The sequence below is a fragment of the Lissotriton vulgaris genome, chromosome 2_1 (assembly GCF_964263255.1).
Source record: "Lissotriton vulgaris chromosome 2_1, aLisVul1.2, whole genome shotgun sequence".
NCBI classification, from domain to species: Eukaryota; Metazoa; Chordata; class Amphibia; order Caudata; family Salamandridae; genus Lissotriton; species Lissotriton vulgaris.
Genome location: NC_141687.1, coordinates 409,573,897 through 409,718,075, shown reverse-complemented (window position 1 = coordinate 409,718,075; position 144,179 = coordinate 409,573,897). Strand labels below are relative to the sequence as shown.

At 45.8% G+C, this 144,179-nt stretch overlaps 1 pseudogene; it reads right to left on the bottom strand.

Moving 5' to 3' along the window:
• Positions 1–68,661: 68,661 nt before the first annotated feature.
• Positions 68,662–69,807, bottom strand: LOC147730481 (uncharacterized; annotated as a pseudogene).
• Positions 69,808–144,179: the final 74,372 nt, after the last annotated feature.

The window sequence follows — 144,179 nt, the reverse complement described above, 5'->3', positions numbered from 1 at the left end:
AGCTTGGGTGTGCAGAGTGCAGGGCCCACAGCAAATGGGGTGATTCTCTTAGGTGCTGGCATGGGGGTGACTGCATTTTAGATACCTGGAATAGTGCCCAATAAGTCAGTTAAGTGCTGTTGTTTAACATTATTCCTGCTGTGCCCATAAATTGGTTGGCAAGCTAGCTGGATATCTCCTCCCTCAAAGCATGCTTTCACTGCCTGCCTGTAAGTTCTCACCCCCTTTTTCCTCAGGGACGGTTTTAGAGAGTCTTCGTTCCTTGTTTAGACTCCCGCATATGCACAGTAAGTGTAGCACATCCTGTTTTGATTCCCCACATAATCAACACTGGGTTGTTTGTCTGTGGTTGTTTCCATTGGGGCAAATGCAGCAATGATGGCAGGATGCCCAGCCGCATGTGCAGGTATCTTTCCTTTATTTCTCTTGTGAAGCCTGCACGTAAGTATGGTTGTGGGGAACATCTGGAGTAACCTTGAATGACAAACCACCCGTGTGCCCTTTTTTTTAATGCAGCTTTGACCTCCATAATTTTTACTGTTTTATTTACCAGTTCTTTAAAGTTTTTGAGGGACCCTGCGATCTCCCACAGATCTCATAGGGCTAAACAATCTGTTGAGTCGTGTCGGAAGTTCATGACCACGTTACCTTTTTTTGTTTTAAGCTCGTTCCAAAGGTGCGTCTTCAAAGTCCCTGCATCCGCTCCCTTTATTTTGTGCCAACATTTGATGAAGGCTCCCTTGCGTGCTAATTGTTGATTCTGAAGGCGGAATTCTAGTCTTATTTGTGCCGGAGAGATGTATTTGGATAGACTGAATATTATTCTCTTTGCCCATGCCACCGTACTGTCCGAAGTGCCTGCATCTCTTCCTCGTAGGCACTCACTCCCGTAGGTGATGGTGGGGAGGAGCTTCACTTGAATTACCTGTAACAAAGGAGTGAGACATGGGCCAGTTATTTTGTGTTTGATGTTTTTCAATGCAACTGCCACTGCAGTCGCGCTTCTTGCCATAGCTGATTTTTTTTTGCAGAGCGTGCATTTACTATCCAATTATATGCCCATGTACGTTTATTCTTCAACAGTATCAAGTGGGAGTCTCCCCAATTGCGAGTTGGTGTCTGTGTGCTTTTTTTTTCAGGTTTAGCCCCATCACTTTTGATTTGTCTAGATTTAGACGTAATCCGTTCTTGGCAGAGAAGTTGTTTGTGGTGTCTATTAAATGCTGCAAGCCCAAAGGGGTGCGGCTAATTAGTACGAGGTCGTCGGCACAGAGTAAATTCGAGAGGCTGAGACCTCCAGACATAGGGCGTGGGAGTTGCAGTTATCTAGTTCGCATGAGAGATCTGACATGAAAAGATTAAACAGGGTCGGGCCAGAACACAGCCTTGTTTCAGCCGCTTAGTCATTGGTATTTTCCTAGACAGGCGATCACCAGCTCCCTGCTTTATTTTTACCCGTGTATTGGTGTGGAGTAGATTCAACTGAGTCAAGAGACTCGGAGGGATTTTCCTTTTGGATAGTTCGTCTCATAGTTTCTTCCAGTCAATGTTATCAAAGGCAGATGAATTGTCTATGAAACTAACAAAAAGTGGTTAATTGATGTTTTCAGCGGCATCTTTCAGAAGCGATACGGCGAGTATGTTTGTTGTTGTTCCAGTAAATTTCTGAAATCCTGTTTGATTGATGGGAATTATTGCCATTTCAGATGACCAGTCTGTGAGTTCTTCCAGTAAGTGGCCCATATAGTATATGGTGTCATTATCTATTAACGCAACGTGCCTGTAGTTTTTAGCTTCGTTCTTGCTGCGTTTCTTGTGAGTAGGCAAAATGAATGATCCCTTCCAGGAATCTGGTATTACCTCCTCGTCCTGTCTGCCCATCCCATTCCTGACAAGTGAGCAGCTAGTCTGCTCTACAGAAACCCCTACCTAACTGAGCTGTTTGCACTTCCCCCTATGATGACGTTACCATCACCTGACTTTAAAGGGGGAAGTGCATCCAATGATCATCCTGTTCTTTTTTTTCTGAGATCTACGACCGCGTTCCTGGCTGTGCTGTTCGAGGGCTGCCGGTGTTCCGGGTAAGTTCCCTGCTGTTTGTATTTTTGGTGCGGCGGCGTGCTTAAGCGGCCGCCTTGATTCTCGCGCTGCCGGTTTCCCCACGAAGCCTCTTGTATTTGGGGCTGTCATCTTGCACGCGGCTCGCGTTAGCGGCCGTCTCTGTTTTGGGCACTGTTTACACACGCGGCTCGCGTTAGCGGCCGTTTTTGATCATTTCACTCACCGGGCTTTGGTTGGCCTGCTCCAGCGGCCGTTCCTGGGTTTCCTCCGGTCCTTTTTCGCCCTGCTTAAGCGGGCATGGGCTTTTGTGGAGTTAGTGTTATGACGCTCCGGTGGTTTGTGCATTAGGGGGCGTGTTGGCTACTGATTGGGCTTTTTATGCCGGCCCATTGCTTTTCCTGCCACAGGTGTTCGGGTCCTTGTCTTGTATATATGGGGTCCTTCTTGAATGTTTTTGTTGTCCTTGTTTTTGCCTGTTGTTGTGGTTTTTGGACTTCTGCTTCTATGATGGATGCTAAGGCTTCATCTTCTGTGGCCCTTCTGGATGCTCTGCGCCTCCTTGTCAGTGAGGCTGTGGCTAGGGATGCGGCGGGCCTCCTCCCAAGAGACCTTGTGTTTCTGTGGATCCACAGGCTGACCCTGAGGATGACTTGGGTCCTGGGGATGATGAGGGTGTGCGTGGTCGTTTTGTTCAGGGTGCTGAGCTCACTGAACTGTTCGCACATGTTAGGTCCAATTTGGGGTCCTCCTGCCGCTGATGTTTTGGAGGATGACTTCTTCACGCAATATGTCCAGCCTGCTCCGGACTCTTTGCCTTTGCACGGTGCTATACGCAAGGTGTTGTCTCACGAATGGCGGGAAGTGGACAAGTCTGATTTTCCTAGTTTGCTGTCTCGGCGTTACCCTCTGGAGGGTTTTGCTGCTGAGTTCCCTCAGGCTGTGCAGGTTGATAATCTGATGGCTGGCCTCTCTTCTCAGGGTTTGGTCGTTTCTGAGGACGCCCTTTCTGCGGACGCTGTGGATAAGCGTGTTGAAGGAGCTGTGAACCGTTCATATGCTGCTTCCAATTTTTCCATCCGTGCGACTGCCTATTCGAACTATATGGTTCAGTCGCTCCTTAAGGATTTCCAGTCCCTGTCGGTTCTGCTGCAGGACGGCGAGGATGCCACGCCTCTTTTGTATTTGATGGTGCAACAGGTTCGATACCTGTCAGATATTTCCTTTGACAATTTGGGGGCGGCGGCGGCTGCTTCTGGAGCTTCCATCGCTGCCCGTTGTCATATTTGGATGCGTTCCTGTAAGGCGGACTCTTCACAGAAGTCGGTCCTCCTTAAGTTGCCCTTTGCAGGTTCCAAGGTGTTCGGTCCTCAGCTGGAGGGTATGGTCAAGCAGTCTGCTGAGAACCGCAAGCTGGTGGCTCCGGTCCGCCCTCCTTCTCGGGGTCGTGGATTTGGTTACCGTCGCGCTTTCGGGCCTCCTGCTCGTGGCGCTTCTCAGCCCTTTCGTGGCAGGGGTCGTGGCCGGGGGGCCCCGGGAAGTGCCAAGCCTGTGCAGCTGCTGGTGTTGGCACCCCCGCTTCATCCTCTTCTCAATGACTGTCTGCCCTTGCCAGTTGGTGGTCGCCTCCAGTCCTTCCGCGCCCAGTGGTAGTCGGTTCCGGATGCCTGGGCGGTTCAGGCTATTTCGGAAGGTTGCCGGATAGAGTTTTCCTCTCCTCCTCCTCCGGGTTTTGTGCAGACTCCCCTGCTGCGTCTTCGTCTGCACAGGGATGCTTTGTTGACAGGTGTGTGGCTCCTGTTGGAAAAGAGGGCTGTTGTGGAGGTCCACCCTCTGGATAGGGGCAGGGGTTTCTATTCTATCCTCCCTCTTGTCTCGAAGAAGGACACTTCGGATCTTTGTCCTGTTCTGGATCTGAAGTGGGTCAATCGCTTCGTTGTCCGCCGTCCGTTCAAGATGGTGACACTCCAGTCCATCCTGCCTTTGGTCCTGCCGGGGGGGCTTCCTGGCGTCCCTGGATCTCATGGATGCATATCTGCACGTTCCTGTACATCCGGAAGACCAGCGTTTTCTCCGGTTTGCTGTGGGGGCCCTTCACTATCAATTCCGGGTGCTCCCTTTCGGCCTTTCCTCGGCGCCCAGAGTGTTCACCAAGCTCTTGGCCCCTCTGGTGGGTATCCTTCATTCCAGGGGTCTTCTGGTTTTTCCATATCTGGATGACTGGTTGATTGTCTCTCTTTCTTTTTCACAGGCTCTGTCGGATGTGGACCAGGTGTGTCTTCTGCTCGGTTCCTTTGGGTTCCTTATCAACCACAGGAAGTCCTCCCTGGTGCCCTCCCAGTCACTGAAGTTCCTGGGGGCTCTCTTCCGCATGGACTTGGACATGGTTTTTCTCTCGCAGGAGCGCCAGTTGACTTTGTTTCGTCACCTTTCCTGGCTTCTGTCCCAATCCTGGGTGTCTGCCCATCTCTGGTTGTGGAGTCAGGAGGAGATGGCTTCCACTCTGCATCTCCTTCCTTGGTCCAGACTCCATCTGTACCCCCTATTGCATCATGTCCTGTCGCACTGGGATCCTGCCTCCTTGGACTACGAGACTCTGATCCCTGTCACTCCGGGGATTCGGGAGGATCTCCAGTGGTGGTTGTCCCCTCTCTCTCTTTCCCGGGTGTTCGATCTCCTTCCTCCTCAGTCTGTGATCGTGTTTTCCACGGATGCCAGTGCTTTGGGGTGGGGTGCCGTTCTGGGTTCCTCCAAGGCTCAGGGTCGGTGGTCCAGTTTCGAGTCCCTTCAGTCATCGAACTGGAAGGAGTTGAGGGCGGTTTGGTTGGCTCTTCTTTGGTTCGCTCCTCTCCTTCGGGGTCGGGCGGTCTCTGTGCAGACGGACAATCAGGTGGTTCGTTCCTATGTGAATCACCAGGGGGGCATGTGTCGTGCTCTGTTTCTCCTGTCCCGGGAGATCGGCCTTTGGGCCGAGTCGAATCTCTTGTCTCTGACGGCGGTCTATCTTCCGGGGAAGGAGAATGGGCTTGCGGATTCTTTGAGCAGGGTAATCCCCTCCTCGGTGTCCCTTTGTCTGTCCTCGGATCTGTTTGACCTGATTGTCCTACGGTTCCGCCTTCCTTGGCTGGATCTGTTTGCCTCGGAGGAGTCCGCCCTTCTTCCTCGGTTTTGCAGCATAGTTCCCTCTCCGTTGGCGTGGGCTACCGATGCTTTCTCGATTCCGTGGTCGAGGGGTCTGCTGTTTGCCTTCCCTCCGTTTGCCTTAATTCCGAGGGTCCTCCGGAAGATTCGTTGGGATCGGGCGGAGGTTCTTCTGGTGGTTCCGGAATGGTCTCAGCAGTCTTGGTTCACCCTTCTGCTGGCCTTTTCTGTTTGCCCTCATTGGAGGTTTCCCCTGTCTCCCTCCCCGCTGCGGGCTCCTCTTCTGGGGATTGCCTCCCTGCGTCGCCTCCGGCTGGGGGTTTGGCACTTGAGAGGTTGAGTTTACTGGGTCTGGGTTGCTCGGTTGAGGTTGCCCGTTGTCTCCAGCTTTCTCGGCGTCTTTCCACCTTGAAGTCGTATGACCGTCACTGGAAGAATTTCTCCCCCTGGTGTCTTGTGAGGGGTCTCTCTTCTGCCTCCTGTGAGGCCGTGAAGGTTTTGGCCTTCTTGCAGGATGGTTTCGTCTTGGGGCTTGCGGTTTCTTCCCTACGGGCCCAGTGGGCTGCCATTCTTGCTGTCAAGGTTCTTCTGTTTCCTCTGTCTCCCCGTTGGTGGCTCGCCTTCTGCGGAGTTTCTTGCTTCAGCGTCCTGTCTCTCGTTCTCCTGTTCCTCCTTGGGATCTTCCCTTGGTTCTCCGGGATTTGACGGGTCCTCCTTTCGAGCCTATGGACTCCGTGGCCCTGAAATTTCTTTCTGCTAAGGTTATTTTCCTGGTGGCCATTACTTCCGGGTGGAGGGTTGGTGAGATTGGGGCGCTGATGGCTCCCCCCCCCTTCTTGCGCTTTTGCGATGATAAGGTCATTCTCCGCCCAAGTCAGTTCTTTCTTCCTAAGGTGGTGTCTTCCTTTCACTGTCAGGAGGATATTGTTCTCCTGGTGTTTTTTCTGGCTCCTGCCTCTCCCGAGGAGGTGCTCCTCCATTCATTAGATGTGCTGAGGGCTCTCCGCATCTACTTGGAGCGTACGGCTGATTTCCGTAAAGTTGATTCCCTTTTTGTCACCTATGGCCTCTTGGGGCTGGGGCTTCGTCCTTCTTTGTCCACCTTGTCTCGTTGGGTCAAGGGCGCTGTGGTTTCTGCTTACGATTCTGCCCACTGTCCTCTGCCTTCTTCCGTTCAGGGTAGGTCGACTAGGAGCGTGTTGTCCTCCTGAGCCATGTTCAAGGGGGCCTCGTTGAAAGACATTTGCAATGCTGCCACGTGGGCTTCTCCCCATACTTTTGTTGCACATTACCGTCTTCAGTTGGGGATGGCGGCCTCTGCTGCTTTTGGGGCTTATGTCCTGTCTTCTGTACATGTTTTGTAGTCTGTACTGTTTTCTATTGATTAAAATGGACCTGTTTTTTCTCATACTTTCAGGTCTGTTCTTTTCTCACAATCACCATGTGCTTGGGTATGGGCTCACTTGTCAGGAATGGGACGGGGAGACAGGACGAGGAGGTAATGCCCGGTTACTCACCGGTAATACACATTACTCCGAGTCCTGGTCTCCCCTCCCCATTCCTGTGCCCTTCCCTCCCTCCCTGGTTTGGGTTTTTTTCTTTGGGTGATTGTCTGCTTTTTCTTTCTTGTTTTCTTTGGTATTTTCAGGATGATCATTGGATGCACTTCCCCCTTTATAGTCACGTGATGGTGACGTCATCAAAGGGGGAAGTGCAAACAGCTCAGCTAGGTAGGGGTTTCTGTAGAGCAGACTAGCTGCTCACTTGTCAGGAATGGGACGGGGAGACCAGGACTCGGAGTAATGTGTATTACCGGTGAGTAACCGGGCATTCTTTCCACTTCCATAATCTGTTTGAAGAGTGGTAATAATGCTGTTATCCAATTATCCGGGTCTTGCTTGCATAATAGTGGTGGATCCCATTAGGTTCCAGTGTCCCCTCTGCCCTAGCTTTCACCATCCTGTTCATCATCTCTTTGTTCAAGAAGGCATAGTTTACCTCCTCTGCTGGTTTGTCCAGGTTAAGCAAGTAACTCCCAGTTCCTTGTACTTTGTGCGTAATGTCGTCTTCTTTAGTTTTAAAATAATGCCGGAGATAGTTAGCCCAGGCTTCTTCAGTCAGGTGTGAATTAATTCCAGGTGCATTTGGGTTCTGTATGCTGTCTACTGTGCACCAAAACCTCACACTGTTATTTTCTTTTGTGTCATGTAAAAGCTTGGCCCACAGCTTATCTTCTATTTGCCTTTTTTGCTGGCCAGTTGAGTTTCTTCTTGCTGATTTTTAGTATCCTTTGTTTTGTTTTAATCCAGCATCTGGGCCCATTTGGCAGAGCCTTCACACTACTCTATTTATTTTTCTCTTGAGGTGCCTCATTCAGACTTTTGTTTTGTTGAAAGTTGGTTGCTTTGCGGGTTATGCGGCGCAGGGATTGTTCTCTGTTGGGAGTTTGCTTCTGTTGCTGCGTGGGATTCTTCTTTTTTGTGTGGATTGCCCCGAGACTTTAGTTGAAGTTTTCCCAGCAGGCTAAAATGCTTGTGTTCATTGATTTCTTTTCCTCCCAGACGTTTTTTGCCCCAACCTGGAAGCTTTCCAGATTGCATTTAACCCCTTCCATGTTCATGACGGAATGGTTTCGTCATGAGCACAAGTTCTAGTGTGCTCATGACAGAAGCATTCCGTCATGAGCACATGCTCAGGAAATCCCTCTGCTGCAGACAACAGATGGATTATCCTTTTTTTGCCTGGGGAGGTGGGGAAGAGCTTCCCTAACCTCCCCAGGCATATTTGTGTATTTCATTGTAATGGGGCGCTATCGTCATTACAACGAAATCTAGTTTCTCAGGTTCGGTGCTTGTGGGGCTATCTCAGCCCCCCGACCACTGAAAAAGATGGGAGAGGTATCGATGGAAAGGGGAGAATCTCCCCTTTCCACAGGTACCCTTACCTAGTGGAAACCTGCTTGGGGATTGCCCCAGAAGGGCGATCCCCAAGCAAGTATCCACCCACTAGCACCAGAGAGGCACCCCTTGGGCAAGGGCCTTTGTTCCCCCATTTTCTTTTGGGCACAGCAGTTTTTCTGCCCCCCCATGGGGGCAGATGGGAGCAGTAGCCCCCCATCTGCCCCCACTAGACATCAGGGATTTTTTTTCAATGAGGTTGGGGCTGCCCAAAAAGGGCTTGGCAATGCCCCCACCCTCCTCCCCCCTCAAAAATGTCAGTCTTTCTGCCCCCCGGGGGCAGAAAGCCCACTAAAAAACAGGGATTTGTTTTCTATTGACAGTGGGGTGGGGGCTGCACAAAAAGGGCATGCCAATGCCCCCACCCCTCCCCCCAGAGAAATGTCAGTATTTCTGCCCTCCAGGGGTCAGAAGGGGAGCACTAGACCCTAATCTGGGGGCAGAAAGCCCCCTAGACACCAGGGATTTTGTTTATTGACATTGAGGTGGGGGCTGTCCAAAATGGGCATGGCAATGCCCCCACCTCCCCAGGAAATGTCAGTCGTTTTGCCCCCCCCCCCCCGGGGGGCATATGGGGGCATTATCCACCAATAGGCCCACTAAAAGCCAGGGGATTTTTTTATTGATGTTGGGGTGGGGCTGCCCAAAAAAGGGCATGCCAATGCCCCCCCCAGCAAGAGAAATGTCAGTCTTTCTGCCTCCCCAAGGAGAAGATGGGGCAGTAGCCCCCAATCTGTCCTCCTGTGGGGGCAAACAGCACACTAAAATCGTTTTTTTATTGATGTTGGGGTGGGGGCTACTCAAAAAGGACATGTCAATGTCCCTACCCCCTCCAACAGAGAAATCTCACTCTTATTACCCCCTCAGGTGTCAGCCAGGGGTAGTAGCCCCCAATCTGCAGAAAGCCCACTAGACACCAAGGATTGTTTATATTGATGTTGGGATGGGGGCAGCCCAAAATTGGCATGGCAATGCCCCCACCTCCCCCAGGAAATGTCAGTCTTTCTGCCTCCCTAGGGGGCAGATGGGGGTAGTAGCCCCCAATCTGCCCTCGGGGGTTCAGAAAGCCCACCAGAAACCAGGGATTTTTTTTATAGATGGGGTTGGGCTTCCCAAAAAGTGCATGACAATGCCCCCACGCCCTCCAGAATAATGTCAGTCTTTCTGCCCCCCAGAGGGAAGACGGCGGTAGTAGCCCCCAATCTTCCCCCCGGGGACAGAAAGTCAACTAGAAACCAGGTTTAAAAAAAAAATAATGTAGGGGTGGGGGCTGCCCAGAATGGGCATGATAATGCCCCCACCCTTAAAACAATTACCAGAGTCTTTCTGCTCCTCCCCTGAGGCATATTGGGGCAATAGCCACTTATCTGCCCCCCCCGGGGGCAGAAATCCTACTAGGCCCCAGGATTTTATTTTTATTCAGGAGTGAGGTCAGCCCAGAATGCCCACATCGCCCCCACAGTCTTTCTGCCTCCTGGGATGGCTGATGGAGGCAATTACCCCTGATCTGCCCCCGGGGGCAGAAAGCCCTATAGACGCCATCGATTACACTGGTTTTTTTTATGTGTGAGGTGGGGGATGCCCAAAATGAGCATACCAATGCCCCCACCACCTAAAAAATAGCCACAGTCTTTCTGCCCCCCTTGGGGGCATATCGGGGCAACCCTCTTGTCCCCCGATTTCCCCCCAGGGCGACAAAAAGCCCAGTAGGCACAGACTTGTTTTTAGCAATGTGCCTACCTGTGGATTTTGTGCCCTAGCGCAGCTGGCACATAGGGAAACCCAGAAAACCTGTACATTTTTTTAAAAATAGACACCAAAGTAAATCCAGGATGGGGTTACTTGTGTGCCTCTCACCAGGTTCTGTTACCCAGAATCCCTTGCATACCTCAAACTTGGTTAAAAAAAACACTTTTTCCTCACAATTCTGAGATGGAAAGTTCTAGGATCTGCGTAGATCACAAAATTCCACCCACCCCGTATTATCCAAAGTCTTCAGTACACTTGTGTGGGTAGGCCTTGTGCCCACGACAGGAAACGGCCCAAAACGCAACGTGGACACACCGCATTGTGAAAACTGAGTATTTTTTGCAAAGTGCCTAGCTGTCGATTCTGAACTCTAGCTCTGCCGGCACCTAGGGAAACCTAGCAAAACTATACATTTTTGAAAACTAGACACCCAGGGGAATCCAGGATGGGGTGACTTGTCTGGCTCTCACCAGGTTCTGTTACCCAGAATCCCTTTCAAACCTCAAAAATTGTAAAAAAAAACACTTTTTCCTCACATTTCTGTGGTGGAAAGTTCTGGAATCTGTGTGGATCCACATAATTCCCTCCAACCCGCATTTCCCAAAGTCTACCGATAAAAATGGCACCTCACATGTGTGGGTAGGTCTAGTGCCCGCAACGGGAAACAGCCCAAAACGCAATGTGGACACACCACATTTTCATAGTGAAAACGGACCCTTTTTTTGCAAAGTGCCTAGCTGTCGATTTTGAACCCTAGCTCTGCCAGCACCAAGGGAAACCTAGCAAACTTATATATTTTTAAAATCTAGAATGCCAAGGGAATTCAGGATGGTGTGACTTCTCTGGCCCTCACCAGGTTCTGTTACCCAGAATCCCTTGCAAACCTCAAAATTGTTCCCAAAAAACAAATTTTCTTCAAATTTCTGTAGTGGAAAGTTCTGGAAATTCTGTGGATCCACAAAATTCCACAAAACCTGCATTCCCCAAAGTCTTCCGAGAAAAATGGTACCTCACTTGTGTGGGTGAGTCAAGTACTCATGACAGGCAAGGGCAGGGCTGGACTGAGAACCAAAATGGGCCCTGGCAAAGTGCTCGGCCGGCCCCCTGGGGGTTGCGACCAAGCTCTTTTCGGGCTGGTTTTCGGCCAATTTTGTTACAGGGCCGCTATTGAAGCTATGCTGCAAAAACGTCCCTGTGACAAAAACGGCCCCCTGGGCCCAAACCCGGCCCCCACCCTTGCGGCGCACCGGGGGTACTTGGGCCTCCCACATGAGTGCGCATCATTTTTATCGGGACACATGTGGAAAGGCCGGGTGATAGGACATTTGTGTCAGCCCAGTGATGCTGCAACTTTCCCAAACAAAAATGTGTGGAAAAAGTTATTTTTTTCAGCTAAATGTAAGGTTTGCAGGTGATTCTGGGTAAGAAAACTGTAGGGGATCCACACAAACCATATCTCCCTGGAATCCTCTGAGTGTCTAGTTTTCAGAAATATGTGGGTTTGGTAGGTTTCCCTAACTGGCCGCCGAGCACGCGGCCAAAATCCCCGGTGGCCCCCCCATGCAAAACCAGGTCTTTTAGTGATAGGCAATGTTGATGTTGCCTCAATACATTTTGGCCCTTGCCTGCCACGGGTACTTGGGCCTCCCACATGAGTGAGGCACCATTTTTATCGGGAGGCCTGGTGGAATGCTGGGTGGTAGAAATTTGTGTCAGCCCTGTGAAGCCACAACTTTCCCCCACAAAAAGATGTGGGAAAAGTGATTTTTTCAGGTAAATTTGAGGTTTGCTGGGGATTCTGGTTAAGAAAACTTTGGGGGATCCGCGCAAGCCATACCTCCCTAGAAACCCCCAGGTGTCTAGTCTTCAGAAATGTGTGGGTTTGGTAGGTTTCCCTAGCTGGCCGCCGAGCACGGGGCCAAAAACCCAGGTGACCCATCTTGCAAAGGCAAGTCGTTTTGTGATAGGCAATGTTGATGTTGCCTCAATACATTTTGGTCCCTTGCATGTCGCTGGGACTTGGGCCTCCCACATGAGTGAGGCATCATTTTTATCCGGAGACCTGTGGGAATGATGGGAGGAAGGAAATTTGTGTCAGCCCAGTGATGCCACAACTTTCCCACACAAAAATTTGTTAAAAAAGTAATTTTTTTCAGCTAACTTTGAGATTTGCAGGGGATTCTGGGTAAGAAAAAGTTGGGGGATACACGCAAGTCATAGCTCCCTGGAATCCCCCGGGTGTCTAGTTTTCATAAATGTGTGGGTTTGGTATGTTTTCAAAGCTTGCCGCTGACCACGGGGCTAGAAACCCAGGTGACCCACCTTGTAAAACCAGGTCGTTCTGTGATAGGCAATTTTAATCTCACCTCAATTTGTTTTGGGCCCTTCCCTGTTACGGGTACTTGGGCCTCCGACACGAGTGAGGCACCATTTTTATCGGGAGACCAGGGGGAACGCTGAGTGGTAGGAAATTTTAGTCAGCCGGGTGATGCGACAACTTTCCCACACAAAAATGAGTGGTAAAAGGGATTTTTTTTGCAGCTAGATTTGAGGTTTGCAGGGGATTCTGGGTAAGAAAACGTTGGGGGATTCATGCAAGCCATATCTCCCTGGAATTCCCTGGGTGTCTAGTTTTCAGAAATGTGTGGTTTTGGTAGGTTTCCCTAGGTGGCCGCTGAGCACGGGCCAAACACACAGGTGACACCTCTTGCAAAACCAGGTCATTTTGTGATAGCCAATTTCAATGTTGCCTCAATCAGTTTTGGGCCCTTGCCTGTCGCGGGTACTTGGGCCTCCCACTTGAGTGAGGCACTATTTTTATGGGGATACCTGGCAGAATGCTGGGTGGTAGGAAGTTTGTGTCAGCCCGGTGATGCCACAACTTTCCCACCCAAAATGTGTGTAAAAAGTGATTTTTTCAGCTGAATTTGGGGTTTGCAGGAAATTCTGGGTAAGAAGACTTTGGGGGATCCATGCACACCATACCTCCCTGGAATCCCCCGGGTGTCTAGTCTTCAGAAATGTGTGGGTTTGGTAGGTTTCCCTAGCTGGCTGCCGAGCATGCGGCCCAAAACCCAGGGGACCCCCTTGCAAAACCAGGTTGTTTTGTGATAGGCAATTTTGATGTCGCCTCAATACGTTTTGGGCCCTTGCCTGTCTTGGGTACTTGGACCTCCCACATGGGCGAGGCACCATTTTTATTGGGAGACCTGCAGGTACGCTGGGTGGTAGGAAATTTGTGTTAGCCCAGTAATGCCACAATTTTCCCACACAAAAATGTGTTGAAAAAGTTATTTTTTCAGCTAAATTTGAGGTTTGCAGTTGATTCTGGGTAAGAAAAAGTTGGGAGATCCAGGCAAGCCATACCTCCCTGGAATCCCCGGGTGTCTAGTTTTCAGAAATGTGTGGGTTTGGTAGGTTTACCAAGCTGGCCGCCGAACACGGGGCCAAACACCCAGGTGACCCCCCCCCCTTGCAAAACCAGGTTTTTTGTGATAGGCAATTTTGATGTCGCCCCAATACGTTTTGGGCCCTTGCCTGTCGCGGATACTTGGGCCTCCCATGCAAGTGAGGCACAATTTATATCAGGAGACCTGGGGGAACGCTGGATGGTAGCAAATTTGTGTCAGAGCAGTGATGCCACAACTTTCCCACACAACAATGTGTGGAAAGAGGGATTTTTTCAGAAAAATGTGAGGTTTGCAGGGGATTCTGGGTAAGAAAACAGTGGGGATCCACGCAAACCATACCTTCCTGGAATTCCTGTGGTGTCTAGTTTTCATAAATGTGTGGGTCTGGTAGGCTTCCCTAGGTGGCCGCTGAGCACATGGCCAAAAACCCAGGTGCCCCACTTGCAAAACCAGGTCTTTTTGTGACAGGCAATTTTGATGTCACCTCAATACGTTTTGTTTTGGGCCTTTGCCTGTCTCGGCTACTTGGGCCTCCCACACAAGTGAGGCATAATTTTTATCGGGAGACATGGGGGAACGCTGGGTGATGGGAAATTTGAGTCAGCCCGGTGATGTCACAACTTTCCCACACAAAAATGTGTGTAAAAAGAGATTTTTTCAGCTAAATCTGGGGTTTACAGGGGATTCTGGGTAAGGAAACATTGGGGATCCACCTAAGCCATGCCTCCCTGGAATCCCCTGAGTATATAGTTTTCAGAAATGTGTGGGTTTGGTAGGTTTCCATAGCTGGCCGCCGAGCACAGGGCCAAAAACCCAGGTAACCCCCCTTGCAAAACCAGGTCGTTTTGTGATAGGCAAATTTAATGTTATTTTAGGCCCTTGCCTGTCGCGGGTACTTGGGCCTCCCACTCGAGTGAGGAACCATTTTTAATGGGAGACCTGGGGCAATGCTGGGTGGTAGGAAGTTTGTGTCAGCCCGGTGATGCCACAACTTTCCCACACAAAAATGTGTGGAATAAGTGATTTTTTTAGCTAAATTTCAGGTTTGTAGGGGATTCTGGGTAGGAAAACGTAGGGGGATCCACGCAGGCCATTCCTCCCTAGAATTCCCTGGGTGTCTAGTTTTCAAAAATGTGTAGGTTTTCTAGATTTCCCTAGGTGCCGGCAGAGCTAGGGTTCAACATCTACAGCTAGGCACTTTGCAAAAAAAGGGTCAGTTTTCACTGTGAAAATGTGGTGTGTCCATGTTGCCTTTTGGGCCGTTTCGTTTTGCGGGCACTAGGCCTACCCACACAAGTGAGGTACAATTTTTCTCAGTAGACTTTGGGGAACATAGGGTGAGTGGAATTTTGTGGATTCACACAGATTTCAGAACTGTCAACCACAGAAATGTGAGGAAAAGGTGTTTTTTGGACAAAATTTGAGGTTTGCAAAGGAATCTGTATAACAGAACCCGGTGAGAGCCACACAAGTCACCCCATCCCGGGTTTCCCTGGGTATCTACTTTAAAAAAATTTAGAGGGTTGCTAGGTTTCCCTAGGTGCCGGCAGAGCTAGGGTTCAAAATCTACAGCTAGGCACTTTGCAAAAAAAGGGTCAGTTTTCACTGTAAAAATAAAGTGTGTACACGTTGCGTTTGGGATCGTTTCCTGTTGCAGGCACTAGCCCTACTCACACAAGTGAGGTATCATTTTTATCGGGAGACGTAGGGTAACACAGGATTGTAGAGCAACTGTTATTACCTATTGATTTTCGATGCATTTCTGCCTTCCAAATGAAAGACAATGTGTAAAAAATAAGTCATTTTGAAAAATGACCTATACGTCTCCTGCTAGTATGGGTACTCACAATTTTGGAAATGGGCAAATATCTACTATTTCTAAACTCTATATTTTATTCCAATTTCAGAAATACATAGGTGTCTTTCATATCGATTTTTCCAGATTAATTGCTATATATCCGGAACATAATGAAAAACCATTGCAAGACGCTGCTCAGTTATTGGCTCTGGGTTCGTCGGGTGCTTGGTGAACCTACTAGTCCTATATATCCGCACAACCAGAAAGGTCTGGCAAATGTAATGGTATATTGCTTTCAAAGAGCTTTTACAATTAGAAGTAGTTACAGGTGAAAATGCTAGCACAAATGGCTGTTTATTTCAACTAATTTTCAATTTTCCCTATATTCAATGGTAGGTTTCTATAAAGAAACCTTGAAGGATCTACACAAATAACCCCTTGATGAATTCAGAATTTTGTCTACTTTTCAAAATGTATAGCTTTTTAGGATACATTATTGCTTTCATACCCATTTCTACCATTCACTGGAAAGAGGTTGAAAGCACAAAAATAGCAAAAATAGGTTATGTTCCAGAAAAATGCCGAATCTGTGTACATTTTTTTTTGTTTTCTGGCAAAAGTCTGCTTGTCCCTGAAGGCTGGAAAGATGGTGATTTCAGCACCACAGCCCCTTTTGTGATACCATTTGCAGGGGAAAAAACAGATGCTTTCATCTGAAGCCCTTTTTTCTCAACAAAACAAATGTTCCTGTAATTTGGCTAATTTCGGGGTCCCCTCCAGGGGAATCCACAAACCCTGGATACCTTTGGAATCCTCATTATGTTGGAAAAAAGGGACACAAATTTGGAGTTATAGGGGTCTAGGCACGAACTACCCCAAATAGCCAAAAAAAGGCTTCGCACAGGGAGGGAAAAGGCCTAGCAGCAAAGTGGTTAATTCTTCTGCAGTTGACTGTGTACATCGTGCTAGGGACCTCCACTGGTTGGGTTAATGATATACTATGGATATGTAATGGGAACTCTTGTGGTAGGTGACTGCTGTAATCTGATGTTCCTATTCGAAAGTCTGGGATTTTGTTGAACAATGGTATTATTGCAAAAGTTTGTTTGTTGATGAATACTGAAAAGTTGCCGGCCAGCGGGCAGTCCCCTCGGAATGTCCATTTAGTCCTGCCAGGCCAAGATGTTATACGTCTTTTAGCAATTCTTTTGCTAGCCTGGTTTGTTTGCCCCATTTGCATTCTTCTTGGTAAGAGATGCCGCATGCCAGAAGTTGTTCTTCCACTAAATAATCCCTATCATAGGGCCTGAGAGGTGCATGTTAAAGTCACCTGATACAGTGAGATTCAGAGTTGACTCTTCTGTATGTATCCTCGTTAGCTCAGAACCCAGGAGTGTCACCCCAGCTTTTGTATCGCGTGGGTGGAGATGTTTAGTAGTAATAATTGTTGGTTGGTGTTGTCTTCTCCTAAGTCAATTTTTATTGCTTTTATGCCATTAGTTGCAGTTGAATTGATGTCTAGTACTTTATTTTGTTTATGCTCTTGATTGAGGTGTAGATTGTGAGACCTCCTTTTAAATGCCCGCATTCGGTGCTTCTGCCTGCCGGAAGATGGTATGATTTGTAGCCTTGTAGTTGATGTGGTTCATCTGACCAGGTTTCTTGTAGTAAGATGAGGTCAAATTGTTGTAAGTACAACAGAAGCTGTGTGTCCATGGATTTATTTTCTAGCCCATTTGTGTTCCAAGAGCAGAGTCGTAACTGGGAGGTGGCTGTTTTGGGTTGTTTCATACCTTGTCAAGTGTTCTTGGTCCATGTGTTGATTACTTGATTGTTCCTGCTATTCCAGGTCCAGTTGTTTGGTCTATTGCTTCACCTTTTTGTTGGGGGGTCCAGGTTTTGGTCTCTGTCAGCGAAACAGAGGTGCTTCAATGCCCCTTTGAGCACAGATTGAGAATTCTCTGTGTTGTTCATGTTCCTGGACCATCAGCCTTCCTGCTCTTGACGATTTTGGAGCAGTGGCTCTGGATAGTCAGCTTTTCGGTAGAGTTTTAATTGGATCCCCCAGGCATTTAGTTGGCTTTCCTCCTTCATGATTTTCTTACTTATTTCCTGTGTGGCCCAAGTTGTCTTTGTTGTCTCTTGGTCTGACAAATGTTTGAGCTCTTTGAACTCTGTGGATTCCAGATCTCGTGAGCCTACCTCTGCTAGGTTACTAATGGATGTTAGTAATCACAGGATATTCCCTCTGTTCAAGATGTCACCCAGGCCTTTGGATCTATACTCGGGGATGAACAAGATAGTCTTAAATTCCACCTGTCTGTGACTGCTTCGGTTGATTTCTGTGACTGACACTTCTTTGGAACTGCAGAAGTTGATTATGCTCCAACCCCCGGTGTATTTGGACTGCCAAAGCTGACCCCGTTTTGGTTCTCATCTCTTCAGACCTGCAGTGTGGTTGGTCTGGCAATTGATCCTAATTTCCCTTTCTGTGCAATCATCCTTCATTTGGGTCGGTTGGCTAGAAGGGGTCTGCAAGGTTATCGATGCCCGGCTTGTCCTCTGTGATGTTTTATCGCCTTTTGGAGTTTCTGTACCTGCGTGAAAGTAAGATTATGTTGGTGTTCTTATCCCTCCCTTTCCTCCTCTGTTTCCGGTGGTATTTTGTGTTTTGCCATTTATTGCCTGCTTCTTCTTCTCCTGTAAACTGCCCTTTGGGGCTGTGGCAGCTGCTGTCTGCTCATTTGATTGCCTGTGGCTCCAGGGTGTCGGTAGGCACTGAAAGTTTGCGCCCAGGACCTGTGCTTTCCCTGGGGATGGTTCATACCCCGGTTGCCTGATGTTGTACGGCACCAGTGGATCCTGAATCTACATACCCATAGCCTGTGCTCTCCCCAGGGGTAGTTTGATCCAGAGTCCCTTTGCATGTGTGGGGTTTTATCAGAGATTCTTGCTCTGAACACAGCTGCGTATAGCCCAGTGATTGCTAGAGGTTGAGCTTTCTGTTTTTATCTCGGCTGGTGTGATGTTCCATTCTTGGGATATTTGTCATCTTTTTTAGGTCGGAAAGCAGCTCCCCATCAGGGATGGTAGAGTTGAGAGTCTGTCGACGATTGTGAAGCAAGTGCAACTGGTTTGAATTATTTGAGTTTCGGCTTGGGCAAACTGCTCAGTCAGCCCCCCCCCCTGGGGAGAGGGGGAGTGCAGCCGAGCAGTTTGCGAGGGCCGGTTTCAGCACATTTTGTTACAGGAGGCCCATATTGCTGACCACAGTAACAAAAACAGCCCCCCAGGGGCCCAAAACTGCCCCCACCCTAGCGGCCTACCGAGGAAATGCATGGTGCACGCTATGGCCGGTCCAGCCCTGCTTGCTCTTCCTTTTCCTTATCCTGATCTCAGAATTGACTGTTCGCCTTTCTTTCCCTGACCTCATGATACACCTGGGTTGTTGGCAGTTTTGGTGCAGATGGCCACCGGTGGGGCAATGGGGTGGGTCGCCAGAGAAAGGAAAAAGGAGGAGTTAAGTTCAGGTGGCGGTTGATACAGGCTGGGTTGGAGATGATGCCGCTGACTATGTCTGTGTCTGACTAAGAAGCAAGTTTGAGTATTGTCTGCGGTTGTGCAACTAAGCTAACCGCCCTAATCAGCAATACGGTGGGAGGCAAAAAGGGCCAGGAGGTTTGTTGGCAGGTTGATAGTTTGGCGGCTTGCCCACTTGACATAAGGTTCTAGTTCTAGGACTCCACCCACCTTGGGTGGAGAAACATTTCAGGTTTCAGGTTAAGGTGCACAAGCGGCGCGAGCCGGCTGTTAAGGGGAATAGAGAAGGGGGCAGAGTTCGCCATTTGCTGTCACTCACTGTCCCTGTCATTCTGTTCTGTCCGCTGCTGCTGCCGCAGGCCCCTTTCTCTGTACTCCTGGCACTCCCGGCTCTCCTTTCTCCCTGCTCCAGGACCCAAGCTCCATGAGCGCCGACAATAGCGGGGACACCTTGCGGCATATCAGCAAGGCGGTGCTATGAAATTATCACAGCTTTTGTGCCTGTTTTCGGGCGAAAAAAGCAGCGATAATTTCATTGCCTTATCAGCAAAGACACACTATCGCATGTTTTGCTGATTTAGTGCCCCTTACAACAACGCCCAGCTTTGCATCGCTAATGAGATGCAAAGTGGGCGTTTCCGTGCCAAAATAACTGGGGAAATGTCGCTAACCGACATTTCTCCAATTATCAAACTGCACGCAAACAAGCAGAGCAATAAGAAAAGTAGCACTAATCACAGTTATCGCTACCTTATGCCTGCTTGTAATCTGATTTAGCCATGTAATCCAATGGGAGGTGGATTGCATGGCTAAGACCACCCTGTGCTGATCAGCAAGGTATCGCTGGTTGCAGTGCGATTATCCCTGGATTTCCAGCGACAATCACACTGTTTTCCAGCTAACGCACGGATTCCTATCGCTTGGGAGATAAGCGTTGCTGATAGCACGCTATCTCTATGATAGAATCCAGCGTTAGCCTGCGATAATTATCCTTGCGCTAAAAGCGCTGTGCGATAATTATCGCAGGCCCTTGCTGATATGCCCCCTTGTTTCTATGCATGTGCTCTTTCAATGCGCCAGGCTTGCACCAAACTAACCTAGCAGCAGCCCTGAAACTGGTAGGTGCAGCTCTGGGACTGGGTTGAATACAAGCGCCTAATGGTTCACTACATTCCACAAATGAATGGGTGAAAGCAGACAGCTTTTCCTTGTACTCCTTTTCTGTTGATACCTTTTAGCATGCACTCTTGATTTGCTAAATAGCTTTGAAGTTAGCACAGATTATGTAACTCATTTGGTTGACCTCAATGGATGCCTATTCCGTGTGAGCCAGGGTTCTGTAAGCAGCCTCCTCTTTCTAAAATATGTGCACGGTGTTCATCGTTTCTTCACGCATTGTCTATAATATTTGTGGTAAAACGTGGTCAGGCCATCTATATGTCCTGTTCGTTCACTGTGAATCAACAACACCTCTGCCACATTCATGTGGGGGAAGATGAGAAGAACAGTGGGGAAGATACGAAAGGGAGGATGTCAGATATTTTGCTGAGAGACGCACTGGAGCCTGGAGCCTGGAGCCTGGAGCCTGACGAGAGGACACTGAGGAGCATCGAGGGCACATTCAGGTACATGCATCAAAGTATTTTGCGATCGCAAACGGTGCGAATCACAAAAATCGGCGGTTTGCGATCGCAAAATCTGCTTTTGGAATGCATGAATGGTGAAGGCCCTCGTAATTTGAGAATTCGCAAATATTTGCGAATTCTCAAATTGCGATTACATTTAAGGAATCGCATTTTGCAATTCCTTAAATGCAATGCATGAAACTTAAAAAAATTGTGATTTCGCAATTAGGGGGAGCAAATTGTCGTGCCTGTAGCCGAGATCGTGGTTGGCAAAAACCACATCCAGTTGGTTGGCAATGTGTAACGCTCATGCGCGAAGAACCGAGCATGCACAGGAGCTCCTGTTCCGGCATTTAGCCACTCCCTTCCCTTCTCAGAACGCTTCGCGTTCCATTCCGTTTCCGGGGTCCTTTGTTATCGAATCCGGGTCACGGTGGTTGGGTTTAGCGGGTCCCGTCGGGTCTGCGGCTGGCGTCGGGTCGTATCCGAGCAGGTACCACGTTTAGTTTATTTATCGGTAGACCTATTTGCTTTTCCATGTTAAGTTTGGCAGGTTAAGAGGTTTTGTTTCTGCAAGCCGCATTGGTTGCTCTGGTACGAGCTTTGTTCGCTATCCCTGAATGTTTAAGGGATCAGCAGTTTTTGGGATTGAGTATAGATCCCTTCTACGGACCACTTTGGTTCGTGTTTTTGTGATTATAGAGTCATTGACGGACAGAGATCCTTTCTTATGTATTCGTTGGGACTAGTGGAGTATTGATACTAGTCCCGGCAGTGATTTATTGTTTTGTTACTGGAAATAGAGGAGTATTGATTCTAGTTCCAGCTTTTAGGTTTTCTCCTAACACATACACAGGTAGGCACAGAAACATATCTGTTACCTTGTTGAGATTCATACAAATAGCTAGAATAATCATTCTGGAACCATTACAGGGTACACGGAGAACTGTCATTCCTGCATCCCACACCAGTCCGTTCTATCTACGTATATACCACCCTCTCTACTCTAAACAGTATGCATATTTCTCAACTCTCTTTCCTTCTATATTACATGCCTCCAAGAGCTGCACTAACCTGTATTCCTTGTTCTCTTATATAGGAAACAGCTTCGTTGGTTCCCCCAGGATCATCAGCCACTCCTCCTGTGTTTGAAGAAACCTGTGTTTTCCCCCCACTTACCTTGTTTTGTTTCCCTGTTTTCCCCTGACGGGCATCACTATTTGTATCCAGTCATTCTACTCTGGCACATGGTGAACCGATTGGGGGAGATAGTGGAACTAGCTGCATTTCCCTGGTGCTTCTGAGGCAACAATCGCGCCAAGCATTACAGAACGCGAAGCCTTTATCTATTTGCCGCCCAAGCACCATGGAAGTGACTTTAGGTGACCTTGATAACATGATGGGCAATCTCCAGAGAGAGACCCAAGCTCTGGCTGATCGTATGGACAGAATGGATGTGGAGGGAGGTGAAGGAGCATCAAGCTCCCAGACTCCTGTTAATCAAGTTGTTACTCCACCTCCCCCTATACCCTTGGTGCCTCCAGAAAGGTTCCACGGAGACCCTACGAAAGGTGCGCCATTCATTAGTCAGTGTCAATTACACTTTATGTGTAAGGCAGCTTGTTTCCCTTCAGACCAAGCAAAGGTTGCGTTTGTCCTTTCTTATTTAGGAGGTTCTGCTGCGAATTGGGCTATACCTTTAATTGAAAGAGATGATCCCCTGCTTCTTGATTATAACGCTTTCAAGAGAGAATTGCAGAAATTGTTTGATAAACATACATTCACGCATGCAGCAGATACCGAGTTGTTAACACTTAAACAGGGCTCTAAAGATCTACCCACGTATATATCCACATTCAACAGACTAGTGGCGGAAGCAGGATGGCCTCTTGAGAAGCGTAGCGCCTTATTGTACAAAGGGTTGCGGGAGGAATTAAAAGACGCTCTACCTCACGTAGTAGACCCCCCTGATACATGCACGGAACTAATAGACCTAGTTGTAAAACTTGACCATAGATTAGGAGAAAGAAGAAAGGATAGGACAAGATTCGATTTTAATAGAATAACGCACAAGGAAGGAAAGACAGACACTGATGTAAGCACCGATAATACGGAACCTATGCAGATACGGAGCATTAAGGGACCCCTTAGTGAGGCTGAAAAGCAACGCAGGAGGGACCTCAAACTATGCTTATATTGTGGTAAAGCAGGGCATTTCCTGAGAGAATGCCCCATCAAGCCTAAACCAAAAAGAAAGTCGGAAAACTAGAGGACCCGAAGCCAAGAGAGACTAAGGCATCGGGTCATTCAGGATCTATAGTCTCCACCTTATCACATACGCAGAGTCACTTTTTTGTGCCTTCTTTATTGCAATGGAATACTCACCAATTGGAAGCTTCCATAATGATTGATTCCGGCGCATCTGGTAATTTTATGGATGGTCAATGGGCAAGAGAAAATAACATTTCCACCCTTCCTAAAAAAACTATAGAAGAAGTATACACCATTGACGGGAGTTCATTGAAATCTGGCCCCATAACGCATACCACAGAGGCAATAGAAGTAGTCATAACAGAAACCCATTGGGAGACCCTTACCTTTGACATAATTCAGTCACCTCAATTCACAGTGGTGTTGGGCCTTCCCTGGCTAAGACAACACAATCCAACCATAGATTGGCAAACAGAACAGATAGTATTCAAATCCACATCATGCCATACACATAAGCCACTTTCAATGGTGTCTGGCATATGCACAGCGATATCAGATACGGCAGCTCTTAGACCCTCGTTAAACCCTGTAAACTGTGAGAAAACATTGATCAAGACAGAGGACAACGTGGAAGAACCTGATAAAACACTACCTGAAGTATATCACACCTATGCACCGATTTTTGATGCCAAGGAAGCAACCAGTCTACCCCCTCATAGGGTATAGGACTGTCGGATAGACCTACAAGCAGGGGCTCCTATTCCAACTAGCAGAGTATATGCCTTAACAGAAAAAGAAAACATCTACTTAAGACAGTACCTGGACAAGATGCTGGATCTCGGATTCATTAGAGTCTCTAGGTCCCCCGCTTCGTCCGCTCTCTTTTTTATCCCTAAACGGGAGGGCGGTCTGAGCTGCTGTATCGATTATCGCTCTTTCAATGCAGTAACAATCAAGAACAGATACCCGTTGCCACTCATCTCCTCTCTTTTAGATCAAGTGAAAACAGCTAAGTATTTTACTAAGCTGGATCTCAGAGAGGCATACCACCTGGTCAGAGTAAGAGAAGGAGATGAGTGGAAAATGGCATTCTGCACCAAGTTCGGACTCTTCGAATATTTGGTGATGCCCTTTGGGCTATGCAATGCGCCCTCTGCGTTCCAGTATTTCATAAACGATGTGTTGAAGGATCTGCTGGATAAGTGTGTCATTGCATATATAGACGATCTACTCATCTATTCTGCCACTTTGGAGGAACATATAAATCACGTCCAATCTGTGTTACAAAGACAGAGAGACAATTTCCTGTTCTGTAAAATTGATAAATGCTTTTTTCACAGGTCCCAAGTGGCCTTTCTGGGATATATATTATCAGCCCATGGTCTGGAAATGGATCCTCACAAGGTACAGGCAGTTGTACAATGGCCATCACCCACATCTGCTAAAGACGTACAACGTTTTCTTGGCTTCGCCAATTTTTATAGGCGATTTATAGAGCATTTTTCAGAGACTGTAACACCCATCAGTAAACTCTTGAGGAAAGACACGCCTTTTGACTGGTCACCTGAAGCAGAGCATTCTTTCCAAGCTTTGAAAACAGCTTTTACTATTGCCCCTATTCTTAGGCATCCAGACCAACAGAGTCCCTTCGTAGTTGAGGTCGATGCTTCACAAGTGGCAGTAGGGGGAGTATTATCTCAAGCCCATCCAGAGACAGGAGAATTACATCCCATGGCCTATTATTCACACAAACTCACTGCAGCAGAAATCAATTACGCCATTGGAGAGAGAGAATTGCTTGCAATAAAGAAGGTATTGGAGGAGTGGAGGCAATATTTATTGGGGACCAAATACACAGTCACCATTTTAACAGACCACCGTAACTTGCAGTATCTGAAGACAACTAAGGCATTGTCCATGAGACAGCTTAGATGGACTCAGTTCTTTAGCGGTTATGATTTTGAAATTCACTTTAGGGCAGGAAGGAAAAATGGCAAAGCTGATGCTTTATCCCGCTTAGGTTATGAAAGTCCCGCGATAGATGAGCATCCTCCGCTCATCATAGATACCAACAAGATAGTTGGGGTGATCACCAAAGAAGAACAATTCCTTAAGGAAGTAGCCAACGCACAACAGAGCCCAGAAGCAATTGAATTTCTTAAATCCCAGACCACCCATATGAAACAGGGTTTACAGTGTGTAGAGGGAGGCTTATACATTCCTGAAATCCACCTAAGACAGAGAGTTCTGGACGGGTGTCATGCACATGGTATTGCTGGTCAACCAGGGTATAAGAAAACTATTGAACTAGTGAGACGCTACTGCTGGTGGCCGACCTTGAATCTGGATGTACAACATTATGTCAAGACCTGCGCTGTCTGTGCCCAAGGCAAAGCCTCTCACATGAAACCCATAGGTCATTTATGTCCTATTCCCTCTCCACCAGGTCCATGGCACACAGTGTTGATGGATTTCATTGTGGAACTGCCACGTACCAAGAAAGGGAATACCACGTTATTGGTAGTAGTTGATCTCTTTACCAAATATGCACATTTCATTCCCCTATCTAGCCTTCCTACATCAGTTACTCTTGCACAGGTCTTTCTGCAAAACATTATCAGACTCCATGGCATACCATTCATTCTCATCACAGACAGGGGTGCACAATTCGTTTCCCAGTTTTGGAGGCATTTGTGCACTTTATTACAGATTGACGTTCGTCTGTCCTCCAGCCATCATCCTCAGACGGATGGACAGACAGAACGCGTCAATCAAAGCCTAGAACAGTTTGTGAGATGCCAGTTTCTGCAGACAAGTAAAAAGTGGGATGAGATCATTTGGCTAGCAGAGCTTTCATACAACAACAGTCATCATTTCTCTACGTTGTTTACTCATTTCTATGAATCTTATGGTTTCCATCCCAGGGTATTACCCATTCCTCTGTCTGTTGCATATAACACGCCAGCAGTCACTACACTGGTCCAACACTTGCAAACAGTACATACATCCATACAGGATAATTTAGACAAAGCTAAGGTGGCATACAACAGGGGCGGATGCTCATAGAACACCAGAACCTGCATATCAGCCAGGGAATAAAGTTTGGCTGTCTACCAAACATATATCCTTACGTGGTTCATGTAAATTTAAACCTAAGTTTATAGGACCCTTTCCTGTTGTTCACGTGATAAATCCTGTAGCTATAAGACTTGATCTGCCTCAGACCATGAAGATACACCCAGTCTTCCATGTATCTCTCCTTAAACCCGTTGAGCCAGGTACTCGTCTTCCACCCACACCCAGACCGGTAACGGTAGATTCAGAAGAAGAGTATAAAGTAGAGAAGATCATTGATTCTAGAAGATGTAGAGGCAGACTGCAATTTTTGATACATTGGAAGGGTTACAGCATTGCAGAACGCAGTTGGGAACCTGCCGGTCAGGTACATGCACCCCGTTTGTTACGCCTTTTTCACCGACGTTATCCCAATAAAGCCAAACCTGTCGGAGGGGGAGTAGGAGGGGTGTACTGTCGTGCCTGTAGCTGAGATCGTGGTTGGCAAAAACCACATCCAGTTGGTTGGCAATGTGTAAAGCGCATGCGCGAAGAACCGAGCATGTGCAGGAGCTCCTGTTCCGGCATTTAGCCACTCCCTTCCATTCTCAGAACGCTTTGCGTTCCATTCCGGTTCTGGGGTCCTGTGTTATCGAATCCGGGTCACGGTGGTGGCGTTTAGCGGGTCCCGTCGGGTCTGCGGCTGGCGTCGGTTCGTATCCGAGCAGTTACCACGCTTAGTTTATTTATCGGTAGACCTATTTGCTTTTCCTTATTGAATTTGGCAGGTTAAGAGGTTTTGTTTCTGCAAGCCGCATTGGTTTCTCTGGTACGAGCTTTGTTCGCTATCCCTGAATGTTTAAGGGATCAGCAGTTGTTGGGATTGAGTATAGATCCCTTCTTACGGACCACTTCGGTTCATGTTTTTGTGATTAAAGAGTCATTGACGGACAGAGATCCTTTCTTATGTATTCGTTGGGACTAGTGGAGTATTGATACTAGTCCCGGCAGTGATTTATTGTTTTGTTACTGGAAATAGAGGAGTATTGATCCTAGTTCCAGCTTTTAGGTTTTCTCCTAACACATACACAGGTAGGCACAGCAACATATCTGTTACCTTGTTGAGATTCATACAAGTAGCTAGAATAATCATTCTGGAACCATTACAGGGTACACGGAGAACTGTCATTCCTGCATCCCAGACCAGTCCGTTCTATCTACGTATATACCACCCTCTCTACTCTAAACAGTACGCATATTTCTCAAATCTCTTACCTTCTATATTACATGTCTCCAAGAGCTGCACTAACCTGTATTCCTTGTTCTCACATATAGGAAACAGCTTTTTTCAGAAGTTCGTTGGTTCCCCCAGGATCATCAGCCACTCCTTCTGTGTATGAAGAAACCTGTGTTTTCCCCCCACTTACCTTGTTTTGTTTCCCTGTTTTCCCCTGACGGGCATCACTATTTGTATCCAGCCATTCTACTCTGGCACATGGTGAACCGGTTGGGGGAGATAGTGGAACTAGCTGCATTTCCCTGGTGCTTCTGAGGCAACAATCGCGCCAAGCATTACACAAATTACCGTGAGGTTGAACCTCATGGTAATTTGCGAAAACTTTTGTGCATTTTTCAAAGTTTCATGTTGTGCACACACATGCCCTTAGGGCATGTGTGTGCACAACATATGTGCACAGATTGATTTCAGGGGTGCAACAGGGTGTCCTTTGGACACCCCTGCACCCTTGAAATCGGTTTCTCAATTTGCGATTCGCGAATTGCTAATCGCAAATTGAGAATGTCTTCACATTCATTCCTATTGGCCTCTAGGCCCATAGGAATGAATGGGGAGGTATTCCTTAATTGCGACTCGCAATTTGCGAGTCGCAATTAAGGAATATTAAGAAATTGCAATTTATTTAGCGATTTCTTGATGCATTGCATTTTGCAATTCCTTAATTGCGATTCCTTATTTTTCGCAATTAAGGCATCGCAAAAAGCAATATTGATGCATGTACCTGTGTGTAGTTAATTAGTGAATCGAAGTGGGCAGATAAGAGGCACCGCAAGGAATAATATGTTAAGGGCATGCAGTGGCATCTTAAAATGTAATTTCTGGCTAATATTTAACAATTGGGTGCTTGTCTGCATTCTTTTGAGAGTTCAAACTCATTAAACTGAGTTTGGTCCTTATCTGCCTTGGTTGATTCCATTCTGAGTCATCTAGTGCTACCCTTTTTGTTGGTGTAGATCTTTCAGTCTCGTCTTCCTTATTTAAATGTTGCTGATTCTTAAATTAGTTTCCTCGGTCAGTCCTTATTATACAAAGAATCCTAGGGCTCAAGGGGATTTGAGACAGCTTTTTGCACCACTGAGGTAGGGGCCTTCGGTGCTTGGGTGACTTGGGTGTCTTTCTCCCAGTTCTTGAGGCTGCAATCGAAGAGCCTCCAGCCACAGGAGGAAATTATTCTTGTGCATATAAGCTCAAAATTGACAGCCTAGCTGGCAAGATTTAAAGGTTGCTGGGTTATTACCTGATTTTTCCTCCTTGCATCGCCAGAGTCGAAAGCTTGTATAGGTGTAGGCCATCTTCATTTATATGTTATTCCTCAGCAAGATCCAGGAACTCCTTCCAGGCCACTGTCTCATTTTCTTTAACTGGGGACCTAAAAGCCATTTTGTAACTGGCCTTGGTGTGTTACACACGCAGCCGGTTATTTTCGCTACTTCAACAAGTTGTTCGCTCTTCAGTCCCTCTCTTCTGCTTTTGTTGCAAGATGGAGTCTCCGGTTCTTGTCCTAGTCTTTGACCTTCCTGGATCCTTTTCAGTCATGGCGTGGTCAAACAGGAATTCTACCATCTCTTCAGTCAGGGTTTTTTTATGCATAGCATTTTTTTCTCCTTAACAGTGATTTATTTTTTGTGGACACACTCTCAGGTGGTGCAGTTAGCTGGAATTGTGGGTACTGGAAGGGATCAAGGTTATCTAGGGGTCAGAACTTTCCAAAACAAAAAACGGTTGTGGTGCTCCACATGCGGCAAATCTAAGGTTGTTGTCAATCTCAGAACATTTGGAAGCTAATGCAAATCAAGGAGCGTTGCTACTGAAGATGATGCTGGAGGTTGTACGGAACAGGAGAATGAAAGTAAATAGGGGAAAGTAAACTGATAATAATCTCTTAATGCACCTGTAATAGTGGCTGCGGTGAAGGCTGTGTGACGCTGATGGTGGAACCACCGAACTGTAAAGAAGGCGACGAGGAGGGCAGATCCGTTCCAGATACTAAATTTATCTAATTGACGATATGCTACAAATCTGGCATGGATCTGGTCCTCCAGGACCGACATTGGAGAACCCTGTCCTACATGATATTGTTTCATTGTCATATGCAAGATCAATGTCTTGCACTTACCTACACTGAGAGCAGGATAGTCGAAGCGCCACCTGGCTGTGTGATGTATTGGGGTTCAACAGCTGGAGACAGCTTGGTTTATGGAAGTAGGGCTAGATGGGGCAGCTGGGGTAAATGCGAAAGTAATGAGGCACTGCCTTGCATGGCCTGTCAATGTAGCAAAATGGTTCCCCTGAATGAAAGGGCCACCGAAGGGGTCTGTCTATTAAAGCTTTGCACTTTCTGAAGCTCATAACCGTCGCACTTGCCCCCACCACCCCTATTTGCATCCACTACACCATCATACTGTGTTCCTATCATGCCAACCCCATAATAACCACAGACACATATTCTCTCTTGTTGTGGTCATTTGTTGGCCGCAGTTTTATTTTGGGATACAAACAGTAAAATTAGACATCATTTTGGTGTTTGTTTGTTTCAGTCTCTTCGACCCTTGCAGATCGTTCCTTTGCTTGCCTTTGGTTGGATTTGTGCTCCCCTTGAAAGGGGGAGAGGGGTAGGGTCAGTCCCCGGAGTTATTCCCTAACTCGCTACCTTCCGGTTCCGATTGTGCCCTGCCATCCGGCAGGGGCTGGGCTGCGAGCGCCGTCTCCGTTTTGCTACCCCCCTTTTCCGGTAAGCCACCTCACCCAGCCGTAGACATGGCGCTGCCTTTGGGGGAACAGCCTTATATCCCCCCCCTTGGCCCCATGCCCTTCCGAATGCCCCTTCCCTATTGGGGTGTTCATACAGCGCTCCCCCCTCCTATTGGCCCGCTGGCCCACCTACTGCCTGGAGGGGGTGGAGGGTCTACCTGCTGTTCTCGCCCTGTGCTGGTAGCGCACCAAAATTTGGCACGCTACCTGCACTGACCTTGTGGGGGTGATTGGGCATGGTGACCGTTATGGCGCCGGCTCTAGAGCCCCCCCTTCGTGGGGGCAGCCTCTGCTCCAAAGTTGACAAAATAAATTGTGAAGTTGTGCTTTGCCCGAATTTGTATACCCAACACTAAACTTTATTATTCATAGTTTTGTATATCATTATAAAATATTGATTGTATTTTATTGAATAATAATAATTTTTTTGTAAAAATTGATCAACGTTATACAATTGTTGTTGTTGTCATCTTTAATGCCACTGTATTTCTATTTTGGAAATAAAAAAAAAGAGAAAGTATTTTTTGTATTTTAATACAGTTTCGATGGCAGTATGAGCAAAAAATGTCATGTGTCCCTCCCCTATTTGAAATTTATGATGTTGCTACTTAATCCTCCAGCAGCTTAAATGAATCTGCGATCATCAGTGATGTAATTAACTGAGTCATTAAGTACATTTATTGGAAAAATTACAGTGCTGTTTTCAAGGTGAACATGCGATTTTACTATCATGTGGCAATGGAGGGGACAAAGAAATATTCTCATTTTACACAAATGGCAATAAACATCTACAGTGAAATTTTTTTGCTCCCGCCAGGTTGTTTGTACTATGGTCAGAGTTAGATTTGTGGTGAACTTGCTGGCCAGCAATTAGGGGTTTTTCATATTTGAAAGGATATCTTGTTTAGATTACTGTGTGAGTTAAAAACCACGGTGTGTGCAGAAAACAGCAAAAGCGAAGGGGGACTCATTACTAGAGGCACAACCACACGCAGCCGTGGCCGTGCAGGTAAGAGCGGTGGGGCCGGGTTGGAGGGGGATTTGACAGATGACCACGAGGGAAAATTGAATAAATAATTAACTTTCCCTTGTCGTCGTCTGTCGAAATCCCCCCGAACCCAGCCCCACCGCTTTTACCTGCACGGGCCGCAGCCGACCACACGTATTCACCTGGTGCCAAGAAGGTATATCTGAAATTGACTTGTTAGTGCAGCTTTCCAGGGTGAGATAACCTCTCACTCAAGTGGCATAATGCAAATTGATAACTCCCTCAAATGTGATGAGGGGTCTTGAGTCTCCAATATCACAGCTATTCATTAGTCTTGGGACGAATGTGCACCCCTCTTTGAAGGGATTCAATCAATTAGGGCTCTTATAGAGCGTGGCTTATCACCTGATGGGGTCTCAAGGCGTTGGGAGTGGGGGTCTGCAGTTCAGTCAAAGAGCCAGATCTTGAGGTCCTTCCTGAATTGAGGCAGCGAAAGTGATTGCCTGAGATGTAGAGGTAGAGAGTTCTAGGTCTTTGCGGTGAGGTAGGAGAATGATCTTCTTGCTGCTGAGGTCTTGTGAATCTTTGGGATAGGGGCCAGGGCCAGTTGGGTAGAGCAGAGATGTCTGGTGGGTGTGTAGGAGAGGCTGAGGTTGAGGTATGCAGGTCCAGTGTTTTGGAGGGCTTTGTAGTCAAGTGTGAGGAAATTGAAAGTGATTCTTTTGTTGATCGGGAGCTGAGCCAGTGAAGGACTCTCAGGTTACCGGAGATGTGGCTGGGGCAGGGTATGTCCAGGATAGGTCTGGTGGAGGCGTTCTGGATCCTCTGCAATTTGTTTTGTAGTTTTGGGTGGTGCCAGCTTAGAGTACGTTGACATAGTCGAGCTTGCTGCTGACAAGCGCCTAGGAGACTGTTCTCCTGGACTTGGAAGGGACCCATTTGAAAATCTTCTAAAGCAAGTAGAGTGTTTGAAGCAGGAGAATGAGAAGGTGCTGGTGATTTGTCGGTTCATTGAGAACGAGGACCCGAGAATGATGCTGAGGTTGCGTGCGTTGGATTGAGGGGCCCTAAATGGCTGCCCGCCCTCCCTCCTGTGCCCCAGGTTCCTGCGTTACGTGCCTTTCTCGTACTAAACTACACGGGCAACTAACAGGGGAAACAATTTTCTATATCCTGACATATCATTCAATTCAAATGGCTTCGCTTCAGATACTTAAAACCAATTGCTGCACATAAATTAATAAATAATAATTTAAATAATAAAAATAAATAAGTTCAGTCCTAGGACTCACGACCTTAGAAACATTTGCCAGTCTTGTGCCAGGTCACATAAAGCCATCATGTGGCTTTAACACACATCCCGTCATTTATCAAAGTCATGTAATTGATCAAGCTCTTCATTTGGACCATAAGCACCACCTGTTGCCCTGTTTCAACGAAAAAGTCGTGCTTCCTGCGTCATGAGTACATTTAATATGAAAGTCCTAACATTGTTATTGGTCCACAGCCGATTTTCCGTGTCATCGGCGTTATAGCTGAAACCCAGCAATGACAGCTTGCAGCAATCTAATCTTTCCTCAGAATTCGGAAAAAAAACAGATGTGTGCAGGTTGGTTTATTGTAATTCTGTTATGAGCTGTCAGCGAGGAAGTCTTGGAAGTTACCATGCACCTGTGGTGAAGGTGTGATCACCCACATGGTTTTTCTGGCTTTTTAGCTCGAATAAGTCAAACCCTTAATAAAATGTAAACAGTAAAAAAACATACCCATTACTGAAACTATCAGGCACTTCAAAGTGTATGTTCTTGTTTGACTAATAACGCTGAAATCTCAAGAAACGATTCTATTTAAGGTACACCAAAAGTGCAAAAATAAAAGCTCCCCAATAAATGAAAAACAAACTCATCAAAAGCCCACCTAAAATAATTTAGGGTCTCTACTCGGACTTTGAAGCCATCTAAGCGGACGTTTGGTTTCTTAGGCAGACATCACATTTATTTTACATACAATGGAATCTATTAAAAAGAAAGTGGCATAGCCCCTGCCACTTTAAAAGATTTGTTAAACACAGACGTGTAGCCAGGGGAAAAAATCTGAGCACTCCCTTTCTGGTGAATGGTCTGGGTCCCATCCAGCAAACCTCTGTATAGAACTTTGCTTAATTTGTAAAATATTAAGTGTCATGTCTCTTATCAGGAGGCCACTGCAACTTGCACCAAACATTGCCCCTGCCATGCTACCAACGATAGTAACAACACAGGTACTAACCATCACACTCCTACAAGTCTGACATATCAGATTATTTCAGGCCCCCAAAGCTATAAGAAAGGTTTGGACGGCAAGTAATAGTGTGTTTTAATGTTTATTGAATTATTAGCCAGACAGCACCTCATTGTGACAGCTGTCACAATCGCTGGTGCTGATAATTAAGTGTCGGTGCCGAGCACCGGAAACCATCTGCTCAAATTAAGTGCTGATCAGGACTTTAACACCTTGGCTGCTAAGGGTTTTCCCGCTGGGCGCTGATTACTCTCATTTCCCATTGTTCATGACAAGGTCAGCTCGTCATAAGCGCAGGGCAGGTAACACCCATGACGAGCTGGCCTTGTCATCAGCGCTGAAGGGGTTAAGGGGGATGAAAAAAACTGGCTGGTTTCTCAAAGGGTATGGTCAATGTAATTATGGGTGTGACTTAAACACACGTAAACTAAAAATCTGTGCTTAGCATAGAGTGCCGTCAACTGGTAATTTGCTTTTTCTGTCTTTGCATCCAGATATATGATACAACAAGTAACATTATACCTACAAAAAGTCAGGACTATTGGCTTTGTCAATGGTTGTTAGTTGCATTAGATAAATAGGCAGCAACTATGGCTTGTATATAATATTGAAAAAGCTTCCACTTAAAGCGCTGGTGACACACGACAATGTTGATGCTCCTGAGTTTCAAAAAGAGAAGGGATCTCCAGAGAGAAAAAAACTCTCTAAAGGATTTTCCTTCTCCTATAACGCTAAAAAAAACAGACGGTCTGTGCCAGGGCACAAAACAGAGCCCTATAGAGACCCGTTTCCAGGCCCCCTTTTAAAAACTGCTGGTGCTCGGACCCGGTGAGACCTGGTGCACTTAAAGCCCTGACACTGATAGAACCTGAATGTAATGGACGTTCAATGTTCTCTGCAGGGCAGTAGTGATGAGTGTCCATTACTCTTTTTTTCAGACCATCTCCCTTTCTTTTTTGTCCACCATAGCAGGCATGAGGCAGGCAGTGGTGCTAGAACAAGTTTCAAACTGGGGATGCTGACCTCAATGTTACATCAACGAAGTGATAGGAATTATGAAATATTAAAGTGTCACACAAATAGCAAGTGTAGCAAATGTATTCAACAAGCCAGTGGTTCATTTTAGAGCACACTCTCACAAATAAGTTGCTAAAGCAGGGAGTGGTGCACACTATCATTTAAAGACAGCAAGCACACTTTCCATTAAAATGCCCCCTAAATTTCCACAGACGTAGAGTTTTACAGACGATACTGTGTGGAAATCAAATTTCAGGGAATATTTATAATTTCCAAGTAAAGTTGATTGAATTTTTTTAATCCTATTAAAATGGTTCTTTCCATCACACTGCAGAATTACAAAACAATGCTTCATTGGTCCTTTCCTAACTATTAATATTTTTTGAAATACTTGTGTAGTTAATTTTCTACCTATTTAGTGCCTCATTTACAAGGCCAAAGCTTCGTCAGCGCGTCACTTTTTTTGATGCACCGGCGGGGCAGTGTGCATGCCCATATTTACAAGGTCACGTAAAGTCACCCTGCGTGTGTGTGCGTTGTGGTGAGTGGGGAAGGACTGGCCTCGCCTTTCACACCTCTCTCGCAAATGACGGGTATGTGTAGTAGGGCGTGTGGAAGGGCAGGCCCTACTCCTTTGAGTCCTCTCTCTCAGATAACAGGTATTGGTAGTAGGATGTGTACATGGACGGACCTCTCCTTCGTGACCTTTTTTTCAGGTGATGGATGTGCATAGAAGGGTATATGGGGAGCAACTGGCCTCTCCTTTGATACCTCTCTCTCTCTCAGATGACGAGTGTGCTCAGTAGTGAGTGGGAGGGACTGGCCTCTCCTTGGAGACCTCGATCTCAAAAGGCAGGTGTGTGTATTAGGGTGTATGATGGACTAGCCTCTCCTTTGAGATCTCTATCTTAGATGACGAGTGTGCACAGTAGGGTTTATGGGCAGAGGTGTAACAAACTCCACTGCAACCCCTCGGTCTTCAGTGAGTGAAGGGGGCCCCTCAGCACTTGGGTGAGAGCTGTGAGAGAGAGGCTTGCTATCCAGCAAGCCCCTCTGTCTCTAGAGCAGCAGCTGCAGTGTGAGCCTTCCCTGAGCCCCTCACTCTGACTAAGGACTGAAGAGAAACAATGTAACAACTTTCATTGTTTCTCTTCAGTCAGAGCCAGGAGCCAGGCCCGGAAAGAGGATGGGGGTGGGGGCCCCAGAATAACAGCAGGCCTGGGATGTGCATTTAGAGGGATCTCTGTAAGTAGTCCTGTTAACCCAGTGATCAGGGACATTTTATGGAATTTGGGGGCACTGGGGCAAACAGATTTTGGGGGCTTAATTTCTGATCCTGTTTCACCTCTATTATGCCATCCTTGGCCAGGACACTGAAAATGCACAGAATCACTAATTCATATTCTAAATGTGTTTACTTCTAAAATTCAGGGACATTGCTGTGTGTTTTCAATATTGTAACACAGCAGCAGCTCACTAATATTACTGCAAATAATCTCTTGAGACCCTCTCCCATTTCTCATACATGGGATCTGGTTTTGATCTAAAAGAAAAATATTTATGGATGTTTGATGGAGCCTAAACACAACATTTGTCTGCAAAATCCCCATAATAGACTCTCACACATCACCCACAGTAAAATAAATTAAAGGTAAACTGTCTTTAAAAAAATGTGTATAAAAATTAGTCAAAGTCATCAGGGCAAGACTCTTCAGAACAGTACTGGCTCTGTAAGGGAGCCACTTCCTGGCATGGAGAGCACTGCACATGTAAGTATTTTCTGCTTCCTGCAGACTGCACATGACAAACATTGCCCAGTTGCCCTGCCTCCCTGCACACCCTGAGCCCATCCATCCCCTTGTGCCAGCACAGCATAAGAGCCCTGCTCTGGTGCAAGCACAGCTTGCCAGGCCTCGGACCCAGCCCACACCGAATCCAGGAGGCCCACCTGCAGGACTCAGCCCTGAGCCATCGTGGGGCCATCGCTGCTGCCGCCCCAGGCCCGGCGTGGCCCCCCTGCTTCTCCACCTGAGGACCCCCTCTGCTGTCCTGCAGCACCCCCAGGTAACCCCTGCTGCTTTGCAAGTGTGGATTTTACACTTTGCACCAGCTTGAAGAACCGGGTTTTTAGAACCCAGCGGCGCCAGGGACACGCCCAAAGTCTTCGGGTTCTCCTGTCTTGGCAAACAGAGACACGGAATACTTCTAGGTGGTGTCAGAGATCAAATTTATTAGCTGCAGCTAGTAACAGTAATCCCAGCAATACAACACGGTGTACAACTCAAGAAACTGTTCAATTTTGTAGAGCAAGTCATCAGTATTTATACACAATATTCACATTACAAATGGACACCCACTGCAGCAAATTCTGACCAATAGAAGCACATTTCAATACATTATCTCATTCCAAAAGGCTCACTTTACATTGTACACTAACAAGGGGAGCTCAGAGGGAAGAACGGGTACCACAGGGAAAGCCCTCCACTCAATGCAACTCAATGCAATTCAAACACAGGAAATCCCTGTACCCGGGACTTTAGTTAGCAATCATCTAACAGGCATGAGAACATCCTATACTAGAATCCTCTATTGTAAAATTCAAGATTTACCCCCTCTCAATTCTATGGTTGGGTGTATATTCTCTAATGCCCTACTGTCCATGCCAAACCACTGTTTGTGACTACTAATAGGAAGTTCCAGTGTGTATTCAACTCAACATAACCTATGATGTCTGCCCTGCTGGGACAATACATCCATCCACACAAAGACAGTCAAAACAAAAAAATGTGTGGCGGAGAGGAAGGCACCTCATGGGCGAACACCCTCGGGGAAATTGGCAGATGTTACCAATGCTTTGCCCCTTTCTCATCATTGGTTGCCATTCCTTTTACAGAAGACAATGGTGTTACAACACAAAAAAGTGTGAAACAAATAATGTGAAACAAAAGGTGCTGAACAAGGAGCTCAGAGCATAGCTCCCTAGCGTGACAAACAATACAGAGTGAAAGTAAAATTAGCAGTCACACCAACCATACCACTTTATTACTGAATAAGGTATGCACTGCTGAGTTAAAAAGGCTGGTAGCTTACTGTCGCATACCACTACCTGTAACCAACATGTTTCACTGCCCAATAAATTTTATGGCAGATTCATCAGGGTTAACACTCTGTCACTGCACCAGCGTTGGACATCTTTAAATCAGGAAACTGTCGAGTTTAAAAAACACATTTAAAACCAATTAGAACAAATTCTGAACCAGACATCTCCCCACATATTTTTCATAACTACGATGGAAATTTAAGGGGAACATTACCCTCAACCAGCCATGTCCACTCGTACCAGCCGGACAGGCAATTCTCCACCCTACTGTAGATTGTGGTATCAATCTGCAAGTAATTCAGATGTAGTTAGTGAGGGAATGCCGAACCCAGAAAGTACCACTATCATAATGTATACTAATGTTTTTTTAAAAAGACTCCAAATCATCGTTATACATTTAACTCTCATTGATTTCATCCAATTTAAACCCCCGAGAAAGATGCAAATTCATTTCAACAAGGGTTTTTACACACACATCAAGTTCTGTTAAAAGATATGGATTTTGTACTGCTAGGCAGAAGAAACAGTTATGCCAAGAAAATTCACAGAACGATTTCCGACACACCCTTTCTCTACCGGTGTTTGTTTTACAATGCATCGGGATGTTAAGCAAAAATTCTTGAGTGTGCTTTTAACAAACAAATCACTCGCCAAGGATGTAAAACCATAAGTCCTTCCCACTCAATGGAAATATTTTCTCAGCTCGTGGGGAGCCTAGCGCATCCATGATGTCCCCCACTCCTTACCGTACAGATATCGTAACGGGACCTTAAATCACCCCAGGAACGCCTTTAAGCAGCCATTCGCGTCTTTTAAAGTCTGTACGTAGTGTTCTGACTCACGGACCCAGCCGGTCATGTGATCGGGAGAGTGGTGACATGGTCATGTGATAGGAAGGGCGCGTTACCATGGCGACGAGCCGATTAAGCTCTCATCCCGTATGAACTAGTGCGGGCGCCATATTAGAGTGGACGTATATTAAGTATCAACCTACTCTCTCGTAGTTATAACTGTGGAGCCCCATGATTTATTGGTAAAACATCAAAGTCCAAGCATGAAAATTTGTTAAAACATCACGCCCCGGGCACACAACAATTATTCCCGTTTACTGTAAGTTGGTGTCACAACATCCTAAAAGACACAACCAGTGTAATAATGCCAAATGCTATGTTATAGTGGTCACATAGTCATATAATAGGACGGGCGCGTTACCATGGCGACGAGCCGATTCAGCTCTACTCCCATATGAACTAATGCGGGCGCCATATTAGAGTGGACGTGTGTTAAATATCAACCTACTCTCTAGTAGATATAACTGTGGAGCCCCATGATTTATTGGTAAAACATCAAAGTCCAGGCACGAAAATTTGTTAAAACATCACGCCCCGGGCACGCAACAATTATTCCCGTTTACTGTAAGTTGGTGTCACAACATCCTAAAAGGCACAACCAGTGTAATAATGCCAAATGCTATGTTATAGTGGTCACATAGTCATGTAATAGGACGGGCGCGTTACCATGGCGACGAGCTGATTCAGCTCTACTCCCATATGAACTAATGCGGGCGCCATATTAGAGTGGACGTGTGTTAAATATCAACCTACTCTCTCGTAGTTATAACTGTGGAGCCCCATGATTTATTGGTAAAACATCAAAGTCCATGCACGAAAATTTGTTAAAACATCACGCCCCGGGCACGCAACAATTATTTCCGTTTACTGTAAGATGGTGCCCCAACACCCTAAAAGGCACAACCAGTGTAAAAATGCCAAATACTTTGTTATACATCAGATGTTGGACCCATCTAGACCGACCTTTATTGCTCATATCTACAGTTTCAATATTTTCATATTAGCGCCACACAGCGTGATTCCCTCAATTTCTACCTACAATTAGTTGTTGATCGAGTCGACAACAAGTGTTGACAACCCCCATCAGGTAGTGGGCTATTGTCTCAACGGTGTCGTGCAAGATATGTAGAAATTATACATACGAGCCTAAGAAAACTCGATATCAATTTAGATGTAAGGTGGCACATAGGGTACATAATTATTGGACCATGCAGCAGTTTAATCTAGATGGACAGTTAGGGTACCAGTCAGAGAAAGACTTATTAACAGAGCAGGGCGGACCTACCTAACTTTGTTCCATTCAATAATTTCAATCAAGCCCCGCCTGTCACTACCCTCTCTAAAAATCCATCTCGCTTCCTTTGTGATCAGGACCGACTCGATGTTATTCGAATTGCCCTTCACTGTCTCCAGAACTGTCCATGTAAAGCTATGTTTTTCTTGGTGGCAGTGTTGAACCAGTTTGGTAGTCAGTTTCCCTGCCCTGATTGTACTTAGATGTTCCTGTATGCGGACCTTTATTTTTCTCGTCGTAAGTCCAATATATTGTAGGCCGCAGCTACATAGTAACCTATAAACCACATTAGTGGTGTTGTAGTTACTGAATTGGTTCAGAAACCATTCCTTTCCTGTAGACAACATGACGCTACTGCATTTCTTGGTCAAAGGGCACACCGAGCACATTCCACACGGATAATGTCCATTGGGTACAGTTGTAGATTCATTTCTTACAGGCACCCGGTCCCGGGTGTGGACAAGACTGTCCTTAAGATTGCCTGACCGTTTAAAGGGAAATCTAGGTGGGGGCATAGAAAAATCTGTACTACTTAGTAAATTCCAATGCTTTCTGATTGACTGCCTGATCTTGGTGGCCATGGGCTCATAAGTCATCACTACTGGTAAGCAATCCTTTTTTTCTTTATTGGTATGTTCAAGGAGGGCACTGCGAGGGGTATTTAGTGCCCTCTTCCTCGCGTTCTTAACAACCTTACGAGGATAGTTTCGCTGTTCCAGTTTCTTAGTCACATTGTAGTGTAGTTCCTATTTTCCCTATAGGCCCTGCGCATTGGAATAACATAAACAGCAGTGTAGACGTAGAAGTGCGGTCTTCTCGGTCTCTACTGACTATGTTAGACTTAATTGGGTTTTTACCAGCTAGCTCAGAGGTCACTGGAAACTTTCTTGACTGAATAGGAAGTGATCAGCTTCCCAAGCTCAGACAAGAAGGGATTCAGTTTTCCAACAACCGCATAAACATGACAACTTTGCTCCTCAGAATAAGAGTCAATCTCTAGAATCGTATGAAACAATAGACAGCTATTTCACTCAGTCAGTTGTGCAAAATTACTTTCACCTGGATGCAGAGAATAGAGAGACAGGCGTTTTCAATAAAGGTATTATTTATTGAACAGTCTTTCTTCTCATGCAAGAGAAATGAATTGCCACAATTGCAAGACTTGTTATTATAAAAAGTGCGTACAGTAAAAGGAGTATTGCGAAATAATACTGTAAAAGAATTGATATGGTTTCTTAGGCATATGATAGTTAAAATGAATAAAATATATACATTCATATATACATTTGACTAACGTACTCAACTGGTGCTTCTAACTTCGCCTACCCCAGTGTACCTGACCTAAGCCTAATACTTGGGAGGGAGTAAGTAAGTAGCAATTTAAGTTAAGTTGGTTTTGCCAAGGGTTTGCTTCAAGAATTCTCTCTAAGGGTTTAGTCAGCACCGTACCTCTGGAATAGAATGTTGGGGGTCTGGTATCTCCTCTCAGGACTCGATATTCCAGTCGCCCGCAAGAGTAGGCTGGAAACACCGGAGCTGGATTTTCTCGGCAGGAGAAAAGACAGTGTCTCTCTCAGCGCTTCAAGGAGGAGGAGGGGCAGCGTCCGTGGGCTTCTCGCATCTGCTGGGCTCTGCAAGGGACAGCTGTTCTGCTCCTGTATTCACCACCACCATTGCATTTGCTTAAGGCAACGTTGGTATTATTTATACCTGAAAGGTGCCTTGTTTGACGTAAGTTTTTGGACATAAGACGTCAATAAAGATGTCACTAAGAACTGGTCGTTCTTACAGTGCTCGTTAGAGTTCTATTACTAATCAAAACAAAGCAAGCGGGGCTTTCCCAGGTTGCTGGTGGTTTTATCTGTTGAAAGAACTCGGAGTGTTATCTAGGAATCTAAGGAAGTGGCTTCTGCTGTGTCATATACTTTAATGAGCTGCAGAGAGGAGTTACTGAAATATAGCTCTGATCGTTTATGCCATTATAGGGATATCTATTGATTATAGCCTTATAGGGGCACAAGGTCACAATATTGATCGGGGTCCTAGATAGAACACGACACCCACTCCACGAATTTATGTCCATCAAATTACTAAAAACGAAAGCAATAAGATGCGCGTGCATTCCTACCCACCCCAAAATGCATATTGCATTTGAAATGGAGTATATGAAATACATGAAAATATAGGAACTGTACGTTTTTAAGGATAGAAATCATTCAAAAATTATTGCATATGTAATCAGTTGAACGATTTTGCGAAAAAATAACACATGATATGTCTCTTAATACAGAAAAGAAGGGCGACACTATTTCATCACATATAAATACAATTGCTGTGAATTGTGCTAGAGGCCTTGTAATATATTGTCTCTAGATCTACTAAAAATAGAAGTTCTGTTCTTTATGAATAGTTCTACTTTAAGTAAAAGTTTTTGTGCCAGAAAAAGGTAAATATTTAGAATAATGTTCAATCTCCCCAAAACAAATTCTCATGGTGAACGGGGGAATAGAGTTCCAAACGCTTTTCAGTCGTTTTTGTTGATCAAAACTGAAGGCCAAATTCAGAGTTCATGGGAACGCTGTGCACCAGAATGTTTTTTCCAAAAATCATTGTTGTTGTTCAGGGGAGAACATCATATCAGGCAGGCTCTTAAAGAATAGGTCTACATATTCAGGTGACAGTTCGACCAGGTTCGATAGTGCAGTAACCTGGCAGGTGTGAGAATGATTGCTATCATCGATGTTTGGATCAGCAATGCTCACAGAAGGCCATACCTGGGTGATGTTGCTTTCATATACCGTTTCACTGCCGCCACCTAGTCGTAGCGCAGGAGTCTCAACGAATGCCGTCATCAGGATTGGTAGCTGCTGGGGACAACACGATGCATGAGCCGTTACAGGACTTAGCAAAGTATCGATATCCATTGGTACTGCTGATGGTAGTGCAAGACAGGTGTCTAACATGCATTCTTCTCCGCATAGCATACATCGAAGCACAGGTAAGATGCAGGTCTGCCATATAAGTCTGAATGAAAGAAACCAGGTCATGTTCAGATCTCTCAGCCGGGCCAATCCAAGGACTCTAGTTATGCTGTCCCGGTAGCGTACTGCTAGGATAGTTTCTTCCATCCTTGCTGGAGTCATGTCTGTGTTTTGGCTTGCCATATCGGAGCAGGAGGGTCAAAAATAAAATGCCTGCTACAAGTCCCAAAATTAGGGGTATGCCGCCAAAGACTGAATGGACAAAATTGGGAATAATTCCCAGAATTGCTTTGAATGGTGTTAACAGTCCCGAAAAAATCGTCTTAAATAAGTTTGAGATACCTACGGCATCCGACATATTTAGAATTTGGCTAAGCATTTCTGTGAAATGCACGGGGCAATTTGTTGATAAAAGGTCATGTATCTCCGATGCTGTCCTTGCAACTTGGAGATCATACGTCTCTTTTGATGACGTGATGGGCACTGTTGTCTGTAAAAGCACAGACTTCATTCTGCTTAAAGTATCAATTCGTATAGAAGAGACATTCAAAGGAGGCCAAATCGGCATCTCGGAATCTTCAGGGCCGTTTGGAAACAATGCTTGCATACAGCAAGTGACCATGGAAGTTACGCTTACGAGATATGCTTTCCCTGGCACCAAGCCACAACAGCTGTGATCCGTTATTAGAATGTAACTCCCGTTAGAAAGTTGCTTAAAGAAAGGCTCTATCTGCGTTGCAGGTGTGACGTGCTGGTGGCATGAAAGGTTGTTTGAAGTCCCTTCACATGCCCCATGTAAATTAATACCCTGGCACAAAAGTATACCGCTTAGTGAATGTTTGCAATTCTTACCACTAAGAAATACATTTTTGTTGTTGTCACTGTAGCATGTGTGTGTATATGGTAATTTCCATGATGACTTAATGTACCCTTTACCCAATCGTTCATACTGGCCCGTCGGTATATACTCAAGGCACTTTTTAAATTGAAAAGTTGTTATCGGAATTGTGATAATTCAGTGTATTATCCATTCAATGACAGGTCTTTCTGACATTGTCAATGGTAATCTCTCAAGTTTTTCGATGCTCAGGGTTGTATAGTCTGCTCCTTTCTGTGCCAAGCTGATTTGTTTATCAGTAAGGTTAAAGACGGAAAACAATGACGTTGTGTTGATTAAACGCCATGGCACATAGCCTGAACGAAGATTTTGCAGCGTCCAGCCCAGCTGTACAATAGAACGTAATTGCGACTGGCCGTGTTGTAACATTAGCAAGTCTTTATCTATTATATCTATGGCAGATGATACAATGCTGTCCAGTGAATATATTCTGGAGGACAGAGTCATTAACCCATTGTCCACAACAGAAAGTGATTTTTCCAAATTAATACGATCAATTTCTCGTATTTTTTCTGCTGTTTCAATTTGCATTACTTTCCATGCCTCGTTGTATGCCGCATATACACTTGCCGCTATGAAACGTTTCTGACGCTGTTTGAGTGGTCCCAGAATGAAATCGCGCAAATCAGCACCATTTTTAAGTAAAGATAAATGTTTCTTAATTTCTGCCAGTGAGGATGATTCTAGCCATTTAAGGCACAACTTCCCTACACTGTATGTTGTTACTATCCCTGGATGTTGTCTCTGGGAGTATCTAGGGTCTGGTCTGGTCATTGTTAACCCCTGTGTTTTATTCAGGAATCTATCTTGACAGTTATTCGTGTCAGTAGGCCAGATTAACCACTTTTTCCAATCAGGAAGTGTTCTGTTTAGATGTAAAATTTTTGATACATCTATTTCAATATCTGTGGTTACATTATCAGGTATTGGCTTCGGAATAGACGGTTTGTTAAGGTCTTTAATCTTAGCTAGGCCAAGACAGGTTGTTTGGTGAATTGTGTCATTTAAAAACATTATTTGTTCTGGGATCATGCAGGCTCGAAATAATGCTTCTAGGCCTTGTACCTGCCAATCTTTTGTACCCCAGATGGTTTTTGTTTCAATGTTGTTTTTCCAGAAATCAAAACCAAATGTCATCATTTTTTTATAAAATGCTTCTGAATATATCAATTTAGTATTTGTCAGCATTGTTTTCGTCCCTGTTTTATCCAACAGTTTATAATAAAATGTTTCTGCATCACTTGTGTTAAACCCTGAGAAGTATTGGAATTTCTCTAAGAATGTTTTTGAACTGCATTTAGGTGGAGTAGCACAATGTTCCCATTGGTTATATTTAAAAACATTTCTAGGTTGAGCAGATGTATGTAAGTAATGGTCCCCGTAATGTGAGAAACAGTACATTTGTTCATAATTGGATGAACCTTGTAAATAATCATGTTCTGTAAATTTTGCTGACAGCACTAAATCTGACATCATATTATGTATACTTTCAAAATCCCAATCATCAGAGAATGTACTTGGTTTTACAAAGTCACTTAATGAAACCTTGAACTGGTGAGGATATTTCAAGATTTCGACTGGGCCATATACTTCAAAGTCAGTCTTGTCCCACACTACCCCGCGGGGTATTGGAATGGCTGTGACATTTACTGTTGATAGTTCTCTTTTCTTCACGTGGGATGATCTGTGTGGTTTTAGAACTAAGTTGATGTTCTGACTTGCTGTGTCCATTGAACTGTATTTTCCCTCAATGAATTTTCCCAAACAAAGTACCATGATGAGCCAAAGCAGGAGGAAAAATACACCTAGCCCAAACCAAAACTCTAACCATGGAGAAATAAGATAAATTTCCTTTAGTTGATGAAAGAGTTCTGTTGCTTTTTCTTTAAAAGTCTTTGTTTCTGGCGTCACTTCAGGGTCGCTTTGATCTTCAGAAAAGTTATCGAAATTCATGAAGTAACCAGAGGCAGTTCTGTCAATTGTTGGAATTGTTTTCTCAATTTGTCTTTCATTAGCACATTCTGATGCCACATCATTGTAGACTGGAGTTTCATGACGAACTGTTTCAATCTGTGTTTCAAGAGGCACGAGTTCCATGGCATTATTGCATAGTCCTTCTCTGTGCACTGCAGGTTTATCAAATGTGATTAGTCTTTCAGTTTGAACCTCTTGGATTGTTGCAAATTTGGGTATTCTGTTATTTCTTGGGAGTCCACTTGGCCTACTGTTGATTATAGGCCACATACTTGTGGTTTTACCAGGTCGATTGATACAACTCGGTTCTCCTTTTTACCAGCAAGGGGCGGTAGTACTACTGATCTTGTTCCGTTGATTGCTAAGACAGGTACTGCTTTTCTGTAAGAAGGCCCAAATTCCTTCTTCACCGCTATTTTCTCTCTGACCAGATCCCCAATCTTTGGAATCCAGACAGGCCTTGCTGGGACAGGTGGTGTGTCTTCAGTGGTAGTTGGCTGTTGCTTTATTTTTATGTTGCTTAAGGATTTTCTTGTTTCATTCAAGTCCTGTAAAACAGCCAAACGATCTTTGATGTCAAAGTCTTTATTTTTATCTTTTACCACTGAAGCCTGACTATCAAGATCCTGAACATGCATTCTAGTTCCGAACAATAGTTCGTACGGGCTGAAACCTTTTAGAGAATTTCTTGGCAGGTTGTTAAGACTATGTTGGACACTTATTAAATGTTTGACCCACCCATCACCCGAACCTAATACCCTCGCTGTTATAGATTGCTTTATGTCTCGGTTTTTTCTTTCCACTACACTGTTCCATCAGGGTGAAATGGACAAGAGAATCACAACCCAATGCCCATACTGGCCATGGCCTCCTTATAAGCTCGAGAGCTGAAAGCAGGACCCTGGTCAGAATGAAACATGGCAATTGCGTATGTGCCGATAAAGACTCGCAGATCTTTTATAACAGTTTTGGCGTCAACCGAGCGCTGGGGCCACATTTTTAAAGTGAATGTAGTCTTAAACAATTAATAGGACGCTGGATTGCATATAGACAGCATTACGCTACCTACCAACCAGGCCATGGCATTACTCCGCTTGATTCGCTGCTGCGATCTCTGTCGCAGTCGGGACAGTTCTTTACATATTTATAGTGGTGCAGGCTCATCTCCGGCCACCAGTATACTGATTGTAATTCAGTCAGAGATTTCTTCATCTGTTTGTGCCTTGGACCTTCACCCATGTGTGCGTCTGCTATTAATAACTTTCTCCGGTTCGTGTTTGGAATTACCCTATCCCCCACTCCAGGGATTCGAGCAAAAGGAACGGAGTTTGCATCAATTACGTATGCATAATTGAGTGGATAGTTCACGGGTAGTGCTGCACAGTCGCCTTTTAAGGACGTTTTTACTGCCAGCATGGTTTCCCCGTCTATGTATTTTTCTGAACGCTTTTTTGTGGCTACGGAAGCCGGTTTAGTTGCTTCCGCTATGGCTGTATTAGCCAATGAATTCCCTGCAACGTGAACGCCATCACGTTGATGACTCAGAGTGTGTATCACGTGAGTCTTTCCCAGTAATTTCTGTAAAAGAACTACTTGCTTCCAAAGCATTTTATGCTTGATTGTGGCACCTGTGTCATCTTTGTAATCATTTTGATTCCAGCTCTGCAAATCATTATTGTAGGAGTTGACGCAAAAATGCGAATCGCACACGATTAGTGTCGGGAATTCACGTTCGGCATTTTCAAGCGCCATCTTTAAAGATCTGATTTCAACTCGCTGAGCCGAACATTTTCTCAGTGATTCAGTTTTTGTTATTTTCGGTCTGAATTTACCGCAGAGCCAGCGACCTTTAACAATCGCACATGCTGCACCGTAGGATTTATTTTCTACGTTGTAATGCTGTACAAATCTGTCTGTGTAGATTATACAGGAGTACTGTTGTAGAGGAAGAATTTCGATTGGCAGAGGATATTCTTTTTCATAATTTAAATCATTCAGTTTTTTCATGTGCGGGGCGAAATAGTATTTCACGTCTTCCGCAGCAAGAGAATTTTCCCACTGTATCCATTTCGGATGCAGTGACACTGTAGACAGGTTTACTGGGCTGAATAGTGCCTCGAAGGCAGATTCTGCTGTGAGAACAGTGATCCTTTTGCCTTGTGCTTGTTCTCGTTCTTTTGCTATAGCAGTCTGCACTGCTTTCACAGTATTTTCTGTGAGACTGAATGTTTTTTCTGCTTGTGTGAACAAATGAGATTTATAAGCTATTGGTACCGTTTCTCCCTCATTAGAGGTCAGGTACGTGAATCCGCATCTTCCTGGGATGACTCGGATTACAAGGTTGCGTGTGTTGTCACGTGTTTCTAATTTAGTTTTTGCTAACATGTCTGTTTGCAGTGATCTCAAAATTTCTGTGTGTTTTTGAGTCCAGTTGATTGGTTTAAAATCAGGTTTAATTAATTCGTAGAGAGGTTTAACCCTCTCCGCATAATTTAGAATGTAAGTTCTTCCGAAATTCAGGAAGCCTAGAATCGATTGTAAGTTTTTCAGCGTTTTTGGTGCTTGGAGTACAGCGCACTTCTCTAAGAAGTTGTCCGCCAGGCTTTTTCCTTCACTTGATAATTCGTATCCTAAAAATAATACTGTCAGATGGGCAATTCTTGACTTTTTAAAGTTGAAATTGTAACCCTCTGCTGCGAAACCAAGTATTATGGTGTTCACCCTTTTCAAGTGAGTATCCAAGTCGTCGTCCGTGAGATAGATATCATCCACATAAGATAATGCCTCATCATCATATATTTGTAGTAACTCTGTTACTTTTTTTTATTTTTATTTTTTTATTTTTTTATTTTGTCCTCATAAATGCCACCAGTAGATGTTAGCTCTAAATAGACGTCCTTCAGGCCACTAACACAAACCTTCCTTAGCCGCCCTTGTGTTTGTGGATAGCCATTGAAGATCGCACAGAGGTAAGGTTAATTCCAGTCCAACTCCCTATCCCGATGTTACTTGCTACTAAGGGGGGACGAGACCACTTAACCTCTGGCATAATCATTGGACTTATTATTGTTATTGTTCACACCATACTTTTAAGGCAGACCACAACTCAACAGACTTAACCCCTCCGCATAGTAAATCCAATCTACTCACCGCCATGATGTTCTTAAGGCTGTCTACAAATTTTGGAGGAAGTTCTGATTTCCATTCTTTGCAGATCTCTCTTCTGACGATAACAATTACATAGAAGATAAACTGTGATATACAGCTATTAATGTTATAGTCGGGTAGAAAACCAAAAAAAACAAGTCTAGGAGTACACGTGATAGGAAAAAACAGTACCTCTTCCAAAAAACCACATACCTGTCTCCAGAAACCATCTAATACAGGGCATTCAACAAACATATGGATATCATCTGCTGCTGGAGACTTACACCTTGGACAGAAATACTGTTCTGTTGATATTTTGGAAAGTTTCGCCGGTGTCCAATAAGACCTGTACATTGTGAATAAATGATTTCTTCTCAGGTTCGATGGTTTAATAACTTTCTGAGATATTGTGAAAGAGTCTGACCAGACTTTTATTATGTCATCTGAGATCTGTATTGCCGGGGTATCCCATAATTTAGTTATTTCAGCCTCCAAATTTTCCTTATCTTTACTTCCCGTTATCATTTTATACCAATCAGCAGTCTCACCCTTCCATCCATTCCGCCTAGTTATTAAGTCGAGCGGGAGGCTCTCCTCTTCCGTATTCCAATTCTGGCTTCCCCACCATGCCGACAATTGATAAAATTTAAACCTTGTGATGGTGCCCTCTGTTAAGCGTGATAATGTTTCCCAACTTAATAAGCTTGAAACATCGCAGAGGTCCCCCCATTTTTTAAGGCCAGCTTTCTTCAAAGGGAGAGCTAATTGATCCAATAAACATTCTGGAGTACCAGGGGAATCCCAGATTGTGGCTTGAGAATAATAGTAAGGGATACCTGTAATTTTCCGTATCCATCGCCAATTATCTAGGGCAGTCCGTAAAAGTTTTAGTCAAATTTTTTTTTTAAACTTTTGATCGCCAAACTTAAACAAGAAAAAATCTGCCCTGTATGGGAGGTCTGATAACATAGCTTGAAACAGTCTGCCGTGTGAAGTAGAATCCAACTTATTGGCTAAAAGTCTAAAGTTCTTAAATTGGAAAGCGTAGCAATAAGAAAATAATCCTGGGCTGTTCTTGAATCCCTGTGGGAGCCTACAGAAATTTTTCTGTGACCCCATTATTGAGAAAGCGGTCAAGTACCTGCTTTCTGGTGCAATATTTTGACAAAAGAACCCATTAGATATGTCTAATGTTGTTTTATATTTTTTTGCGAACTATGTTATTCATTAGTGCAGCACTATGCAAATTTTGTACTGCAAATGTTTTGCAACATGAGTTAAGGTGTCTGTAGTCCAAGACTAGACGATATGAATCGTCCGGTTTGGAGACAGGAAACAAAGGATTGTTCATTTGAGAGGTGCATTTTCAATCACCCCCTGGTATTCAAGTTGATCTAAAATCTCCCTGACCTGTTTTTTAGCTTCTTGCTTAACTGGGTACTGCCTTTGTGCAGTCGGTTGACTTTTTAACTGGATTTTGTGAGGAGGAGAGTCCTCATCCCATCCTACATGATTTTTATATAGTGCTGGTGCCTGGGCTACTGCCCATTTCCTTGCATATATATATATTTAGTGTGAATCGGAATGTGATTCGAGAAGGCAGGCATAATCATTTCTTCGCCACGGGGGCACTCCCTGACAAACTCCAGGGGCCAATCCTTCTCAGCTAACAGGATGTCATAGCCTTCTGAGAGGTTATCCCAAAATAGACCCCTTATTTTCCTAGTCTTATCTCCCTCTATACGCAGTGTTATTTCGTATACCTTATGAGGTTCGCTAACTCTGGTGTCGGCAGTTTCTACTTGAATGTATTCATTCGTGTCCACTGTCTCCAGATGACTCATCAGGATCTTGCGAGCTATGGTGATTTCTGCTGCACTGTCTAGCATTGTCTGTGCCCACTCCCCGTTGTTCAACTGAGTACTCAGTATTCTTGGCATGTTCGATTACTCTAATACTGGCTACCTTCTTTCTTGGAAATTGCAATTCTTTACTTTAAGCAGGTTCCTTGTCTTTGGACTTGGTGTGCTCTCCTGGGTCTGACCGTCCTCTTCTTTCCGATTTCTGCGAAAAAGATCGAGAGGGACGTGTATCAATACTTTGATATCTATCAGGCTTTTTCAAGTTATCCCTATTTCTAAGGTTATATCTTTTCTCAGAGGGCTCCCTCTGGGGAGACTGGTGTTCTCGAGTCGGAGTTCTTTCCCTCCGTCGAGGAGACCTTCCTCTGGACTGGAAAACTTTTTCCTTGGGAGTGGATTGTTTATTTCCATCCCAGCTCTTTTTAGGAGTGTTTAAATTATTTTTAATAAACAATTTTTCAGGATTTTCGAGTAGTTGGGGTTTTACTGGTTTCCCACCCAAGCTGTCTCTACCTAATTCTTCATAACATTTTTCTATAATTCTGGCAAGCTCAATTGGTTGATCTGTTATATCTGTTTCCTTCAATTTCTGGCGGATCGCCACAGATGCTGCTTCTCCTTTAATATTGGCTAGTAATATAACCGAGACCTGCTTGAAGTCTTTTAGTAATTTCATACCAAGAGTTAAAGCAGGTTCTGGACCGTATTCATTCTGAATCTGTTTTAGCACATCTGGTATTACCGCCATGGACGGAACACCATGTGTTTTTGTGTAAATGGAAGCAAAGACTGTACCCCAAGTGTCACAGTCCTCCACATGTGGTGTGACCCCCATTGGAAGGCAGATGGTCAGAATTCTGTGTTTCTCAATAGGGGTAGTATTTGGAAATACTGCCTCTATTTGAGTAATTTTCTGCGCTAACCAGAAAGGAATTTGTTCCCGTTTTATGGTTGTTTTACCAAGACATGATTGTATGTTCTGTGGTGTAATTTTATTTGTGTTCCCCTGATGAGGGGTCAGCTGTGGAACATTAACAGTTGTTTGGACTGTTGCAGTCCACATTACATATTGGACTAATTGTCTATGTATTTTAATTAATGTTTTTAGCTGTGCTAAAAGTTCTTCTTTTGACATTTTTGCAATGTCCGGATGTGGTGTGTAGCTGGCTAGAACCGGCCACATTGCTCCTGGTCTACCTAGTGGACCGAACCTGGTAATACGATCATTGTGTTTTAGGGCGCCTTTAAACAAGAGCAGGTGCTCTTGGTATTTTAATGGGATTTCAATCTCCTCGAAAGGAGCGTACTTATCCGGTGGATCCTCTATTTTGTAATAGTGGAACTCGAGTGTTGTAGCGTTTGCCGCTGGAAATTTTATCCAAGAATAGAATACCTCTGTCTGCTGATATTCGTGTGCCTCTATCACGAAGACGACTGTGCCACCTTGTGTGGTCAGTCCATTTTCTATAAGTTTTAACGTTATAGTTTTTCTTATGTTGACCGGGATGATTATCGCACCCGGTTCATTAATCCCTGTAACATCGGGACCCTGCTGAGTTGCCTTTACTGCGGCATCAGCGGTTCCGTTGTCTTCTACTGACATTGTATAAATGAAATTTTTGCAGAGCAGGTCTACAAGGAGACAAAGATTAGGTGCACAATATTTTGGAACACTGTATCCTTCAACGTTGAATAAACCAGAAACTTTACATAGGAATCTCTTCCTACTAAGTTCGGCGGATTTTAACCTTTCACCCACTCCAGACGTCTATTTGAGTGTTTACGGGAGAAAGGGTCTGTGTGAAAAAGCACGACTGAGTTACTCTAACAGCTTGCGTTAGTTTTATCGCCTTACCAAACGTTGGGCACCATGTAGTGTAGTTCCTATTTTCCCTATAGGCCCTGCGCATTGGAATAACATAAACAGCAGTGTAGACGTAGAAGTGCGGTCTTCTCGGTCTCTACTGACTATGTTAGACTTAATTGGGTTTGTATCAGCTAGCTCAGAGGTCACTGGAAACTTTCTTGACTGAATAGGAAGTGATCAGCTTCCCTGGCTCAGACAAGAAGGGATTCAGTTTCCCAACAACCGCATAAACATGACAACTTTGCTCCTCAGAATAAGAGTCAATCTCTAGAGTCGTGTGAAACAATAGACAGCTATTTCACTCAGTCAGTTGTGCAAAATTACTTTCACCTGGATGCAGAGAATAGAGAGACAGGCGTTTTCAATAAAGGTATTATTTATTGAACAGTCTTTCTTCTCTTGCAAGAGAAATGAATTGCCACAATTACAAGACTTGTTATTATAAAAAGTGCGTACAGTAAAAGGAGTATTGCGAAATATTACTGTAAAAGCATTGATATGGTTTCTTAGCCATATGATAGTTAAAATGAATAAAATATATACATTCACATATACATTTGACTAACGTACTCAACTGGTGCTTCTAACTACGCCTACCCCAGTGTACCTGACCTAAGCCTAATACTTGGGAGGGAATAAGTAAGTAGCAGTTTAAGTTAAGTTGGTTTTGCCAAGGGTTTGCTTCAAAAATTCTCCCTAAGGGTTTAGTCAGCACCGTACCTCTGGAATAGAATGTTGGAGGTCTGGTATCTCCTCTCAGGACTCGATATTCCAGTCACCCGCAAGGGTAGGCTGGAAACGCCGGAGCTGGATTTTCTCGGCAGGAGAAAAGACAGCGTCTCTCTCAGCGCGTCAAGGAGGAGGAGAGGCAGCGTCTGTGGGCTTCTCGTATCTGCTGGGCTCTGCAAGGGACAGCTGTTCTGCTCCTGTATTTATCACCACCATCGCATTTGCTTAAGGCAACGTTGGTATTATTTATATCTGAAAGGTGCCTTGTTTGACGTAAGTTTTTGGACATAAGACGTCAATAAAGATGTCACTAAGAACTGGTCGTTCTTACAGTGCTCGTTAGAGTTCTATTACTAATCAAAACAAAGCAAGCGGGGCTTTCCCAGGTTGCTGGTGGTTTTATCTGTTGAAAGAACTCGGAGTGTTATCTAGGAATCTAAGGAAGTGGTTTCTGCTGTGTCATATACTTTAATGAGCTGCAGAGACGAGTTACTGACCCGAGAGCAGAGGACGGCCCGGGACCAGGGTTCGATTCCCGGTGCGGCAGGTTTCTGGACCAGGGTCAGCGGACTCGATAATTCTCTCGCCTCGGTGCCCACTCTGATCAGCGATCACACTCGGCAACTCTGGGCACTAGCTTGCCTCATCTTCACTAACGGCCCCACCAGACCGCCGGGGATGCCTGGTCTCACCCTGGAGATACCCATAAAGGGACCATCTCTCAGGGAAGCCAGGAAGGGTTTTGCAGCGGTCGAAGTGCCTTGGGACCCTCCGGGTAAGTAGTGCGCTATATAAATGCCTATACATTTACATTTACATATACATAGTTTATGCCATTATAGGGATATCTATTGATTATAGCCGTATAGGGGCACAAGGTCACAATATTGATCGGGGTCCTAGATAGAACACGACAACATCACAGGATTGCTCAACAAACGTATCTGTGGCTGAGCAATTTCTCCGATATCTAAGAAATTGACCCACCGGAAGAATGTCCCGAAGGGCCCTCGGGTGGTAGGAATTGTACCACAGGACATAATTCCTGTCGGTAAGTTTTTGATGTACCCGAGTACTTAGAGACCCCTTTCCACCTGCCTCTATGTCTAGATCTAGATAAGTGGCATTGGTACGGCTATAAGACCAGGTGAACTTCAGACCTTGATCCTGTGAGTTTAGCCAAGTGAAAAACTCCAGCAGAGACTCCTCCAAGCCCGACCATATGCAGAGCACATCGTCTATATATCGCTTCCAGAGACAAATCTGACTCTGGAAAGGGTTGGTATCCGGATAGGCGATGTGCTCCTCAAACTGGCCAACGTATATATATGCCAGACTGGGGGCCATAGTGGCCCCCATAAAAGTCCCAGAGGTCTGCAGGTATAGTTGATTTTTGTACATGAAATAGTTACGGGTGAAGGCCACTTCAACACATTCCATGACAAAAGATTGTGGAACGTCATAGAACCACTCGAGATCCCCCAGGGCGCGCGCTGCTGCCACCAGCGTAGCGTCCTGGGGAATACTCGTGTACCGGGACTCGACATCAATTGTTACCAGCCACTGCACTTCCGGATCATATGGAACGATTATCCAATATGTTCAGGACATCAGTGGTATCCTTTACAAAGGACTGCTGGTTAACCACCGCTTCACGGAGAAAATAATCTGCATATTGAGAGAGGGGCTCCAGAATTGATTGTATCCCCGACACTATGGGCCTGCCGGGTGGAGGACGGGTTGGTTTGTGTATCTTTGGTAAGATATAAAACACAGGAGTCCTGGGGGTGTCATTCACCAGAAACTCCGCCTCTTTCACAGAGATCCATTTGTTGGTCTTTGCTCTGCTCACCATTTCATGAATAATCTTCAATAACTCCTCAACAGGATCCCTGTTTAGGGGTCTGTAATTTACACGCACACTAAGTAGACGTTATACCTCTGCGTCATAATCCCTGGTGTTAAGGACCACAACCGCACTCCCTTTGTCTGCTGACTTTATAGTCAGTGAACTGTTCTGTTCCAGTGCCCTGACTGCCTTCCAATCGTCGGTAGTCATGTTTGTGTGTCTACAATGTTCCTGGGATTTTTCAAATGTTTCAATATCACGAAGGACCCTCTCCTCAAACACAGCCACTTCTGGACCTACTGTAGCCGTAGGTGGACAAAATGTCGAAGGTTTTTTAAGATTAGTCCCTCGAAACAAATCAGTGGTTTTTTCTTTATTCGCAAAGAATTTCTTCAGTTTAATCTTGCGCATCGTTTCGTTGAACTCAATGCGACACTTGAATGCATCATGTCTGGGCGTCGGGACAAAGCCCAATCCCTTATTAAGAACTTTCTCCTCATTAGATGTTAAAATATGATCTGACAGGTTAACAACAATACTCTCATTTAATTCAATGTGCGGCCTCGGCTGCGAGTCACTCTGGGTGAGTAGGTCTGCCATTGGGGTGTTGGGTTGCCTCTCCCCCTGCCTCTTCCTGGGGTCCCCCTTCCCCTGTTGTGATTGGTTCTCTGACCCTGTCCTAAAAAAGAGCGTAGTAGAGCGCCCAGATCTTCGTTCTGGCGATCTTGTTGGTTAAATCTCACCCTATTGCCCTGCTGGGGTTCTTCTTCTTCCTCGCTTGAAGTATTTTCAAACGTCCAGTTATTAGGTGTACGTCTGGGCTGTTGTCTACCTCCCCTGCCTCTCTGTCGGGTTCCTGCACTGGGCAGTTCCGATCCCTGTTGGTAATATTCCTCCTTCACATACGGGAATGCCCACTCGTGTGTGTACCTTTCCAAATTTCTAGTTAACCCTTTTATTTTTTGGTTGACCATATAATTCTTATAATTCTTATAGTCGGTCAGATCGTCCTGAATTCTCTGCAGGTGCTCCTTACTGTCCACCAGAGTAGTATCTTTAGCTATGGTTTCTTCCAGCTCTAGGATCTCTTTAAGAAGGTCCTCACTCAGTCGAATGAGCCAGTCCCTGGTGCACTTGTTGGCGATGAAACTCCAATCTTGGCAGAACTTACTGTCATCCAGGAATATTCGTGGCTCAATCCTAACCAACAAACTGGGGGGCGCTGCTCCTGCTGTATAGTATTCTGTCATCAACGCGCCATGTAGCGCAATCCTTACTTATTTCTTTTTTAATGTCGATAGTTTTTCCCATTCCTCTCGAGCAGAGGTAGTCCCTCTAAGCGGGGCACCTGGGAACAACGACGGCCCTGACAGGATCACTGCTATCTGGTCATCAGTGAAGGCCAGGCAATTCTGTGGGCTTCTCGTATCTGCTGGGCTCTGCAAGGGACAGCTGTTCTGCTCCTGTATTTATCACCACCATCGCATTTGCTTAAGGCAACGTTGGTATTATTTATATCTGAAAGGTGCCTTGTTTGACGTAAGTTTTTGGACATAAGACGTCAATAAAGATGTCACTAAGAACTGGTCGTTCTTACAGTGCTCGTTAGAGTTCTATTACTAATCAAAACAAAGCAAGCGGGGCTTTCCCAGGTTGCTGGTGGTTTTATCTGTTGAAAGAACTCGGAGTGTTATCTAGGAATCTAAGGAAGTGGTTTCTGCTGTGTCATATACTTTAATGAGCTGCAGAGACGAGTTACTGACCCGAGAGCAGAGGACGGCCCGGGACCAGGGTTCGATTCCCGGTGCGGCAGGTTTCTGGACCAGGGTCAGCGGACTCGATAATTCTCTCGCCTCGGTGCCCACTCTGATCAGCGATCACACTCGGCAACTCTGGGCACTAGCTTGCCTCATCTTCACTAACGGCCCCACCAGACCGCCGGGGATGCCTGGTCTCACCCTAGAGATACCCATAAAGGGACCATCTCTCAGGGAAGCCAGGAAGGGTTTCACAGCGGTCGAAGCGCCTTGGGACCCTCCGGGTAAGTAGTGCGCTATATAAATGCCTATACATTTACATTTACATTTACATAGTTTATGCCATTATAGGGATATCTATTGATTATAGCCGTATAGGGGCACAAGGTCACAATATTGATCGGGGTCCTAGATAGAACACGACAACATCACAGGATTGCTCAACAAACGTATCTGTGGCTGAGCAATTTCTCCGATATCTAAGAAATTGACCCACCGGAAGAATGTCCCGAAGGGCCCTCGGGTGGTAGGAATTGTACCACAGGACATAATTCCTGTCGGTAAGTTTTTGATGTACCCGAGTACTTAGAGACCCCTTTCCACCTGCCTCTATGTCTAGATCTAGATAAGTGGCATTGGTACGGCTATAAGACCAGGTGAACTTCAGACCTTGATCCTGTGAGTTTAGCCAAGTGAAAAACTCCAGCAGAGACTCCTCCAAGCCATATGCAGAGCACATCGTCTATATATCGCTTCCAGAGACAAATCTGACTCTGGAAGGGGTTGGTATCCGGATAGGCGATGTGCTCCTCAAACTGGCCAACGTATATATATGCCAGACTGGGGGCCATAGTGGCCCCCATAAAAGTCCCAGAGGTCTGCAGGTATAGTTGATTTTTGTACATGAAATAGTTACGGGTGAAGGCCACTTCAACACATTCCATGACAAAAGATTGTGGAACGTCATAGAACCACTCGAGATCCCCCAGGGCGCGCGCTGCTGCCACCAGCGTAGCGTCCTGGGGAATACTCGTGTACCGGGACTCGACATCAATTGTTACCAGCCACTGCACTTCCGGATCATATGGAACGATTATCCAATATGTTCAGGACATCAGTGGTATCCTTTACAAAGGACTGCTGGTTAACCACCGCTTCACGGAGAAAATAATCTGCATATTGAGAGAGGGGCTCCAGAATTGATTGTATCCCCGACACTATGGGCCTGCCGGGTGGAGGACGGGTTGGTTTGTGTATCTTTGGTAAGATATAAAACACAGGAGTCCTGGGGGTGTCATTCACCAGAAACTCCGCCTCTTTCACAGAGATCCATTTGTTGGTCTTTGCTCTGCTCACCATTTCATGAATAATCTTCAATAACTCCTCAACAGGATCCCTGTTTAGGGGTCTGTAATTTACACGCACACTAAGTAGACGTTATACCTCTGCGTCATAATCCCTGGTGTTAAGGACCACAACCGCACTCCCTTTGTCTGCTGACTTTATAGTCAGTGAACTGTTCTGTTCCAGTGCCCTGACTGCCTTCCAATCGTCGGTAGTCATGTTTGTGTGTCTACAATGTTCCTGGGATTTTTCAAATGTTTCAATATCACGAAGGACCCTCTCCTCAAACACAGCCACTTCTGGACCTACTGTAGCCGTAGGTGGACAAAATGTCGAAGGTTTTTTAAGATTAGTCCCTCGAAACAAATCAGTGGTTTTTTCTTTATTCGCAAAGAATTTCTTCAGTTTAATCTTGCGCATCGTTTCGTTGAACTCAATGCGACACTTGAATGCATCATGTCTGGGCGTCGGGACAAAGCCCAATCCCTTATTAAGAACTTTCTCCTCATTAGATGTTAAAATATGATCTGACAGGTTAACAACAATACTCTCATTTAATTCAATGTGCGGCCTCGGCTGCGAGTCACTCTGGGTGAGTAGGTCTGCCATTGGGGTGTTGGGTTGCCTCTCCCCCTGCCTCTTCCTGGGGTCCCCCTTCCCCTGTTGTGATTGGTTCTCTGACCCTGTCCTAAAAAAGAGCGTAGTAGAGCGCCCAGATCTTCGTTCTGGCGATCTTGTTGGTTAAATCTCACCCTATTGCCCTGCTGGGGTTCTTCTTCTTCCTCGCTTGAAGTATTTTCAAACGTCCAGTTATTAGGTGTACGTCTGGGCTGTTGTCTACCTCCCCTGCCTCTCTGTCGGGTTCCTGCACTGGGCAGTTCCGATCCCTGTTGGTAATATTCCTCCTTCACATACGGGAATGCCCACTCGTGTGTGTACCTTTCCAAATTTCTAGTTAACCCTTTTATTTTTTGGTTGACCATATAATTCTTATAATTCTTATAGTCGGTCAGATCGTCCTGAATTCTCTGCAGGTGCTCCTTACTGTCCACCAGAGTAGTATCTTTAGCTATGATTTCTTCCAGCTCTAGGATCTCTTTAAGAAGATCCTCACTCAGTCGAATGAGCCAGTCCCTGGTGCACTTGTTGGCGATGAAACTCCAATCTTGGCAGAACTTACTGTCATCCAGGAATATTCGTGGCTCAATCCTAACCAACAAACTGGGGGGCGCTGCTCCTGCTGTATAGTATTCTGTCATCAACGCGCCATGTAGCGCAATCCTTACTTATTTCTTTTTTAATGTCGATAGTTTTTCCCATTCCTCTCGAGCAGAGGTAGTCCCTCTAAGCGGGGCACCTGGGAACAACGACGGCCCTGACAGGATCACTGCTATCTGGTCATCAGTGAAGGCCAGGCAATTCTTATCCATCTGGAACCCTCTTTGTTATATCAGACTTGGGCAGCAAATATCCCAACCCAGTAGTCAAAAAGCCAACTAATCTATAGCCAAACCAGTGGTGTAATTAAGCTATTTAACATCACACCACATGTAATGGGGAGAGTTTTTAAATGGTCCAGAACAGGAGTCTCATAAAAAGGAACCTCCCAACATATGTTTTAAAACAAGCTCTCATGGCTGAGCCGCCGTACCACACATACAATAACAAGTGGAGCTCAGAGGGAAGAATGGGTGCCACAGGGAAAGCCCTCCACTCAATGCAATTCAAACACAAGAAATCCCTGTACCCGGGACTTTAGTTAGCAATCATCTAACAGGCATGAGAACATCCTATACTAGAATCCTCTATCGTAAAATTCAAGATTTACCCCCTCTCAATTCTATGGTTGGGTGTATATTCTCTAATGCCCTACTGTCCATGCCAAACCACTGTTTGTGACTACACTTTACATTGTACCAACCCCACAAGTTAATTATTAGGATGTCCCAAATTCAATTTCCACAAGCCGGACAAACCCATAATTGAAAGCACAATGCATGTAACGAAGGAACATAAAATGGAAAAAATGATAGATAACGAGAAAGATAAGGCATGTGTAGAAAAGCTAAAAGTTAACGATGTCCTGAACTTTGACTTACAATCTCAGATAGCAATCAACCAAGGAAATTGGCCTCGCAAAGGGTCAGTTTCAGATAAAGAGGTCAGTTCCTTACAATGTACTTTAGAGTCAAGAAAAGGCTTAGTTAATAAGTGCATGAACAACTAAGCCCATGCAACTTTGTTCGTCTAGTTACCTCCATAGGCCTACGTGATGGCCTATTCGCCTAAGGCAAGCCCGTCTGCGCCCGTCCGCGCCTGGCCCGCGCCTAGTGCCGGTCCCCCTGACACTGGACCCATGAAAATTTTTGGGACTAATACTCAGCTCCTTCAACTCAGACAAGGCATCTGCTCCCCAGATGTCTGCTGTTGTCCATCTACCTTAGAGGCCCTCCCTTACAATTGTTCCTTGTGTAAGTTCGCCATTGCTCCCTATCGGAATCAGTGCCCTCCCTCATCGAAGGTCATTAAACCCCAGATTCCCCCTAGATTAAAGGCGGCCCTAGTCAACTGTCGCTCCCTGCCGTGCCATGCCAATGAGATATGGCTATCCATTGATACGCAGGATTGGAATATCCTATTTCTTACTGAAACGTGGCTTAAAGATACCGCCAAACCTGATATACACCTAGCCACTCCCTCCGGCTACCGATTGGTGGGTATCAATCGTGACAATAACAAAACTGGAGGTGGCCTTGCTGTTATTTTAAAATCTTATCTTAAACTGACCACTAAGAAGCTCACTAATCTAGGGCTTATTGAAGCTATGTATTTTACGATCTTGGACTCAGCTACTATTATCTTAGCTGGTATCCTGATTTATAATCCCCTACTGCCTCTGCTTCTTCACTTACTACCCTGCTACAAACAATAGCCGATCTCTCCTTAAAACACGCTTATTTTACGGTGTTAGGAGATTTTAACTTACATGTTGACAACCCTTCCTGCCCTCAGGCGTCTCTTCTAATTGATACCTTGCAAGGTTTAACCCTGTACCAATTGGTTAATGGTCCGACACATATAGCTGGTCATACCCTTGACCTTATATTTACGAATCACCCTGGTGTCATTTCGCTCCCTGCATTGCCCCTTACCTGGTATGACCATTTTCTCCTTCCTTTTGAAATTACTATTCCCTCCCTTCCTTCCCTTGTCTCCTTGAATAGAGAGAGTGGACGTAAATGGCCTAATGTTACCTGTGCCACCATGGACCCCTATTTTTCTTATCAGTTCCATTCTTCCTTAGATCTTAATGAGGAAGTTGCTAGATAAAATTCGGCTCTCACCACTGCACTTGATGCTATTTCCCCCCTTGCCCCTATCACTTCTGCCAGATCCGACCCTCTGCTCCTTGGTTTTCCCCAGTGTTGCGGGAGGAAAAGAGTCGATGCAAACAACTCGAACGCAAATGGCGGCAGTCCTACGATTCTGAGTCTAAATCATTATATAAGTCGGCCTTGAATAAATTCCAAAAGCTAAAACGGTCTACGATGAGAGGTTATTTTTCACAGTTAATTAAAAAGGCTGAGAATTCCACCAAAACCCTCTTTAAGATAGTGAAGGATTTTGTGAATCCTCCTGCTTTGAAGGCCCAGAGCTCTCCCAGTCAGACCCTTTGCAATGGGCTCTCTGAATTTTTTCAAGCGAAATCAATAAGCTATCCTCCTCATTTACATCAATTTTGTCCCCCTCTATAACCACTGAGCTTGACACTCAGAAATGCTCATTTAATTTCTTTGAAGAGCTTATGCCTGATACAGCCGCGAAAAATACTCTGTCAGGTTACGTCAGGGTCACCATGTGATCCAGTCCCCGCTAAAGTGATGGGAAATCTTGCTCCGATCTTAACCAGCCCTCTCCTTTCCATATGGAACTCCTCTTAAACCAGAGGCCAGTTCCCCTCATTGTGGAAACAGGCATGCTGGTCCCCATTCTAAAAAAAACGGATGCTGATCCCTCACAATTCTCCAACTACCGCCCGATATCCCTCCTTCCCAAACCTGCAAAGATTCTGGAAAAGGTAGTTCAGAGGCAATTGTCCCACTATCTAGAAACAAACCAGCTGCTGCATGACTCCCAGTCCTGCTTGAGAACCAGCTTTAGCACGGAGACTGCTCTGCTAGAGGTATCAGAGACAATTCGAGAGTGTGTGGAGAGGGGAGAGGAGGCAATGTTGGTCCTCCTCGACCTGTCCGCCGCTTTCGATACGGTGTCCCATGATATACTACTGGATCGTCTGCAGCAGCTGGGTATTGGAGGCACTGTACTGACCTGGCTCAGTTTGTTCCTTACAGGGAGGACGCAGAGGGTACTTCTTCGGCTCTTTGAATCAGAAGATAAACCTCTCCTGTGTGGAGTGCCTCAGGGCTCGGCCTTGAGCCCTCTTTTGTTCAATGTTTATTTAGGCCCTCTTGCCAGAGTGGTTGAGTCGTGGGGGGTCAGGGTGGTCTCCTACGCTGATGATACGCAGCTTATCTTTTCTTTTAGAGACCACTATGACTCCCACTTCTCTAACTTCCGTAACTGCCTAGGCAACATCTGTTCTTGGATGGCTGCCAACCATCTGGTCCTGAACACTGACAAAACGGAGGTCCTATTCTTTAACCAAAAAACTGCCCCTCCTACCACCCTTTGGTGGCCGGCCGTTCTGAATCCCCCTCCAATCCCAGTCCAGTCAGCCCGCAACTTGGGTTTCCATTTTGACAACACCTTGTCTTGTAAAGCCCAGATCAACAAAGTTACATCTGCCTGCTTTGGCAAACTGCGCATGATCAGGAAGATCTGCCCCTATCTCCCTTTGGACTCCCGTAAGACTGTTGTCCATGCCCTGATCATGTCACATTTAGACTATGCCAATAGTCTCTATGCAGGCGCCCCCCTCTACCTTATTGTTAGGTTACAAGTTGTTCAAAATGCAGCCGCCAGACTAATCGGAAATATTCCTTTCCGCCACTCTGTTGCGGCTTATCGGAAAGAACTGCACTGGCTTCCCATCTCCAGACGTATCCAGTTCAAAGTCTTGATCCTTGCCTTCCGTTCCATTAATGGCTCTGGCCCGGCTTACCTGAGGACTAGACTCAAATTGTCTCGATCTGTTAGAGCATTAAGATCCAACAGCCTACGCCTCCTGGTGGTACCCAGATTTCGCTGCGCCAGGAGCGGTGGCAGAACGTTTGGAGTGGCTGCTGGCAAATTTTGGAACAGCCTCCCACTTGATCTCAGGTTTATTGATTCAGAGCAAGTGTTCCGCCGTAAACTTAAGACCTGGCTGTTCACTCTCCCTTAAAATGTGCTTCTCCCTCTAGTCAACATGCACCGTTTATCGCCCCATCTGACTGACAAGTATTCTGTAGCGCCGGGACACCCCCTTCGGGGGTAGCTGTGCGCTCTATAAGCTTCTTAAATAAATAAATAAATAAAATGGCAACACCAAAATGGCGTATTTGGACAGCGTAAACAAAATGGAGTCGGGTTCAGAAATCACGGAACCTCAGTCCCTCCTTTTGCCATTACGTAGGCAATGACATAAACTCACGTCAATCTGAATCCAAGTCTATGTCTATTCTCATCAGATCATCAAGGTGTTGCTGTAACATCATCCTATTCTCCTTATCTTCTCTCGAAACGGGTCTCACACAGATCGTAGCACAGAGACTACAAATGGTGGGACCACATTGGATGCATACGCAACACGAGAAAAGGATAGCTAACGCCATACCAAGGAACATCAGAACCTTCCATCCCCATTTGGACAACAATTCCCAAATCCATCCTGTCAATGACCAGTCCCCTTCGTCTACATGTATAGACTCAGCGGACTTACGTAACCTAAAGATGGCTTGGTACACTGTCGGGGCATTATCTGGTATGAAAATGCAGCAACTAGATCCGATCAATTTACATACCCCACCTCTATCTGCAAGTATGATGTCTAAAACCATACGATTTTGTAACGTCATAAGACGATCCGCCTGAAGCTCCGCTGTAATATTGCTTAGGGCACCAGCAGTCTCATTAATAGTGGCCTCGACCACTCTCGTAAGCTGAGGAATATTCCTGCTATTGGTCATAGGACCCCAAAAGGGCACGAAACCCTTAAAGAAGTCTCCAGCTTCTTGTGCGACAGTATCTTCCGCATCGATAACGCCTCTACCATATCTCGTCTTGTGGTAATCGAAAACAGCAGTGTAAGTAGGAGGAAGCAAAAATGCCACATAACATGTGCCTGAAAAATCAGATGGCAACCACGTGTATGCTCTGTCATGACAAACAAAATACGTGCCCTTTGCTGGCACGAACGGTGGAGAATTCTGGGACGTATAGACATAAGTGTGGTGGATGCACACACTCTTACTAAGCTGAGCTCTCGGATTCTGACCACTACCTTGCAGACATAGTTGACCTCGGTGGGGTACAATCCAAATAGTAGGAGACCTTTTTCGTCTCTCCTTCTCTGTCAAACGAATGCTATACTCTGTCTTGTTCCAACCAACATATGCTCGTACTTCATCCTTTGGGATAGCATTGTATGCATCGATATCTCTAATCATATCTACTATTCCCCGTATCAAGGCATTATTACTCGCATTATCTTTGACGGAACGTACAGGTGTTGCTTCATTCGCATAAATAAACATCGACTGGAGCACCCAAACTGACCCGTTAGGCGAAAAAGGCAAAACCAAATAAGGCATTCCCTTATCTGTCATATGCGGCATAAGACCATATACCCAGCAGTTCGTAGTATTTACAACTAGCTGATGCTGATGCAGCAACTGTATAAATGAGTTGTTAATGAATTCTGATCTTCGTGTCTGTTCATGTTCAGGCAAAGTATGAAACTTATGTGGAGAAACAGTAAAGGAAGAAAGAGTAGGCTGGGACGTAAACGTAGGCGTATGTTGTATGGCATAGAAAATTCAACCCACACAACCCAGCATAATATTCAGAAGCATTAAGAAACACAATATTAAAAAACATTTGCTACGGATCAATATATACATTTTCATTTTTAAACCTTTTTCCTCAACACTCTTATCAGACCCAAAAGACTCCATCCTCTAACGTACTGCTCACGGCTATTACCTTCTTCACTTAAGTGTGCGTCAAGATCGTACTAACGACCATGAACCACAGACCTTTCGTCAATTCGCGGCTCACCCCTTAGGAACTTCCTACCGTGACCCTGCAGCTGAGTCCGGATGGTGACTCGAAAAAGAAAAAAAGTAAAAAAAGTATTTTGATCTGAAAAGGTGTAACTCATGTAAAAAAAATTTGCTTTATTAGTCCTTTTTATCTTTTCTCGGTCTCAAATTGTAACGTTCTTTGCCAGGCACAGTCTGGTCTTGAAACAGGGTTTCTGGATCTGTCGTATCCAGTCTCATTTCAGGAGGCACAGCAGCTTGTAAGATGTCGTCATCTGCACGTTCTGATTGAGTCCATTCCAAATGTGCATCACTAAAAGGCACGAATCTGGGGGTCCTTTCGCATTCAGAATCGCCAATACCTCCCCTCACCCACTTATCATACGGTAAGGGTAGCGGGACTAGCTTACAGTGGGTGGCATGCACCCAATTCTTTTTACCAGCTACTCTAACAGCAGTCCGAGTTACTAACAAAACCAAATGCGGTCCAGTCCACCTCGGCTCCAAATTTTTCGATCCCTGGAAATTCTTCAGCAGAACGTAGTGGCCGGGTTGGATCTTGTGACCTGGATTCGCAGATGCTGCCGGCAAACTGTCATAGACCTGTTGGTGGAGAACACGTAATTTAGCAGTCAAGTCATGTAAATAATCCACCAACATAGGGTACTCAATGTCACTGTACTTTTTGGGCCGGGGGACACCCCAAACAATGGCCGGACGACCAAACACAATTTCATAGGGACTAAGTCCCATACGAGAATGTTCTGTCGTCCTTGTTGACAAAAGAGCCAATGGCAAAGCATCTGGCCATGTAAGACCAGTGCTCGCTTGTATCTTAGCCAGTTTAAGCTTTAACGTGCCATTATAACACTCAACAGGACCAGCTGACTGGGAGTGATTCGCAGCGTGGAACTTCTGATGGATACCCAATCCCGCACACACTTTCTTCATGATCTGGCCCACAAATTCACTCCCATTGTCACTCCATACAATTCTCGGCAATCCATACCTAGGGAAGTACTCTTTGAGCAAAACCTTGGCTGTAGACAAGGCAGTATTATCCTTTAGGGGGTAGGCCTCTATCCATCTGGAAAAGGTGCAAACAACCACAAGGACATACTTCAAATTGTTGCATCTCTCCATGTGAATGTAATCTAACTGTATCACCTCAAACGGATAAGTTGGAGGAGCAAAATGACCAGCTGGAGTTGGAGTTCCCTTTCCAGGATTGTACATCAGACAAATCATACAATGCTTCACTACATTCTCAGCACATTTAGGAATTCCAGCATTCAGCCATACTGGAGCCAAAAACTTGCATATTCCTTTTGAACTTATGTGAGCCATTCCATGAGCCATAGTAACCACTGGGAGCACATACGCATCGGGTAACAACTATCGCTGGTGCTCCGACAACTCAACCCAACAACCTGTCGAATCGAACATACCCGTACTTTCTCTCCATGTACTCACTTCCTTCTCAGTAGCTTCAGCCTGAATCAACTTTACACTTTCTATTGTGTCTTCACACATTCCGCTTTCCACAACCCATCATGCGGGGCCTGCAACATACATTCGACTCGTCATATTCCTCGCTGTTTCTTTCGCAACTTCATCTGCAAACGCATTTCCTTGACCCACATCGCCCACAACCTTTTTATGCGCACTACACTTCCCAATTGCAATCTGCTTTGGCAACGTAAGTGACTCAAGAAGTTCATTCACTAGTTGCCCATGCTGAATTTTTCATACCATGCGATGTCAAAAATCCTCTCTCTCTCCACAAGCGTCCAAAACTATGGGCAACACCAAACGCATATTGGCTATCAGTGTAAACATTCACTCGTTTTTCTTCTGACAACACACATGCTCTCGTCAATGCTATTAGTTCTGCTGCTTGAGCTGAATTCTGTGCAATACGTGCTGTTTCAACAACTGTATGTAAAGTTGTGACAGCATATGCTGCAGTCGTTTCTCCATTCGGAAGCTTAAAACATGAACCATCTACCCATAGGGTGCCATCAACATCCGAAAGAGGAATATCCTTTAAATCAACTCTAGCTTTTGTTTCTTCCTCTGTCCGAAGAAAACAATCATGCTGTTCCTGAACATCTGTCTCTACAGAAATCAGCAACAACGTAGCTGGATTCAACACATTGCATCTTTTGATGTATACATGGCTAGCCAAAAGCGTCAACTCTTACCCTGACAAACGAGCACTAGTAAGATGCTGTGTCTTGGTCCTATTCAATAAGGTATCCACTGCATGTGGGACCATCACAATCAATGTATTATCCAATACCAAACCAGCAGACTGTCGGATAGAAACAGCAGCGGCCGCTGTAGCTCTCAGACAACTCGGCAACGCTCTAGCTACCGGATCTAACGTCGATGAAAAATACGCACATGGACGCTGTTTTTCCCCGAATTGCTGTGTCAGAACTGACAACGCACAATCTTCTCTCTCGTGAACATACAATGTAAAAGGTTTACTGTAATCTGGAGTACCCAACACCGGAGCAGAACACAATGCGTCACGTAATTCAGAAAAACTTTTCTGACATTCATCAGACCAAGGGAGAGGATGCGGAGTATCTTTAAAAGTCAATGCCAATAAAGGCTTTGCTAGCAAAGAAAAATTGGGGATCCTTTGCCTACAATATGAAGTGATACCTAAAAATGCACGCACTTCTCTCTGCGTGGATGGCACACTCATTTGCGCAATCGCTTGAATTCGTTCTGGGGTAAATCGCCGTCCCTCCTTCGACAAGAGATGACCTAAGTAGGTCACTTCTTGGCGGCAATACTGTAACTTAGAAGGAGACACTTTATGGTGAAGGTCAGACAAATATCGTAACAAAGAAAGAGTAGCTTCTTTACAAATCTTTTCATCATCAGCAGCAATCAGTAAATCGTCAACATACTGAATAAGAGGTGCACCAGAAGGCAACACAAAATTATCAAGCTGAGTTTTCAACGCCTGACTATAGATTGAGGGACTTTCACAATAACCTTGAGGAGCTCTCTTAAACCGGAAGCTTCGGCCTCCTAAAGAGAAGCCAAAAATATCTCTGCTTTCCTCAGCAATCGGAATACTAAAGAAAGCATTCTTTAAATCAATAACCGAAAACCAGGCAGCTGACGCAGGAATCAAAGTCAATAAAGCAGTGATATCCGGAACAACAGGAATCTGTGGTACGACAATCTTGTTAACCTCTCGAACATCGATCACAAACCTGTACACAGGCGGCTGAGAAGCATCAGTACGCTTAAGGACAGGCAAAACAGGACTGTTACACATGTTACCTCTCGTTTCTTCAACCACACCTTCTCAACCAAATCATAGATGATCGCTAAAAGGGCTCTCTCGTCATCACTCGAGATCTTATATTGCGGAATACGAAGTGGCCTAGCATTCGACTTGAGAGTAACAACATAGGGTGGAATCTGCAAGAGACCAACATCATTGGGACCTGTGGCCCAGAGTGTATCAGGAAGAGAACGCAATTCCAGTGGAAGGCAATCTTTAGACAAATACATTGGAGAAATCACTTTCTTACCCACCGTAAGATGTACTCCCTCAGGAGAGCAATGCAATGTCGCATACAATCTTTTCAGCAAGTCCAAACCCAACAGATTCTCACCACAACCAGTCGTTAAAATAAGAGGAGCTTCCAATTCACAAGGACCGATAGAAAGAGACAAAGGACTGGAGACCGGATTACGAACTGGGGCGCCAGAAAATCCTACTGAAACATTGGTCAAGCCAGACAAAGGTGCGCCAGGAAGTTTAGAGTGCATAATAGAACTCTTTGCCGCACCAGTATCCAAAAGAAAAGGTTCTGCCACACCTAATGTAACCACTTTAACATAAGGTCCACTCTGGTTTACTGGAACTGACACTACTCCCTCTCTTTGCCCATGGCTGTCCTAGCAATCATTATAACCAGCACTCTCGCTCTCAACACAGTAATCATCAGCATAGTACTGAGCAGACTGAACAGTCGGAACATTCTGTCGGTCAAAACAATTCGCAGAATTCTGAGGGGGAAAGGAACGCTCATTCCGAGGAAACACACCAGGTCCCCTACCCCTAGGAGCTTGCTGAAAACCACCACGCCCTCTCTGATCAGATACACCATTCGCACGCTGTAGCAGAACCGGACAACTACGCTTAAAGTGACCTTCTTCTCTGCAATAAGCACACTGATTAGGGCCTGGCAAAAATCGCGGAGCAAAATACTCAGGCTTCTGTAACAATCTCTGAAACTGTGGGGGTTGCTGATACTGAGGCTGATTCGTACGAGGCGGATAAGCTTGCTGCAAAAGAACTTTCGTCTTTAATTCTTTAGTCTTCCTCTCTACTTTATCCTTCTCTACTTTATCCCTATTCTCATAATATTGCGCAGTAGCCAAGATCTGGGCCGACAAAGAAACAGCCCATGAACTCTCGGAATCCTTCAACTTATTAGAAAGTTCGGGAAGCAAATTAAAGACCATTTTGTCCACAAACAACCTTTGACCATCTTCAGTGCTCATATCCTGACCACTATGATCGATAAACATTTCTTCAAACCTAGTGAAGAAATCAGACACACTTTCATCTTTCTTTTGTTTGCATGCTGCTAACTTATCCCAATTCACTCATAAGGCAGGCATCATAGTTTTCATCAAATTAATAATTCTACCAGGTAATTCTGCAACCAAAGGTTCAGGTTTGGCACCTCCCACCTGCCGACCATCTGCAGCAACGATATTAGCCCACGTATCTCCTAATTCTTGCGCAGGATTCTCATGACGAATCTTCGCCCACAAAGGTTGAGGGACTACATTACCCATTAACATATCTATGTCAGCTAGATTCATAATACATGCTTCAACTGTCTGAGACAACTCTTTGTAATAACCAGCAGGATTTTTACGAGGGTCCGGTAAAGTCTGCTTAAGAGCCAAGACTTCTGCTCTTTTCCAAGGGACATGTACCCATACTCGCTGAAAATGAGCTGGCTCAGCTTGAATACCCTGATTAACATTAGCCTGAACTGCCTCTCTCCATACAGGGGAAACCTCTCTCATGGGATACTGCTTCACTTTCCTCCTAACAAAGGAATCAGGGTCGTACAATGTCTGAGGCGGTAGCCTAGACCTGAAGACAAGTATTGTCTCTACAGCATCTGTAACATCAGACTCCACTATCGTCCCTTGAGCAAAATCTGACTGGACATCAAGCACTTCCTGCGGAATCGGACCCAACTCATTATTTTCCCATTCCTGACGGAGAAAAGTACACATCATATCAAACACATACCTTTGCTTCGGTGGTTCCCATTGAAAGAAAACATCCATACTCGATTGTAAATTATACCTCGAAGCATTTAAAACCCATCTTCGAGCCAAAAGATCCAACACTGCCCGCTCTTCGGGACTAGGAAACTGACTACGACTCTGCCTACGTTCTAAAACAGGGGTCATATTCAATGACCCAAAGAGAGGAGACAAACGATTAGCAACAGTCTCAGTCATTCGTTTTCAAGCAGAAGGAGAAGTAGCCATAAGAACAGGAGAAAGAGTATTTTGAGGCAAAAGAGATGTAGGGACAAGAGGAACAGGAGTCGAAGATACAGAAGTAGAAGGCAAAGGAGTTTGAGGCAAAGCTGGTAGCAAAGTTGGCGACCCTAGAGGGGGTTACGCCGTAGGAGGGAGAACCATCTATGCAGCAACGGGTGGCTGAACAACAGCAGGAGGCTGAACAGCAAGAGGTGCAACAACCTAGGATAATGGAGGTGCAGTAGCACCCTGTACATAAGGAGGTGGTAATCTCAGTAAATGAGAGATCAAAGGATCTTTTTCAGGGTCTTCATTCACTTTTGAAAGGGAAGGCGGCAAGGCCGGATAACATTTATCGATAGCCATGCAACGCTGTCTATCTAAGACTTCACTCGCACGCTCTTCTCCATCTTCCTTAAACTGCATAGCAGCTTGTAGTACTGACATATTCTTATCTTTCCTATCTCTCTTTGCTTGCTTAATTTCTCGCTGTTTGGCTTCCTTTCGCCAAAGGCGGAAAGAGTCAAACATCGCCGGCCGGGCTTTCTTCTTAAATAGGGCAACTTCCAGATTATCTAAAATGTTTAATTCAAAGCTACCATGTTGGGGCCATCATACAACACCATCTTTCCTAGTATAGTGGATCCACATGTCATTATAAATAATGGGACCCACTCTGTGTTTTGAATAGAGCTCCAACCGGAGGTATCGGACACGAATCCTCCAATCGGGAATCCCTGTTGCAACCACAACCAAACCATTTCCCAAATTTGCTAAGACCAGGCATCTTATAGCTCACTAATCTAGCTTCAAACTTCAAGGGGTTATCAACTATCGATACACTCGCAAATATATACGAGCCCCTCGGCTTCAGCTATTGCAATATCTGAATCAAAACCAAGGACCAAAACGAAGATCGTGGGAGCGACCCACTTATACTTAACCAAGGTATCTGTCACGCCACCAGAAGACCGTCTATCGTCTCGCTCTACAAAGGATCAATCAAGGGTCAAAGAAAGGGCGACAGTCAGGGCAGCAGTCCTTCATAGCCGTTGAAAGTGGGAAGCCTCGCAGCAAAAGCCTTCGGACCACGACAACATACAGGGGTCGATGAAGTGGTTAGCCTTCCTCCAGAATTTTCTCACGTGGCTCCTCACGATCCTCGGGCTTGGACCGGTACCGCTGAAGTCGCCCCACAGCTGGGCGCCAACTGAAGAACCGGGTTTTTAGAACCCAGCGGCGCCAGGGACACGCCCAAAGTCTTCGGGTTCTCCTGTCTTGGCAAACCGAGACACAGAATACTTCTAGGTGGCGTCAGAGATCAAATTTATTAGCTGCAGCTAGTAACAGTAATCCCAGCAATACAACATGGTGTACAACTCAAGAAACTGTTCAATTTTGTAGAGCAAGACATCAGTATTTATACACAATATTCACATTACAAATGGACACCCACTGCAGCAAATTCTGACCAATAGAAGCACATTTCTATACATTATCACATTCCAAAAGGCTGACTTTACATTGTACCAACCCCACAAGTTAATTATTAGGATGTCCCAAATTCAATTTCCACAAGCCGGACAAACCCATAATTGAAAGCACAATGCATGTAACGAAGGAACATAAAAAGGAAACAAAGATAGATAACGAGCAAGATAAGGCATGTATAGAAAAGCTAAATGTTAACGATGTCCTGAACTTTGACTTGTAATCTCAGATAGCAATCAACCAAGGATATTGGCCTCGCAAAGGGTCAGTTTCAGATAAAGAGGTCAGTTCCTTACAATGCACCTTAGAGTCAAGAAAAGGCTTAGTTAATAAGTGCATGAACAACTTAGCCCATGCAACTTCGTTCGTCTAGTTACCTCCATAGGCCTACGTGATGGCAACACCAAAATGGCGTCTTTGGACAGCGTAAACAAAATGGAGTCGGGTTCAGAAATCACGGAACCTCAAGCTGAGCTGCTTCAGAGCACTGGAGGGCGAGGGGGAGTTGGCAGAAGATAAGCGGATGGCAGAAGAGAGAAAAGTAGACACGGCTCCTTCCCTCTCCAATACTAGCAAGCCCTCCAGACCCTGGCTTTTCGGTACTCTCTGCAAAACCACAACTAATTCAAATCATGCACACACATGCCCCAGCCTTGCACAAACCTGCATACACACACGTGATCCCATCCATGAACCCCCTATCTTCATATACCCACGTGACCAACTCATGAAACACTACCTGTATGCACCCATGTGTCCCAGCCTTGCACATTCTTGCATACATCCACGCGTCCCACCCGTGCACCTGCCTGCATACACCCGTGGGCAGCATCCGTGCACCTACCTGCATGTACCCACGCGTCCTACCCATGAACCCCTACCTGTGACCTCACCCCCAGGCCACCGCCTGTGGTTCCAATTTATGGCGTGTCCCCTGCCTACAGGGATCAGGAGACACACTGTGCGCCCCAGGCTTAGCTCCACCCTCACTCCCGAGAGGGAGAGGTATTACCTATGCAGGGCCTTATCAGTAACTAGGAAGTGCTTTTGAGGAAAAATGGAAGATGGCCAATCAACAAAAGCTGCCCAGGCACCAGTTGCAGGGGCACCCAGCCGCTCACTCCTCCTCCTCATCCACACGGTTTAATAATCCTACGACCTTCCTGTTACTGGGTCGAAAAAGTTGTTCAGAAGACAGCCATCCAATCGTTGGCCTCTCTGTATAGCGCATAGAGCAATTGGTCACTATTTCAGTTGCCATTTTGTGTAATGTTTGAGCTGGAGATACAAAGCTGTCAAAAGGCTGATAAGGCAAAATAAAATACAGTGTTTATAGATGAGTGGGTGCGTTGTGTGTTTGAGCAAATCATAAAACAGTAACTGACCAAAGCGACTAGGCTGTTCCTAGAAGAGGAAAGAAGGGAAAGATGAGGTCACAGGAAGGGCAGGGGTAGTGCTCAGTGGAGGGCTACCCTGGGTATCCAATTTGTTGGATTTAATGGCCTCACACACCCTTGCGAGTGTCATGCTTCATCATAGGCAATGCTCCTCGTTGGGCATGCGGTGCAATGCCCAACGGGCTCACCTCAAAGAGGGGCTCTTTGGCGGAGATCTTTTATCCAACTGCCTATGGGTGAAGTGAGGGTGAGGGGCCAGAAGGGAAGGGATAGTGTAGATAAGTGAGTTTAAAATGTGGCACAAGGTACCGGAGATCAATGTATTCTGGTGGTCCCCTGCCACAAGTAAAAACAGTGAGTAGCCTGTGATCAAAGGAAATTAGGATTCCACGTCACGATCCAGGACTACATTGTATATCGTGAGGTCAATATGTTTCTCGCCTTCGCTCACTGGCTGCAATTCTTCAGGACCTAGTTAGTTACATCTATCTCTAAAAAACATGACCTAGTAAAGTGTCAGTTAGTATTAACAGTTGTACTACCTGTATGGTACTGCTCTTGCCTAGGGGAGACAAAAGAAATCGTTACCATAGTTCAGTGACAACAAGTGCCCTTTTGTGACCGTGAACACGCAGTGTTGTTGTGGATAAGGTGACATACTTGCAGTGACATACTAGTGGTGATTGGTGACCAGTATGTATTGACTTATATCACACATAAACAAAAAACAGCATACATATATTTAAAAAATTTAAAAACAGCAGCAGTTTCTTCAGAGTCCCTGGTCAACATCCTATGGCTAGGGTAGCATGTTACTCACCTAATGGTCAAGGTGTATAGGTGTCAACAGTACCCGGTAGGTTTGACATCAAGGGGGGAACCATAGGGGTTTAAGGCTATGGAGGAAAACAAGCAACAGTGCAAGCTGAATGGTTTGTTTGTATTGAAAAAGTGCCTGCTGATGTGTTAATGAAGCATCCGGCGCTGAGTTGGAGAGAATATCATGGCCGTGTGGGGGGGGATAAATCTACCTTGTGAGCCTCGATATCAATGTGTGATGCTTGCTGTGAGATTGTTGAACCCAAAATTCAAATAGTCCCATGGTAAAGAGTAAACAGCGCATTGTTTCTTTAATGAGGAGGCACTGAATGTGAATGTGAGCAATGCCGGTCATGGAGTTTCATGTTAGTCAACCCTGGTAGTTGCTGCTAGATAGGAAGGTGAGAGGGAGAACGGACTGTGGTCGCTCCCCGTCTGTTGTTGACTTAAGAATTTATAGCGGCGTGTCATCGGTCATAAGCCGTTGGTGTGCCCTCGCAGTGCCAGTATCGCTTTGGGGGGTTAGCGTTTAGTGGCTGCCTGTACTTCAACCCTGGTAGTTGCAGCTAGATAGACAGGTGAGAGGGAGAAAGGATTGTGATCGCTCGCCGTCTGTTGTTGGCTTAAGGACTTGAAGTGGCGTGCCTACGGTCACAAGCAGTTGGCTCTCCCTCGCAGTGCATGTGTCGCGTTAGGGAGTTAGCGCTTTGTGACTCAGACTAGTGGGGAAAGGAGGTCGAAGGACGAACCTCGCCAGTGCAAGGAACAGCAACGTGCATGCAGCACGCCCTCGTGTTTATCGCTGGGTCTGTGTATAAATACGGGGAGAACCACTTACTTCTCACTGCCTCGGTCAGCGCCCGTCGTCCATACCCATCGTTACCGGGTAAGGGATAGTTCTGTATCATAGCGGGGTGGTCTTTTAAATGATTGTTGGGGGCGTGGTCAGTGCTTGAGGTAATCCCGCCCTGCATGTCACGTGGTATCGTCCGTAACCGTGGTGGCCATCTGGGAAGGGACCAATATTCAATGATATCAGTGTAATGCGTACAGAGGTTTACAGAGAAGACATTGGTTGCCGGTTAGCAAATGGGAACTATTGTGTGTTAATGCAATCTCATTATTCTGGAGGCTGTTTAACCACGTGTGTCACACGATTAATTACTTATTATTTGAGCCGGATAGAGCAGGAGACAGGGTTATGGGGGCAACCTGGTGTAGATATTGCAAACCATAAGCATACAGTTACAGTAGAGAGGTTTGTGGAAGGCAGTGGTTATAACGCACTCCACAGGATGTCCTCATTAAGTCCCCGCCTATCTGAGGATAACCGATATATCCACCTTTGTTCCTTTTGGAACAAGTTCTGTTTAGATTTGTTGCTTGGTGTCTCGAGAATGAGCCATCTCAATGAGTCAGCAGTATGGTTTTGGTCTACAAAGTGCCTGCACATCTTGGTATTCGTTTTTTTGCAACGAAAGTTGCTTTTATGTTCCGAAATGCGGATCTTGATAGGGCGGGTGGTCATGCCCACATATTGTAGATCGCATGGGCATCTGAGTAGATAAATGCAATTGGGGGTGTTACAGTTGGTGTAGCATCGGAGTTCCCACAGGAATGTCTCTGTTAATTGAATGGACTTGGTAATACTGGTGAAGGGACATACACTGCAGGAGCCACAAGGGTAGTGTCCCCTTACCGGTGGTAGTTGCCAGAGTGTTGTTTGTCTGTGGGTTTCAACTTGTTTAGGCCTGGTGTGGACTAGGATGTCCTTGATATTTTTTGACCTTTTAAAAGCAAACCTGGGGATCGCAAGGTTAAGGTTTCCTGTATTAAGGATCTGCCAATGTCTCTTTATGATTTTCTTGATTTCATTTGAGACTGGCGAGAAAGTTGTCACACAAGTCAAGAGATCATTGTCTTGGGAGGTTGGAGTATTGTATTCCAGGAGGGCCCCTCTGTGGTTATTCTGTGCCCGTTTTCGTGCCTTGTAGATTTCCCTGGTTAGATACCCTCTTTCTTTCAAGTTGCGGGATAGGATGGTGGACTCAGTTTTGTAATCTGTTAGGTTGGTGCAATTGCGTCTAGCCCGCAGGAATTGGCCAAAGGGAAGGTTCCGTCTCAAAGCCCTGGGGTGGTGACTAGTGAAGAGGAGTAGACTGTTCCAGTCCGTTGGCTTCCGATACATGGTGGTATCGATATTACCCCCCTCTAGTCTGATGGTGAGATCCAGGAACGCTATCCTGGATGTGGAGGCAGTAATGGTAAAGGTAAGGTAGTTGTTGAGGGTATTAAGCCAGTTGAAGAACTCTTGGTAAAGATCTTCAGTCCCTGTCCAGAGTATGAGGATGTCATCAATGAACCTCCTCCAGAGTTTGATGTTAGAGTGGTAGGGGTTAATTGGTCCATTGATATGTTTTTCCTCAAAGTCGGCCATGTAAAGGCAGGCCACCGAGGGGGCAAATGTGCTGCCCATTGAAGTTCCCTGGGTTTGATGGTAGTGTTGTCCTCTGAATTCAAAGAAATTCTCAGTAAGGGCAAGGTTCGCACACTCCATAATAAAGGAGGGTGGCGTGGGAGAGGTCCATTCCTCCATGTTGAGGATTCTCTCAATCACCCTGAGTGTGGCCCTCTGTGGGATGTTAGTTTAGAGGGCCTCCACGTCAAGGGTGATTAGAAAATCAATTTGGATGTCTTCTTGTAGGTTGTCAAGGAGACGAAGAACGTCCGTGGTGTCTTGGACATAGGAGGGGATTCTCTTCACTAGAGGTTGTAGGAAGTAGTCGCAAAATTGTGAAAGGGTCTCTAATACTGAGTCAATGCCCGATACAATTGGGCGTCCAGGTACTGGGGTGGTCCCCTTGTGAATTTTAGGAAGAGTGTAAAAATAGGGCACCCTAGTATCTTTTTTCACAAGGAACTCAGCCTCCTTTTTAGAGATCCACTCTTGAGATTCTGCAGACTCGACCATTCCTGTAATTGTAGTCTTGAGTCGTTCAGTGGGGTTGGATGGAATGGGGGTGTAGTAGCGCCTATCCCCTAGTTGTCTTAGACACTCTGTTTCATAATCTGTGGTGTCCATTATCACTGTCGCTCCACCCTTGTCGGCCTGTTTGATGGTGATGGTCCCATCGTTGGCCAAGGAGTTCAACATCTGCATTTCTGATTTGGAGAGATTGTGATGTCTCTGGACAGGTCTCAATGCTCCAATGTCCTTGAGCACAGCCTGCTCATATGTAAGGATTTCATTTGGAACCATCTCGCTGTGCGGAGTGAAAGTGGATGAATTGTGGAGGCCTGAGTCCGTGGGTGTCTCGAGTGGTCTTCCATCAAAGAAAGATCTCAATCTGATCTTCCTAAAGAATTTCTCGATTTCGCAATTTAGTTGGAAATTGTCTATTTTAGGAGTAGGGACAAATCCGAGCCCTTTTTGTAGGACTTTTTCTTCACAGTCTGTAAGCTGGCGTGACGAGAGATTCACTACCAGACTTACTTCCGTCCTGTCTTGCTCCTGGTTTCCATCCCTTGGGCCTGTGTGTCTTCCCACTGTACCCTCTTGTCTGGAGCGTTTCCTTGAATGCGCCCGCGCCCTCTGCCCCAACCTCTGTCTAAAAAAGGCTGCTGGTTTATGCCATGGGGGGCAAAATGAGGGGGGTATTGGGGTACAAAAGGTGTCATAAGATGTTGAAAATGTGGAAATTGCCACATTGGAGGCCCCTGGTAGGGGGGGTGTGGATAGAAGGGCTGCCCCCATCTGCCCCCTCTATTCCCCTTGCGGGGTCCTGGTTGGCACTCGTCCCCGCTCGAGTTGCTGTCACTATTGGATCCTCGTCTAGAGGAGGCACTTGAGTCAGAGAGATATCCTGTCCCTGGAGGAACGAAGTCGTCCTTAAGATAGGGGTAAACCTTCTCTTTGGAGAAGCGATCAATATCCTTCTGCAACTTAGCAACTTTTTGCTTCATTAGAAAGTCATTGTGTTCAGAAGTTTCTTTGTTAAGTTCTGCCAGCTTGGTCTTGAAACCGGGATTCTGCCCGGAGTTTTTGAGGGCGCTCTCTGCTGCCTGGATTTTACTGAGAAGTTCATCTGCCAGTCGTTTAGCAGTATTGACCAGAAGGATGAGAAGGTCATGGGTGCACTTCCACAAGATTAGCGACCATTCTATCTTGAATTGGCCGTCCTCCCAGAAGATCCTGGGGAAATTTTTAACGATCAGGCCATTTGGTGCTATTTTGGCCTTAAAGTACTCAGCCATGAGTGCTCCATGTAGAGTGATTCTAACCCACTCTCTCTTCATGTCAGAGAGTGATTTCCACCTGCGGAGTTGCTCCCTGCAGAGGTGTCTATATCGATGCCCAAGATGGACGGAAGTCTATGAATAGCTGCTGCGTCATTATCACCGAAGCTGAGTCCTTGTCCATCCATTGTGGGGCGGTAAGGATGCAACGATGAGATGAGGTGGGGGGTGAGAGTTAAGAAGAGAATAGAAGGGTTGAGGATACTGAAATGGAAAAAGAAGTATCCGCCCAGTTCTTGGTGTTGTAGCCAGGAACTAGAAAATGTGGGGGATAGAACGAATCTTACCCGCCTAGGAAGTTAATCCCCATGGTGGTTAGCCGTGCAGAGTATATGCCAACAGGAGGGGAGGTGGTGGATCAGGTTAAGATCCAAGGGCTCAGATTGCCATTCACGGAAAATTGAGAATGGGAGGTCCAGCCAAAGTCAGAGCCCCAAGGGACAGTAACTGACCAAAGCGACTAGGCTGTTCCTAAAAGAGGAAAGAAGGGAAAGATGAGGTCACAGGAAGGGCAGGGGTAATGCTCAGTGGAGGGCTACCCTGGGTATCCAATTTGTTGGATTTAATGGCCTCACACACCCTTGCGAGTGTCATGCTCCATCATAGGCAATGCTCCTAGTTGGGCAGGCGGTGCAATGCCCAACGGGCTCACCTCAAAGAGGGGCTCTTTGGCGGAGATCTTTTATCCAACTGCCTATGGGTGAAGTGAGGGTGAGGGGCCAGAAGGGAAGGGATAGTGTAGATAAGTGAGTTTAAAATGTGGCACAAGGTACCGGAGATCAATTTATTCTGGTGGTCCCCTGCCACAAGTAAAAACAGTGAGTAGCCTGTGATCGAAGGAAATTAGGATTCCACGTCACGATCCAGAACTACATTGTATATCGTGAGGTCAACATGTTTCTCGCCTTCGCACACTGGCTGCAATTCTTCAGCAGCTAGTTAGCTACATCTATCTCTAAAAAACATGACCTAGTAAAGTGTCAGTTAGTATTAACAGTTGTACTACCTGTATGGTACTGCTCTTGCCTAGGGGAGACAAAAGAGATCGTTACCATAGTTCAGTGACAACAAGTGCCCTATTGTGACCGTGAACACGCAGTGTTGTTGTGGATAAGGTGACATACTTGCAGTGACATACTAGTGGTGATTGGTGACCAGTATGTATTGACTTATATCACACATAAACAAAACACAGCATACATATATTAAAAAAAATTAAAAACAGTAGCAGTTTCTTCAGAGTCCCTGGTCAACATCCTATGGCTAGGGTAGCAAGTAGTAGTGAAGTAGTGTGGCTCACTGGTTAGAGGCGGCAGACCCGAGAGCAGAGGACGGCCCGGGACCAGGGTTCGATTCCCGGCGCGGCAGGTTTCTGGACCAGGGTCAGCGGACTCGATAATTCTCTCGCCTCGGTGCCCACTCTGATCAGCGATCACACTCGGCAACTCTGGGCATTAGCTTGCCTCATCTTCACTAACGGCCCCACCAGACCGCCGGGGATGCCTGGTCTCACCCTGGAGATACCCATTAAGGGACCATCTCTCAGGGAAGCCAGGAAGGGTTTCGCAGCGGTCGAAGCGCCTTGGGACCCTACGGGTAAGTAGTGCGCTATATAAATGCCAATACATTTACATTTACATTTACATTTAGCATGTTACTCATCTAATGGCCAAGGTGTATAGGTGTCAACAGTACCCGGTAGGTTTGACATCAAGGGGGGAACCATAGGGGTTTAAGGCTATGGAGGAAAACAAGCAACAGTACAAGCTGAATGGTTTGTTTGTATTGAAAAAGTGCCTGCTGATGTGTTAATGAAGCATCCGGCGCTGAGTTGGAGAGAATATCATGGCCGTGTGGGGGCGGGATAAATCTACCTCGTGAGCCTCGATATCAATGTGGGATGCTCGCTGTGAGATTGTTGAACCCAAAATTCAAATATTCCCATGGTAAAGAGTAAACAGCGCATTGTTCGTTTAATGAGGAGGCACTGAATGTGAATGTGAGCAATGCCGGTCATGGAGTTGCATGTTAGTCCACCCTGGTAGTTGCCGCTAGATAGGAAGGTGAGAGGGAGAAGGGGCTGTGGTCGCTCCCTGTCTGTTGTTGACTTAAGAATTTATAGCGGCGTGTCATCGGTCATAAGCCATTGGTGCGCCCTCGCAGTGCCAGTATCGAGTTGGGGGGTTAGCGTTTAGTGACTGCCTGTACGTCAACCCTGGTAGTTGCTGCTAGATAGACAGGTGAGAGGGAGAAAGGACTGTGATCGCTCGCCGTCTGTTGTTGGCTTAAGGACTTGAAGTGGCGTGCCTACGGTCACAAGCAGTTGGCGCTCCCTCACAGTGCCAGTGTCGCGTTAGGGAGTTAGAGCTTTGTGACTCAGACTAGTGGGGAAAGGAGGTCGAAGGACGAACCTCGCCAGTGCAAGGAACAGTGACGTGCATGCAGCACACCCTCGTGTTTATCGCTGGGTCTGTGTATAAATACGGGGAGAACCACTTACTTCTCACTGCCTCGGTCAGCGCCCGTCGTGCCTACCCATCGTTACCGGGTACCGGATAGTGCTGTATCATAGCGTGGTGGTCTGTTAAATGATTGTTGGGGGCGTGGTCAGTGCTTTAGGTAATCCCGCCCTGCGTGTCACGTGGTATCGGCTGCAACCTTGGTGGCCATCTTGGAAGGGACAAATATTCAATGATATTAGTGTAATGCGTACAGAGGTTTACAGAGAAGAGATTGGTTGCCGGTTAGCAAATGGGAACTATTGTGTGTTGATGCAATCTCATTACTCTGGAGGCTGTTTAACCACGTGTGTCACATGATTAATTACTTATTATTTGAGCCAAATAGGGCAGGAGACAGGGTTATGTGGGCAACCTGGTGTAGATGTTGCAAACCATAAGCATACAGTTACAGTAGAGAGGTTTTTGGAAGGCAGTGGTTATAACGCACTCCACGGGATGTCCTCATTAAGTCCCCGCCTATCTGAGGATAACCAATGTATCCACCTTTATCCTGTATCCACCAATAACTCATCCTCTGATTCTCCATATCCAGTTGCACTCAACTGTTTTGACTTCTCTTCACACTAACTCCCTGTTTGTTGCTCAGCCATTAATACAGGATACAACCCTTCTGATACCATAGTTTTTCTCCACTGTTTTATTAGTTCTTCACGCGTCCCATGCATACCTCTAGTATAACATCCTGGAAATCTTCCTCTTCTACCCTTTTCTCTCTCAAATGACTCCGTCTCCCATTCTTCTAATGCCTCATACTGTGTTAATCTAGGTCTTTGTACTAATTCATACATCCGTATCCTCAAATTCTGTAAATTTCTTCCATTAAAATTACCATGCTCTGGAAAAGCTAAGACACTATCATCTTTTGTGTATTCTATCCAATTCTCCATCCATACACACGTATGATAACCTCTGTCCATCATCATAAATGAATAAGGCGTTTTAGGAGGCGGAATAGGAATTCCCTCCCTAGTTAACACAAGTTTGTCTTTCTTAAAGAAATTCTTAATCTTCTGAATGAATGACTTTTTCTTCTTTACTCCATACATTTTTCTAGACACTCGGTGAATAAAACAATAATCCGCAAAATCTCGGTTTTCCCTGACAGGACTTCTTGCACCAAAAGTCAAATGGGAATTGAGCATACAAATTTTCCACTATCCACTTAAAATGTAGTTCTTATTCAGGCTTCCAATCAGGCTTCAGGTCACGCTCGTAATCTGACCAATGCTTGCACGGCCTTTCGAATGACTTCAGTTCTGCTCCTTACTACTGACCCCTCCTTTACAATCTGCGTGTGTCACACACCCGCACACTGTGACGTTAGTGCTACTCCGGCCACTGACCCTCCCTTCACAAGGTAATGCGTAAACTTCTTTTCCTCTATTTTCATAAAAATAAATTCATTAACAACAACACATAAACATTTGCTACTCTGTCTGTTTCACTAAATCAAAGGCTAGTTAACTTTTCTTTACTGCGAATAAAGACTTCCGCTTACTCTTCTTTCAAATAAAACCTTCTGTTTACTTTTCATATACTACAAGTAACATTTTCTGTTTTACTTTTCAATCAAGCTCAGAAGTACCTGTTACTCCTTCGGTGTTACATTACTAGGTGATAACACAAAGTTTCACCAGCGAACTCTCTGCTATCAATCACTCTCACTTTCACACAAAATAGTCCCTAGTTCAACACTGCCAACCCTACCTAGCTTCTCAGTGTTATTGAAACAGACGAGTAACCTCACTGCAGTGTGGTTTCTAACGCCACCCGCTATTCAATTTCCCGGGAATTCTGAATAACATGAAACAACACATAATATAAACAAATACTCAAAAATCAATACTTATCATCAAACTAGTCAATAATAACCATAGCTCTGCTACCAGAAAATTGATCCAGTGGGTTACCAGCAACAAGTAATCTAACACCACATACTCACCTGGGCCCATAAATTCATTCACAACAAGCTGGCCAATACCCGCTGGGGTCATGTTTTCATAATCCTCAAGATTAGTTATCTCTAGTCCCTAACCCATCCTTCACTGATCAAAAGTTCTTTCCTCTGGTCAATGGACCATCAGTTGAAACTAGTTGATGGTGAAATGACATAATATTTCAATATACTTACACATTGGAAATGATCACAGAGTTGGGATGTCTTTTAAAATTTATCTTAGGTTAAAATTCATGTGAACCACTTGCACAGCACAGAATAAACTCTGCCTCTCACAGGAAGGAAGATTCAAATAATCAACCTTATGCTTTCATTTATACTTTGCAATGACACTGCATGAAAAGGGAGAGGATAGAGAGAAAAGCACATAAGCGCAAATACAGATATAATAAAGTTACCAAGTATGGTGTGGAAACCAACTCCCAGGCCTCGGAATTGGAAAGGGTCCCCCAGGAAAGGACTGGCAAACAAAGGCTTCAGGACAGGAATCAGGACAGGACTGACAACCTCTCTATCACCGACGCTTGCGTAGCACCCATTTCTCTGACACGCTCTTCCTCCTCAAGATTCTTTCACGATCTTCTTCTAAATTAGATAATTGGTTCAGTAATTTGATTCTTCTTCAGCAACTAAGTCTGGGGCTTCTTCGTGCTCTCTGACAGCATCCCGGCCTGTGGTATCTCCAATCTCAAGTCTAACTTAACTAACTAAGAACTACCTCAATTATATATTTCTGTACCACCCATTAATGTTTCAAATTTATGAAACTCCTTCTTCTGATTGGACAGTCAAGGGGAGATGATCATCACACCATGCTTATTTTCTCATTATTTCTTTCAGTTCTTTGTTTAAAATCTCACCCCTTAAGTGTTATACATCAGTCTATATTCCCACCCATATTCACAATGTAATTGTCACATTTTAGAAGAAAAAAACAGTAGTTCTCAGGGACTGTCGTTCCAGTACCTATGAAAGTTACAGCGTTCAGCCTTGACCGTAGTTCAAGTTGACTTGGCGTCTTCCAGCTAGGTTGCATCACGCATGCGTAGCAGAATGAGAGGAAATAGACCGTGACTTATAACTGCAGGCCCATAATAAGCACTATTGAAAGAGTCAAAAAGACAAATGTGAAAATCAAAAATAAATGATTTCACTGTATACCACCTACCTCTACTCTAATCCCATTTACTTAATATTACTCTTCCCACATTAGCATTAATAAAATAGCTGGAATTCGTTTTTCAGCAAGCAGGTGGCAAGCATGTGAGTTTCAAGTGGCCATCTTGTTAGTTACTGCGCAAATGCAGAAAGTTTCCCTCGAAGCATAGATACGTCACACTACGTAGGTGCAGTAGACGCATGCGCACTAAAGAATTTCAGTTAGCGGCCATCTTAGCATCACTCTTGAGTTACTGGTTAGTAAAACACATAAGCAAGCTTCATTCTAATACTCAAGTGTTGTGTAAATGCATGTTATTTTTACAAACAAGTTTTAATACGGGGTTAGTGGTTAAATGAGAACATCCGAGCAAGTCTCCTTTTTCACGAGACCTTGCTCTATCACTACCACTGACAGTGGAATGCCTGTCCGGTGTTATGTTTACACAGTGGGTTGCTCCCTCTAAATCTTTCCCCAGAAGGGTGTCTGGTAGATCATCCATCTCTGTTGGGCCACAATAGTCATAACCATGATGTAGGGACCCAGAATATAAAATAAGCAGAACAAGGGGACGTTGCCCAGAGTCAAAGTATCCTACGAAGTGAAGGTTATTATTATTAGTGAGCGTAGCTGCGCATGAAATAAATAATGTACAGGTCTGAACCCAGCGCTCATTTTGTCTTCAGTTCCATTCGGTGACCGTTTTCAAGCCCGGAAGCACCAGCCCTCCTGGGCTCACTTACCTTTCCCTCATCGGCACGCTGACAGCTGGGCACCGCCAGGCTAAGGGACCAAGGATTCTGTCTGCTGTCCTCCTCCATCTCAGTCTGGCAGGCGCTTCACACGCCCACCCCACCTGCTGTGCTCCATACTGCCCAATAGGGGCTTTCCTGCTGGAGTACGATGCCCTACATCCTTCTGCTCATCCCAATACGCTGAAGGGGCTTGGCTGTGTTCTTGGGTGCCTTTTCCTCGTCCAGCTACAACATGAGGTCCTTGCCTCCCTGGACCAGCATCCATCTCTGATTTGCTCCTCTGCCTTTTCTACTAACAAGTGTGGCATTCATGCAGCCCCAGGTTGGTGTTATACATTTCACTCTGGTTCCCCACATGGGCCCTCTTGTGTTCGGACTAGGGATGTGAGGCTTACTGACTGTACCCTCTGTATGCCTTCCCACTCTCAACCTGCTGAAAGTGGCTGTACTTGGACTGCGCTTTCGTCTCTACATGACGCAAAACCAACCAAATCTCACATAAAGAGTGAAGTGAGCACACCACTGTGATTCTTTTTCTACACAATAGTAAGGGAAGCACTACAAACCATATCAAAAAGGAAGGAGTGAGTGGACAACATTCTTGTCATACTATCAGGTGTGTTTTCCTGAATGATCACCAAGACCGCCATACCCCCAGTGAGGCCTTTTCGGGTTGATGGCCCTCCATCTGTGCAGGCAGCAAAATGAAAAAACTGTCAAGCGAGAGCGGCAGCAGACACCAACTGTGGATGACATTGTGTCAGAGGTAAGTGGCTCCAAATGGTTTTCAAAAACGGACTTACAACCTGGCTATCACCAACTGCTATTAGACCCCAAATCTCGAGTCTTCACCACTTTCTCCACCTACACTGGCCTGAGGAGATATAAGCGCCTTCGTTTTAGGATCTCGGGTGCAGCTGAAGTTTTTTAGGACACACTTAGGAGTGTACTTGCCAGCTTAGAGGGAGTCCTCAATGTCAGTGGTGACATTCTCGTCCATGCCTCTACACTGGAAGAACCTTTTGATTGACTAAAGGTTGTTTTCCAACGCCTACAGAACAGTAGATTAACATTTCACAGAGAATAGTGTGCTTTTATCCAAAATAAGTTTTCCTTTTGCAGATATCGTTTTTCCCAAGAAGGAGTGTCACTTGATCCCCTCAAAGTTCAAGACATTCAAGCTGCCCCTGCACCCACCACTGTGACCGGGGTGAGTAGCTTTCTTGGTATTGTTACAGTATTGTGGCCAGTTTATTTGCAATCGCACTGACCTAACTGGCCCGCTGAGAGAGCTACTCCAATCAATACCATCTGGAACTGGGGGTCTGATCAGGAGAGAGCCTTCCAGGCCAGGAAGCTGGCACTGTTAGCCAACACAACTTTGACCTATTTTGATCCCACCAATAAATCTGAACTTTCAGTGGATGCCAGTCCCACTGGCCTCGGAGCAGTGTTATCTAAAAAGCAAAACAACGGGGAGTGGGCTCCAGTGGCCTATGCCAGCTGAGCACTGACTGAGACGGAGCATCGTTACTCCCACTTCAAAAAGGAAGCCATTGCTGTGCATTGGGGATAAGAGGTTTATAATATATATTCCTGATCCCAATGTTTATGGAATCAACCTCCAAACCTCTGCCCGAATCGAAAAGTGGATTCTGCAATTGCAGGAATATCATTTTCCCATTGTTTTTCACCCAGACACTCAGAATCTTGCACACTACCTGTCCAGGCATACCTGTCCTGCCACGAAAAGCAAACAGCTCAATGCAGAAGAGGTGGAGGAAAAGGTTTGTTTTGCTGTTGAATGCTCCGGCCACTCCCTATCTCCCTTGAAGAGATCATCGAAGCAACCGTCACCGACTTGTGCATCCAACTGGACATATCCGCTGTGCGATCTGGAAAGTGGAGTATCCTTCTTGACAAAACTACATATCACACAGCCAGGATGACATTAGCCACCCTTCACAATGTTTACGCTCAACTTGTGGTATCCCTTGAGTGCTGTCTGATGCGAGGGTCACGTCTGGTGGTTCCTGGAACTTTGCAACAGCGCATGGTTGATCTTGCCCATCTGGTTCGTCAAGGAGTTGTCAAGATGAAATCTCGCCTGTGGTGTAAGGTCTGGTTTCCTAATCTCGGTGCCTTAGTAGAACAGACTGTTCACCAGTGCTCTCTATGCCAAGCTGCAGGCCCTACAGATCCATCAGCACCCATCATCACTGAAATCATCATGCCATTCCCCTGCCAGAGGTCCAGCACAGAATTTGCAGTCTCCCAGATGGTCGACACATGCTGGTGGTCATTGATGATTTTTCAAAATATCCTGAGGCTGAGATCATGGAATTCACTACAGCCATTCAGACCAAATCTTGTCTATGAAAAATTATTGATACTCATGGAATACTCAAGGAGCTGCGCACAGACAATAGCCCCTCTTTCTTGAGCCAAGAGTTCACTGCATACTTACAATCCCATGGCGTTCCCCACAGAAGTATTACACCCCAATGGCCACAAGCGAACGGCAAAGTGGAGCGGTTTATGCGCACCCTAAATGAGGTACTGAAGATCGCTTTGGCCAATGGACAAATCATAAACTGCGCCCTCTCTGCTTTTCTGAGAGAGTATCATTTGACTCCCCACTTTACAACTCACGTCAGTCCCAGCTCGATATGCATGAATCACACTGTCGGTGATGTCATTCCTAACCTGGAAAGTCCTTCAGCAATGCAAGAACAGGTTGCTGACAATCTACTGAAGCGACTGGGACAGAATAAACGTTTGTCCCAAATTCGCATGGCCAAACAAAGTTCCATCAAAGTGGGTGATCTGGTGATAGTGAGAAATAGACATTCCCGGGGCAAATTCATGCTACCTTTTGAGCTGGATCCTTGGAGGGTGCAGACCGTGAAAGGAACCATGATCACAGCTCAACAAGCTGGAGAGACGATTACCAGATATGTTTCTTAGGTCTCGCCTGTCGATGCGCATGCGCATCGAGCAAGCGAGACTATGGGGGCTTATCCACTCTTTGTCCAACTTGCAAGGAATCGTGGCGATTCCTTGCAGTGCCCGTGACTTTTAAGCTCAATGCGCATGCGCATTGAGCTTAAAAGCGCGTGCACATACCCCCAGCCGCCTGCCTTGCCTACTCTCCCGCCCCCTCACTTCTTGATTGCACGGCCGCTAGGCCGTGCCTCCCCTACTCTCCTCCTCCTACTCTCCTCCCCTCGCCGTCTGTTCCCGCACTCTTCCCACACCCCCGCTCCGCCCCCTCCCCTGCCTGCCATGTCGCGTCGCATTTCTCCTCCCCCCTCCCCCAGCATGCGACACCTTCCTCTTCTCCGCGGTGATTGCACAGCCCCTTGTGTTCATGGGTTGCTTTGCTTGTTAAGTTTCCTGCAGTGCTCCGACTTGTCGCATTACCCATGTGATGCCTCTTTTTCTTAACATATTCACCCACTGCTTGTGTTTTCTCCTGTTCTTTAACTGGTTGCGTCTTGGCCGTAGAATCACCTGATACCGAGCGCAGCTTCATGCTGAAGATTTTAAAAACATGATGAAAACCAAAATGTGAGTTAGAGTTTACTGTTCAAGTCGCTGATCGTGCTTGTTTGCGGGGCACCCTTTTGGAACGGGCGATAAGTGCCTCCCCTACTCTCCTCCTCCTACTCTCCTCCCCTCGCCGTCTGTTCCCGCACTCCTCCCACACCCCCGCTCCGCCCCCTCCCCTGCCTGCCATGTCGCGTCGCATTTCTCCTCCCCCCTCCCCCAGCACGCTACGCCTTCCTCTTCTCCGCGGTGATTGCACAGCCCCTTGTGTTCATGGGTTGCTTTGCTTGTTAAGTTTCCTGCAGTGCTCCGACTTGTCGCATTACCCATGTGATGCCTCTTTTTCTTAACATATTCACCCACTGCTTGTGTTTTCTCCTGTTCTTTAACTGGTTGCGTCTTGGCCGTAGAATCACCTGATACCGAGCGCAGCTTCATGCTGAAGATTTTAAAAACATGATGAAAACCAAAATGTGAGTTAGAGTTTACTGTTCAAGTTGCTGATTTTGCCTGTTTGCGGGGCACCCTTTTGGAACGGGCGATAAGTGCCTCCCCTACTCTCCTCCTCCTACTCTCCTCCCCTCGCCGTCTGTTCCCGCACTCCTCCCACACCCCCGCTCCGCCCCCTCCCCTGCCTGCCATGTCGCGTCGCATTTCTCCTCCCCCCTCCCCCAGCACGCGACGCCTTCCTCTTCTCCGCGGTGATTGCACAGCCCCTTGTGTTCATGGGTTGCTTTGCTTGTTAAGTTTCCTGCAGTGCTCCGACTTGTCGCATTACCCATGTGATGCCTCTTTTTCTTAACATATTCACCCACTGCTTGTGTTTTCTCCTGTTCTTTAACTGGTTGCGTCTTGGCCGTAGAATCACCTGATACCGAGCGCAGCTTCATGCTGAAGATTTTAAAAACATGATGAAAACCAAAATGTGAGTTAGAGTTTACTGTTCAAGTCGCTGATCGTGCCTGTTTGCGGGGCACCCTTTTGGAACGGGCGATAGAGCGCGCACAGATGAACTCTGGAGATGTCTCTTGCCCAGCAAATCGCGGCTAATATTGTGCTTCAATAGAGATTAAAAATTGGCGCACTGACGGAGCACAATCGCTACGAAAACACTGCTCATTTCCAGAGAAAAACACAAAGGGTGTGGGAAAGCGTAGTTAACGGTTTTGCACGCCAAAAAGGCACAGAAAACACACACGGGCATTCGCCGATTTATAAACTTTAGGCGACAGCATTTCTAGGAGGCGAGTCTTTTCCACATGTAGGGTTTCAAACAGGTTTGAAAGCTGCGCAGCTATTTTTAGGGCGCGCTCCGGCTCCCTTCACAGTTTGCCTTGTCTACTTTGCTTAGTCTCCGTGCTCGCTGTCAGACATCCTGACTCCAATTAATAAACCAGTGAAAGCAAAACTTTCTGAAAGTAACAGTGCGGCTGGAACATAAATTAGTTCCTTCGGCATCAGGCAGGCAGGCACACACCTCCTTTTATTCCGCTTTGCCCTATGCGCTGCGAGCCACAATGAACTAGCTGTGGTCACTAGTTAGGGGTCACTCTCACCCCACACCCTCACCCCCTCACCCTCACCCCTCACCCTCACCCCCTCACCCTCAACTCCTCACCCTCACTCACCCTCACTCACCCTCACTCACCCTCACCCTCACTCACCCTCACCCACACTCACCCTCCCTCAACCCCTCACCCTCACTCACCCTCAACCCCTCACCCTCACCCTCAAACCTTCACCCTCAACCCCTCACTCACCCTCACTCTCACTCACCCTCACTCAGCCTCAACTACTCTCACTCACCCTCAACCCCTCACCCTAACTCACCCTCACCCTCACTCACCCTCAACACCTCACTCACCCTCACCCTCACTCACCCTCAACACCTCACCCTCAACCTCAACCCCTCACCCTCACTCACCCTCACCCTCACTCACCCTCACCCTCACTCACCCTCACTCTCACTCACCCTCAACCCCTCACCCTCACTCACCCTCAACCCCTCACCCTCACTCACCCTCACCCACCCTCACCCTCACTCACCCTCAACCCCTCACCCTCACACAGTGCAATAGGTCTCAGACCATTTCAGTTAGAGCTTTAAGAAATGTTTATGGCTTTTTTTATTTGTAATTCTTTAGCATTGGCTACAGGAAACAAAAATGCTAAACATTTTTTTTAAAAAAACCATAAACAATTCTAAAAGCACTAACTCTAATGGTGCGAGACCTATTGCATTTCCAATGCTTGTTTTTAAAGTGTTATCAAACCCCATTGAACTGATGCCTGACTTATATGGATATGCAGTGTGGAGCAGAAGTGCCTAATGATGAAGAGCTGTTACCAGCTGGTCACTCTGCTCACTTTGAGGCTCCAGGTTTGATGCCCGAGTCTCTCAGGCAAAAAGGTTCTAAATCCCACAACCGTGTTCACCTGGACATCTGGTCTCAGTGCCCTATCGCTTTCTGATGTGCCAGAAGAGCTGGGAGGAGATGCCACAAAGGAACTGTGAGATGCCATCTCCACCCTCACCCAGCAACATCTTCTCAATTGAAAGATTTTGTGTTGCTTTGAATGTTTCATGCAGATGCTTCCTTTTCTCTCTCTCTATCACTATCTGATTTATTTTACTGTGTTTTTTAAATATTATTTTTTTGTGCTAAAGGAGGAAAGTTATGTTTACACGAGTGGGTTGCTACCACTAAGTTTGTCCACAGAGAGGTGTCTAGTAGAGCTTCCCTCCCTGTTGGGTCCTATTAGTCACAATTGTGACGTAGGGACCCAGGATAGAAAATAAGCGGAACTGGGGGGTGTTGCGCAGAGTCGTAGTATACTACGTAGTGAAGGCTATCATTACTGACGAGTGCGGCTGCGTATGAAATGAATAACGTACTGGTAACTTACAACACATATAAGATCTAGGAGCTGTACACATCTCACTTTAGTAAGGACTGGGGCAGTGCTTAATTTGTAAAATAATAAGTGTGGGAGCCCGAAGGTTTCACTCAGAAAACTATGGTCGGTGCTGCCGAATGTCGAGATTACTGAGTAGCAAGGCTCTCTAGTCTCGAATTCTCGAATCCACCTCATGCACCTGTTTCATCCTCCATCATACACTCCTTGCCCCTTTATCGGAATCTTGCAGGTTCTTTTTCAAACTTGCTCTCTCCCTTTGTCACAGTTTTTCCATCTTTCTGTTCCTTTCTTTCCCCTTTGCTGCTTTGCTCTATTTTGTTCAGGAGCGAAGTCTAACAATGAAAAAGAAGTCCCTGTCCCCCAAAAAAGAGGGCAGATGGACACCACCTGCTACCACCAGTACAAAATAAGCGCTGACTCGGACGAGGAAGTGGATGAGGAGGTTATGTGGCCAGCTACCTTTGTATGGAAGGTGCGCTTCAGTTCCTTGTGTTTCATGGGTTTGCAGTCAAAGGGAAGGCCCAGGACCCTTTAGAAGCGCTCACAGCCAGTAGTCTCTGGCAATCACCTATTCCCCCAGAACACATACTAAGCTCAGTCAGCATGATCTGTTGTCAGTTGACACTGTCCCTTTCAGCATAGTCAGGGCCTGACTAGAAACAAATGCAGCCCTGGCAAACTTTTTCAGACCAGCCATACTACTTCACATTGTAAGCAAGCGCAGCAAGAAAGCCTGACCACTGCACAGGGGTGTTATGTTTGGGGTGTTCTCCTCTAGAAAGGTTTGCAAACAATTGCAAATATGGTGCAAGTTACAACACATTTTTTATTATATACATCAAACACTACCACCACCACTCCTTGTAAAACTTTCATAGCTTGGGTCTATTTAACACACTTTACTGATTTAGTGCCTCAAATAATTGATCACAAATCATTGCACTTTGATCTAAAATAGGACAGTGAAAGAGATAACCATGTGGTGTTTAAATGATACAACATGAAATCCTGAAACCTTGATTCAGTCTCAGCTGCCACTTGACCACGCTGTGTGGCCCTAGACAATTACTTTTTTCAAAGTGCCTCTTTTTCCTTCATCAACACATAAGAGTACCTTGAAGTACATCAGAACGTGATGTGCACTGCACTAAAACAAAAGACTATAATGTTACTCGATCTATATTAATACCCTAGGACACGTTAGGGGGGAAAAGACAACAGACTCCCGTCTTGGTTCACTAAAAGCATCAATGTCAGGGCAGTGGTAGAGGGGCTTGAATATTTCTGACTTGATGATTGGCATCACAATTGCCACTAAATACAAGTTTAATTTAACATACTAAATTGAAATGTGGTGCAACAGGCAACTTATAAAGAAATACACTATTTTGAATTGTGAAGAGTCTCTTTCATGTATGTACTGGACTCTGTGGGCTAAGCAACACCAAACCCCTCACCATTTTACCCCTAATGCCCTGAAGGTCAGAGCTGCTCGTGATGAACCGTGGGGAGACAGAAACCCATCAAATGCAAAAACAAATGGTTCAGAAGAGAGTGTGGTCAGACCGACATGCGTTAAACCCGTGCGCTCTGCATGGTTTGTTTGCAAACTGCTAATATACTGCAGGCGCGAAACATGGCCAGGCTGGATCCCAGCAACAAAACTGGTCCATCAGCAGTAAGATTTGCCCCAGCCTACTAACCCAATGGGAAATGTCTCCTATGCCCGGTATGGACTGTTCAGGCCTGGGGCCTGATCTTTGTGAAAGGTGCCACTAGAGGCCTCTTTATGCCTTTAAGTTCCCCGAAGGCCAGTTTGGGGCCTGGGCTTGCCCCTACACTCTTAGCAACCTTGGACTATGGCTGGGGAGAAATATTTACTAGCGGGGACCGGTCCTGAGGGAGCTTTGCAGGCACCTAGCGAGTGTTTTGCATCGAAGGCGGTGTGCCACTGTTGCGATCACCTTACTCCCGAGACCCATGATATAGTTAATGACTACATTACATAATAAACTCGGTTCCTCTCAACACGGGAATACCAGATTAAATATACATTTTTATTTTTTTTTTTCACACTTATAACCTTCAGTTAGGGTGGGCCTTAGCGCGCCCATGCCGCCGAGTATTTCACCTTACGGTCCTGATGAATGCCTGTTTAAATTACGACACATAGACTGAAACATGTTGACCATTTCATAGCGGACTTTGCTGAACAATTTATTCAGCCTTAAATGTCCCACACCTTGTTTTTACCTATGTCTGATTGGCTTCTAATAAAATGTATTCTTTGACACAATTGTGACATTTTTAACACGCACTTTTTCACTACTCCACTGAACACGAACTACCAGGTCCGCAGTAATTCTGGCGTTGAAGCACACCAGGGTGGCATTCGGACTCTCCTGGTGGGGCTCCATGATGAAGCATGTCACCAACTAGGTTGGTGAGTGAGGGCTTCATTAAGAACCTTGTCAGTTTCTCCTGTTGTGCTCTACTTTAATCATATTAATAGGCACACTCTCCTGTTGTTACGATTAGATTGACCTTGGGGAACTGCGAGTGCTCCTAAATATATACTCTTTTCCCTGCCTCTCCTGTTGTTTTCAGCATGATTATTCCAGCCTACCAGAGCCTATCGGTGTGAATTTGACAATTTGACTGTGGGCATCAGGTGTGACAGGTGAGCCCTCACCCATGTGGGGTTACCCTTACTTACGTCCAGGCTGCCCATGACAAGTGACACCATCATTTGTCAGATACACTTGTAATTTGCTCTAGGGAAGCAGCCATGGTGGGGCAGCTTAAGAATGCAATGCTTGAAAGCAGACTTTATTTCAGATCCAAATCTAAGTCTTGCAGTGTGCACTAAAGTGGTGACGTATCGCTGTGGTTGTGTGCTCCTAATTTGTAAAGGAATAATGGCCTGATTCCGTTCTTGGCTGATGGGATAGCCTGTCACAAACGTGACCCATCCACCGATGTCCGTCACGTTTGTGACACTGTATCGCATTCACTAGATCTGAATCGGGCCCTTCCTGGTGGCATCCAAGGTTTTGCTCAGAGACCGAGGCCCACGACATTGAAGGGTGAGATGCTGAAAACTAAAGCTGCATTGTCTTAATTCCCGCTCATGCCTCTTTAATCCACTGCCAGGCAGTCCCAGTCTGTTTATCTCACCCTTGCCGGTTCTTTTTAAACCCTGCTTTCTCTTTTTGTAACTGCGTTTCCGACTTTTCTCTTCCTCTTTCTTTCAAGTACATTTTGATCCATTTTGTTATGTTGGATTTTACATGCGTTACAGTTCATCAATCTTTAATGCGTTTCCCTGTATACACCACTAGATGACAGCATAATCGTATACATTATATAGTTTAGATGTAATCGTCACGTAGACCATAACAAATTCTGAAGTGTTTGTATTGGACCATCAAAGTAATTCAAAAGTTGTATAGTGCATTATCCTAAGAGACCACCAAGGAATTTTCCTCTGCACCACGCCCAAACACACATTCATACATACAGGCACCCAAAATGTTTAACCTAATTCATGTATAACTGCCAGTAGAGATCAGGGCCGGACTGGTAATGTCGGGCACCGGGCAATCCCCCGGTAGGCTGGATGGGGTGGGGGCCGGTTTTGTTGCTGGGGGGCCGATTTGGACACTGAGGGCAGCGTGACCCAGCAAACAAGCACAACTATCTATCTGCCTGCATAAAATGCAGTTGCCGTCCGTGTCCATGTCACCCACATTTATTTCTAGCGAGGACTAATTATTTATTATTTATTAAAAATACACTCTGCACCATGATGCGCATTGCGCATGCACCGGTGCCGCGCGCAGCGCTCTCTCTTAATCTCCGCCCGCCGCCGCGTCTGGAGTCTGTGAGGCAGAGGACGACACTACGCCAGCGAATGAGAGGCTAGATAATTTAATTATTGTGGCAAATCATGGCAGTGCTGGTGCAAGTGGCGGTAAATTCAAATTAATGATAAGCCCGCCGACCCTGTTGCGTCCTGTGGTAGGGAAGTGGCTGCCCTAGGGGTATCTCTCTGGGACCTACACTCCGGGGCATCTAACCCTGACTAGGCCTGACACGTGGCCCTAGAATTAACTCAGTCGGACACTAGGAATAACTTGGTTGCTCGGTCTGCGCGCATCAGAATACGTGCGTGCGTGCAAGACCTCTTTTTATTATAGGGAGTCACGTGACTAGCGCGCCACACGCCCCGGGCTTCGGGGGCGTGCCTCCAGGAACATAACATTCCTCCTAAAATAAGGAAAAACCAAAACACAACAACAACCAAACTCAAACACTTTTAACCAGTTTCAGGTAATCGTTTGGTAAACACCTTCAGCGTCCTTCGATTGCCGCAACATCATATTTACTGTTCTTTTCTGCTACATATACATTCAGTAGGAACAGTCTTACGTGAAGTAGTCTCGTAACCAGCAGGAGGGAACAGGATTGTTTCTCAAACGGTGCTGCGACCCCCTTTGACTCAGCATTTCCGCTCCCGCCTCTGACTTGGGACCTGGCGCCTCTCTGTCGGCCCCCTCCGGATCTGGAGCCTCCTCGAGGGCCTCCGCGTCACCTCCCACTTCTTCACTTATTTATTTATTTATTTATTTAACTTATATAGCGCGTTATAACCACCGGGGTCTCTAAGGGCTGTTTGTCCAGATTACGTAGTGAGGTATGGCATTCACTTGATCCCAGTAGTGCGCCTAGGGTCTGCTCCATGCTTGCTTAAAAAGTACAGTTTTTAATTTTTTCCTGAAGGATAGCAAATTGCTTTCCTTCCTAAGTTCTGGGGCCAGTTTGTTCCACAAAGCTGGGAGTGTGTTGGAGAAAGCACGTCCCCCCACCGTGGCCAGTTTGAAACGGGATTGGGACAAGAGGGTAGCGTCCGACGAGCGCAAAGTCCTGCCCGGTATATATGGGAATAGGCGGGATTTCAAATATCTTGGTGCTTTACCATACAGCGCCTTGTGTATGATGCACAGGCCTTTAAATACAACCCTCTGCCGAATCAGAAGCCAATGTAGCTCCTGCATCAGGGGGGAAGAGTGGGCAGTCCTGGGTTTCTTATAGATCAACCTGGCTGCATCATTCATAACCCCCTGTAGTTTATCCAGCAGCCGCTGGGGTAAACCTATATACAGGGAGTTCCCGTAGTCCAGCCTAGCCAGGATTGTGGCTGAGACCACGTGTCTCAAGGTAGAGAATGAGAGTAATGCAGAGATCTTCCTTAATTGTCGTATCAGGCCTTTACAAGTACCCACTACCGTAGTGACTTGCTTTTTCATGGATAGTTTGTCATCCACATATAGGCCCAGACTTTTGACTGCAGTCGCCGGTTTCGGTGGCACACCCAGCTCCACAGGCCAAAATTTCTCGCTCCAGGGGTTGCCCGAGATGGAAATGGGCAACACTTCCGTCTTGTCCGGGTTGATTTTTAAGGAGTTCTCGGACATCCAGTTAACCGTGGCTTTAAGTATGTCCTGCAACCTGGTGGACGCTCCCGGGCCATCATCCAGCCGGATGATTATCTGGGTATCATCGGCGTAGTTGTATACTAGGCAATCCATCCTATTCAGGAGTGCGATTAATGGCTGCAGGTAGATATTAAAGAGTAGGGGTGACAGGGCAGATCCCTGTGGAACCCCGCAGGTGATGGGAGCAGAGGTGGAAAGTAAGTCTCCCAACTGTACTCTTTGTGTCCTGCCCTGCAGGAATGATGTAAGCCATGCATGTGCTGTACCCCTGATACCAAAAGATCTCAACCACGACAGAAGCTGTTCATGACACACGGTATCAAAAGCCGCGGAGAGATCCAGTAGTACCAGGGCGCTCTGTGTTTTTACATCAGCCCGAGTTCTCAATTCATCCAGGATTGATAGCATGACTAATTCCGTGCTATGGTTAGCACAGAACCCTGCCTGATTGGACTCCAGCAGGTTGTTGCTCTCTAGATGACCTGAGAGTAATGCTAACACATGCTGCTCGATCACCTTAGCCAGGAAAGGCAACTGGGAGATGGGTCGGATGTTTTTCAAACACTTCGTATCCGATCCGGGTTTCTTTAGTAGAGGAATCAGGCGAGCCTCTTTAAAAGCTAGAGGGACCTGTCCTGTGTGAAGGGAGGTGTTCAGCAAATGCAAAACCTCTTCCTCAATTCCTGGCAATGCCAACTTGAACACATCAGGAGGGCATGGATCCACCAGGGAACCCGATTTGACTCGGTCCGTGATCGTAAATAGTTCCTGTTTTGAAATTGGGGAGAACTCAACTAGTGGTGAAATATCTGGCGGGGCAGTAAGGTCCGGTGGGCAAGGACATTCGAGGGGTGTAGTTGCAGCAATTTCTCCCAGAATATCGGAGATCTTATTCATGAAGAAATCCTGGAACCTCTGGCAATCCTCCTGGGTGAACTCAGTACTTTGCTCTTTATTTATCCTGAGCTCCGCCAGGACCCGAAAGATTTCCTTCTGTGGATTTCTAGCTGCAACTATTATTTCCTCAAAGAAAGCAGCCTTCCTAGTTTGGATGGCTAGTTTGTAATTCGCTAAGGATGAAATGTATTCTTTCTTGGCAATGGCGTCCTACTCTTTGCGCCATGCCCGTTCTTTCTTCCTCACCCCACGTTTCATATCCCGTAGGGAGTCATTGTACCAAAGGGCCCCAGCTCCTCTCTCCACCTTCTTCATCCTACGAAGGGGTGCCACCAAATCAATGGCGCTCCCCAGTTTATGCTGAAGGTGACCACACAGGGCATCAATGTTAGCATCCTGCTCCTTTACTGAAGGAGACTGTTCCAGGAGGTAGACCATTTTTTCCCCATCAAAGTTTCTCCACTTCCGGGCCATTTTCCAACCTTCCCCAGGCTTGGACAGATGGCCATTCAATACAATTCTGCCCTTTATTAAAAAGTGGTCAGACCAGGCACAAGGCAAGATCTCTGTAGCACCCTGGGCTGGCATGGTGGCCCAGACTAAATCAAGCACATGTCCCTTCTCGTGTGTCGGTCCCTTCACCTGTTGGGTGAAATCCAAGGAGGAGATAGCCTCCTCAATCTGTAGTGCTTGTCCCTCTTTGGGGGATTTTTCCCAATGGTAGTTGAAGTCCCCAACAACAACCATTTTGTCATATCTCGAGCGCAGATCCTGAACCAATCTAGTAAAAAGAGCCGGAAAGTCTGGCGACGCCCAAGGCGGTCGGTATACCACCAAAAACACCACACATACCGCCCCCCGCCTGAGCTTTACCCCCATAACCTCTGCTCCCCCTAGGGTTTCGGAAAGAAACCCTAGGGGGATTTGCTGCTCTCAGATCGCTACTTTGGCTGACCTCGTGACTGGGTGTGGATTCAACATTTGGTGTTCTAGTTGCAGTTTCAGTTTGTTCAATACTCTGCCGAGGCTCTGATTCTGTAGCTGCTGAATGAAAGAGTTTGAAGTGAGATACATTGTGACTCACTCTCTCTCGCCCTCGGATCACAGTAAGACGGGTGCCTTTCACCCCAATCACTCGCCACGGTCTCCTCTCATAATTGAGTCTGAACTTGCCACTGGTTATTCGGTTACGAAGAAGCACCACATCTCCTCGTTTGAATTGGGGTGGCACCGCCCGTCGCTTCTGGCTGATTTTGGCAAACGTAGACTTTCTTTTCTTCGCAACGGCCTCCTCATTTACCACCTCAGGTGACCACTGTGGATGATGAGGAATCGAGTCCTTCACTACTCGTCCTAGGAGAAGATGTGCCGGGGCTGTCCCCGTTGTGGAGTGGGGGGTCTGGCGGTAACTTCGAAGAAACGTGAAAATGGCCATCTCCACGGACTGTCCCTTATCATGGGCAATACGGATAACTTTGTTCAATGTTCTCATAAACCTCTCGGCCTCCCCATTGGCTTGAGGCCACCGTGGTGTTATGCGCCTGTGGCGAGTCCCAAGAGATGACAGATAGGTAGCTAGATCTTGCCCTTGGAATGGGATCCCATTGTCCGTTTGAAGCTCCCTCATGGCACCATGAGTGGCAACAATTTTTTCCATTTTTGGGATTACACAGTCTGCACTTGTACTTGCCACGATTTCTACTTCGGGGTACTTTGAATAGTCATCTATCATCACCAACGTGTGTCTCCCATCCGGAAGACTGCCAAAATCCATGCTGACCCGCTCCCAGGGTCCCTGGGGTCTACAATGATGGGGGCTTCCCGCGATGCTTCTCCTGTGACTTGACAGGCAGTGCACGACCTCACCATGTTTTCCACCATGTCGTCCATGAGGGGAAACCATACCTTTGTTCGCAGCCGGGCCTTGGTCTTGACCATCCCTTGGTGACCTACATGCGCTAGTTGGATTACCTGTCCCGTAAGGGCCGTGGGTATTACTAGACGATGCCCTCGCAGCAGACATCCTGCCGCGTCTTCATTGAGCTCGTCCCTGACATGGTACAGGCTTTCCATGATTTTCTGGGCCTCCGGGGTGAGCGCCTTCCAGCCCTCCTTGGCTTTATTCCAGTTGGCAGTCCGAAGGATATCCTTGACCCTCTGTATGCAGGCGTCTTGGGCCGTGGCACTCACTACGTCCTCCAGGGATATGGGGCGCGGGCATAATCTGGCCACTACCCACTTTACATACGCCTCTGTTTCTTCCGCCTCCTCCATCTCCTCCGGAGTGGCAGGTCTGGGATGGCGCGATAGATAATCTGCCGGATTCTTCGCTCCAGGTTGATACTCAATGTTGCAGTTGTATTCCTGCAGTTGCAATAGCCATTTCTCTATTCTTGGGGGTGGTTTTGATGAAGTCCCTGAGAACAGAGCCACTAGCGGCTTGTGGTCGGTCACCACCGTGAATGGCTTCCCATAGATGTACAAGTGGAAATGTCGACATCCCCAATGAATTGCAATTGCTTCCTTTTCAATTTGTGAGTATCTCTGTTCTGTGTCCGTGAGGGACCTGCTGGCAAAGGCAACTGGAGTCCAATCTATTTCATCCCTCGGCTTTTGCATTAGCACGGCCCCCAACCCAGCCGGTCCGGCATCTACCGCTATGAGTGTGGCCTTTCGGGGGTCAAAGAATGCCAGCGTGGTGTTACTGGAGAGGGAGGCCTTGATGTCTTGGAACGCCTTCTCCTGCTCCGGTCCCCAGTGCCACGGAGTGGAGTCCTTCGTGAGCTCAAGCAGCGGGAGAGTTAGGTTGGCCAGGTGTTTGATGAAGCGACCACAGTAGTTTACCATGCCAAGAAAACTCCTGACTTCCGTAACCGTCGTGGGTGGTGGCGCATCCTTGATGTCCTTCACTTTATCAGGATCTGGGTTGACACCATCAGCTGAGAAAACATATCCAAAAAACCCTATTTTTGTTCCCAAGAATTCACACTTGTCTCGATGTAGTGTGAGCCCCGCGCCTTGGAGCCTGCGGAATACTTGCGTCAGCCGGTGATTATGTTCTGAGATAGTGCGGGCATGCTCCATGATGTCACCGCTGACATTTATCACCCCAGGTATATCGGCAATCAGTTCCTGAATTACATTTTGGAAAACTTCAGCCGCACTGGAGATCCCAAAACTAAGTCTAGTGTATCTGCGGAGTCCAATGTGTGTGGAGAAGGTGGTGATGTTCCTTGAGTCCTTATCTAACACCAGCTGATGGTATCCCGCACGGAGATCAAGTTTTGAGAACCAGCAGGCTCCGGCCATTTCTCCGATTAAATCATCTATTGTGGGAGTGATATGGCGCTCCCGTTTGATGGCGGCATTTGGGAGGCGCATGTCCACGCAAATCCGGACTGCTCCTGGCTGTTTCGGTTTCCGCGTGACCACAATGGGCGAAACCCAGGGGGTGGGGCCTGAGACCTTCTCGATTATTCCAGCCGCTTCTAGCTTGTGTAGTTCCTCTTCCACTAGCGGCCGAAGGTGGAATGCAATGCGACGGTGTCGCAAGGCCACGGGTTGCACTGTGGGGTCCACGTGTAAATGTATTTCCCGACCTTTAAAGCATCCAATGCCCTCAAATAGATCCGGAAAGTCCGTGAGTAGTTGTTGCACCGACTCTTCGTGGACTCCAAAAGCAAACATGACCACTCCCAGGTCTTCAGCCGTTCTGCAGCTCAGGAGCATGCCTTGGCCCTCTTCCGACACGAATATGTTAGCCCTTGTGACTTTGTCCCCATGACGGACTGCCGCTCGAAACTTTCCTCGGATCCGGAGTGGAACATCTTGACCATAGGCAAACACAGTGATGGGGGTGGGGCTGAGAACCGGAGGGGTAGGCATTGTTCTGTAGAGAGATGCGCTCATGAGGTTTATGGACGCGCCTGTGTCCACTACCGCCATAATCTCCTGATCTGCCACCTGAATGGCACATTGGGGCAGGATCCTGGTGCGTCTGGTGGCGGTGCCAATCATGTGCACCTTGTGCAAGGACCGCTCCTCCTCTTCATCATCATCCATGTCGCTGTTACTTGGATCACCTTCCACAACTGTCTGTACCGTTTGGCGTGGCTTGCAGAACTTCTTTGACCGGCACACTTTTTCAAAATGGTTCATCTTGCCACATCCGGAGCATCGTTTGCCCCGTGCCGGACATTCTGGCGCCGGGTGTCGCGGGCCTCCACAGTATCCACATGAATGTCCCGATGCCCCGCCTTGGATGGGTGTTGTTCTTTTGTGCCATTTGGATTGTGTCTGGACCTGTAGCTTGTTGATCGGTTCCACCTTCACGTTGGCTTGAAGTGCAGCCTCCATGTGCGCCGCCCTGGACTTGGAGAGTTCTTTCATGCCGCCAAGGGTGAGGATGTCGGGTAGAGGCTTCCCCGATTCTTCCAGAATCCTTTCTCGCAATTTTGCAGAGGCGCAGCCCTGTATTATCTGTCCCCTGATTTCCTCCGTTACATCCTGGAACCCACAAGTTAGAGCCAGCTTCTTGAGTCTGGTGTGGTACGCATCCAGTGACTCTTCCGTCAGTTGCCGTGCTTGTCGGAAGACAAAACGTTCGTAGTCCTGGTTCGCCATGGGCTCAAAGTGTGCATTGAGGGCATTAATCAGGGTGTGATGAGTCTTGGGGGTCGCCTCTGTGAGGGTCCGAGCAATGGAGTGGATGTCTTTGCCGCCAAGGTGGAGAACCATGGCGCGTTTTTGTTCCTTGTGGACCTTTGTGGCTTCAAAGAATATTAAGAGCCTGTCCACCCATTCCTTCCATTTCGGAGCGAGAGTGGAGGGCGCACCCTCCACCACAAATGGTTCAACGGGCGGAATGGTAGCCATCGCCCAGGACGCGCTTGATCAGGCCCGTGTCCGGCCGAGGTGAGGCCCGAGGTGGCACACCGAGGAGGTCGCTGAAGGCTCTGGCCTCGTGAGAACGTGTCGGTGCCTACAGGCAGTGTAGGCAGGGGCCGCGATGTGTCCCACAGCACGGGCGGCGGAGCGCGTGCGACCGGCGCTTTAGTTTCGGATGGTGACGGTGCGCCACGGGACGGGTGGACACCACGTCCCCTCGAGCAGCCAGGCAGCACCGGCCGCCTCCCTGATCGCCGTGCCAGGCGGGCCGAGGTGCGCTTCACGCACGTGCCGACGGGCTCGGTGCAGCACCGGACGGGGAGGCCTTGCGGGAGAAAGTCTGTGCACGGCCACTCGTGCCTCGATGCGCAGCAGGGCAACGTTGGGCAGCGCGGCTCACCTCCGATGTGCCAGGGGTTGAAGTCGTCGTCCCTCTAGGCGCGCTGTGTGGGGGTGTGCGGGACAGCAAGGCACGAGCACCACGAGCTATTGGCAATGCTCGCAGCCGCCTCACGCGAAAGTGGGCACACACACACCCCGAGCGAGGAGTCGGCAACCACCCTCGTTGCCAATTGTTGTGTCCTGTGGTAGGGAAGTGGCTGCCCTAGGGGTATCTCTCTGGGACCTACACTCCGGGGCATCTAACCCTGACTAGGCCTGACACGTGGCCCTAGAATTAACTCAGTCGGATACTAGGAATAACTTGGTTGCTTGGTCTGCGCGCATCAGAATAGGGTGCGTGCGTGCAAGACCTCTTTTTATTATAGGGAGTCACGTGACTAGCGTGCCACACGCCCCGGGCTTCGGGGGCGTGCCTCCAGGAACATAACAGACCCCAACCACACGTACAGCAGCTGCTGCTTGCGCCTTCTGAGCCTTCTGAGCCTGCCATAGTCTGACCATGCCCAGGCGGGGGAGGTGGGGGGGGGGAGTAGGGTGGGGGGGGGACAGTGCACCATCCGTGCACGTTTGCTGAGGGAGTGCAGTGAGATGGAGAGGCAAGGAGTCTGAGGAGTCGACGGCAGGACCTTAAACAGAATGGCTCATCTCGCAAGTAAGTGTAACATGAGACTGTGCTAGCAACTAGCAAGTGTTAATGGGCGGATGACTCACTCTCCGTCGCTAGCCTCCTGCTCGACTGAAATGTTGAGTGACTGACTGAGCTAAGTAAAAGTATTTTATTTTCCAGATAATAACTCAACAATTGGGATCGAAAATTATCATTAACCATACTGAGCGTTTAGCATAAAATTAAAACACAGGGAGGCCAGACCTTTCCAAATAAATCAGCCATGCCCTGCCTGACCTGCCTCTGTCTACTCTGGGAGTGGGTGATCCCCTTGTCTGCAATTTTCCGGAAAAGGCATTCACCCATTTGATGGCCAACAGCACCACGCACTTTGCAGATTGGCCTCAGTTCGACACAATGGTGGGCGTCAGCTTTGTCTTTGCAGTGCCCGCCGTCAGCAAAACAAGTAAGTAGTTCTTGCTGTCCGTGACCGTCCTACCCCTCACAGTGTTGTGGGAAGGGTAATGGTGCAGGGTGTTGGTTTGCAGCCTGCTGGGCCCATGCCCTCCTAAGCCTCCAACCAGTCTCGCCACATATCCCACACATTGTTGTAAATAAAGTCATATACACAGCTTGCCCTTCACATGTGGTTTCAGAAACGGAGGCAAAGTGTTTGTCCATTCTCGTTATTCCGGGCCTTTTTCAGTAAGCAGACAACACAAGTGTTTATGCGCGACCTTGGCCAACAACTCAAGCCCAGGCTTGTGCCATTCCACAGCCCAGAGAGTGGTGATAAATGTGCAGCGCATTGGCTGGTGACAGTTAAATGAGTTCATTAGAGATCGGAAAACTGAGGTCATTAATTTGAGAAATGTGTATCAATTGCAACACTGAAATACCAAACTACTATAACATTTTTATACTACAAAATTAATTTAATAATTTACAGATCAACGTGTATATGCAGGCCGACCCTGAGATAGGCAGTTATTTGGTATAGATTACCAGCTGCATTTCATTTAATGGCACTTACAAATATTACAGTAAGGTATGGTAAGGTAGGAAAGGGCACAGGGCCCCTTCACAAATCTCAAAGTACCCCATGGTATTTACTTAAAAAAGATTTTCATTTTTACCATGGATTTTCTTAATCCACTGCCTGTTATAAAGTGCCACTGAATGTGCCGCAAATGAGACGTGAATATCACTCATAGGTGACTTGAAAACATAAAAATGTCACTAATGTGCATACTGAAAACTTGGTGAGAGTCAGGTGACTCTCGTCAGTGGTAACAGAAATAATGTCGCTCATAATCATTGAAATGTCACTCATAATTCCATTGAAATTATGAAAATGTCCCACATAGCAATCTGAAACTTTAGTAGCTAAGTGGACTAGCGTCGCGACCGGGCCGGAATTCAAAGTAAAATCCTGGTTGGTTAGGCCCCGGCCCAGTTCCATGACCGCAGCGCAGTGTATTACCTGAGCAGTGCTCAGAAAATAAATTCGCTGCGGTCGCAGAACCGGGCTTGGGCCTAAGTAACCAGGGTTAGGGCGGAGGCTCGGAGCGAGGTGGTGGACTATAGACGGTGTTGCTCCAGTGCAGGGAGACAACAAGGGCAGAGAGTAGTGGGGTAGGTTTGCATTGTGTTGTGCACAAACTGGTGGCAGCAGTTGCAATAGCCCGAGTGGTGGATGGAGTTGTGGTGTGTGCAATTAAGAGATTGGGGATTGAGCGGAGGCGTGGATCTCAGTATGTGTACATTCACAATGAAAAATAAAGTGGCATTTACAGGGGGGTTAGATTTTGCCTGCATGTTTAGGTATGTAAGAAGGGGGACTATAATCGAGCACAATGCAGAGCACTTTACTGGCATGAAAATCCAGACATGCACTGCCAAAGTACACACGCTAGGTGATATAAACTACAGTTTATACTTTTAGTGGGTTTTTTGTCTTGCTGTTCCGTATGTTTTTGATGATGCCTTTCTTTCGCCCTTTTGAGTCTGCTGGTCCTCTGGACTGTGTTGGTGCCTGTGGCTGATGTTGTCTGTGAGCAGGCTGTTTCTTGGAACCTATTTTAGTTTAGTTTAACCCCTTGCGTGCTCCCGTCAGCCATTGGCCCGACGGGAGCACTACCTTCCCAGTGCTGCCGTCGGGCCAATAGCCTACGGAGCCCCACCCACTCTTTAGAACTCCTGCACCGCGGCAGAAAAACCACTGCGGTTAAGGCGTTAATGTTTGCACATGGAGGTTTTATGTTTAACAGGGCTGTGTTAGTGTGCCCTTGTGAGTTTGTGTTGATTTGTTTAATGTATCCGTGCCCCTAACCCTGTGCACCCCCTGCCCTTCAGCACCACCACTTTAAAAATTCACCAGTCGCCACTGAAATTAGATCAAAACATTTGCAACACATTACATAATGAAATAAACAGTTTCACGTAAATAACTAAATATCTAAGTGCATCTTGACTTTAATTAACATCTCTCTAAGTAATACCATTATTTCATCACTTTAGCACCGAGTGTCTCTCGGATCTCTCTCGTGTCGACTATACTGTATTAATTTACAAAGCAATGGATGTCCATGCTCGATCACTGCAAATGACTTGGCGGGACTCCCTCTTCCTCTGGAAGTTACAAGCTATGCAATACCCATATTATTAAATATAGATACTGCTGACTAATTTTGAACATGCTTATTATTGCCCAGTAGAATCAGATGTACCATTCTCTTGACATTGCAACAACGTATATCTGACATGTGGAAAAAATGCAACGTTAAACAGATTTGTTGAGGGACAGGTTGTTAAGGCCATGAGACAAGCTGCCCCATCCACCCCGCATCTATTACAATTTGAGGTAACATTTGCATTTCATTACAGAGATTGGCAGATGTTCTGTATAAATGACGCACAGTAAAATAATTTTACATTCACAGATTTGACAACATCAGCAGGCTTCTATGTTATGTAATTTTGAAATCGTATTTATTGCTTCATTTATTGCAGACATTTTCTATAGCATTTGTGCAGTTTTATAAAAAAAATAAGCATAAAAAACTCCTATAATATTAAGCTCTAAAGGGGTATCCATCTTCTCACAATGGTACTTTAAGATACCCCTCCTTTCAAAGGTTGACAAACAGAATCTGGGGATATTGAAAACAAATATACCTTAGGGAATTTGGACTGAACAGCACATGACCCAGTGATAGATGTCTTATGTGCAAAGACTTCAACCATGGAAGTGTAGATCTCCACAAATGGAGGTATATCTTTTTTGTAGTAAAAGTGAGAGGGATAAAATGGTGGTGATGGCTGCACTGGCTCGGGCCTCGGCTGGGCTGGCTCCGGGCTCTAGTCTAGGCTATAAGGTCGGACTCGGAGCAGAGCAGGCGTCGTATTCGCACATTTTAATGGAATAAGAGGGGGCTTGGGCTTGGATTTCCATACTGTACTTGCTACTAATTGAAAACTGGCAACCAGCTTAGACTCCATTAAAGCCATTTGGGGATGCTTTTCTGCTGAGTCAGGACTGTGTTTCACTCCAGGTGTTCACATTCACCCTATTTGCATGTATAAATGTAGAATCACCAACTAAAGCTGCCATGGCAATACATATATACTGTAGCTTCTAAGCTTCCCCCTCTGGTCACATCCCTACAAACAAACGGTCTCTAGCAGCCACTTCTTCTCTATTTCCCCAATCAACTATGTAGGCCTTGTGCAGTGCACTACTTAGCTGAAAAAAAATACACTATCAGATTTTTTATCACCGCTCTGCACTACATAGGGGCTAATGAAGTAATTTTTGGCTGTCAGTCCATCCAGTGTGGTTTGCGCCTCGCCAGGATCACTGCGCAGATTAAAAGCACAGTATAGGCTACCACTCAAACCCTCCGATTAGAGGAAACAGTGCTCATAAGTACACTCTGCCTGTAGGATAACATTCTGAGCCCGGGCTGAGCTGAACACAGTACCACTATGTCATTTTCCAAATAGACCACAGGCAAGATTGCTGCTTTCAGAGCAGGATGGGTTACCAATTACAGACATCTTCCAGTCCAGCCCTGCCTGAGCTCTAAATCTAAATCTGTGCCTAACCAAGAGCCAAAATCGATTTACAAAAGGGGGTGGTGATGAACAGAGTGTCTGAATTGAGCAGACCACTCTTACCCAGTCCAAAGATCAGGGCTTGATCCATAACCAAGAGCCAAAGCACTTCATTTTTATGATGAGAATTGTAGGTTTGAGTTGAGTTGTTGTTGGAATGTTGCCTAACTGGAAAAGGGATAGTGAGAATGAATGTGGCTTGATTTTTGGAATTTAGAATGGTCAGGGAATTTGGAGTGAGTGGTAATTGGAAGTCAGTTGGAAAATAGCCTCTTATCCTGCACCAATTTATTCCTGTTTTAAATTTTGAAGTACTGAAGGGGCGCCAAAGGCAAGGCTGTCTGCGCCCATCCATGTCTGTACAGTAGACCTGGGTCTGATCACCAGGTGAGCGGCACGCACAGCAGATACAGCTGAAGTTGTTTTGTGAGGGCATTCAGAGGGGGGAGAAAGGAAGCAGAGTCCATTGTCCACACTTTGAATGGGGCCTGAGAAGTGAGAACAAAAAGGGATAAAACTGAGCGAAATGCCAATAACACCATTTCTTATTGCGTTACTAAAACATAGCGCTTTAAAACCTGAGGGTGGTGCAGGCGCTCAAGGCGTGCACATTCACGCCAAGCAGGCCACAAGGAGGACTACTCTAGTTGTAGCTTTAAGGGCATATGTTTAATGACCTTAATTAAATGTCATGATGTGTCTTGCTTGAGTCACACTCACAGCTTTGAAGATGTTCTCAGGGTAAACACCAATTAGGCCTGCCTCTCTGTGTTAGAGGCTGATCTGTTTGTGTGATCTGTATTGTGTATTGTGTCTCTCTAGTAACACTTCTATGCATTGATTTGTCGAGAGCTGATTTTAGTCAGTTTAACTTTGTTTACTCCCTCTTTTTTTGTTTCTATCTTAATATTGATTTCACACGTTCTTTCTTCGATATACTCTGTTGTACGCATATAAGGTCATTTCCATCCTATGGATTCAACAATCTAATATGTAATGTAAAATGTGTTGAAAAATGTTTCGTTTTGACCTTTCTGTCTCTAAACTCCCCCTAGTAGTGGTTTCTCACTGCGCTTGCTCGCTACACACCATGTGGGGGCTGGTCTCACTTTTACTTTGTTCTCTCTGATTCACTACTCATGTCTATGTTTGGTGCTCTCTGTAAGAATGTCTATGGGTAGATGTGAGTGGGTGGGTAACCTGGTGCTCTTTAAGGTCATCATATACTATTTACTATGCTTTGAAAGGTGATACAATTGAATATGTAATGAAAAATGTGCTGTAAAATTCGCCATTTTGTTCTGTCTTTTTCCAAAATTTTCTTGGGGGGGTTAACCCCCCAAAATCCCCCTAGTAGTGGTCGTGCTTGCTCGCTACGCGCCAGACGGGGGCTGGTCTGGCAACATTTGCCAGGGCTGCTTTCAGTTCCCAGTCCGGCCCTGGTAGAGATAGAAGAGTAAAACCGATCAATGTCCATTATTACAAATTCACCCATATTGCATGTTATAATATTGTACATTGTATTTCAGTATTTCTGCCATATACATCTTCCATCAGTTCTGACCGATCACACATCAATTCGAATTGGCCCAGAATTGCCCCAAATGCTTTTATTTCTTGGTGTCTGATCTACTCTTTTTGAATTAGCGCAAATAATTTTCTCAATTAATTTTTCCTGCCAATTAAGAAAAAAAGGGTTATCTCTCACGATTGCCAACATTGCAATACCGATGAGCGTTCCACAGACATTGCAATGAGCACAAAATGGCGTTCCGCTCTGATAAGCAACATTTCCTCAGGTCATCGGCCTTGTTTAAACCTAAAAAGATTGTAAATGTCTCCCGAAAAAAAAATACTCATTCGTACATGAACCTAAGTAAGCAGATAGCTGGTTCCTGAAATAATAGAGAACTGGACATGTGGTGGAAAAGACACGAAGCCGACCCCCCTCTGCCAGTAGATGGATCTAAAATATACATTTATAGTTGTTGGATGAAATATATTATTTAATTTAGAGGCATACTACCAACATTAACATTTGCCAACATTATTATCTGAAATACCCAAATGTGCTCTTCCTTTGAAAGATGTAGGTCAAACCCTTTACAATCTTTCAATAAGGGGAAACCATGGCATTCTGTATCAGAGTATACCTTAAAAGGTCTTGTTTACAAAAAGTTAATTCTTCAATTACTTTATATCTAGGTTTCAAGATTTGAATAAAGACTGGCAGTTGGCTTCCTATTTCATTGAACATAGTAAGTGATATAGAATTATCCACTGGGAAAGCAGAGGTCTATCATTTAAAAGGGAGACAATATCTAAAAATGCTGCCTGGCTGTAAGTTAGGAAACTTCAAATGGCCATATTACAGATGAAGGGGCATATTAACATGTCCACCTGAAGGAATTTTGTTTTTCATTTGATAGGAATATTTAGAAATAAAAAAATAAAAAGTCAACTCTGTCAGTTATTGAAAGTGGCAGGCCTTAATATTTTGGCTTCAGGAGTGGGATAGTTAAGCTTAAATAAGTCATCATATTTTCATGTATACCTAGATATCTCTTTTCGAGATGGTACAAAGACCATGGGGAGAACATCTATTGACACATTAAATAGGAAAACCTCAGAGTTCCCTTGATTAATTCTATACACCCACATCACCGTAAATTCTTAGATCTTCCCTAACAAATTTTGAATATATTGTCTCTTATTTTAAGAAGACACCCAAATAATTAGCATACAGCTTTAATTCTGATATGTTGGAAGCCGGGCGAGATTGTATGCTCTGTGAATGGCTATCACCAAAGGCTCAAAAAAGAAAGCAAACAAAATTGGGGGCAACGGACACTTATGTCGGGTTATTTACCTGATCATTATTTTCCCTTTTTCCAATGAATTTGATGTGTTCACACATAACCTCTTAAGCACTGATATAAACTGCTCAGGGAATGAAAAGACTTTTTAAATGTGAAAAAAGTTCTTTCCAGTTTATCAGATCAAAAGCCTTTTCCAAGTCAAACACCAGTATTGTCGTTTGCAATGGATTATTCGAAAAATAGTCAATGGTCTGTACCAGGAATTGGGTGTTGGCTGATTTAGACCTATTGGCCCCAAAAACTTTTTTGTACAGGTAAATCGGGCTTGCAGCAGTCATCATAACTCTAGCAGCCAGAAGTTTTATAAATAACTTATAATCAGAATTCAACAAACTAATTGGATGATATGAGCTGGTATTCTTTTTTCAAAATGCTAACAACACACAGCATTAGCAAAAGAAGCCAGAGCTGCCTCACCCTGACGAAATAAATGAAACAATTGGCCCAAAATTGTTTGCAGCGGGAAATATTTTATAAACCTATATTAGTATACCATTGCTCCCTGACAATTTAACATTTTTGCAGCTATCTATGCTCACCTTAATATTCTCAGCAGAAAAAGGTTTAACCATTCCTCGCTTTTGCTCAATTGACAAGTTAGGAACAGCAATCTTCTGCAAGAATTCTGAACTCAAATTAGGTTTGATGAGTCCATCTACTTGATAGAACTCGCCAGAAAATTCACTGAACCATCTGCTATGGCTAGACCTAAGCAGCTCTCTTCAACTGCCGGCGAAAACTTTTCTAGAGGAATCCCTGACTGTCACAGGTCTAAAAGAACTATGGGAAACTCCTTTACCGCATGTGCAATTCAAGCGTGTTGTAAACAAGAGCATAAAAAATCAATCGCATCTGGAAGATAAAGCGACCTTTTCACAAAGGCGACACGTATAGATGACTTTGTCCACATACAAATCGCCTGGGTTACAAGCATACTTTGGTCTGGGGTACGGCAGGAAATCAAAAGAAGCCTTCTTAAAACATAGGCTAGGAATTCTACCCTGTATTCCGCATCTGCAACCATGGCTGAGAAGGGGTTGGGGGACAAAATGCAGGCTGTGCGGGGCAGAGTATGAAGACTTCGAACATCTACTATGCACCTGCCCAAGGCTGAAAGAGGAAGGAGTAGCCCTGTTAAAAACTGCCTTCAATGAACTAAAAATCCGCACACGCAGACAAGCGGTTCTTGCTTGTTTCGCCCCAGGCCTTCCCCCATTAAATGGGAAGATGGTCAAATTCCTGAAATGTCTGGAACTGAAACTAAAAAATCTGGAAGATGGCACCAGACGGACTAGTTGAATATTGGCCAAGACACCACACTTGGACCTCACACCTGCACCAAACTGTTTTTATCAAAATTCTCTTGTTTTAAAAATAATATATTTTTCTAAAAATCTTTTATCCGAAGGTATGAGCTATCAATGTACTTTCATTTGATCGGAATATTTAGAAATAAAAAAATAAAGAGTAGTAAAATTGACATTTTATCTAAGTCAACTCTGTCAGTTATTGAAAGAGGCAGGCCTTAATATTTTGGCTTCAGGAGTGGGATAGTTAAGCTTAAATAAGTCATCATATTTTGGTGTATCATGTATACCTAAATATCTCTTATCGAGATGGTACAAAGACCATGGGGAGAACATCTATTGATGGTAATGGTTTTAATTAACCTAAAACAATAAAATTACTTACTTACTTGATAGATTGCTTTATAATGATCTAAAAAGATCCTCTGTATAGAGCCCTATCTGATACAGAAAAGCCACTCACAGTATCCTGAACGCTTTTAAGACAATTTAGATTAGCCTTTGTTTAGGTCAAGCAAGCCAACCATTTACCCAATGTGTTTGTTCTCTTCATAAGGTTTTTGACTAATATTTTTTTGTGGTCTTTAAGGTTTTGTTTTGCAATTTTCAACTCTTGAAGATTGGCCTTCATGTTTACAGTGCTAGTACGATTAGCAGCAGAAGCTGCTCTTTCAACGTTTTCCTACAACAGCGAGGTCTTTTTCTTCCCATTTTTTGTCGGTGTAGCTGAATATGTAAGTGCATGACCTCTCAGTGCTGCCTTAAAAGCACCAAGGTCAATTGGGAGGGGAGCAGATCCTAAATTGGGTTGAAAAAATTAAGTTATAAAACACGCACAGATACAAGCCATTCATCTTCTGTGAGTGGCATTTTATCTCCACAGTCACATGATTTATCACTCAAATATGATCGTTACCTATATTTTGGAAATATAGCCATTTTCTCCAAATAGCTTATCGGTTCCCGAAATAAACTCAGTTTCCTCTTGAATATACACTCTCAATATTGGTGTACCTATATCAAATAAGCCAAACACAAGCTTCTAATTTAGTGGACTGGACTGCACACACGAGAGCCACTTACAGGTAGCTGGGGAGCTATCAGCTCACGAGCTACTCATTAGAGAAACCTGCTCCAAATCTGTTTCAATCTCTTTGGAAATTACTGCACGGCCTGCAAAGCTATTAATTTTACGGAGACATTTTTTTCTGCAAAGAGACTGAGAAATTAGAAAAAAATCTTATTTAATGCAGCATTGTATCAAATTATAAAGCATGTAAATTGTTTCTGCTGAGGGAACTGCTTACTCCAAGGATAGACTAAACCAAAGTCTTACTTAAGAGATGTAATCAGTGCCACTGACTTTGCTTTCAGTTGTGACAACTGCAGAATATTGAAATCACCCCATTAGAATTGGGCCACTGGAATGGGCGGCTAAGGAATATATTTGTTGGTGGGCATTGGGCAACTACCTGGCCTGTACATAATTTCTAGCAGCATTAGCCAAATCCACTACCCCAGTAGATCAGCCTTAGAATCAATATTTTCAAGTTTTATCATACACCTAAAAAAATGTCGACTCTTCTATGAACCGCCCTCACCAATGCACACCGCCCATGTGGAACCCATTCAGGTAGCGATAGCTTTCGATTATTAGATAGTAAATGGATTTCCAGTAGAAGCACTACTTCTGTACCTAAAGACTTCAACCAGCCCATAATTACGCACTGTGTTCATCCTGTTAATATTACATTAAATAACCATAGCTACTTCTATAGTGTCCGCATCAACTGTTTAACCCATTGGTACTCGCAAAATGTTCCCAGGGGCCAAAAGGTTTCATCTATGGTGTGACCGGGACCCCACATTGATGTCAGCTCGGTAGCAGTTGGGATTGGTGATTGTGTAACATGGGCACAGGGGATGTGAAGTATGTATGTTTAAAGGCTGAATTGCATATTGTTAAACCAGAAAAGATGGGATCAATCCTTACCCACGTGAACAAATTGTGTGATCCTAGGCATTTGTTTTATTTCACTTTGCCTCCATTTTCTTCATCATCATATAAACGATGACCTCTACATACATGACGTCAGGATATGCACCATACAAAACCTTCTCTTGTGTTTGATTCAATAAGCTATAATCACGGCAACTAAAATTATGCGATTGTGTGGCTGCAGCATTTTTTATTTTTTGCATAATTATGGAGTTGCATAATAACCCATCATCTGCTGCATAATCTGCAGATTTTACCCCCAAAATTGTTTCAAGCTGAAATGGTTCTTCAGTTACTAAAAACACAGCAACACATGTTTTGGTGCATTGGAGGCTTTTTGCAAAGATTGAATGGTCACCTTTCTGTTGCTTGTTGGTTTATTTGGGTGATACCTAGGTACTAATGTTAACAAGTGTAAAAATTATAAAATAATGAAGTCATACTATCACATAATGTGTCACATTACACTGCATAATTTGCCTTTTCTTGCTGAATAATTTAGTTGAACATGCGCATAATTTGGCCTTTCCCTACTGCGTAATTCCATTCGCACTGATTATAATATTGTCATGAGTGACTGGAACCTAGGCTACCCAGAGATTGCAGAAGACAAATGACTTTCCTTTTAGTTCACTGTTTGCATTGTTGCCAGGGTTAGCCAAGGGCGGAGACCTCCACTCCACCCGTGGAGTGTGCAGAGATTTGCCTACTCCGCGTTCCATGGTGAATGCGGAGAAGGCACATATCTGCACACTCTTCAGCGGAGCGGAGTTGGCCATCCCTTGTGTCCACCCCCCCTATCAACAAGTAATTCAACATTAATTCAAAATTAAAGTAAAAACCCTAACCTTTGTACTGCGGCGTCCCCGAGCTGCCCTCCTCCTCTTCCTCGACGTCTCGATAATCCGTGAGAAAACTGCCCTTGCAAGAAATGCGGGATGAACATAACGCATTTGGTGCTGCAGGAGTTGAAGGAGATGGACAGTGGATGTGAGCTCCTAGTCGAGGAGGGCAGAAAGCTATTGGATAAAAAACAGGCAGAAGATAAGAAAGATTAGCAGAAACCACATGAGGAAGAAGGGCGAAGAGAATGCAAACGAGGACCAGAGGGAGAAAAAAACTATGGATTTAGGCCCAGATCTCTGTACCATGGTAAATACAGGGCATTGTTCTACATTCTGTCCATCAATTGTTCTTTTTGCATTTGTCACCTGAGTGGGACAGGTATGTCCAGACATGGGTCCCGTGCTCTTCATGCCACTGAAGTCAAGCTAGCCTGGCTGATGAGGGGTGAATCCCCTAAAACAGTCCTAGGATGCTTGTTTCCAGTTCAGGGAGGACCTACCCTGGCAGTTCGAGCTGGATTGTTCCCAATGGGAGCAGGGTCAAGACTGATTTGCATGGGGCTGGATTAAACTGGAATGGCATGGGGAGTAAAAAAACTATGGATTTAGGCCCACATCTCTGTACAGGAGTAAATGTAAGACTTTGTTCTACATTCTGTCGATCAATTGTTCTTTTTGCATATCCTAGATACAGCATGTCTGAGGGCGGTGGTGAACTGTTCTTTGTGACCTTTTTCCAACTTTTGCAAGGGATGCAGTGTGAGTGGTGGTGAACGGTGGGCTTGGTGAAGGAGAAGTGGATGCAGCAGTGGGTGGTCCACAGGAGCTCAGTGGTGTGGCGGAAGGTGATGTTGTCGCTGGCGGAGAAGATGGGGTCAAGCTTGTGTCCTACAGTGTGGGTTAGGGATGTGACCCGTTCTTGGAGTCCGACGGTGACAAGGTTCTCCAGCAGGATTAAGGTGTTTTTGTTGTTAGAGTTTTCCAGGTAAAAGTTGACTTCGCTGTAGAGGATTAAGTCTGTGTAGGCGAGAGCGTGTGGGGCAATGAAGTTAATGATGGAATCGCTGAATGGTGGGCGTGAATCTGGGGGTCTGTAGATGAGGGTGCAACAGAGGGTGGGGTTTGGGTTGGTCTGGACCTAGAAGTGGAGGTGCTCCATGTTGGTCGAGTGGTCGTCTGCATGCGGTATGTGGAAGAGGGTGCTTTTGTGTATGATGGCAATGCCTCCCCCAGTTTGTTGGTGCTGTCCTTGTGACTGATCTTGTAGCCGCCCGGGATGGTTGTGGCGATGTCAAAGGTGGAGGTGGAGTTATCCAGGTTTCCGTGAGGAAGGCGACGTCGGGGTTGATGGTGTCAAGCAGGTCCCTGACCTCTACGGCATGTTTGTGGAGAGAACATTTGTTGAGCATGATACAGTTGAGGCAGTCAGGTCCGGTAATTGCGGGTCGTGAAGTGGGTGGGGCTGCTGTGCAGTGGTAGATGAAGGTGCAGCTACAGTTCCAGCATGAAACAGGGCCCTGGGTGTCATTTGGCGATGCCTGGTGGCAGGTGATATGGCGTCTGGTGTTCAGGGCGTGGAGGGTGCTGGCGTTGTAGTGGATGGTCCAAGAACCAAGGTCAATGGCACTGGGCGCAGTCCATGCACAGATGGGTTTGCCTTGGGCACCCCAGAGCAGCCATCATGTGTAGTGTGAGAGGGAAGGCTGGACAGCTGGAAAGCAGGCAAGGATGCTCCGTCACTGGGGCCACCATGAGCTGTATAAATGCCTAAACATAAATATAAGTGGGAAGTGGTGCTTGACGGGGCGGGCTGCGGGGAACAGCAGTGTCAGGGACACAGAGGGGAAAGTTGCAAAAGGAGGAAATAGGCTAAGGAGGAGAAAAGTGGAAAACAGCAAAAAAAAAAGCAAAGAGGTAAAAATAGATCAGAAGGCAGAGAGACAGAGGGCAGCAAAGAGAAGCTTCCCACTGGACCACCAGGAATGAGGTGCAGGCGGGTGGCTGTGGGTGGAGGAGAGCCTCAAACTCGGGACATTGCAAATACAACAATTGATGGAAAGAATGCAGAACAATGTCATACATTCACCCCAGTACAGAGATCTCTGCCTAAATCCATCTTTTTTTACTCCCCATGCCATTCCAGTTTGAACCCAGCCATATGCAAATGAGTCTTGACCGAACTGTCAGCCCATGTCCTCCCTTGACTGAAAACAAGCATCCTAGGACCGGTTTCTGGGTTTCAGCCCGCATCAGCTAGGATAGCTTGACTCCAGTAGCATGGAGCGCACGGGACCCATGTCTGGGTATACGCGTTCCACTCCGGGAGACAAATGCAAAAATAACAATTGATAGACAGAATGCAGAACAATGTCATACATTCGCCCCAGTACAGAGATCTGGGCCTCCTTAATCCATCTTTGTTTTGCTCCCCATGCCATTCCAGTTTGAACCCAGCCATATGCAAATCAGTCTTGACCCTGCACCCAATGGGAACAGTCCAGCCCGAACTGCAAGGCCATGTGCTCCCTCGACTGTAAACAAGCATCCTAGGACTGATTTCACGGTTTCACCCGTCATCAGCCTGTATAGCTTGACTCCAGTGGCATGGCGAGCACAGGACCCACATCTGGGCATACCTGTCCCACTCAGGGTGACAAATGCAAAAACAACAATTGATGGACAGAATGCAGAACAATGTCATACATTCACCCCAGTACAGAGACCTGGGCTTGAATCCACTGGATTCCAGCTAACCTGGCTGATGTGGGGTGGGTCCACGAAACTGGTCCCAGGGAGCTTGTTTCCAGTCCAGGGAGGCCCTGGTTAGGCAGTTCGGGTTGGACTGTTCTCAACTGATTTGTGCATGGCTGGTGTGGTGAGCAAAAGAATGATGGATTAAACCCAGATCCTAGTGACTGGTGGCAAATGCTTGCTTTGTCCTGTATTCGGTCCATCTATTGTTTCTTTTGCACTCTGACTCGGAACAGCAAGGGTCATGGGCAGCAACTACCTAGGCAGAGCTGTGCTGGAAGGGAATCAGTTCACTGACAACCATTGCAGCCCAAGATTCAGACCATTCTGGCTCCAGCTGACCAGAGTTAAGTCAAGGCCTTTCCTTGGCTTGACTGGGTACTGTAGGAGGTGTGTGATGGATTATGGCAGCAATGTGGCACCCCTCACAGACCTGACCTCGAAAAGAATGCCCAAAAAGGTGAACTGGACAGTGAGCTGTCAAAATGCTTTTGACATTCTGAAGGAATCAATGCTGTAGGAGACTGCCTCTTTTGGACATGGTTAGCCTCACTTTTTGCCTAGTAAATGCTGCAATTTCGACTGGAAGTGCACTGGGTGTCTGCCAACCAGGTCCCCATTGCCATATCTCCTTTCCTAAACTGTACCTTTTATTTCCACAATTGGCACCCCTTTAGCTCACATATAAGTCAATGGTAAAAGGTATCCCTGGTACCAAGGGTCTTGTGGTTGAAGAGGGTACAGAAGGGCTAAAGCATGAATTGTGCCACTGTAAGGGACCCCACACCAAGCACATGCACTCTGCCACTGCATCCTGTGTGTCTTGGTGCAAGCAAAACTGAAATGTCGACATGGCACACATTCCTGTTGGTCATGATCACAGATACTGCATGGGATATATGTAATACATTCCTCTAGCAGGTCTTAACCCTAAGGCAGGGTGTACAATATCTCCTGTGAGGGCATATCTGCACAAGAAGATATGCCCCTGCATTTTTCTTGTAAATTCCTTGATATTGTTAGTGACCAGGGAAGCCATACTATGTACATGGGTGGATACTTTTATTTATGAGTTTCCTAGCTCCAGGGTGGCTTCTATGAAGTATGGGATGTTTGGTAACAAACATCGCAGCATAATAAACCTGCACTTATTCTAGTGTCAGATTTATTAAAACTTGCACACTGAGAACCCCTTGGAGGTGCTCCTTAAACCTACTCTTTGTGTGGTCACCAGCTGGCCTAAGCCAGCCTGCTCACAATCACTGTCAAACAAGTAGATGAGTTCAAAAGGATTAAAATATATAACAATCTTTAATAAAATGCAATATAATAAACAAAAACCATTTCAATAACATAGACATTTCCTTTTTTTTAAAATACGTAGGTGGCAGAGAATAATTCTTCGACGCGCGTTTCAACACGAAAGGGTATCTTCACCTGGAAAAGCCAATCAATTACCTAGAAATTCAATTAAAAAATGATTTAAAATAATAGAACTCATACTTGTAATTTCTTTACAGTCTAACAGTGTCTGTTTATGTATTACATATGCAAAGACTTTGTTATTAGATGTCTACAAATTCGAGAGAATAAATTAACACAGCATTTATTTAAAACAATTAATCATCAATACATATGACCCGTCAGGAACTATCTGCGACATGACAAATGCAATGTATGATATAGTATGAAGAGTGGTAGCTGTAAGAAATGGAGAAAGATCAGAGAAAACGTTTTTATCTAGATCTTATTGTATTTTAATTATCTCTGTCTATAACCCATTATTTATGTTTCTTAAAGAGAAATTAGTTATTTTTCAGTGAGGCTTACTTGTGATTAATTTCACGTATTATTGATGCGAACAATCTTCCATAACTGAGACCTTGGAACTTGATAGAGAGGTCACATTTTGGTCACTCTAAATATCATATGGCAAATAGAAAAGACATGAGTTACCTTCTTACAGATGTACTAATGTCATTTATTTTGTGGCTGCGAACTCGTGGTTTAAACAACCTACTTTTTTGTATAAATCTTTATTTTCGGCAATTCTTGATTGTAGAACGCAGTAATAGTTTTGTTGTTAGAAGTAGTTAGGTGCGGATTCTAGGATAAGTTAAATTCAAAGATACACAAGAATATTGAAGATCCACCATATCGACCAATAGTCTCTACCATTGGAACACTTATCGAAGCAATGTCAAAATATATAGATAACATCTTGAGACCCTTTGTACCCCTTATAAACTCTTATGTCAAGGATACAGGTGCTATGATTCTAAAAGTCAAACATCCTAAATGTAATCCTGAGATAGACCTGTTAGTGACTCTTGATGTAGAGTCACTACATAGTAACATACCACAAAAAGAAGCACTTGAAGCTGTGAACTGGTTTATAGATAAATACCATTTTCCTTGTTGTAAAGCCTTTATCCAGGCAGATCTCCATCTTATTTTAACTGAGAACATCTTTGAATTTGTACAAAAATGATATCGCCAAACAAAAGGCGTAAGCATGGGTGCCTCAGTGGCGACAGCAATAGCTAACATATATATGGCTTTGTTTGAGAATAAATACATCCAGAACGAAATAGCACCTTTCTTTGAGTCTGTTTCCCATTGGTCTAGATATATAGATCATATCTTTTTTTATCTGGACCAATGGGGAACAGACTCTACAGACATTTTTAACATGGCTAAACCTTGCAGATTACAACCTTAATTTCACAGCTAATATTAGTACTGATAGTGTTCAATTTCGAGATATTGTCATAAAACATAATGCAGGTGTTTTAGAAGTAGATCTATTCATAAAGCCAACAGCAAGAAACACCTTATTGCTTTTTGAAAGTAACCATCCGCTCTGTCAAAAACAGAGTATTCCTTTTTCTCAGTTCTTGAGAGTTAGGCAGAATTGCACTAAATTGTCGGACTTTGATAAACAAGCTATAGAAATGAAGAAGACATTTTTAGCAAGAAGATACCCTCACCGGCTGGTGACGGAATCATAAAAAAGAGCGCGTTTTTACGACGGAGACCATCTTTTTAATGTTAATAAAAACAAGGAAGAAAGTAAACTAGTTTGTGTTACCAAACATTCAACTTTAAACAGTCAAGTTAAGCAGATTATAAATTCTAATTGGCACCTTTAAACAGCAACACAAATCACAAGAAGATGGCAAAGCCAATGTTTACACAGTGTCTAAATACAAATATTTAAGACCTAGTGGTACATTCCTGGTTCACCTCAAAAAAGACAGAAATCCCTATATATACACAAAACCATTGATGGGAGCAATCCCATCAAAGGGACAATAAAATCTTCCGCATGCAAATCTAGCAATAAAATTTTGGCAGGTGAAATGATGACATTCAATAATTTTCAGATTAAAGCACAAGGTCTCTGGAATTGCAAAACCCAAAATGTCATTTATTTACTTCTATGTCCCTGTAAACTAGGTTATGTTGGTGAAACATCGAGGCCGATACAGACCAGGCTGACAGAACATCGGTCAGCTATAAAGACTGGTAAAGTCATGGCACCTTTAGTAAAACATTTTCTGGAATTTAAACATAAACCTCAAGATATTCGCTGGCGAATATTAGAAAAAATCCATACATCAGACGACAAAGGAGGACTATGTATCCGTAAAAAAAGAGAAGTGTTTTGGATTTTTAACTTAAATACCTTCAAGTTTGGCTTGAACAATGATCTTCCCTAGGAAATGCCATTATTTAAATATTTATTCCCAAAAAGGTACTGTCATTTAAGATTAGATTCATACAAGCTGTGCATGTAGTAAGAACTGATCTTTTGACATCACCATTAGAATTGGTATTTACCGGTTTAGTTTTATAAAAAAAAATTATTTCGGTATCTGATCTGATTATAAATGTCAACATAAGCATAGTGTTGTCCCACTCATAATAAAAATTCATTGTATAGATTCCTCTGTCTTAATATTAGAAGATTTTTTCCATGGTTATTATAACTACACAGCATTTTTTGACCATTTATGATATCTATTCTTATTTTTAGGTAATAAAATCGAACGTGTTCCAAGAGCTATCTTTTTAAATATAAGAATGCTCTGTTAACGTATTGTCATTTTTTAATACTTATTCTAATTTTTTGTCACGAGAATTTGAAGTATTTCAGGAACTGTATCTTTAAATCTAATATTGCCCTGTTAAGCGTATCATATGACTTTATATGTCATTGATACATGCCTACTTAAATAGCCAGAAAGAATGCTTCTGGGTCGACCGCGCTATATCCACGCAAGTCAGACCCAGAAACAGATTGCTCTGAGAACTGCATTTTAAACAAGGTACATTGTGTTCCACTTGTATCGCGAATCTGCTTGTTTACAGCACGCTTTTTTCACTGGCACCTTTTTCACGTTAGTGAATCCTCTCTCTCGTATTTGTTTTGATTAACTCTGCAGACTATCCGCATTAATGTGCAGGCTCCATTTTATGTCTGGACTTCTTCCCCCGCATTCAAGAAACGTTTTGATTAAAGCGAGGTATGGCACATTTACCGATAGTCATATGTTAAAACTATAAATTTTTAGTCTTCCTGAGATCTTATTTTGGTAAGAATAAGGTTACATTTTATATATTTTTCTAATTAGATTTAAACCGCGCGCAGCGCTCTATGCAGGACTGGTAGTGGACTTTATCGTTTTTTCGTGATTAAACATAGCTATTTAAAGGTAAGCAATACAGCAGCTGTTAAATATGGCAAATACGATTTAGATAGCTTTCATATATGATGAAAAAGATGGTCGTTAATGTTTTTGATTAATAAATACATAATATAGAAAAGAAACATTATGATGTTTTTTGAATTTTGCCTACCTTAGAACTCGCAGAAAAGAAACACTAATAATTTCCTTTGAATTTAACTTATCTTAGAATCCGCACCTAAATACTTCTAACAACAAAACTATTACTGCGTTCTACAATCAAGAATTTCCGAAAATAAAGATTTATACAAAAAAGTAGGTTGTTTAAACTACGAGTTCGCAGCCACAAAATAAATGACATTAGTCCATCTGTAAGAAGGTAACTCATGTCTTTTCTATTTGCCATATGATATTTAGAGTGACCAAAACGGGACCTCTCTATCAAGTCCCAAGGTCTCGGTTATGAAAGATTGTTCTCATCAATAATATTTGAAATAAATCACAAGTAAGCCTCACTGAAAAATAACTAATTTCTCTTTATGAAAAATAAATAATGGGTTATAAACAGAGATAATTAAAATATAATAAGATCTAGATAAAAACGTTTTCTCTGATTTTTCTCCTTTTCTTACAGCTACCATTCTTCATACTATATCATGTATTGCATTTGTCATGTCGCAGATAGTTCCTGACCGGTCTTATGTATTGAAGATTAATTGTTTTGAATAAATGCTCTGTTGATTTATTCTCTAGTATTTGTAGACATATAATAACAAAGCCTTTGCATATGTACTACATAAACAGACACTGTTAGACTGTAAAGAAATTACAAGTATGAGTTCTATTATTTGAAATAATTTTTTAATTGAATTTCTAGGTGATTGGTTGGCTTTTCCTGACGAAGACACCCTTTTGTGTCGAAACGCGCGTCGAAGAATTATTCTCTGCCACCTATGTATTTTTAACAAAATGAAATGTCTATGTTATTGAAATGTTTTTTGTTTATTATAATGAATTTTATTAAAGATTGTTATATATTTTAATCCTTTTGAACTCATCTCCTTGTTTCGTAGTCTTTTTTGCAATTCTGTTTTTGTAAAGTTGCTTGGGAAAGATATTTTCCATTGTGTTTATTACTGTGTCCCAAGAACTGAATTAGTTTCCAGGGGGTCCTTGTTACCTACACTAAGCCAGCCTGCTACCACCAGACAGTGTTCTGACCTCATGGGGTGAGTGCCTGCATGCTCAGAGGTTAAGAACAATGCCTTACCTGGGTGGAAGTGTCCGCACCTCCCTCTGGTCAGGAAGAGCCATCTGGGGCAGGGAGCTTCAAAGGCCTTGCTGCCTTTATAATGCCACCCCAGCCTCTACTGTTAGAGGAAGCAGACTAGGTTGGGTGTAATTTGCGTAAGGGACCTACCCGGAGAGGCACGGAGATGGAACCAATCTCCGCACTCTCCATATAGTTCTGTTACTCGCTGCCCGCCTCCCACCTACCTCCCGCCCGCAGTATTAAATAACTTTAAAAAGCATGATATATGACATTTCTTCCTGGCGAGGATGTGCATGTGCGGGCTCCTACTCATGCGCAGTTCCCAGAAGAAGACGCGATGGAGACGGTTGGAAGCCCGGGGACGCCGCCAATAAGGTAAGGTTATTTGAAATGGTATATATCATGCTTTTTAACGTTATTTAATACGGAGGGCGGGAGGCGGGCGGTGGGCGGGAGGCCAACTTCCGTTACGCCCAAGAATGCGGAGATTTGCATTGTTTCTCTGCCTTTATGGCGGAAGGCGGAAGGGACAGATCTCTGCACATTCCGTGGGGGAACAGAGTTGTCCGCCCAACCCTTAAAGCAGACCCCCTTCCTGTCGGCACCCCATTTTTGGCGAGAGTTCAGAAGGAAAACTTAGAAAGAATGGGAGTTATGCCTCCTCTGCCATCTTCACCCCTCAGGTTCTGGAGGCGAGGTGAAGTGCACTTTTCAGTGCCCACCATCTTGAAGCTGGTGGAACTTATCCAACCAGAGCTAGGCTTATATCCCCCACCCACAAGAGATGAGCATAATAGAGGGTGTAGATAAGCATGGGCGGAAAATCCATTACGCTCGCGGATTTTGCGGATTTTCGGTAAATTCGCAATCCGCGAGATCCGCGAATTTCCCGCAAAATCCGCAAATTCGCACGCAGCGGATTTTTTTTTCTTGGTGATACAATTTTGCTGCATGCGGTGTAAGTTCGCAATTGCGAACTGGTACAAAACCCTCGCGAACTGGCAGAAATCCTTGCGAACTGGCAGAAATGCTTGCGAACACAAAAAAAGCATTCAGCAGGTTCAAAAGTTCAAACTCATCATTAGTAACCATTCCCTGTAGTGCTTCCTGACAAGGGCCCCTCCAGAGTTCAGTTGCCAGTTGCAACAATTATATGACCCTGCTCTGACCCTCACAGCAGGCTCATAGAATATCTACAAGTAGGCCACAAAGGTCCTGGAAAAAAAAATTGCACTGCAACAGAAAGCAAATTACAGATAAGGAAGCAGGTGCCAGACTGGAATTTTAAAACAGTGACACATTAATAAATCAATCCCAAATCAATTCATGTCAGTTGAAGCAGGCAGGTGTGCTTGCTTTCCCCCCCCCCCCATAATCTACAGTGATGATGAACCAGAGGGTGGCATTGATGCACCAGAGGATGGCATGGGTGAAACAGAGGGTGGCAGGGGTGAAACAGAGGGTTCTGGGAACCTGTGATGATGAACCAGACGTAGAAACAACATAATCGTGACCGTTGCGAGACGACATGTAAGTTCGCAATTGCAAACTGGTACAAAACCCTCGCGAACTGGCAGAAATCCTTGCGAACTGGCAGAAATCCTTGCGAACACAAAAAAAGCATTCAGCAGGTTCAAAAGTTCAAACTCATCATTAGTAACCATTCCCTGTAGTGCTTCCTGACAAGGGCCCCTCCAGAGTTCAGTTGCTAGTTGCAACAATTATATGACCCTGCTCTGACCCTCACAGCAGGCTCATAGAATAGCTACAAGTAGGCCACAAAGGTCCTGGAAAAAAAATTGCACTGCAACAGAAAGCAAATTACAGATAAGGAAGCAGGTGCCAGACTGGAATTTTAAAACAGTGACACATTAATAAATCAACCCCAAATCAATTCATGTCAGTTGAAGCAGGCAGGTGTGCTTGCTTTTCCCCCCCATAATCTACAGTGATGATGAACCAGAGGGTGGCATTGATGCACCAGAGGATGGCATGGGTGAAACAGAGGGTGGCAGGGGTGAAACAGAGGGTTCTGGGAACCTGTGATGATGAACCAGACGTAGAAACAACATAATCGTGACCGTTGCGAGACGACATGTAAGTTCGCAATTGCAAACTGGTACAAAACCCTCGCGAACTGGCAGAAATCCTTGCGAACTGTCAGAAATCCTTGCGAACACAAAAAAAGCATTCAGCAGGTTCAAAAGTTCAAACTCATCATTAGTAACCATTCCCTGTAGTGCTTCCTGACAAGGGCCCCTCCAGAGTTCAGTTGCTAGTTGCAACAATTATATGACCCTGCTCTGACCCTCACAGCAGGCTCATAGAATAGCTACAAGTAGGCCACAAAGGTCCTGGAAAAAAAAATTGCACTGCAACAGAAAGCAAATTACAGATAAGGAAGCAGGTGCCAGACTGGAATTTTAAAACAGTGACACATTAATAAATCAACCCCAAATCAATTCATGTCAGTTGAAGCAGGCAGGTGTGCTTGCTTTTCCCCCCCATAATCTACAGTGATGATGAACCAGAGGGTGGCATTGATGCACCAGAGGATGGCATGGGTGAAACAGAGGGTGGCAGGGGTGAAACAGAGGGTTCTGGGAACCTGTGATGATGAACCAGACGTAGAAACAACATAATCGTGACCGTTGCGAGACAACATGTAAGTTCGCAATTGCAAACTGGTACAAAACCCTCGCGAACTGGCAGAAATCCTTGCGAACTGTCAGAAATCCTTGCGAACACAAAAAAAGCATTCAGCAGGTTCAAAAGTTCAAACTCATCATTAGTAACCATTCCCTGTAGTGCTTCCTGACAATGGCCCCTCCAGAGTTCAGTTGCTAGTTGCAACAATTATATGACCCTGCTCTGACCCTCACAGCAGGCTCATAGAATAGCTACAAGTAGGCCACAAAGGTCCTGGAAAAAAAAATTGCACTGCAACAGAAAGCAAATTACAGATAAGGAAGCAGGTGCCAGACTGGAATTTTAAAACAGTGACACATTAATAAATCAACCCCAAATTAATTCATGTCAGTTGAAGCAGGCAGGTGTGCTTGCTTTCCCCCCCCATAATCTACAGTGATGATGAACCAGAGGGTGGCATTGATGCACCAGAGGATGGAATGGGTGACACAGAGGGTGGCAGGGGTGAAACAGAGGGTTCTGGGAACCTGTGATGATGAACCAGATGTAGAAACAACATAATCGTGACAGTTGCAAGCCGACATGTAAGTTCACAATTGCGAACTGGTACAAAACCCTCGCGAACTGGCAGAAATCCTTGCGAACTGGCAGAAATCCTTGCGAACACAAAAAAAAAATCCGCAAATTCACGAGAATTCGCGGATTTTGAGGATTGCGAGTTCGCAAATTCGCAAAATTCGCGAACGCCAGATTCGCAAAATTCGCCCATGCTTAGGTGTAGACACCCCAGGTAAGGGCCCCATTGGCTACTATCAATCACCCCCTTGTAACACTCCTAAATCTAGTATTTAGGGGGCATTCCCAGACCCTGTACTTCAGTTCCTGATGACACAAGAAGGGGCGAACACCAGAGAGTTGCACCAGCAGAGAAGATGCAGAGAACTACTGACCGACTGGCCTGCCTTAATCCCTCAACTATCCTGCACCAAAAGACTACTTGTCCTGCAGCTTAGTGACCTCCAAAACCCTGGGAGGACTGACTGCCTTTGACAAAGACCAAGACTCCAGTGAACAGGGATCCTGTTCACCAGCAGGCATCTTAAAAGTAAAGACTGTAACCTGAAGAACTGTGAAGCCTGCCTCTGGTTCTACCTCTGCACCCAACGGCTCTGGTCAGAGTCCTAGTGGCCCATCAGTTCCAGCAAGCTTCCCCAGTGCTCCAGAGGCAGAGCCCATCACAAGCTGACCTTTCCAGGCCTCTGCACAGAGACCCCCCCCCGCATCCACTACAGTAAGCCGTTTCCAACACCAAAAGGAACTCCAGCACCTGCCCGCCCTGGGCCTTGGTAAAGAGGACCAAAGGTGTCCCTAGGTCTCCGAGCATCACAACTTACCTGCTCAGCTGTTGGTTTCCTTTGACTGGCCTCCTTGCCTGAGCCTGCAGCCTGTTTCTGATTTTGGCTGTCTACATTGCATTGCGCCCTTAACGCTGTGTTGGCAACCTTTGCCACCCTGTGCCGCTGTTGGTGTAGCGTTGGTGCTGCTTTGGGCCCCATCTAGTGCTTGCTTCAGCCCTTGTAAACTGCCCCCCAAGTCACTGATACTTACCCGTAAGCAGCCTCTATCCGATTGCCCCACTCCTCTTTAATTTGTATTAGGCATCCAACCTCAAACTTGCACCTTGAACCCGGCCGCTCCTGTGCCACTGGTGGTGTACTGTTGGTGCTGAACTGAACCTTGCCCAATACTGACCTTAACTTCCAAAGACTGGTCTTAGAAGTTGATGTTACCTGTATGTATGTTGAATATTTTTGTTCCTCCGATAGTGAAACAGAAAAGTATTTTTAATGCAAAGCATATTTACCTAAGACAAAGTTCTGTGGTTCTGAAAAATAAATAAGTATAATTTTTATAAATTGGTCTTGGATTTATTCATTGAGTGTGTGTCTCATTATTACTTTGGTGTGTACAACAAATGCTTAATACTACCTTCTGATAAGCCTAACTGCTCGCCCACACTACCACAAAATAGAGCATTAGCATTATCTACTTTAACCTCGGTAAAGCCATTGAAATCTCTGCATAAAGTGGCTGATTAAAGCATCTGCCATGGCAAAACCTAAAACCAAGAACACAGTCTTAAAGTATCCTGATACTTACATGTGGATTCTCAAATGGTGACTGAGAAACAGTGGAAAAGTGGAAACCACACCAGAGAAAATTCTTTACAAGGAAAATGATTTTAGAGTACCAAGATGAAAAATAAAAAACATGTTGTATTTATTTTGAGATTAGTTAAAAACATATCATCAAATGTTTAAAACTTTATACATATTTTGGCTAAAGTATAAGGTTAGGTCTAAAGTGTAAGGTTAGAGTTATGATATAGGATTATTGTTAGTGTAGGGGTTAGGTTTATGATTCGCTTGATGAGTGATGTTCTTGTATGTCTAGACATAACTTTAGGGTTAGAGTTTTTATTTTTAGAGTGATGTTACTAAGGTCTCACAGGCTAAGAAACTAGTGTTACCACTCGGGTACATGTACCCCACAGGCATAGAGAGCATATATATACCTCTTACATCATTTTTACAAACATAGGAGGTCACTAGGATGGCACAAGGACTACCACCGCCAGGCCAGTGGTGGCGGTCCTTGGTGGGTACAGCAGCGGATGCAAAGTCTGTCCGCCACTTCACCCCCAAAGGCAATCAATCGTACTGATTGCCTGGCGGACGGTGTAGGGCCCCTAAAATGGTGGCGGTGCCTAGCAGGCATCGTCCACCAAATTAGAATGTGGGTATGGGAAAGACTTTTCCATGCCGGGCTGGTGGGGATTGGGTTTGGGGGCCGGTTGGAGGCCCATTTGTTTGGGGGGGTGTTGCTGCACTGGGATGGTACCCACCTTATTTCCCTGCACTGTGTGGCAGGCACCACGTGGTGTCTGCTACACAGTGCAGGGAAATGCAGTGCATGCCTATTTGACATTGCGAACGGTGCAGCATTCAGCAACACCGTCTGCAATGTTAAGGGCGTGCATCCTAATATGTGTGGTGAAACCGCAGCACGTCTGGCGGGCGGTCCCAGCACCGCAATGATGGTGGGCGGACTGTCTGCCATAGTAATGAGACCCTCAGTCTTCAGTTATTAGTACTGCTGATATGTGACCCAATATGAAGTTATTTCAGTGTAGGTCATGAAATGTTTTCATGTGAGTCATTAAGATACTTCTATACAAGAAAGAGTCCTCTGGCACCAGCCGCAAGAAATTACTGTAACTGAGCTTGAATTATCACCCAAGTATCAACTTAAAAAAAATTATGGAAATGTAATATTTTACCTCAAATATTAGCTTATCCCTTTCTTCAAATACACACTTTTAGCCCGCCAATATTAGATTTTCGTTTATGCTTAAATAAACTCATGTTTCTCCACACACCAGCTTGACATTCTATAAATAATCACAGATTTCGGTCCCAAATCCCAGATTTTCAGTTTGAGTGAATAAAACAGTGCCTCGAACAAAATTAGAGAACCCCTATTATCCACAAATACCCTTTTCGTTTTTAGGAAACATGAGTTTAGTTTGCCTAATACTATCACGTTATTTTTATCACTTACTCAAATGTACTACTGCCAAACATGGAAAGAGTTTCCTTGTACAATCATCATATGCCAGGAAGGTCGCACTTGCCCAGAGGGAGATGTCAGACATCAGGTATTCTCAGGTTATGCCAGATATTCCCACTAGAAGTCAAGAATAGCTGCTAAAGGTGTCGCATCACCAATCTGTTCTGGCTTCTTCCTTTCTCTGCTCATTTTCCCAGGACTCCATGCGATAGACAGTCCCATGTTTCCCATCATCATGCTCACTCAGTGGCACCTGTCATGGATGCTACTTTCATATCAGGATGAAATCAAGGGCTCACCTGAGACCACCTGGGTTTCATATGCTGTCAATCAGCACATTTTCAGACGCCATGCTTATAACAATGCAGAACATCCTCACTGTTTTGTCATTTTGATGCATCTGTGCTAGCAGTAATTGTCAGGGGTATAGGATCAGTGATTCATTATTGATTCAGTGAGACTGAAGTACAAGACTGTAGTACAAAGGGGGGTAGTTTTACTTCAGAATTCTGCACACAATGCAGGATGTCACACTTTGTTTTTTCTTTCTAGTCAAATAAACACCATGATTTTTAGGTCACGCTTAGGCAGAGCGCATGCCCTGCCCTAGGAGGACCTTTAGCTGTCGGTCTTTACTTTTTCCAAGCACTGCATTCGTGCTTGTGGCGGCATCCAACTTGCAGAAGCATGCAGGGGCACGCCACAAGTACGAGTGCAGTGCTTGAAAAGTGAAGACTGCTCTCGCTTTCACTTTTGCTTTTTTCCCCTTATATCGCGTGCATGCGCGCACACCACTCGCAGCTGTTGTTCAGGCTTGTTTTAATTACTTTAATGTGCGTGGCGCTATGGTTATGTGCTCACTTTATTTATTTATATTTTTGGGTACTTTAGGTACAGAGCTTGATTATTTAATTGATTGAGCGCACGGGCCGCATTCACTGCGCTTGTTACTTTAATGATTTCTCCAACTGCAAGCACGATGCCCTGCTTACATTTAGCGTGCCGTGTGCTCTTTCCCTTTTAGAGATGGCTTTGTTTCTCCCAGATGTCTGTGATGTTCATAGCACCTGACACGAACCCCCTTCCCCCACACATGTAAAGGAGATTTATTTGTTCATCCTATCTCCTTGCAGCCACACAATTACCATATCAGTTCTTTTCCGGAGGTGAAGCCCCATGTGCACTATTTCATACACAAGGGAATGGCTTTCATTTCCAATTGTCCAATACATGTGTAGGGCTCAGCTTTAAGTGAAGTGACCTGTGATAGAAAAATGAGCTACAATGTGAAAGAACGAGCGATAATGCAAACTCTGTTTGTGGTGTTGCGGCTGATATTTCTTTAACCAGCAATATTTGCGGGTACACTGTATTAATCGCAAGTAGCAGTTCTTTGCTTTGAGCTTCAGAAGGCACGTCTTCACTTTCGAAGCGGTGTAATTAAGAGAGCCTCAGCCAAGTAGACGTTTCCCCAATATCTGACACTCCATGTACCAACCTCAGAAAGATGAAAGGCTGAGTCTGCCATTCCAGAATCCAATCTCGGTGTCGAGCAGCATGCGCTGAACTCACTTAGCTGCCCAGCTGGTAATCGAAACACCGTCCAATCACAAACCCAATGTGATTACTGTTACACCACTTAGGCTGAAAACAAAATGTTAAAAACTAAAGGGAATACAATGAAATGAAAATGCGCGAGTGCCCTGTACGAAAGCTTTAGAATCTGTTTTTGTGCATGGAGGAATGACGGCTTAACAGACTCAACAGAAAGAACCCACATTACCTCCTCGTCCGTCTTCCTCGCCACAGTAATTACCCATGAGCCTCCGGCTCCCACAGAAACTCCAAGCATAATCTTTCGCTCTAGTCTCCCTCTCCCTCCTCCAAGATGGCCCCCATTGGCTCCAGCCAATCCCATAAAGGGATACAGAATCACCAAAACGACCTGTTCTTTTTTTCTGCACTACTCCGAGTGCTGTCTCCCTGGTGTTCAGGTGAGTGGGGCTGGGGTCTTGCTTGAGCAGCCCCTTATGTCCTTGGGTATTTGGCGGGGGGACGTTAGTCTGTATTGTTTTATTTATGGACTGTCTGAGCCGGGTGTTTCCTTCCATGGGGTCTTTGTCCCTGACGACGTTGATGTTCAGGAGGTTGGTGAGGATTTTTGGGTTTCCGATCGTGGACCTCTTTGCTTCCCAGTCGAATGCCAAGGTCCTCTGTTTTTGCACGATTATGCCTTGCCGGAATGCTTGGAGAGTGGATGCTCTGTCTTTCCCTTGGCCGAGTGGGCTCTTGTATGCCTTTAACCCTGTTCCCCTGATTCCGGCTGTCTTGCAGAAGATCAAGAGGGAGGGGTCCTTTGTCCTTCTGGTGGTTCCGGGATGATGTCGTCGCCCTTGGTATCCACTATTGTTGGAATTGGCTGTGACTCAGGGGTGGGCCTTGCTGTTTGTACCTTACCCTCTGTTGGGGCCTCTTCTTCCTCTGCCGGTATTCCGGTCCCTGGGTCTGCGGGCCTGGCTCTTGAGAGGGATTCGCTGATGCGTGAAAGTTTTTCTTTGACTGTTGCTGGGGTCATTCAGCAGTCCCAGAGGCCTTCTACACTGAAGTCCTGCACGAAACATTGGGATAATTTTGCTTCTTGGTGTGTGGGTCACGGGCTGTCAGTGGATTCTTTGGACCCGGCTCGCATTCTGGATTTTTTGATTGATTCTTTGCCCTGATCCTTCCTCGGATGAGGATTGCCTTTTGCACCTCTTGGATGTTCGTCGTGCCTTATTGATTTATTTGTCATGCACGTCTTCCTTTTGTACGGTGGACAATTTATTTGTCAATTTTGGTTTGTCGCTTCAGGGCCTAAAACCATCCCTCTCCACGGTCAGTCGTTGGATTAAAGAGGCCATTCTGTTGGTTTATGGTTCTGTTTCTGAGGTTCCCTCTCTTCCGGTTCAAGGTAGGTCCACCAGGTCTGCTGCTGTGTCGTGGGCTGCTTTCAAGGGGGTCTCCATGGAGGATGTTTGCAGGGCTGCTACTTGGTCATCCCCTCATACCTTCATGTCCCATTACCGCCTTCAGGTTGGGGGTGGGGTTCTGTTTCATTTGCCTCTTCTGTTCTATCTGCGGGGGTTCCTTGAGAGGTTGTCCTTTTTGGTTGCTATGCCTCTTGTTATTAAACTATGTTTCCGCTGCATTGATGGTGTGACCTGTTTTCCTTGCATGAAGCTGATTTGCTTTGGTATCGGGTCATGGGTAATTACTGTGGCGAGGAAGACGGACAGGGAGGTAATGCCCCGGTTACTTACCGGTAATCTTCATTACTCCGAGTCCTTGTCTTCCTTGCCACTGTATAGTTTCCCTTCCCTCCCGGCCCTGGTGGTGGCTTCATGTCTGCGGCTTGGTTTTCATGTCCTTTTGGTGATTCTGTATCCCTTTATGGGATTGGCTGGAGCCACTGGGGGCCATCTTGGAGGAGAGAGAGGGAGACTAGAGCAAAAGATTATGCTTGGAGTTTCTGTGGGAGCCGGAGGCTCATGGGTAATTACTTTGGCGAGGAAGACAAGGACTCGGAGTAATGAAGATTACCGGTAAGTAACCGGGACATTCCTCCATGTTTAGAACAACACGCCCAGTTCAACGAGAGAGCTTTTCTGTCACAACATACCGCACTTGCTGCAAAAAACCGACAACATGAAGAGTCGCAATTTACTATCTTAGCTTACTCCTAAATATAAACCCATGTATCAAAATGGAGGTTTAGCTCTTTGCAATCTTCTGCTTTCAAAAGAGATACAATTATTGAAAAGGAAGAGTAGTTTTGTTATGAGTTATATTTAAATATATATTCACATTTCTACAGAAATCCATGCAAAAAACAAATAAATACCGGAAACTGATGGATTATCATAACCCATACTACCTTTTTTCTGCCCCTTCATTTTATGATTGCACTTAAAAAATCATGTTTATTAATTTTTGTTGTTACAGATTGTTTAGCTCATAAATGTGATTGGCTTAGAAGCTAGAGGCAATATGTTAATCAGGGTTCTAAAATTAACCCTCTCCATGTTCTGAAGCTGATGCCAGAAGATGTTTATCTCTCAATGTGTGCTGTAGTCACTGCATGCCTTCTATTGTCACGTTCACATCCACGCCATGCTGTTCTTTTACCTTTGTGTCTTTACCGCTATTTCATTACACAAATAAATACATCGTAATAGCTCCGATTCTGCTCTCAAGCCAGGTTTGTACTGCGCATCGTTGCATGCTCTGTTCAATGAAGTCTTATGTGTATGTAAGATATTTTTGTTTCACCAAGACATCTTCATGCTAAAGCAGAAATGTCTAATGATGTTATAACTGGGATATTATTCATTTACAGGTATCATTACATTTTCTGACAATACTGCTAGTAGTAAATTAATCTGCTTGTAAAGTCAGACTGATTCTTGCAGCTTCTCAGCCAAAGATTTCATTTATTTACATAACCCCCGCACTCTGCCCCACTCCCACATGTATACCGCATTGCCCCCACTGTATTCCTGATCAGGACAAATAAAACATCCAACGTACACGTTTGTCTTGTAGTGGTCATTTGTTGGCCGCAGTTTATTAGGAATACAAGGAAACATGTATATACTTGCATATTTTGCATGTTGTGTCCTGACAAACTTCCTTGTTATTGTCTCTTGGTCCTTCTGGGACGGTTTCTTTGGTAGGTTGGTTTTGCACTCACTTTGTGCGGGGAGGGAGTAGCTTCTGTCCCGGAGTTAGGCCCCCCTCGCTACCTTGTCCGACTCTTGTTGTGCCCTGCCTTCCGGCGGGGACTGGGCTGCGAGCGCCGTCTCAGTTTGCTACCCCCCGTCTTTGGTAGGCCAACTTCCCAGCCGTGAGGCATCCCAGAGTGAGTGGTCCTACGCACCTGTCCTTAGGCCAACTCACCCAGCCGTGAGGCATCTGAAGGTGAGTGGACCTATTCTGGCACACCGCCCTCCGGTGTGCCTCCATACCAACCAATATCAGCGTAGTTCTTCGCCACGCCGTCTGGGAGGCTTCCGTCTCCCCGCGGCTCCCCCCAACTACGTCCTGTTCTTCCTTCTTTGCACCCTGCCAGGACCATCGCTCCCTTCAGGTTGGACCGGCTCGAGCATCTACTCTCTGAGCATGTCTCCTTCCGTCTTGCTCCCTCAGTGCCCCCCTTCGCGAGGCTTCCCGAGGGGCCTGCAGGAGCCTCACCTTCACTTTTCCCGTGGTGGCAGGCGGTCCTTGGCTCCCCTCCGTGCGTCCCTGCCCTGTGTCATCCCAATGACCTGTGTGGCGGGCGCCTTCCTCTACTACATTTCTTGCATTCCTTCCACTTTTATCCTGAGAGGAAGGGAGGGTTGCATCCCTCTGGGCCTGTTGCCCTTTCTCTATCCCCCCTTTTGCCTCGCCAGCGTCCCCCCCTGAATTGGGGTGGAGAGGGGTCACGCTCCCGCCCTGGGGCGCCCCATCCTGTAAGGTGGCATTTATACCTTCCACCTGCCTGGCATCCCTGACCCAGTTCACCACGATCCGTTACTGCTTTGCTATCCTAAAATATGCTGTCTTGCTCTTGCCTCCAGGTTGCGGTGTCCACTGCACCTTCTTTGTATTACGGGTCGGGCCCTGCGTGCTAGGGAAGCACTGGCTTTGTGCGTGAGGGGGGGGGTGTTAGCTTTCCCCGCTGGCAATATACGGACTGGCCTGTGTCTAATGTCTGGCCCTGCTTTCTATGTTTTCGGAGTCTAGTTACTTTTGTGTCCTCCAGTTCCCGCTTCCAATTTCTCAACCTTGCTGTCCCCGAATAAGGTATTTGCATGGGTGGATATCTTGTGAGATCGCGTCCTTTCTTTTTTTTTTTGTTCTTTTTTTTTTAGATCTCCTATTTTATTTATTGTGAAATATATGGCAAGGATCAATACTTCCTATCCACAGTAATTTTTGGCAAAGCATACTATGTAGAGTTTTATTATCCGCTCTGCCCTCGTCCTCTTAGCCAGTTTGGTTGCAGTGCCATATTACAGATTCCGGTAGAGGCCCTTAATATATTTCTGGTTCATTAATGCCAAACCTGCCTTCTCTGGCTCTGAGCTCTGAGTGGTGTTGCAAGTTCCGACTACACTATTGCCCTTAGTTCCAGTGTAAACTTGTGTATCCCCGTTTCGCAATAAGATGCTATGTATCATGCTTCGTACTTGCTCCTTAATCTGATGGGAATATTCACGCACAGACCCAAGCTATTGTGGCCGTACGTGCCTTCTGCTACCATAAACATTTGCTTTCCGCCAATGCTTTCCACCCGATAATGTTCCCCCAGTTGCCTGTTGCCAGGATGGTGGGCTGGCCGGCCAATCTTTTGACTTTCTGGCTTTCGCCATGCTGCACAGCTGCGTTTCCCATCTTCTCCCTATCACCGGCTGAACTGATCGTTTGCATATGTCTATTTCAGGCAGGTGCGGCCTGCCTCAAAGCCTGTTACAAACTTTTGCTGCCATGGCCGGGTTGCAAAGCTCACACCTGACTTTGTAGGTTTTTATGCACCTTTTGTGCTGTCTGGCTCGCACATGACCTGAAGGTACAGGAGCGTTTTACGCTAGCACCAGTTGTGTTGCAGGAGGGCATTCTATCCTGGGGTCAATTGCTTTGCCCAGTGACCCAGCTGTTCCATCTCTATGACTCTTTCTGTCAGCAAATCCACTATCTGGTGCATTCTGGAGGAATCAGGTAGGCTAGTTGGCCCCTAAGGGCCCCCAGCAGTGAAGGGGATTAGAGTCCCCATCCAAGAGTTTGCCATGCAGCGAGTCAGTGGGGCGACTCATCGGGCAGGTCATACGTTAGATGGCATCTTTTCGAATGACCATCGTATAATCACTAAGGATCCGGTGCATCTATCTTGGTCCGACCACCTCGCAGTTCCATTCCATCTGGAATACCTCATGAGGGATGGAAGTAAAAAAGGGAATCATGCAATGGTTACGGCTAGAAACCTTAGGGACATCAGCAGCCATTCCTTTGTGCCTTGGGCTGCTAGCTTTTCTATCACGGGTATGGACAATGTACATACAGCAGTTGGTCATTTTGAACAGGTTGTCACCGAAGCTATGAATGAGCTAGCTCCCATACAGACCCGACGCCGAGCAAGGAAGAGACCTTCTGCTCCGTGGTTCTCCGACTCCCTTAGGCTCCTCAGGCAAGAAGTGAGGAGGAAGGAGAGGCTCTGGCATTCTAGCTGGGATTTTAAGAATAAAGAAGCCCACAAACTCCTTGTCAGGAAATATAAGGCTGAGATTGTGCAGGCTAAACAAGATTACTTTGTAACCCTGACCACCTCGCTCTCCTCCCCGAAGGAGCTTTTCAAAATTGTCGACGCGTTAGTCGACTTACAAACTCCTGACCCTGTTATCCCTTCGCAGGACTTATGTGATAGGATTGCCCTATTCTTCCATACAAAAATATTGGATATCCATCTAGCTCTTGAGAAACAAAGAGCTGGCATCAGTGTCTCTAATGCCCTGGCTCAGTCGAATCTGCCCATCTTCGATGCTCCTCCACTAAGCACCCTGGACTCCTTTCCACCACTAGAACCGCAGGATCTTGAAGTCCTGCTTAATAAGATCAAATCCGGTTCCCCTTTGGATACTTGCCCTCTGAAAATCATCAAGCAGTGCAAGGAGTCCTTCCTACCACCACTGTTGGAAATTATAAATCTAGCAATAAGAGATGGTGTCTTCCCCTTGGAATGGAAGAAAGCAGTAGTAAAACCCCTGCTAAAGAAGGCCTCCCTTGACCCAGAAGTCCTGAAAAACCTCCGTCCAATCTCGCTGCTTCCCGCCCCTGCGAAGATGCTTGAGGCACATCTGAATAAGCATCTCGCCGCTTTTGTAGAAAGCTCGGGTTGTCTTGACTCTTCTCAGCATGGATTCAGGAGGGAACATAGCACCGAGTCGGCCCTCACTGTCGTGCTCGATAACATCCGCACGACAGTGGACAGAGGCCAGACTACCCTCCTGGTCCTGTTAGACCTAACTGCGGCCTTTGATACCGTCTCTCCCTCAGTTCTTTCTTCTCGTCTGGGGGATGTGGGGGTGAAGGGCGCAGCTCTAAATCTCCTGACCTCCTTCCTGACTGGGAGGGAACAAAGAGTCAAGATGGGTGAGTTTCTATCTCCATCCCGGCCTGTGCTATGTGGGGTCCCACAAGGGTCGGCTCTTAGCCCGACCCTATTCAACATCTATGTGACCCCACTGGCCAGACTAATAAGAACTTTCGGGATGGAGGTAGTATCCTATGCTGACGACACCCAAATACTCGTCTCTCTCTCCCATTCAGATGTGCAGACCGTCTCCAAATTTAGATCTTGTATGGAGGCGGTTGGTCACTGGATGATTCAGAACTCCCTCAAACTGAATGGGGAGAAGACTGAGGTGATGGTGTTTGGTGGGAATGAAAACATCTGGTCTTCTAGTTGGTGGCCTGACTCGCTAGGTGTGTGTCCCTCCCCCACTACATCTGCAAAAAATCTTGGGGTGATGATAGATCCTGCCCTGGATATGGGCAGACAGGTGAGTAGGACCATCTCCACCTGTTGGGGCCTTATCCACACCCTGCGAAGGATCAGGAAATATCTTTCTGTGCAGTCCAGAAAGCAAATAGCGGTCGCGCTCATTGGCTCACGCCTAGACTACTGCAATGCGCTGTATGCGGGGCTAAACAAGACCCTCCTACAGCGCTTGCAGGTTGTCCAGAATGCCGCGGCCAGATTTGTTCTGGATGTTCCTAGACGCTCTTCGGCCACCTTGGCCAGAAAAACGTTGCACTGGCTTCCTGTGGAGTACCGAGTACGGTTTAAGGTCCTGTGCATGACATACAGAGCCATTGCAAGGAACAGTGACTCTGGAGTGGGTTCTATCATCTCCCACTACATCCCTGGAAGGAATCTGCGTTCCTCCGGGAAATTGCTTCTCTCAGCCCCTCGTGTGCGAAAAGCTAAATGGGGTGGCAGGGCTTTCTCCACTTTAGCTCCCAAGTGGTGGAATGATCTTCCTTTGGATCTTAGGTCCCTACCCTCCCTGCAGACTTTTCGCGGTGCTTTAAAAACCCGCCTCTTCTTACAGGCCTATGTGTAATGATGATTGATTCAGACTTTTGATGTTATTGTTAGGCGCCTTGATACCTTCGGGTCATTGTCTTGCGCAATATAAATTTTTATCAATCAATCAATCAATCAGGCACAGTACTGGTTGGGGGATGAAGTCCACTTTACTCCTGAGGTACTTTGAGGCCCAAGTAGCCCTCCTGGTACCTTCTGTAAGTCTAACGCAGCAGAATTCCTGAGTGCTGGTCGGAGGCCCAGGCCCCTTTCTGCACCACTTTGCAAGCATGACTACTACGTTATAGTTAGAAATTAGCATTTAAAAAACCTTAGAAATTCACTGAAAAAAACATAGGTTTCAGGGACTTTATAGTTAGAAATTAGCATTTAAAAAACCTGACCAGCCAGCTGTAGGGCCCGGTATGTCTGAACTACGCAACATCATGGAGGCATACCGGCGGGACACCAGGGAGTTCAGCCAGGTAGTGGGGACCCTCACAGAGATCAAAAACCTGCATGCTGAGCAGCACACCAGTCAACAAGAACACCAAGGACGGATGGAGGCAAGACTGGCTGAGCTCCTGGCGGTGCAAAGGGACATAAGCCATTCACTCCATCTGATCGCAGACAACATGGCGCACCCTCCCTGTGTCACCAGGCAAGAAAATTCTAGGCGAAGACCGTCAATAGGCACAGGGAGGGAGGAGGAGGAGGAATCGTCCGACGGAGCGTCCCATGCATCGTCAAGGCCTGCATATGAGGTTCCTCCAAGGAAGGTGGGTCGTCCATGGAAAAGACAGTGAGAGGCAGTGGGCCATGCGCATCTACCAGGTCACCAGGTCTGGCACCTTGACCTTGTGTGCAATAGCATCACCTCATTGACTGTCCTACTCTCCCACATGGACTTGCTGGTTGCAGTCTGAACAATGATGCCAAGCACTGTGGTCTGGACTCTGCTGACTCAAACTGCAAGGCATCCCATCTCCCTCTGTGAACTTTGGATTCCCGGCATTTTGTACAGCACCTATCACTTATTCATGATTCATGCACAAGACAGATAAATAAACAAAACAATCACAAGGAAAATTGATGTTGCAGTCATTTTGCATGAGTCAACAACATACGTGTGGGGATATGTCAAAGAATGCCAGAGTGTGGAATAAACTCAAGCCATCCATACACTGGGATCTGAGTCTGGTCGAGGACACACATAGGTCACAATGTATCATCAAATACATACATGGAGTGCAATACACAACGGTGATGGTTTCAAGCTGCTGAGGGGGGGGCTTGTGGAGGTGCCCAGGGAGGGAGTACCAGGTCTGTTTGGTGATGTGGTAGAACTATCTCCCGCATGCAGTTGTACTGTGGATGTGATGAATGGTGCCCAGGGCAAGGTTGGCTGGACGGAGTTGGGGCAATGGGGTGTTAGATGGGAGACGTCCATGTTCGTCTTTGGGGCTGGGGTTGTGGAGTGCCTCCTGAGTGTGGCAGAAGAGTCTGAAGGTAATCCTGCAGTTGACAGTGAGCCTATTGCAGTATCTCAGGTGGACGGTCATGTGGCTGAGGCAGGGGATGTTGAGGGTGAGGTGTGCGGATGCAGCCTGGATGTGCACAAGTCCTCCTGGAATCGGGCTGTTGTTCCTGCGTAGAGGGCGTTGCCGTAGTTGAGCCGGCTGGTGTTGTGGACCTCAGTGACTGTCTGTCTTTCCTAGAAGTGGAGCTATGTGAAGATCATTTGAAGCATGCGGAGGGAGTTGCAGCATGAGGTAGAGATGGTGTTGAGTTGCATGGTTATTATGAGCGAGAAGTGTACGATGAACACCTGCTTGCATGCATGGCCACTGTGTGTTGGTGCGCTGCCAAGGCCGATGTGACACAAGGAGTTGTCCCAGCCGTAAGGGTACAATCCTCAGATGATGATCTCAGTCTTGTCCAAGTCCAGCCTCAGGTGGCAGATGTTCAGCCATTCGTCAACGGACCTCATGACTTCTTAAAGGTTGGATCTGGGAGTGGCTGGGTCTTTGGTAAGGGTGACGAGCAGCTGGGTGTCAATGGCATTGGACATGATGATGAGGTTGTGTGCACATGTGATGGTGAAGAGGGGGGTCATGGAGACATTGTAGAATGTCACGCTGAGAGATGAGCCCTGGGCCTGGCCAAGATGACCCCAGTGTACTATGTGCCGAAGGGGGGAGGCGGACTCCCTGGGCCTTGCTGGTGAGGTACTTGGCGATTTCATCCTGAGCCCTCCTCTGGATCCCAGTGTTGGAGATGTGTGATCTGACAATGTGGTAGCACATGGTGTAGAATGCCGTTGAGAGGTCGAAGGGGTGAGGGTGGAGGTCTCACCATTGTTGAGCAGGGTCCAAGATTTTCTTGGTGGTGGCAATGAGGGCTGTTGCAGTGGGGTGATTACTGTGGAAGATGGACTGGGCGGGTTGCCTGGAGGTGTTTGCTTGGAGGGAGATGGTCAGTCGCTCGTTGACTGTCTTATTCATGACATTTTCCGGGTAGGGAAGCAGGGTGATGTTCCAGGCGATCCTGCAGTAGTGCCATCCATTGTTAAAGAAGGGCCTGGGTCTCTGCATGCCTCCAGCTCCCATGGAATGTGGCATACTCAAAGGAGATTTTCATGACGTGCCGGAGGTGGGCTCCAAGGATGGGGTATGCAGTGATTGAGATGTTGTGTGGGAAGGGTCCTGATGGAGACCCGGAGTGGATTGTGTACATGAGCCGGGTGGTGTCTTTCCTGCTGACGGGAGTCCAGGACCTGAGAGGGGGGTATGTCCTGTGGATAATAGCGCTGTCTGCCAATTTGTGGTGAGGCTGTCGTGTTCGTCCACGAGCTTGCAGTGGTAGAATGTTGCAAGGAATCCCTTTGGCTTTGCAAGGGTGGGTTGTCTTTTGGATGGAGAGCTGGGGTTAGATAGTTCACTCATGATGCCAATGATCTCCTTTGTTGTGTGTGTTGGTGCCTATCCCCTACCTGAAGGATGTCCTCTTGTCCCTGCTGATGATATGGGGATGTCTGTGTGTGGCGGGTTTCGGGCTGAAAGGTAACTGATGGTTGTTTGTTTAGCAAGGTTTGCACGAGAGTCCGGCTAGACCTGTATGAGTCTAGTAGGTCTGCCTTGTCCCAGGTGGCTTAACTGTTGTTGTGCTTCACAGGAAAGTCGGCCAATGTGGTAAGAGTGTTGGATCAGTCGCTGATCCAGTGTGTGAGGTTGCAGGTTGTGACGGTGGTGTTGGTTGGAGTGTCCTGGGAGAGGGAGCCACACAGCTCGTCTGTGGTGACTTAGGTCAAGCATCTTAGTGGGATCTGTAGCTGAGTGTGGGGCAGTGTGTTTCTTGTCTGAGAACTGGATGCAAATGTTGATGTACCAATGAAGGATGGTGGTGCTGTGTCCTCCAGCCAGAAGTTGCTGTCCCCCTGACACATGTAGTCTGTGTAGGTGAGGGCCTGCGTGCTGATGTAGTTGTTGATGGCTAAGTGGAATTGCGGGTGTAGGCCTGGAGATCTGTAGATGATTGTTAGAGTGAGGGTGGTCAGGGGGTTGGTGTGAAACCTGAAGTGCAGGTGCATGACAATGCTGAGCGTGTCCTTGTTGTATGTGACTCTGAGGGTGCACTTCTGAATGGATTGCAATTCATCCTCCTGGATTGGTGGTGCGGTCCCTGCAGGTGATCTTGTATCCATCTGTGATGGCAATGTTGAAGTTGTGTGCTGAGGATGCGTTCAACCAGGTTACTGTAATGAAGGTGACGTGTGGGGCTGTTGTGTTGAGGAGGTAACAGAGTCCAATGGCGTGCTGGTGGATGGAGCGGGTGTGCAATAGGAGGCACATGACCTGGTTGTACGGACATTGTCTGTTAGGCGGGGCAACACGGTGTAGGCAGTAGGAGTTGACACACAGCATGTGAAGCTGTCGTGTGTGCTCTTAGGGGTTGCCTGATAGCAGGTGGTTGATTGTCTGGTGTTCATTGTTTGGAGGGTGGCTGGAGCATGAATCTGTTGTGTTACATGGGTCATGCAAGGACCAGAGGGTCTTGCACTGTGCACGTTGCAGGCGCTGACGGTCCTGCCTTTGGCACGGAGGTGGCGCAACAGTGGCACAGACAAGCTGCTGCCTGCATTTAGAATGGGTGGAGGGAGGGAGGAGCATCAGGGAGGCGTGTGGGTTGCAGAATCAGGGCACTCGGTGGTGCGGTACCGAAGGGGAGGCAGCAGCAGGAATGAGTGAACACCTGACGGCGGAAAGGGTGAAGCACCAGGCAAAAAGTAGCACACAAAGACAAGGAGGTTAGAAACGCACAGTGTAACAGGTGTATGGAAAGGAAGGAGTGTCTGGTTACTCATGGGTCACTCAAAGAAAATCGATGAACAATCACCAAAAATGACAGGCACAGAATCAGGCAGCAAAAGGCCAAGCTGCGCCCAGGACAAACAGCGTCATCAGGTGTTGCCTGCCCGTTGTGCTTGTGGGTAGCAACCTGCACAAATACATACTCAACCAAGTAATTCATGCCCAATAGGGATCATTAGCCATGAATAACTGCATGTTGACAAAGTACACATACTCCCATATGCACAATCGGGAAACAACAGTTACAACGCAACTGTTACAACGGACTACTTTTACAACGCAACCACTACAACGCAGGATCCTTTACAACGCATGCCTTTACAACGCATGATATTACATAGCAGATGCTATTACAACGCATGCCATTACAATGTAAGTATAGGTAAGTTTATCTTTTTTAATACATGTATTTAATTTGGGTTATGGGTACAGGGGTATTTTTAGGGTTCAGGGCTAGGTACAGGGGTATTTTTAGGGTTCAGGGCTAGGTTTGGGTTATGGGGTACAGGGGTATTTTTAGGTTTCAGGGTTAGGTTTGGGTTTTGGGGTACAGGGGTATTTTTAGGTTTCAGGGCTAGGTTTGGGTTATGGGGTACAGGGGTATTTTTAGGTTTCAGGGCTAGGTATGGGTTATGGGGTACAGGGGTATTTTTAGGGTTCAGGGCTAGGTTTGGGTTTTGGGGTACAGGGGTATTTTTAGGGTTCAGGGCTAGGTTTGGGTTATGGGGTACAGGGGTATTTTTAGGTTTCAGGGTTAGGTTTGGGTTATGGGGTACAGGGGTATTTTTAGGTTTCAGGGCTAGGTTTGGGTTATGGGGTACAGGGGTATTTTTAGGGTTCAGGGCTAGGTTTGGGTTATGGGGTACAGGGGTATTTTTAGGGTTCAGGGCTAGGTTTGGGTTATGGGGTACAGGGGTATTTTTAGGGTTCAGGGCTAGGTTTGGGTTATGGGGTACAGGGGTATTTTTAGGTTTCAGGGCTAGGTTTGGGTTTTGGGGTACAGGGGTATTTTTAGGTTTTCAGGGATAGGTTTGGGTTTTGGGGTACAGGGGTATTTTTAGGGTTTAGGGTTAGGTTTGGGTTATGGGGTACAGGGGTATTTTTAGGTTTCAGGGCTAGGTTTGGGTTATGGG